This window comes from Sus scrofa, chromosome 7 (genome assembly GCF_054392235.1).
Source record: "Sus scrofa isolate SSC_HxYL_T2T_F1_AM1 chromosome 7, Sscrofa_HxYL_maternal_Yorkshire_Landrace_v2.0, whole genome shotgun sequence".
Lineage (NCBI taxonomy): Eukaryota > Metazoa > Chordata > Mammalia > Artiodactyla > Suidae > Sus > Sus scrofa.
In genome coordinates this window covers 15,802,912-15,947,090 of record NC_139389.1, presented here as the reverse complement: position 1 = coordinate 15,947,090, position 144,179 = coordinate 15,802,912, and the positions used below count along the sequence as shown (strand labels likewise).

General features: G+C 42.7%; 3 protein-coding genes and 1 long non-coding RNA gene across 58 annotated transcripts in view; 1 reads left to right on the top strand and 3 right to left on the bottom strand.

Annotated features, from left to right (window-relative positions):
• CDKAL1 (CDK5 regulatory subunit associated protein 1 like 1) overlaps window positions 1–5,605 on the bottom strand; it is a 951,913-nt gene extending 946,308 nt beyond the window's left edge. For 24 of the 50 annotated variants that reach the window (XR_014809698.1, XR_014809711.1, XR_014809714.1 and 21 more), the window contains exons 1-2: window positions 5,480–5,605; window positions 4,668–4,711 (exon numbers count right to left, since the gene is read on the bottom strand). The gene's annotated coding sequence lies outside the window, so the exon portion shown is untranslated. Of the gene's footprint in view, window positions 1–4,667; window positions 4,726–5,479 lie in introns of all 50 variants that reach the window. The other 26 variants (XR_014809707.1, XM_084967530.1, XM_005665616.3 and 23 more) reach the window with 4 other exon arrangements.
• A 40,826-nt stretch (window positions 5,606–46,431) lies between these two features.
• Window positions 46,432–122,594, bottom strand: E2F3 (E2F transcription factor 3). 6 transcript variants are annotated; one of them, XM_084967524.1, is made up of 8 exons: window positions 120,580–120,683; window positions 59,639–60,868; window positions 59,320–59,431; window positions 57,850–58,069; window positions 55,813–55,971; window positions 52,757–52,871; window positions 51,348–51,483; window positions 46,432–49,972 (listed from the first exon to the last, which is right to left on the bottom strand). In XM_084967524.1, exons 2-8 carry the CDS (start codon window positions 59,699–59,701, stop codon window positions 49,710–49,712), a joined length of 1,068 nt encoding a protein of 355 aa, XP_084823650.1. In that variant the 5' UTR covers window positions 59,702–60,868; window positions 120,580–120,683; the 3' UTR covers window positions 46,432–49,709. The 6 variants fall into 6 exon arrangements, with proteins under 6 accessions (XP_084823650.1, XP_020954055.1, XP_020954056.1 ...); XM_021098396.2 differs by lacking the exons at window positions 59,639–60,868; window positions 120,580–120,683 and adding an exon at window positions 121,872–122,594; XM_021098397.2 differs by lacking the exons at window positions 59,639–60,868; window positions 120,580–120,683 and adding an exon at window positions 121,872–122,594 and having other exon boundaries at window positions 57,850–58,051.
• On the bottom strand, window positions 85,913–89,579 carry LOC146401211 (uncharacterized). Its single transcript, XR_014809696.1, has 2 exons — window positions 87,635–89,579; window positions 85,913–87,558 (listed from the first exon to the last, which is right to left on the bottom strand). It is a non-coding gene; the product is annotated as an uncharacterized LOC146401211 (long non-coding RNA).
• Window positions 122,529–125,157, top strand: LOC146401210 (uncharacterized). Its single transcript, XM_084967527.1, is given in 2 exon segments — window positions 122,529–122,996; window positions 122,998–125,157. Coding segments are annotated over 2 exon segments (543 nt in total). The 3' UTR covers window positions 123,073–125,157.
• The last annotated feature ends 19,022 nt before the right edge of the window (window positions 125,158–144,179 follow it).

Here is a 144,179-nt window from a genome sequence, read left to right as displayed (position 1 = left end):
GGGAGCAAACCTGCCACCTGGAAATGTGTCTCTGGCATGTGAATTATTTAGAGCTGAAAACAAAGCCCAAAAAACTCAGGAAGAAACTTTGCCCTTCCCCTTGACTGTGTAAAAGAATGTAAATAGGGGAACTTGTTCCAGGAAGGGAGCCAGCGCCCCAGATAACCACAGTAGGAACCACGTGCAGAGACAGGGAGGAACCTGGCAAAGTCTGTTTGCTAAAATTCCTCTGATACCAAACATTTGCTTTTCTACTTCATGGCAACTGCTTTCCTCCTCTGAGATCCCAAACCACTACCCCCCAAACCCTCTTTTGTCTTTAGCTGAAGATGGTATTTAAGGTAAATGTTACAGCCATCTTGAGGAGTTGCTCAGGTTTTTTTTGAGTCTCTAAGTCATCCAACTTTCATTTGATTTGCTCCTGTTAATCTATTCCTTAGACCAGCCAGAAGAACTGAGAAGGGTAGAGGAAAATTTCTTCTTCCACAGCAGTATGTTCACTACTGTGTTACTATCTCTTTCTACTAAGATACATACCCGGGGGGGAGGGGGTGTAAAAGGCTTCTGGGTGCTTTATCCCAGGTGGTGCCTAGAATGATCTAGAACATTCCAGCTTCTCAGTAAATATTTTTGTCTGTACACTACCCAGTCTAACAAAATATGGCCCCAAGCTGCTACTCCTGCCACCTCCCACTCTGCTCCGACTGTAATAACCTTTCAGACATTCCCCAGGCATGCCAAACTAGCTTCTGACTCAGGGCCTTCACACTTGCTATTCCTCTGCCTGGAATATCATCCCCAGATATTTGAATGGCCTGCTGCCTACTTTTCTACTCAAATGACACCTCCTCCGAGAGGCTTCTTCCTAACCACCCTATCTAAAGCAGCCACACACAGATCAGGGATCCCACATACTCTCACTGACCTCTAAGCCTGCTTTATGCTGCATTTTTTTTCCTAACAGTTACCTACTTGACATCATATATATATAACTGCATCTGTCTTTCTCTCTACAGTGTAAGCTCCAAGAACAAAGGGGCCATCTCTTTTTCACCACTATAACACCTATAACAATGCCTAGCACACAGCAGGCACAGAATATTTGTTGAATGAATGGATGAATGAATAAAATGCTTGTTTAAGCTGAATTCAGTTAGTCTTTTTATAACAGAGAAGGAAATTCTTACACTGGGTGGGGAGGTAAGACAAATACCTAACCCTTACATGCCCTTCTATCACTATGATTTTACAAAACAACTAAGTTAAGTGTGAAAGACCGGGTCGCGCCTTTCAATGTTACTAAAGAATGACTTGAGGATTATAAATGTAATGACGTATTAAAAGCCCTATTTTTTTTTTTTTTTAATTTCACAACTGTGGATGAATCCACTAAAGGAAAAGAGTATGGAAGGAGAGAGATGAAAAGGCATCCACTGCAGTAGACATAAGTATCAGAGTCTGGGAGGCAGAGAACACCGCTAAGCCTCTTTTACAGAACTGAAGTCCAGGGGAACTAAAGGATCTGTTCACTGATAGAGCTAGAATTAGAACCTAGGGCTCCTCTCAACAGCAACCTCTCCCCACATGGCTCCGCCTCACTGGCAAAGCACACGTAGTAAGAGTCTAATGCGACCCTAAGAAAGAAAAACATTCCATGAAGAAAAAAAAAAGAGGGTGCAAGGAAAAACCGGCAACTCACTTATGAAATGCAAATAGCCATTAAGTATAGGAAAGAATGCTCCAACACGCTAAGAGCATGTGTTTAACCAGAGTTATTTTCCATCTACCCCACTGATAAAAAAGACTGACAAAAACCCTACTGTTAGCTACAAGCATGGAAAAACTGGCATACCCTTTCTGAAGGGCAATCTGGCAATACATATCAAACTTTAATACATAATAAACAACAAGGTCCTTAAATAGCACAGGGAAAGATATCCAATCTCCTAGGATAAACCATACTGGAAAAGATATAAAAAAGAATACACACACACACACACACACACAAAATTGAGTCACTCTGCTATACCTCAGAAATTAGCACAACACTATAAATATATTGTTTTAATTAAAAATACATATTTTATACTTTATATAAAAATATTTTACATTTTAGATATTTTTATGTATAATTATATATATATCCTTTGACCTATCAATCCCATTACTAGAAATTTACCTGAGACAAATGAACCAAATATATTATGCAGACGTTCCTAAACCTGCCTGCCTATCATAAGCACTTGAACAAACTCCCTCATCACTATTAATAAGCTTAAGTTTTTACTTCCAACAAACTGGCAAAGGGAATTGGTAGTCTTAAGAAATTATTAAATAAGTGACTAGTATGGAAATGAAAGTCTGGGAATAAAAGGAAAGCAAGGTAATAGTTAAATGTAACAACAGACTCATACAGTTTTTTCTCAAAAGGAGAGGAAATCAGTTTAATAAGGGGAATAAAAACACTAAGTGAAAAAGGAGATGCTGAAAATGATGGAGAGCAAACAGTATCAGAGTACTGGTTACTTATACAAGAGAGCTTTTGTAACAGCAAATACCCAGGCCCCATCTGCATTAGAATCTCTAGAGTGGAAGGAGTCCCTCTTATGTCTCAGTGGGTTAAGTATCCATGAGAACGTGGGTTCGATCTCTGACTTTACTCGGTGGGTTAAGGATCCAGCATTGCCATGAGCTGCAGTGCAGGTCACAGACATAGCTCAGATCTGGCATTGTTGTGGCTGTGGCATAGACCAAAAGCTCTAGCTCTGATTCATTCATCTCCTAGCATGGGAATTTTCATATGCCGCAGGTGCAGACCTAGAAAGACAAAAAAAAAAAAAAAAAAGAATCTCCAGGAGCTCCCGTCGTGGCGCAGTGGTTAACAAATCCGACTAGGAACCATTAGGTTGCAGGTTCGATCCCTGGCCTTGCTCAGTGGGTTAAGGATCCAGCATTGCCGTGACCTGTGGTGTAGGTTGCAGACGCGGCTCGGATACTGTGTTGCTGTGGCTCTGGCATAGGCCAGCGGCTATGGCTCTGCTTAGACCCTTAGCCTGAGAACCTCCATATGCCGCAAGAACGGCCCAAGAAATGGCAAAAAGACAAAAAAAAAAAAGAATCTCCAGAGTGGAATTTAAGGATGGGAACTTAAACTTCCCAGATGATTTCACTATACACCCCTGACCCAGAACTACTCTAACCACTGTTCTCCCACAGCAAAGATTCTTAGTCTTGAGTGTTCATTATATTCATCTGAGGAGCTATGGAAAATTACCAGCAACTGAGCCCTTGACTAGTTGAATCCAACTCTCAAACAGTGCCTGGGCATCAGTATTTCTTAAAACTTTCCAATGGTTTTCCTATGTGATGCCATAATTCTGAACCAAAGTCCTACACCAGTAGTTTTCACAGTGTGGTTCCCACAACTGCACAATTACTGTCACTGGAGAACTCGCTAGAAATGAAAAGTACTGGGTACCACCCAAACCTGCTGAATCAGATATTCTCAGTAAAGCTCAACAATCTCTAACAAGCTGTCCAGGTGATTTTGACATGCACTAAAGTTTGAAGATCCCTATGCTAGAGTTATTCTTCATAAAAATCATCTAGAATGCTTGTCAAAAGTGCATTACCTGCTCAGATGATTTTCAACAAAAATGCCAAGAAAATTCAGTGGGGAGAAGAATACTGTTTTCAACAAATGGTGCTGGGACAACTGAACAGCCACGTGCAAAGAATAAAACTGGATTCCTGCTTTACATAATACACAAAAGTTCACTCAAATTGATTACAAATGTAAATTGAAGAGTTAATGCTGTAAAACTCTTATAACAAATCATAGGTGTAAATGTTCATGACATTAAGCGATGCTTTCTTAGTTATGACACCAAAAAAGCAAGCAACAAAAGAAAAAACAGACTGGACTTACATTTAAAACTTTCCTGCTTCAAAGGATATTATCAACAAAGAGACAACTTATATAATTGGAGAAAATACTTGCAAATCACAGGTCTGATAAGGGTCTAGTATCAAAATGAATACAGAACATTACAATCCAATAATAGAAAGACAAATGACCCAATGTAAAATAAGAGCAAAATTTCTGAACAGGCCGTTCTCCGAAAAAGACAGACGAATGACCAATACTACATGATAAAACATCAAATCATTAGCTATCAGGGAAACACAAATCAAAACCACAAGGAGATACCACTTAACACACACCAGGTTGGCTAGAATAAGAGAACAACAATGTTGATGAAGATGTGGAACAGATCACCCAGAGGAAAAAGAACAGAATTAGAAGAGGAGAGGGGACAAGACCAAGCCTCAAGAGACTCCACATTTAACTGCCAAATAAAAGAGAACCAGCCTATAGTGAAGATCAAGAAGCAGCCACCAAAGAAGGAGGAAAACAGTGGGTCACAGAAGGAAAAGGAAGCGAGCATGTCTAAGCGGTGAACATGATCAGTGGTGCTCAATGCAGGTGATGAAAGGTTAAGTCAAATGAATGAAAATGTTCCTTGAATTTAGTGATATGGAGATCATGGCACTTCCATATAATAATGGCAGCAAAATCACTAAGAAATTAAAACTGGGCTACCTTTCTGCACATCATAATGTGTAACATGTCACTCAAACATAAGAGGTTTAAAATAAACAAGTACCTTGATTATCTCCAAATAGTCTCAAATCTTCTTAAAAGACAAGTCTGGAAAACAAAAACTGATTAGAAAAAAACAAGCTCTAAACCAGTTCACGAAACCACAGTAAGGACTCTTTAAAACTACCTAAACGGGATTAAACTCCATAAAAGCTGCTTTACAGGTAAGGTTAACGATGTTCGATCCTACTCCCAATTTCTTGCTGATTAGGACAGGTATGATAACATCTGCCGTATTTGCCATGACTGAGACCCAGCGTCTGGCCATAGTTAATAAACACTATCTAGCACAACAACACGTCTGCGTGATTTAAGAAACACTGATAATTACAAAACAGGTGTAGGGCAATGAACTAAGTATCTACATCACCTCCCAACCGAAAGACACGTGTCGTCTCGAGATTCAGAAAGAGGTTTTAACAGTGAACGAAAAGGAAAAGTGAAAAAACAAGACACCTGCTCTTCAGACCAACTTCAGTTTAAGTGCTTATTGAGATGCAACTCTAGGAAACCTAGGTCACTGCAAACTTCCCACAAACTCACTAACACAGAAAATGGGAGCCCGAAAGACGCTAGATCTGACGATGAGGAATATGGTCCCTTAAATGCCCCTTACACAGCCCCCCTATAAGACCAACGACTCCGTCCTCACTTCTGGCAGCGCTACCTGCCTCTCAATTCCCCCAGCCCAGCTGGTAGGTTCCCTTTTAACTGCAAAACCAACCAGCAAACGACCCAAGAAAGACTGAAAGTGGGGAAATGAGGCTCCGCCATAAAAGGAGCTCTGGACAAACTCTGCCCTACCGGCCACCTTACCCAGTAGTCAGGAAATTACAAACTAGATCAAAGTAAAAGAATCCCACACGCTACTCGCCGGAAACTGCAGAGGCTTTAGCTGGAGCTCGCCATGACACATCCCGCCACGTTTATTTACGCATGCTCGGCGACGGTGGCCCGGAGAGATCAAACTGCATCAAGGCTGAGCGTGCGCGTTCAGGTTTAACTCAATCATCTAAAGATTACACTCGACTCCTTTGATTGCAAGAGAGAAAATACCACCTCCAAGACCCCGGATTCTTAGACTCGTTTAATAGCTAACTTCTCCTGAGCTCTTACTACGTATCGGGCACTGTGTTCAGCGCTTTACGTAAACATCATCTCCCCACTTTTTTTATTATTATTCTTATTAAGGATGGAATGGAGGAAACTGTCAGTTTAAGTACTTGCCCAGAGTGGCTCTGCCGGTAGTGACTGTCCTCTGTCCTGAACACAACTTTCCCCACTCCAAAAGAACCTGCTCGATTTATTACATTTACCAGTTTCCTCAGCCTTTGTGAAAAGAGGTCATATTAAAGAAAATGGAAAAGGATAAAGAAAGAACAGTTGGAATTAAACCTGAAAGAGATCAGTGAACACTAAGCAAGTTTGTTTTTGTTTTTTTGATGCTCAGAAGACAGCTTAGGAGGAGCAGTTTAGCAGAGAAAGACAACTTTCACAGAGTATATACAGATTTTGACCTGTATACCTTACATGTATTATCTCACCTTATTATTTTACCCAAGATACTGTATTTGACCTTGTTTACCAAGAAAACATCTCCACTTTACAAAGTGAAAACAGCAGACCATTAACAGAAAGTTGGACTATTGCCTGACTCTGGGTTTCATAGTGATTTGGCAGAATCGCCTTATTTTTTAAATGCCTTTTCTAGTATAATTACCTTGAGCTAAAATGCCACACTTTGCTCATCCAAATCCATTAAAAAAAAAAAAATCTAAACTGTGACCTAAGCTCCAATGCAGCCCTTAGCCAGCTGAATTAAAATTGCATATTGATGTCACCCCATCTCTTTTACCGGAACAAAAGTAGGCCCTGGGTCACCTTCTTGGTTATAATCCCACTGTCTAGCACAGAATTTTGCACATAATAGCCTCTCAATAGTGTATGTTGAATGAATGAATGAGTGTACCCCTTTCCCCCCAAGATCTTCAGTTCTGTCAAAGAAATTTTATTAAGCACATACCACATGACCTCAAGCACTGTGGTGGATATTATGGCTAGCAGGGGGAAAAAGACAACTTTCTACCCCTATTTCAGGCTACTGCAAGGATCTAGTTTCAGTAGAGAATAACGATAACTATGAAAGATGAATGTAGAGTGCCTGTCGTGATACAACGGAAACGAATCTGACTGGGAACCATGAGGTTGCAGGTTCAATCCCTGGCCTTGCTCAGTGGGTTAAGGATCTGGAGTTGCCGTGAGCTGTGGTGTAGGTTGCAGACACGACTCCCATGTTGCTGTGGCTCTGGTGTAGGCCGGCAGCTACAGCTCCGATTGGACTCCTAGCCTGGGAACCTCCGTATGCCGTGGGAGGGGCCCAAGAAATGGCAAAAAGACAAAAAAAAAAAAAAAAAAAGGCAAAAAAGAGTATAAAATAACAGAGAAAGCTGGAGAGGAAAGTTCAGGGACCAGATTAAAGAGAGGTTTGTTTGCTAAAATAAAGACATTAGAGCTAATCCTGAATGCATGGAGTAGCATGAGAGTGTCGGAGCAGATTATTATCTCAAGAGGATGGGTTTGAGGACAACATTTTAGACATGAAAAAATAGTGAAAGCCTGAAGTGAGTTGTTGGCTGCGAGCAATGGGAAAATGAAAAGGGAGGACAGAAGGAATGTTGAGGAGGTAAAATCTGCAAGACAGAGAATGATAAGTGTAAAAGAAGAGGATACAAGGATGTTTCCAAGTTTCAAGATAAAGCAACAGATACCAACACTTCTTTGGTGAAATCTGTCTCTTTAGTCACTTTAAATCTACATCATTTGAAAAGCCAGTGACGTGACTTCTAGGAATTTATCTTATAGAAATGCTCACAGTTACACAAAATGATATACGTGCCAGGTTATTCTTTGAAACATTATTTGCAATAGCAAAAGACAGAAAAACCCTTTCTGGCTTCTCAATAGAGAATTCGTTAAATATCTCTTTTTTTTTTCGCCACACTTGCAGCATGTGGAAGTTCCCAGGCCAGGGACTGAACCTGCGCCACAGCAGCAACCCAAGCCATGAAGTGACAATGCCAATCCTTAACCCGCTGCACCACAAGAGAATAGTACTTACACAGCTCTTTAAAAAGAGCAAGTTTGCTTTTAATGCGCTATCCATTCCTAAGTGGAAAAAGAAAGTTGCAACATAGTGCATAGAGTATATGACTTTAGTTATAACTACAGTTTTTAATATATATTAAAATTATATAATGTTTAAATTGTAAAATTACATAAATAATTGGTAATGGAGTTGTGTCTTTGGGAAAAAGAACTGACCGAGTGGCTAATGAAAGATTTGCTTTTCCCTATATGTCATTTTGTACCTTTTATCTTTCTGCCATGCAGCTGTTTCATTCAAAAAGTAGGAGTTCCCATCGTGGCGCAGTGGAAACGAATCCGACTAAGAACCATGAAGTTGCAGCTTCAATCCCTGGCCTCAATCAGTGGTGTAGGCATTGCCGTGAGCTGTGGTATAGGTCACAGACGTGGCTCAGATCTGGCGTTGCTGTGGGTCTGGCATAGGCCAGCAGCAATAGCTCCAATTAGACCCCTAGCCTGGGAACCTCCATATGCCACAGATGCGGCCCTAAAAAGACAAAAGACAAAAAAAAAAAAAAAAAAAAAAAAAAAAGCAAATGAATGCATTTAATAAAATTAAAATGACATTTGATAATGTATAATTTACTGATTGTTACATTGTAGTACTGAACTCCAAATGTTTAAATTTTAAATCTTTTTCTTAGGTCAAGATACATAACAAAACTTACCATTTTAACAATTCTCAAGTGTACAGTTCAGTAGCATTGAGTACATTCACATTTTTATGCAACCCTCCATCTCTGGAACTTTTTCATCTTCCCAAGTGAAACTCTCTAACTATTAAACAATTACTCCCTAATCCCCTTTTCCTCCAACCCCTGGTGACCACCATTCTACTTTCTTTTTTTATCATTTTTTTTATTTTATGATTTTTATTTTTTCCATTACAGTTGATTTACAGTGTTCTGTCCCATTTACTTTCTGTCTGTATGAATCTGGCTACTAAACATTCCCCATATAAGTGGAATCATACAATATTTGTACTTTTGAAACTGGCGTATTTCACGTAGTCTTCAAGATTCATCCAGGTTGTAGCATGTCAAAATGTCCTTTTTTAAGACTAAATAATATTCCACTGTATGCATAAACCACATTTTGGTTATACATTTTTAATATGTATGCTTTTTTCTCAAATTAAATTGTAAACTTCATAAGAGTAGACACTCCATCTTGTTACTGTTTTTTTCAGCCCACACTATAATAGTGAATGCTTTATAAATGTTTGGTGGTAGATGAAACAATTGATGTATACAAAGACGTGCTAAAGATGCAAGTGACCTATAAAATAATAGTAAAAGCAAACATTTTTTGAGAACCTACAAATGTGTGCCAGTAACTAGCCTAAGCCTTCTATGTGAATTGTCAAATATATTCATCACGATGACTCTATAAGTAGTCCTATCAATTACGAATACTATTATTAGCCTCATCATCCCCTTTTTACAGAGAAGAAAACTGAAGCTTAGGGAGTCTGTCTTCAGGGCTTTTTTTTTTTTCCCACTCTATATAAATGCTTCAGAAGAAAGAAACTGTATGCTTTTACTAAAAGTGCAAAATTTCAAATAAGCAGAAACATTGGAGAGGAAAAAAGGAAAGAATGATAAGGAAAATGTGGAATAAAATCTATAAACCTTCAGAGTGATTAACTCAGTCTTTTAATGTTAGTCTTTACAGTGAGAATTGAAGAGAAAAAAATATGGGCAATAAGGAAGTTAGAGAATCTTTACTATCGCAACCATTAACCAAGAAAGGAAGAAAAAGATATGAAAGTTATAAGAATTTCAGAGCACACATTTTAGATTTAACGTATGATCTGAGCAATTAGCTAATACACTTATAAATTTGTTCTAATAAGTATCTTTTTATGATGAATAAATCATGCATTCTGGAGTTCCTGTCACGGCTCAGTGGAAACGAATCCAACTAGGAACCATGAGGTTGTGGGATCGATCACTGGCCTTGCTCAATGGGTTAAGGATCCAGTGTTGCATGAGCTGTGTTGTAGGTCACAGACGCGGCTCGGGTCTGGCATTGCTGTGGCTGTGGTGTAGGCTGGCAGCTATAGCTCCGATTAGACCCCTAGGGCTAGGGGGTCTGCCCTAAATATGTCCTCCATATGCCTCAGGTGCAGCCCTAAAAAAGCAAAAAAAAAAAAAAAAATTAAATCATGCATTCAATTCACTTCTTGAAAAATGACAGGAAGTATATGTGAAAATTTATGTGTAGAATATTAGACAAGTTCAGTAGAATGAAATTTAAAATGGATCAATCTATTTCTGATATGACAGCTAAGAAAAGTATGTGTTCTTAATTTTTAAAGTTCATCAGGTCAACATGTGTTATGCAAATATACTATTATTTATGTTGGCTTCCATCGTATGTGATTACAACTTTTTTAATGATTTTTATTTTTTCCATTATAGCTGGTTTACAGTGTTTTGTCAATTTTCTACTGTACAGCAAGGAGACCCAGTCACACATACATGTATATATTCTTTTTCTCACATTGTCATGCTCCATCATAAGTGACTAGATATAGTCCCCAGTACTATACAGCAGGATCTCAATGCATATCCATTCCAAAGGCAATAGTTTGCACCTGTTAACCCCAAGCTCCCAGTTCATTCCACTCCCTCCCCCTCCCCGTTGGTATCCACAAGCCTGTTGATTACAATTTCTTCATTACAAAAGGATAAGGGGGCACATGAAAATTAATGCCAGACCCAGGATTTTGATTGGATCTGAGAAATTGTCAGAGTAAATTCCCCAGCTGGACACTATACAACAAAAGCAATTTTTTAGTAAGGATTTTCAGTTGTTTGTTTTCATAAAGGATTAAAAATAAGGAAATGGGATATGATTGTCACATTAATCTAAATATGAAACTAAGGAAAAGATGATGATAGGAGAAACAGAAAAAAGAAGAGATATAAGAATGACGTCAAAAGAAAAATTGTCCAAAATGGATAAATGCTTCAATTGGAGGATAAATGGGAAGGACGCTGATGTTCTGAAATAAATTGAGAAAATATTAAAAACATGGTGGGAAATAAATTAACCTGCTGTTGTCTTTGGACTAACAGTTAATTTCCTCCATGTAATCTAACCACTAGGGGTCAGAGTGCTATAATTCTAATAGGAACTATTCTGTTGTATCAATTTACACAAATTGGTTTGGCTTGATGCTACAATTAATTTTATCTTTCCATGCTCCCACTCTCGCCATACATGGCTTGGAGGCTGTAGCCCTGGCCAAGGCAATGGGATCGCCACACTCCACGCCACAGGGCCAGTGACCCACGCCAGGCAGAGTGAATTCTGGGCTCTCAGTCAAGTGGAAGAATCTGCAGCCGAAGCTTCCAGGGCTACCACGTGCAGAACACCTGCCTGAGACCCGGGCTATTTCAGAGGAAAGCAGAGCTGAGCCAAGAAGGGAGAAATCGGTAAATTCTGAAGACATCTGTAAGCCCCCTACACCCACGTGCCTGGAGCTAGGTTTACTTCTGAGCTGTTGAGTTTTGTGAACAAGTAAACTCCCCCTTTTCATCCCTGAAGCTAATTTGAGTGGATTTCTTTCATTTGTAACTAAAAAGAGTCCTGGCTAATCTTATTCGTACATATTCTCTTAACTTTTAAACAATGTATGTTGGTTGTCTAACTCCCTGATTGAGAAAGAAACACGTGACGTTTGCTCTGTCCCTCAGTCATATATGACTCAATAATAAACTTACTGAGTTATATGATAATATATTTATAGCGTATATATGGACTATATACCATTTATTTATATAGCATGTAAGAACTATTTTAACATTCAGGAAAAAAAAAACAGACCAATATCTCTGCTCTCTTAAGAGTTTATATGACAGCTGGTAGAGATGAACAATACATTATAAATATAATATAAATAAAAATGGTATATCTCTCCAAAGGTGATAAACTGACCAAAAGAGTACAGCAGACTAAGGAGAACAGAGACTGAAAACTTGCAATTTTTAAAGATGGTGGTCAACATAGGCCCATTGAGAAAAAGACCTTTTAGGCAAAAGCTTAAAAAGGATGAGGAGGTTAGCCAAGGAATGTGTAAAAGGGACCAGCTAGTGGGCAAGGCTCTATGGGAAGAGGACAGCTGGCATGTTCAAGAGACATCAGGTTCCATCAACAGATGAATAAAGAAAATGTGAGATATATGTATTATATATATATGTACATACATACACACACAATATGGAATACTACTCAACCATAGAAAAGAATGAAATTTTGCCATTTGCAACAATGTGGATGAACTTGGAGGCTATTATGCTTAGTGAAATAAATCAGAGAAAGGCAAACACTACACATTATCACTTACATGTGGAATCTATAAAACAAATCAATGGATATAATAAAAAAGAAACAGACTGACACAATGAATAAACGAGTGGTTACCAGTGGGGAGAGGCAAGGGATGAAGGGGTAAGATAAGGGTAAGGGATTAAGAGGTACAAACTACTATGAAAAAAATAAAGTAAAAAGATTTTTCATACAACACAAAGAATATAGCCAAAATTTTATAATATATAAGTGAAGTGTAAACTTTAAAAATTATATGTTGTTCCTGTCCTGGTGCAGCAGAGGCTAATCCAACTAGGAATCATGGGGTTGTGGGTTTGATCCCTGGCCTCGCTCAGTGGGTTGAGGATCCGGCGTTGCCGTGAGCTGTGGTGTGAGTTGCAGATTCGGCTTGGATCTGGCGTTGCTGAGGCTCTGGCATAGGTCAGCAGCAACAGCTCTGATTAGACCCCTAGCCTGGGACCCTCCATATGCCATGGGTACGGCCCAAAACAGACAAAAAAAAAAATTGCAAATCAAAATTTTTGTATGTTGTACACTTGAAACTTACATAGTATTGTAAATCAACTATACCTCAATATGAATAATTGAATTGTTTTAATAAAAAGAGACCAGGAAGATCAGAGTGGATGAAATCAAGTGAGGGAGTAATACAAAAAGAGGTCAGAGGAGTTCCCGTCATGGCGCAGTGGTTAACGAATCCGACTAGGAACCATGAGGTTGCGGGTTCGGTCCCTGCCCTTGCTCAGTGGGTTAACGATCCGGCGTTGCCGTGAGCTGTGGTGTAGGTTGCAGACGCGGCTCGGATCCCGCGTTGCTGTGGCTCTGGCGTAGGCCAGTGGCTACAGCTCCGATTCGACCCCTAGCCTGGGAACCTCCATATGCCGAGGGATCGGCCCAAGAAATAGCAAAAAGACAAAAAAAAAAAGAGGTCAGAGAATGTACAAAACCAGATCATGTGCATCCTCATGGGCCACACATGACCTTTAGCTTTTACTCTGAAAGAAATAGGAGCCACTGGAGGGTTATGAGAGGAAGGGGTGGAACAAGGAGATCAGTTAGAAAGATGTTGCAAAAATCCAGGCAGGCACTGACAGTATCCTGAACAGGGCAGGGGAGGTGATGAGAAGTGGTTAGAGTCTGGATGTGTGAGGACAGGCCATAGAATTTCCTGTAGATTGGGATATTGGGGGCCGGGGCAGGGGGCGGGGGAGAAATAGAGGATAATGACTTCAAAGTTTTGGGACTGGACTACAAGAAGAATGAAATTTCTATCAATGGATATAGAACAGACTGCTGAAGGGAGAGATCAGGTTTGGGGAGTATTTCCAATTTTTTACCTTTTGTTATTTTCTATTTTGAAATAATTTTATTTATTTATTATTATTATTATTATTTTGTCTTTTTTTGCTATTTCTTTGGGCCACTCCCGCGGCATATGGAGGTTCCCAGGCTAGGGGTCGAATCGGAGCTGTAGCCACTGGCCTACGCCAGAGCCACAGCAACCCGGGATCCGAGCCGCGTCTGCAACCTACACCACAGCTCACGGCAACGCCGGATCGTTACCCCACTGAGCAAGGGCAGGGACCGAACCCGCCCTATAAAAGAAGGTACATTCACCAGTGATGTACTTTGAACATGGTCTCTACAATGTAAAGTTACTATTTTCCCATTGTTGTTTTTTGGTTTTTGTTTTTTTTTGCTTTTTAGGGCCGCACCCGCAGCATATGGAGGTTCCCAGGCTAGGGGTCCAATTGGAGCTATGGCTGCAGGCCTACGCCACAGCCACAGCAACGCGAGAGCCAAGCTGCGTCTGCGACCTACACCACAGCTCACGGCAACACCGGATCCTTAACCCACTGAGTGAGGCCAGGGATTGAACCTGCAACCTCATGGTTCCTAGTTGAATTCTCCAAGGATTTGTAATTCCTTTTAGTGAGCAGTGGTATTTGGAAACTAAGACATGAGCCCTAGGTGTGCCCATTGCTATTGGGCGTCATTGCTCCAGGAGCTCAGGTTTGTTTTTTTGTTTGTTTTTTTGTCTTTTGTCATTTTAGGGCTGCACCCACAGCATATGGAGGTTCCCGGGCTAGGGATCTAATTGGAGCTGTAGCTGCCGACCTACACCACAGCCACAGCAATGCCAGATCCAAGCCTCATCTGCGACATACACCATAGCTGATGGCAATGTCAGATCCTTAACCCACTGAGCAAGGCCAGGGATCAAACCCACAACCTCATGGTTCCTAGTCAGATTTGTTTCCACTGCACCACAATGGGAACTTCTTTTTTTTTTTTTTTTTTTTTTTTTTTTGCCTGTTTTAAACTTATTAAACTTGGGATATCTAGTAGATATCCAATTGGATTGCTAACTCGGCAGAGAGCATTATGATGAGGTGAGAAATTCAAGCTGAACTTATACATTTGGGAGTTATTGGCATATAAGTGATAGATAAAGCCAAAATATTAGATGAGATTAACAGAATTAATATAAAAAGTGAAGAGAATCAAAGACTGAGGCCTGGGACACTCCAATATCAAGATGAGGGAGAAGAAGAGCCAGCAAAGAAAACTGAAAAGGAACAGCCCGTGAGGTAGGAAGAAGACTAAGAATCCTGTATCCCAGAGGCCAAATGATAAAGTACATCACGGAGGAGGGTGTGACCAAATTATGCTCATAGGTCAAGCAAGATGCAGACCGAGAATAAGTCACTGAATTGAGTGACTTAGAAGGGAAGTTTTGGTGGAGCAGAGTGGACAAAAGTTGAATGAAATGGATTCAAGCGAGAAGAGAAGAGAACTGGAAATAGGACCTATAGGCAACTCTGAAGATTTACTGCAAAGAGGAGCAGAGATTTGGGACTGTGGCAGTGGAGAAAATGGGTTCAAAAGGAAAGGATTTTTTTAAGATAAGAGAAACAAGAGCATGCTTATAGGTTAAATGAGATCAATGCCTTGGAGATGGGAAAATTGATGGTATTGTACACAGAGGGAAAATACCAAAGTGATATTCCTGAGAAAGGACAGTGACTCCTTTCTAAGTGTTATATCATAGTACCTAAGATATAAACATTTAGAGAGTAAATAAAGGTTATTCACCTAGTTTAAAAAACCAAATACAGGAGCGGTTTCTCAGGGCTACCTGAGATGCTCTCTCCCAGGCTTATGCCCTAATTTCACCCCAAATAAAACTTAACTCTCAAAAAAAAAAAAATACATTTGGTTGATATTATTTTTAAAAACATTTAAAGAAATACAGGCAGAGCCTCCTTGCCTGCCCGCTTGCCTCTCTCACAAGCCTTCCTATCCTAATAAATCTAGTTTCTTCCTATATAAAAAAAGAAAGAAATACAACTTTTTTTAAAAACTAAAGCTTTCTAATAAGACTTTTGCAGTGACCACCAAGGGTCAACTAAAACATTATACTGGAAATATATTTCACTAGCAAGTATCAGAATGTGGTCACTGCCAGGAAAATGTGGAAACAGAAAATCCTTTTTTTCTTTCCTCTTTTTTTTTTTTTTTCCTTTTTAACCATAGGGTACTCATGGCTTTTGTTTTAAAAAAAAAAAGTGCATTCACTAAATGCTCTCTATTAGCCACATGCCTCACTGGCTTCTTTCCAAATGCTTTCTTACAAGTGATAAATCTGTAGGGGAAATTCAGAAATTTGCAATTCCACTGAGAGAAAATCTCTTTGAGAGTGAGTGGTGGGAATAATATAGGCCAAGGAGGGCTTTAGTCGTCAGAAACTCTCTGCCAGACAACAGAATAACCCTTGCGGTAGCTGATTTCATGTGAATTTACTGCCTGAAGCTACAGAGAAACCTGGTTTAAACTGCAACAGCTCGAAGGGGTAGAAGAAGAGAGAGTATTCAGTTCTGGTTTATTTGATCTATTTGGTTATTCTAAATTTCTCAAAGACCCCTTTGGGGTTGTTGGTCATTCAATAGGAGAGTAAGAAGGGAGATGAAAAGGAAAAAGCACACCAGGACAAAATGAAGGAAACAAGACTTTCTGTCTTCTTTGTTGTGTTCTAATATCTACCCTCTTTAATTTCTCAATAAATGATTTGTAAGGAAGCATAAAAAATGTTTAGAAAAAAGGCACTCACTGAATAATTACAGCATTTATTTTTGAAGTGTATATTTAATTATGTTATGTATAAACATGGGCAGAATTCATATTCTAAATGAATTTGCTCAAAGAAAAACTGTATTCTCTGAAATTGAATTGTTTTGACATAATTATGATGATATATTATTAGACAAATGACACATAAATTTATTTGTATTTGGTTGATTTGTTGATTATCTTGGCTAATGGAGAGAAACAATGGTGTGGTTAATCCTAAATAAATAAAGTCTTTAAAATTTTTTATTTTTTTACTTTTTTAGGGCCAGACCGGTGGCATATGGAGGTTCCCAGCTAGGGGTCCAATTGGAGCTATAGCTGCCGGCCTACGCCACAGTCCCAGCAATGCCAGATTTGAGCTGTGTCTTCAGCCTTACACTACAGCTCACTGCAACCTTAACCTTAACTCACTGAGCAAGGCCAGGGATCAAACCTGAGTCCTCATGGATGCTAGTCAGATTCGTTTCCACTGAGCCACTACGGGAACTCCAATAAAGTCATTTATATTTGACTTTGAATAAAAAAGTGTTGTATTTGGCAATGAATGTGGATGTTTTTAACATTCTTAGGTTTAAAAAAAATTCAAATAAAGTAATGAAAACATACTGAGTAGAAACTTATTTAGATCATAGCCCTATATATATTCAGTTTGCAATAAATGGATGCACCAGGAAGTTCCTCAGCTTCCTTGTCTATTATTTAGCAACTATGTCAGATAGACACTGTTATTCTTTATCCAGAAAAACTTCCTATAACTCTATGTGGTTCTTGTAGCCATGGACTACTTCAGCCTCTACTAATGGGAAAGTGACTAAGACCAGTTTAATCAAAATCTAGAGTTCCTCTGACCGCAGTACTGCATTTTCTAAGTATATATAACCTGGGCAACCCTGTCAGCATATCCTATCTTCTTCTTTGGCAATAAGTTCGTGGATGAGCACATGATAACAACAGTCCCCATCTGTCATTTTTATACAGCACGACCATGCCCTTCTGGCCCTAACTGATCAATCTACAGTTGACCTCCAACCGAAATTGTTCAATAGAGGTCTTTCCCTATGAATTCAAAATTGAGACTGAGACTCCAGTATCAGACTGGACATAAAACGGAAGCACTGGCTGCAAGGAGCTTCCATGTGCCTGAGGGAGAAGAGAAATCTATTCTAAAAAGAAGCAGCCAGGCAGGAAGAAACAGAGATGAAAATGCAGAGGGAAGTCCTGCATCTGGCTTTTAATTTTTTAATTATTTATTTGTTTATTTGTTTGTTTTGCTTTTTAGGGGGCCACACCTGCAGCACTTGGAGGTTCCCAGGCTAGGGGTCGAATCAGAGCTACAGCCGCCAGCCTACGCCAGAGCCACAGCAAGGCCAGATCCAAGTCACATCTGCGACCTATACCACAGCTGACAGCAACACAGGATCCTTAACCTGCTGAGCGAGGCCCGGGATGGAACCCGCAACCTCATGGTTCCTAGTCAGATTCATTTCCACTGCACCACCATGGGAACTCCTGAATCCGGTTTTTTAAAGGCCAGAGTACACGCCTGACCCTTAGTTCTCTGAGGGTATAAATGTGAATCTTCATGTTAATTTCCTTCTTTGAAGCTAAGCTCCAATTGGTTTCTCATTGTCTATCAAGACTCTTTACTGATCCTGCAGCCCCGAGGGTAGTTAAATGAACGTACTGACCAAGAAGGCAGATGAATGTATGGACCCCGAGTTGGGAATCTGTAGAGGACAGATGGAGTAGAAGGATAAGAAGGGAAGGAAATTGAAGGTACCAGGGAGAACCAAGTTGAAGTAGCTGAAAATGAAGGTCAAATTAGAGTGAGAAGAACAGAAATCCAAAACGGGATAAATCCAACTAGAAAAAGGAAAGGAGCTGAGAGGCTACAGGGCAGCATTAGATGAGTTTGCTGCTCCGTTGGGAGTCAGGAATCAAGGAGAAAGAGGTGGTCTAAGCATGATATATCAAAGTAGCGGAGCCCCAACTGTTACAAGGTCCAGGCTGTGGCCGGGAGAGTGGGCTGTTGAAAGAAAGGAGGCATTGGAGTAGAGATTGAGGAACTCTGACGCTAAGAAATGGAATGCGTAATTTACTTAGAAAAGTGGCAGGAGTTAGGTAGAAAACGTGAACAAACCATCAAAGCCCTGGTGTACATGTGTTTGTCAGAAATACAGGCAACTGGCAGAATCAAAATTGTACTAGAGATTTTAATTCTCCATTGTCAATACGAGAGATTGGATGAAGTGTTGTATGAAAGGTCCAGACATCTACAAATACAGAATTAATTGATATTTGTATTAAATGAGGTGCAGGAATTCTATTTATACTGCATACATAATGTCCTCTAGGCCATCAGTTGTGATACAAACAGAAACTAATAACAAAAATATATAACAAAAAAAAAATTACATAAAAAAATATAATTCTCCTAAATAATAGACTTATCAAGAAGAAGATAACACAATAAAATCTATTTTAAAAAACAAAGTAGGAGTTCCCGTCGTGGCGCAGTGGTTAACGAATCTGACTAGGAACCATGAGGTTGTGGGTTCCATCCATGGCCTTGCTCGGTGGGTTAAGGATCCGGCGTTGCCATGAGCTGTGGTGTAGGTCGCAGACACGGCGCAGGTCCCGCGTTGCTGTGGCTCTGGCGTAGGCCAGTGGCTACAGCTCCGATTCGACCCCTAGCCTGGGAACCTCTATATGTCTCGGGTGCAGCCCTAGAAAAAGGCAAAAAGACAAAAACAAAAAACAACAACAACAAAAAAAAAGTACTTCTCAAAAAACTTGAAATTCAGGAAAACTCTTTTTAAAAGAAAATATATGCTTCTAAATTAAATAATCTCCAGTTTAAGAAAATTCTTAAATCCTGAGTGAAAAAATACTAAAAGCATAAAAAAGTAAATCAGAAATTTAAAATACACTTGACAAATAAAATAAAAAACTGATTTCTCCAGGTGCCCCCTCCAAAAAAAAAAAAAACAAAAACTGATTTTTAAAAATGAGACTATAAAAATAACAGATATAACACAGTAAAGAGAAAAAACACTAAGCAAAAATAAGAATGCAAATATGGCAAGCAAATCAAAGGAATATAAAATTATAAAGGAAAATAATATTATAAAAGAATTTTTATAGAAATCAAGACATGTTTATAAAATTCATTTAAAAAAAAATTAGAAAAACCTGAAAACAACCCAACGTCTCTCAGCTAGTATACAGTTGCACTTTGGTATATATGTACAATGGAATATTATTCAGCAAGAAAAATGAATGAACTCCTTGCCACATACAAAAATATGCTTCATGAAAAAAGATGTAAAATATGCTGCATGGAAAAAGATGTAATCAAATACTATATGATTCTATTTGTATGACTTTCTGGGAAAGATTAAACTCTAGAGACAGAAAACAGATCACTGACCAACAGGAACTGGGGGTAAAGAAAGGGTTAATTCTAAAGCAGTGCGAGGGAACATTTTTAACATCTTAAAAATGTTCTATATCCTAATAATAGTGGTTGTTACACAATTCTCTGAGTTGGTGAAAATTCAGAATTTTACACTAAAAGTGATGAATTTTATTGTATGCATATTATAACTCAATAAACCTGGATTTTTAAAAAAATGTTAATGGACAAAATATTAAAGAATAATGCTGCAAAGAAAAGGCAAAAAGTGCTCTTATGAGAAAAATAGCAGGAGTTCCTGATGTGGTGCATCAGATATGAATCCAACTAGTATCAATGAGGATGTAGGTTTGATCCCTGTCCTCGCTCAGGCAGTCGGCCATCCGACGTTGCTGTGAGCCACGGTATAGTTTGCAGACTTGACTCAGATCCCGTGTTGCTGTTGCTGTGGTGTAGACCAGCAGCTGTAGCTCTGATTCAACCCCTAGCTGGGAACCTCCATATGCCGCAGGTGCAGCCCCAAAAAGCAAAAACAAACAAACAAACAAACAAAAATATATATATATATTCCATAAACTAAAAATTAAAATGTCATTAGTATAAAAACAGTGCAGTTCCCGTTGTGGCGCAGCGGAAATGAATCCAACTAGGAACCATGAGGTTGTGGGTTTGATCCCTGGCCTTCCTCAGTGGGTTAAGGATCTGGTGTCGCCGTGAGCTATGGTGTAGGTCGCAGATGCGGCTCAGATCCCGAGTTGCTGTGGCTGTGACGCAGGCCAGTAGCTGTAGCTCCAATTAGACCCTTAGCCTGGGAACTTCCATATGCCACGGGTGCAGCCCTAAAAAGAAAGAAAATAAATAAATAACTAGACACCAACCTAAATATAGTTATGAGTTCACTACCCTCTCTTCCTTTTCCTTTTTTCTTTCCCTTTCCATTCTGCCCTCCCTCCCTTGCCCTGCCCTTCCTGAACAATTTAGTGAAAAAGCCTTCAGACTATGCGTGTGTAAAGTTGTAGAGCCTCTCTGAAAACGGTTTTGCAGTTTCTTATAAAACTAAATATGCGGGAGTTCCCATCGTGGCACAGTGGTTAACGAGTCTGACTAGGAACCATGAGGTAGTGGGTTCGGTCCCTGCCATTGCTCAGTGGGTTAGTGATCCGGTGTTGCCCTGAACTGTGGTGTAAGGTCGCAGATGCGGCTCAGATCCAGCGTTGCTGTGGCTCTGGCGTAGGTTGGTGGCTACAGCTCCAATTAGATCCCTAGCCTGGGAACCTCCATATGCCACGGGAGCAGCCCAAGAAATGGCAAACACACACACACACACACACACACACACACACACACACACACAAAACAAAGCAAAACCTAAATACGTTCTTATTGTATGACCCATCAATTGCATTCCTGGGTATTTCTCCCAGAGAAATGAAGACCTGTGTTAACAATATGTCCACAACTGTTCACAGCAGCTTTATTTCTAATACCCCGCAGTGGAAATAACCAACATGTCCTTCAACAGGTGAGTAGTTAAACAAACAATGGCACCTCCACACTATGGATTCTACCCAGTTTAGGATGTCGGAGTCAGAGGTGAGAGAATATCCATGTAGGACAGCATCAGTGCCAGCCTGGCACACATTATCAGAGCCCAGGCAGAGAAAGAATAGTGTCTGCCAAGGGCAGGGGGTGAGGTGAGGAGGGTGTCTCTGGCAGAGAAAGAGGCATGGTGGCCACAGGGGGATATTGGTTACACACAGGAGGATCAAGCAAACCGGAGAATTAGAAATAGGAAAAGGGGAGTTCCCGTCGTGGCGCAGTGGTTAACGAATCCGACTAGGAACCATGAGGTTGCGGGTTCGGTCCCTTCCCTTGCTCAGTGGGTTAACGATCCGGCGTTGCCGTGAGCGTTGCCGTGAGCGTTGCCGTGAGCTGTGGTGTAGGTTGCAGACGCGGCTCGGATCCCGCGCGTTGCTGTGGCTCTGGTGTAGGCTGGCAGCTACAGCTCCAATTACACCCCTAGCCTGGGAAACTCCATATGCCGCGGGAGCGGCCCAAGAAATAGCAACAACAACAACAACAACAAAAAAAGACAAAAGACAAAAAAAAAGAAAAAAAGAAATAGGAAAAGGGAAAATAAGAATGAACCCTGTGGGACTGAATTTGAATTAGAAATGTCGGTGTGACTTGTTTTTAATATACAGACAGAGATGTAGAAAAAATATAGATGGAACAGCATGTGTATATATGTGTGTATGTACGTAATACGTGCGTAGGGAGTGGTGTGTGTGAATGTATACACCCACTAACCAACTTTTCTTTTCTTTTTTTCTCTTAAGTAAAGCAGGGTGTTTAAATCTCAGGATGGATCATGCTTCAGGCAAAAATGGATTTAGAACCTCAAATAATATCACCGAGGACCCATTTCCCCTATGTCTTGACTCTGTCATTCATCTTGACCTCGTTTTCATTTTCGGATTCTGTCATTAATTTCCAGGCCAATTCCCAGGTTCAAACCCAGAATAAAAGAACAGAAAAATCAATTTTCACTCAGCAATTTTAAAAAACCAAACAAACAACTCTCATTGCATATCTTTGGCTCTGTCTGGGTCTGGTGCCTGTCCTTATAGAATCACTATGGCAGGGGGGAATGCAGTGCTTTGATTGGCTGAGGTGGAGCCACACCCACCTCTGGAGGCTAGAGTGGATAAGCTCTCTCTAGGGCATGTGGACTGGGGTGAGACAGGCTGGTTCCATAGAAGAAAAGTGAAATGATGAACGGTGCTGGTGAAAAATGGATTTTCCCTATTCGGCTCATTCCTTTCAGTGGCTCAACCTTCCCACACACACTTCTTTCAAAACATCTACTTTAAAACATTCCTATGCTTCTGTAGAAGAATGCTATATGCAACCAAACACAACCACTCCATCCTTAAGATAAGGTAACTCAAAGCCCTGTCTAGTTGCTCCACTGAAATACATGGCTAAATTCTCTGGGTGACTTCATATAATCTAGCAAAGCCCAACTTAAATGATAAAAATAACATAGTACACATGCACGCACATGCACACGCACACCAACACACCCAATATCTAGTATTAATGGTAACGAGAGAACCAAGCTGTCCAGAGAGTCAAATCGACTGGCCTTCCTACCACCAAAAGCCATAGGTCTGCTTTCAAGAAAGTTCAAGCTGTTCAGCTGTGAAGAGTACAATTAGCTACCAGCTTCAGAAGCAGCAGCTTCAAACCCACCCCAGCTTCTCAGCTGAAGCCATACTCTTCCTGAACAAACCTCCAGGCAATGATTCAGCATGACAGGTTTATTCATGTGTGGCCATTTCTGTCCAATGCAGACCACTCTAATTGCGGTTTTTCCTACAGAGCTGTTCATGGCACTGACTCAGACTTTGTATAATCGGTATTGTCAACTGAAGGCTTTCCCTTCCCAACTTACTCCCCATTTATCCTTAACAAACATTAGTCTGATAGACGAGAACCAACACATCACTCTATACCCAGGATAAAAGTTCCTGGGGAAGAGAATCAGAAATAAAAGTGAAGTCGTGATCTGTCAGTCATCTTCTGTCTTTGTTTTTTTACATATAGCATTTTTTATTACTCAATTACATTTATAGTTGTACAATGATCATCCCAACCAAATTTTACAACATTTCCAACCCAAACCCCCAGAGCATCCCCCCACCCCCCAACCTGTCTCATTTGGAAACCATAAGTTTTTCAAAGTCTTTGAGTCAGTATCTGTTCTGCACAGGGGTTCATTGTGTCCTTTTTTTAAATTCCACATGTAAGGGATAGCATTTGATGTTGGTGTCTCACTGTCTGACTGACTTAGCACGATAATTTCTAGGTCCGTCCATGTTGCTGCAAATGCTGTTATTTCTTTCCTTATAATGACTGAGTAATATTCCATTGTGTATATGTACCACATCTTCTTGATCCATACCTCTGTCGATGGACATTTCAGTTGTTTCCATGTCTTGGCTATTGTATATAGTGCTGCAAGGAACATTGGAGTACCTGTATCTTTTCCAGTCATGGTTTTCTCTGGATAGATGCCCAGGAGTGGGATTGCTGGATCAAATGGTAATTCTATGTTTAGTTTTCTGAGGAATCACCATACAATTTTCTACAGTGGTTGCACCAATTTACAATCCTACCAACAGTGTACTAGGGTTCCATTTTCTCCACAGCCTCTCCATCACTTATTGTTTGTAGACTTTTTGATGATGGCCATTCTGGCTGGTGTAAGGTGGTACCTCATGGTGGTTTTGATTTGCATTTCTCTAATAATGAGTGATGTTGAACATCTTTTCATGTGTTTTTCGGCCATCTGTATGTCTTCTTTGTTACCAAGCTTCCATAAACCCTTCTTTGGAAAAGTAGGAAAAAACATGCAGTGGTCTCCAATCTATATCATACATGATACAATGCTGGACAGGAGCAGCAAGGTCCCCAACCCTGGTGTGGAGTGGTTTTCTTATTTGGCCAAAATGTTCCCTTGTCCTTTATGGCCATAATTAAGGTGGACATTGGGGAGGAATTCCCTTCCTGATGTTCCACCTCTTTAGCTGCTAATAGTGTGGCAAGAGATCTAAAGGTGAAATAATCGCTAGTCTTTGTCAGAGTTGGCATTTAGTTGCTTTTGATTCCATGCAAGTCTTTGGGCTAATAACCAAAGCCAAACAACCAGCTGGGTCCAGATCTGGGACCTGGATCTATGGATTTCTGTTTCTTTGCAGCAGCTTCCAGGGCTCTGTTTTTCTATAACCCTTAGCTTAGTGGCCTTCATCTCCACAAGAGTTTGAAATGATGTTCTGGGTTAGGAAGGGGAGGCTATTCTGCTCCAGGCTTACATTCCAGCCACATTTTTGCGCATGGTAATTGACCACTTTCTCAGGCAGAAGTACATTAAGAGAGATGACTGGATGGAATCTGTGGGGTTAGGAGTGTTTTATTTCTTTATTTTTTTCTTTCTGGCCATTCCCACAGCATGCAGAAATTCCATAGGCCAGGGATTGAACCCGAGTCACAGCAATGACAAGACTGAATCCTTAACCATGAGGCCACCAGGGAACTCTAGGAGTGTTTGAAAAACACTGATGCTGGCTTTTAGATTTCAGATGAACCACTTTCAACCTAAGACCTCCTTTTTGGAGCACCAGAATGTAGTACACAAGAAGTAGCAAATACACTCTAAAATTCTGACATTTTTCTACTTCTTCTTCTTTTTTTTTTTTTTTTTTTTTTTTGTCTTTTTAGGGCCAAACCCACAGAATATGGAGGTTCCCAGGCTACGGGTCTAATCGGAGCTACAGCTGCTGGCCTGCGCCCGAGCCACAACAATGAGGGATTCGAGCCACGTCTGCGAACTACACCACAGCTCATGGCAATGCCAGATCCTTAACCCACTGAGTGAGGCCAGGGATTGAACCCACAACCCCATGGTTCCTAGTCAGATTCATTTCCGCTGAGCCACGACAGGGACTCCTCTACTTTTTTCTTTAATGTTTTAGCCTTTGTTAATAAACAGTCTAAGTCCCAAGATAAAACACTTGATAGTCATTTGACCAGCTGTTTCCTACTTCATATCAAAGCTTAAAAGTTACCAACTTTCCAACCTAGGAGAAAGAATTCTTTAATTTTTACTCTTTTTGAAACTACTCCTAACCTAGATGTTTCTACAGTTTAGTGTCCTTTACACCCCAATTCTGGTATGAATTTCATCATCACTTAGAACTTCTTTTTAATTGCAAATTACAAAAGCCATAATCCAAATTGGCTTAGGGAAAGATAAGTTACTGACTTATGTTAGTGAATTCTTGATTAAGATCTTGCTTCAATCAAGGCTGGATTGACAGGAAGGTTAAACAAAAATGTCATCAGGAAATGCCGTTTCAATTTCTGTCTCGAGAAGGTTGGGTTTATTCTCTGTCTCCATGGGGTAACAAGATCACTGCCTATAGAATCATCTTCCAAGATTCAATTCAATTAAAAAAATAATTTTAAAGGTGTGCCTTTCCACAATCCCAACAAAAGTCTCATTTCTTTTTATTAGCTTGATTATCTTGCATAACTGTCCCTGAACAAATTCACTGTGGCCATGAGAATGTCATACTCTAATGAGACAGGCTAAGTCACATGAATTCTATTTTTCAAATAACAGCTTTATTGAGATAAAATCCAGACACCAAGAAGTTCATTGCACTTGAACTCTTTGGAAGTAGGACATGGAACGAATGCCACCTAAAACACCTGGACTGAAAGTTGGGAGGGCAAGTTTTTACAGAATAAAATGGGTATTAATGAAAAGAAGGGTGGATGACTGCTGTTCATCAAAAACTGAATTTAGGGGAGTTCCTGTCGTGGCGCAGTCATTAACGAATCCGACTAGGAACCATGAGGTTGTGGGTTCGTTCCCTGGCCTTGCTCAGTGGGTTAAGGATCTGGTGTTGCCATTTAGGCAGGTGGCTACAGCTCCGATTAGACCCCTAGCCTGGGAACCTCCATATGCCATGGGAGAGGCTCAAGAAAAGGCAAAAAGACAAAAAAAAAAACAAAAAAAAACAACCCACTGAATTTAGGTAGTGTGAACAAATTTTCTAAGGATCCCATCCAATATATTGACACTCTGTCCAGTTAACAATTACGTTTTGAGTTACCCCCAAAATGCAACACCCTATGAGACTTGGCCTAAAACAACTTAATGATTGCTTTTCCCCAAATGTTGAAAAACTCTTAGTCCCAGTTTATAATCACAGTTCTATCTGGCTCTGTGTTTTGCACATAATTGGCTCGAAAGAAAAGTTTCTTGAATTTCCTTATTTAAAATCACTTAAGGAGTTCCCATCATGGCGCAGTGAGTTAAGAATCCGTCTGCAGCAGCTTTTGTTGCTGTGGAGGTGTGGGTTGAAACCCCAACCAGTGCAGAGGGTTGAAGGATTCGGATTGCTGCAGCTGTGGCACAAATTACAGCTGTAGTTCGGATCCAATTCCTAGCCCAGGAACTTCCATATGCTGAGGGTGCACCCACGAAATGAAAAAAAAAACCAAAAAACAAAAAACCTTTATTAATTCAATTCATAGTGTTAATTCTGAAATTCTCCAACACCATTCTGGGAAGGCTATATGGTGGACCGAGAAACTACTCTATCTGAGCTTCCATCCAGGGCTTGAGGACAGCATGGATTCACACACAGGGACACATCATGTAAGGCAAAGATTAAGAGCCCAGACATAACACCCGACAGCCCTAGCTTCAAATCCTGGTTATTCCACTTCCTAACTCAGTGACTTTAAGAAAGTCACTTCAATTCCCTGAACTTCAATTTCCTAATTGGAAAACTGAGATAATATTCCAAATGACAGCCATTGTAAATGAGATGGTGCTTATCTAAGGAGATAGTGGTAATAGTCTCTTGAATTCCTCTTAAGATCTAGCACATGAGTTTGGAAGAAGTGCTTTGATGTACTTCTTGGGATTAAGATCCCAAGAGGCGAGCTCTGCCAACAAAATATACTGCCTTCTAGGAAGGGTAAATCCTGTTAACCTAAGGCCCTCATTTTTCTGAATATTGAATAGGGTTCGTATACGCAAGTTTGATGGGCAGGAGCTGAGAGAGGGTAAATCTGTGAGGAAGAAAAACAGAATCAATGTGCTTGGTGCTGATGGGGTATTAGGGTGTGCTGGAGTTGGCTCCTGCTGACTTATAAGACCTGATTATTGGCATTTCTTCCTAACTCCGTGTTCAGTGACATTATGTTCATAGTATGAAATCAACCATGGTGAGAATGTTTACACCAAAGCAATTGGCAGCTCTACAAACAAGTCCTTCCCACTCCCCCAAGAGCTGGTTGGTAAACACACACATTGGATAAAATATATCAGAGTAGCGAAGAAAGTTGCTTTGGAACAGGAATAGCTAAGGGAGATTTATTTTCAGATTGTTTTTATTCTTTCCTTGACATCTTTAGTAAAGTCCCTTTTATTCCTCTTGTTTTTATGAATTCTTGAAGGAGAGGAGAAGGGACAACTGCTATCTAAGTACTGACAAATGGCAACAATAATTTTCTTTATTATCCTTCTTATTAACAAAAAAATGGTGCCTTTTCTTCCCCATGTGGGTGCTAATGGAGCCGTCTTCCTCATGCAGAGCAGATTTCTTTTTACCTGCTTCATGGCAGGAAGTGGTTCAGGGCCCCCAATTATGAGAAGCCATTTTCTATTTGAATCCCATGTGAGCAAGGAAGTTCTCTCTGAGGTAGCGACGTGAAAGCTGAAGCCTAGAATAAGTAGAAGCCAGAGGAATGGGAGATCATGAGTAAACAAGAGGAAAAAAATTCTAGGCAGAGGGAACTGCAAGTGCAAAGGCTGAGAGGTGAAGAAAAGGGCCAGTGAAACTGGAATGTATGAATGGGGAGAGAGCGGCCTGAGAGGAAGGAGGCGGAGATCAGCTATGCTAGCCTTTCTCTACCATTAACCACCAAGAGAGGTTAACTGGCCTCCAGCAACCTGTCAGGGATTACAGTGTCAAATTTCCTGATGCTCAACATTGACTAAAGCTTGGTTGACAGATTCAATATTAATAAAAGATTGCCTTACGGGTACGGAGTGTATGCATGTCACTAAAAATCCATCAGTGGGTTAAGTCGGATGAACCGAGATCTAGTTTGCACTGTCGAGAGGTGCTACTACTCAATGCCACAAAGCCAGGTTGAAGGACATGTAGCAGCCAGTGTCCAAAATTACCCTGGTGGGGCTCAACTTTATATATTCCCTTACAGTACAATCTAGAGGACCTGTATAACCACTAGGATATTGAGGAAATGACCATACGTGATTTCTAAGGCTAGGACATAAAAGACAACGGAGCTTCCATCTTTTTCTTTCTTGGATCATTCATCCTGTGGAAGTCAGTGGCCATGTGATGAGGACACTCAAGCAGGCCTATGAAGAGAACCACATGCTTCACAGACCATGAGGGAAACAACTTGAAGCAAATCCTCCAGTCCCAGTCCAGCCTTCGGATGACAACTGGCTTGATGACTGGCTGACACTGTGAATGCAGCCTCATGAGACCCCTCAAACTAGAACCACCAAGCAAAGCTGCTCCCCAATTCCTGACCCATAGAAACTGTATGAGATAATAAATGTTTACTGTTGTTTTGGTATTTGGTTATGTGGCAACAGATTAAAGCAGACATTAAAAGAAATGACCCTTGGAGTTCCATCATGGCGCAGTGGAAACTAATCCAACTAGGAACCATGAAGTTGTGTGTTCAATCCCTGGCCTCGCTCAGTGGGTTAAGGATCTGGCATTGCCTTAAGCTGTGGTGTAGGTCACAGATGTGGCTCAGCTCTGGTATTGCTGTGGCTATGGTGTAGGCCAGTGACTGTAGATCCAATTGGACCCCCAGCCTGGGAACCTCCATATGCTGCAAGTGCGGCCCTAAAAAGACAAAAAAAAAAAAAAAAAAAACAAAGAAAAAAAAACCCGAAATGACCCTAATAAACTTTTTGCTACAATGACAGTAACACTGTGTGTTAAGGGTATTGTCTGTGAGTTTTGCAAAGTTACTTAACCCTAGGACACCTTGATTTCCTCATCTGTCAAAGAGGACTAATTAATTTTTTTAATGACTATTATTTTTTCCAGTATAGTTGGTTTACAGTTTCTGTCAATTTCTATTGTACAGCAAAGTGACCCAGTCATACATATATATATACATTATTCTCACATCATCCTCCATCATGTTCTATCACAAGTGACTAGATATAGTTCTCTGTGCTCTATAGCAGGATCTCATTGCTTATCCACTCCAAATGCAATCGTTTGCATCTCTTAACCCCAGACTCCCAGTCCATCCCACTCCCTCCCCTTCCCCCTTGACAACTACAAGTCTGTTCTCCAAGTCCATGAGTTTCTTTTCTGTGGAAAGGTTCATTTGTGCCGTATACTAAATTCCAGCTGTAAGTGATATCACATGGTATCTGTCTTTCTCTTTCTGGCTTACTTCCCTTGGTATGAGAGTCTCTAGTTCCATTCAGGACTAATTAATAGTATGCATTTTTCATAATGTCTGCAGCATGAACTGAAATAATAGAGATAGATATTTTAAAGAATGAATTGGAATCATAGAGACATAGTAGAAACTAATTAGATGTCATTCGTCTTTACTATTACTTGCTGTTATTGTTATGACTATTATGTTTTAAATTTTAATTTTACCCAAATTTGTTTCACTTATTTTTCAAAATCAGTTAGTAACATGGTTAAAATACTGGAAACCTGGATACTATCCTCGACTGATTTCATTCTCACACTTTACATCCAATCAGTCATTATGGCTTTTTTTCTCTTTTTTTAGGGCTACACCCGCAGCGCATTAAGTTCCCAGGCTAGGGACTGAATCAGAACTGCAGTTGCCAGCCTACACCACAGCCACATCAACATGGGATCTGAGATGTGTCTGCAACCTACACCACAGCTCATGGCAACACAGGATCCTTAATCCACCGAGCAAGGCCAGGGATTGAACCCGTATTCTCATGGATACTAGTTGGATTTGTTTCCACTGTACCACAACGGGAACTCCCCAGTTATGTTTTAATGATTATATACACTAAGTCCTTTTCGATGATTTTCTTTATTCCTACTTCCACTGCCTTCATTCAGGGCACAAATATCAACTTCCATCCGGACTATTAAATAGTTTCCTAAATTGTTTCCTGCCGCTAATCTTATTCTGCTCAAAAGTGTTTTTCACACTGTGGCCTGTGACCTGTCTACAACACAAACATGATAAAGCCATTCCCTGGTGAAACCTTTCACTGGCCCTCTGACAGCTAACTAGAGTCCAGTCTCTTTAGCCTAACCAACAGGGCCCATCAGGATGTGGCTGTCACCTGTCTCTCCTCTTTTGAGCACAGTGTAACCAAGCATTAATCTCTTATTTGTTGCCTTTGGTGCCTCTTTCTCAAAGTGGCAAATTTCCCCAGGTGTTTGGTGGTTCTTGCTTTGTTTTCTTTCTTTCTTTCTTGCTAATAATCACTGTATGGACCTAGATTAAACATCTTATTTCCACAGCCAAATGAGACTCTCTGATGACCGGGGTTCAAGTTTGGATCACAGAAAACTGTTTCTCATAATGGCAGGTGAGAGTTGGCTCAGGTGGCAACAGGACCATTCATACTCTGACAGTGGGCATAAAAGACTTGGCACAAAAATAATTAAAGAAAACACAGGTGCCTTTTCCACTCAGGATAGGCTCTCAGTCCTGGCACAGCAGGAGCTGCACCCCTAAAACCCCTAAACGTCTGTCTTGCTACCACTGTTCCAACCCCAGAGAAACATCTTTCCTCATGCCTGTGGCCTTGAAACAAAAAAAGGCAATCCTGTCCAAATGCTCTGAATGCTTCTGAATTGCGCCCTATGATTTCAGAAATGGATATTGTTTCTGCAAGGAGGATTTGAGAGGCAGAAACACTGAAGAAAGAGCAAATACACATTAATTATTGTGATAAATCTTTCCTCTCAAGATGAATGCAGTAGATTCTTGCATAATGAAGTATTATTCTCTAAGAGGGTTGAGCATCCATTTTCTTGTTCGCCTTGGTGAATCTGGAGGTTCTCTAAAATTAGCTCAATATTTGACACAATTGTATATTACAAGTGAATAAAATTTCCCAATATTAAATAATTCATATTACTCTCAAATTTCTCTCTCTCTCTCTATATATATATGCTTAGACATAACAAGTATATAGAATGATGCTGATCTTTCCACTGCCACTCAGATGGATATGAAAACTAATTATGTGCCTAGCTTTTAGCATGTTTTATTTAAAAATTATGAATATCTAAATAACTTCAAAAAATTAAAATAAAATTTCAGTTTTAAAAACAATTTGATTTGAAAATTCAATTTTCATTAATTTCAATTTGTAGTTTGTCATTTAATTATAATAATTGAAGCTATTTTGGAAAAAATGCTTGAAACATTATGTGAAAAATAATTTTCACATTTACATTCATTTACACATTTTGATAAAATAATTGAAATTTTATACATTTTAAAGATAAGTACATTTTATTTTATTTATTTTTTGTCTTTTTGCCATTTCTTGGGCCGCTCCCGAGGCATATGGAGGTTCCCAGGCTAGGGGTCCAATCGGAGTTGTAGCCACCGGCCTACGCCACAGCCACAGCAACACGGGATCTGAGCCGCATCTGTGACCTACACCACAGCTCTTGGCAATGCCAGATCCTTAACCCACTGAGCAAGGCCAGGGATTGAACAAACATCCTCATGGATGCTAGTTGGGTTCACTAACCACTGAGCCATGAAGGGACCTCCACATTTCTTTTTAACCCCTCAGATATTTACTGTCAATAGAACAAAAATTATGTGAAAAAATTCTTGATTATAATAATGTAGATAGCTTGCTGAAATGGTCAAGAAAAATAAATATTATAGAAAAATAAATAATAATTTATGAAGTATAGATTTTGTTTATACATTTAAGCATGATTGGTCCATCAACTGAATAATGAGAGAGAGGGAATACTAATTAAAGTCAGACGCTTTTTAAATTTTTTTGGTCTTTTGTACTTTTAGGGCTACACCTACAGCCTATGGAAATCCCAGGCTAGGGGTCCAATCAGAGTTACAGCTGCCAGCCTACGCCACAGCCACAGCAACACCAGATCCCCAACCCACTGAGCGAGGCCAGGGATCGAACCCTCAACCTCACGGTTCCTAGTTGGATTCGTTTCCACTTCGCCACAGTGGGAATTCCCCAGACACTTTTGATATTTTGCAAAACCATAGCTCTGAATACTTTAAAAATTTTTAAGGAGTATTTGTCAAAGTAGAAAGATAATTATATATATATAACATATATGCAAGTATGTATGTATTTGCTTATATACAAAGAGAGAGCAAATGAGAGTGACTAGTGGTTTTGAAGACAACTTCCTGTTACCTGGGCCTTCTACCTATCTTTTGAAACACAATTCTCTCTTTACAGAGCAGGCTCACGACTTTAATTTGGAATCTTTTGCCCTCGAGAGTCTTAGCCAAAGTCTAGAATTACCTCTGGCGCCTTCTTGCTTTGCTCTCTGACTCAAATATCCATGATAATTCTAACTCTAACCCTACTGCTTCCTTGCCATACTTAGGGGAAAAAATTCTAAGGCCTTTACTCCGGGAGCAAACTCTTTGCTAGCATGTGGGGAGGGGAAGGAAAGCCAAGATCCTGCCCCAGGGAGTCGGATCTTTTGACAATTGTCACCACCACGTGCCCAGGCTCTTTTCTTTTTTTTTTTCTTTCTTTTTTTCTATTTGTTGACAATGAACTTGGGGTTTCCTCAAGAAAATCCATTCTTAGCCTTGAAATATCACTGAAGTGACTTTCTCCTGTTTGTGTTGTGGCTACAGTCTCTCCATCTTGTTGCTTTGCTAGTGTGATGCTATAAATGTTCTATTTGCCAGGAATTCCTCAACTCTTTTATCTGCTGCCTACAGCTCTTCTAGATTTCTAGAGTCATTATGAATTACTGTTTTTAAACTGTCTTTCCTGAAGTTCCCTTGCGGTGTAGCAGGTTAAGGACCCACAGTTGTCATTGCAGTAGCTCAGGTCTCTGCCTATAGCACGGGTTGGAATGGCCCAGGAGTATCCACATGCCACAGGTGTGGCAAAAAAAAAATAAATAAATAAAAATAAAAAAAAATTCCTGGAGTTCCTGTGGTGGCTCAGTAGTAACAAAGCCAACCAGTATCCCTAAGAATGCAGGTTTAATCCTTGACGCCGATCACTGGGTTAAGGATCTGGTGTTGCTGTAGCTGTGGTGTAGGCCAGCAGGTGCAGCTCTGATTTACCCCCTGGCCTGGGAACTTCCATATGCCTCAGGTGCAGCCCTAAAAATAACTCCTGATAGGCATATGCACAGTAAGTTTAACATATTATCTGAGAGTTCCCATTGTTGCTCAGTAGTAACGAACCGGACATAGCCATGAGGATGTGGGTTTGATCCCTGGCCTTGCTCTGTGGGTTAAGGATCTGGTGTAGGCATAAGCTGTGGTGTAGGTCACAGATGAGGCTCGGATCCCACGTTGCTGTGGCTGTAGCGTAGGCCGGCAGCTGCAGCTCAGATTCAACCCCTAGCCTGGGAACTTCCATATGCCACAAGACCCTAAAAAGCCAAAAAAAAAAAAAAAATTATCTGAGCCTCTATACATTTACATACAGTTTAAATCTCATTGCCTGTACTGGTGAACTCTGGTGATATCAAAATACTTGAGTCCCCTACTCATACATTGCTGTGTCACACTTCTATGCCTTTAGTCACATTTTTTTTTTTTTCTCTTTCTCCCTGAAATACTCTTCCTGCCTTTCTTCCCCTGGTGAACTTTCACTTATCCTTCAAAACGCAACCCATGTGTTCTTTCTCGAGAAAAGAACTAACCAAGTAGATAAATAAATAAATAAGATTTCTGAGACACCCCAGTTTGGGGTAAGTTCCCCCTTCTCTAACATCTGGCTACAGTCTATCTCTGAGGCTGCCAGATAAAATATTTGGGAAACACTTATACCAGAATGTGTTCATTGTTTATCTGAAATTCAAATTTCACCAGGCATCCTGCTTTTGTTTTTGTTTTCTAAATACGGTAACACAACATATCTCCCCACTTACTAGACTATATAGACTTTATCTGCTTACGTGTGTATCTCTCCCTTGGGTACTGGAAGTTGCCTGCAGGAAGGGACTGTCTTTTTTTTTTTTTTTTTTTTTTGGTGGGGAGTTGTGGGGCAGTAGGATGAGAAACATATATATATATATTTAAAGCTCTGTATCCCCAGTGGCTGACAAATTGTCTGATGCACTAAATAATTATATTAGTTAAGATCTTTTGGTTGCAAGTAATACAAACAACCTTGAGCCCAATTAAGCAATGAAGAATTTATCATCAGGAGAATTGCAGGGCCAGAGTGCTGCTGGCTTCAGGAAGCATGTGGAACTCATTGCTCTCTTTGTCTCTTGCCTCCGTTTCTCTTAACCCCTGGTATTCCACCTTTGTCAATTGCGTTGACTGCCTCTGCTACTCCACGTGGAAGACGGCTACACAACACTTCCTGGATGGTTACATCACCTCCATTCGAGAAACAGTCACTAATTTCCCACAACCCCAATTCCAGTTCCTGGAGAAGACACTGTTCAGTCAGCTGAGGCGAGGAAATGAGGGTCCCGGAATATTAATCAGAGGTCTCACCCCGTGACTATGATTTGATAGTGGAGGAGGAGCAGGCATAATTTCTGCTATGTTAGAGTTCCCTATAAAAACAGAATATATAGGATGCGTATATGGATGTATGTCTGAAAATATACATGTATACTTTATCTGTTTGCGTGTGTCACACTTTTTTCTTTTTTCTTCTTTTGGCCATACCCATGGCATGTGGAAGTTCCCCGGGCCACGGATGGAACTCACACCACAGTGTAAACAGAGCTATGGCAGGAAGAAGGATGGATCCTTAACCCACTGAGCCCCAAGGTAACTCCAAGCTAGTCTTTTTTTAAAAACGTCATCATATGATCTGATTCCCACATCTCTTCCATTCCCGCATTCCTGTTCAGAGTTTCAAAAGAAACTCAGCACATGTCATCAATCTCTTACTATTCAAAGCATAATGAAAGCCAAGTGCTCAAACCTGCAATGGTTTGTCAAAACACTTACAGGCAGGCTATTTTTTTTTTTACCCAGCTTAAAGTGCTCTCCTTCAATCACCTTAAACCGGATGCTGTTTTCCTCAGATCTACAAACACGGTGACTTCTTGAAAAAGCCCTTGGTTGAGCAGGGGCAGAGTTTAAAAAGTGAGGTAAGGTAAAAGAGAGTTGCTGAGAGCAGAAAGAGGACCGAGGGAAGGGTCTTTGTAATTCTATCTGAATCTGCTCAATAAACATGCCTGGTGTGAGAATCTGCATTCTATTGAATCTGTTCAATAAACATGGCTGGTCTTTCTCCTGAAACATCTGGATAGTTTCCTTATTTACACTGATATATAATTAAGTTTGGGAGGTTGCACTGAAAGCACTGTATTTTTGACAACTGAAGCAATAGGAGCTCTGTGATGTACTTAAGGCTAAGAGATGAGGCTTTCTATATTGTTCATTTGGTATCCCTCAAGCAGTGCTGAGTGTGGCAGCTTTAATGGTACACACCAAACACAAAGAAGCCAGAGAGTGGTCTCCACTTCCTTTTCTAGTGTCAGAACCCTTCTTGCCCCGATAAGAAAGATAACCATCCTTGGAGTTCCCGTCGTGCCTCAGGGGTAACGAATCCAACTAGTATCCACAAAGAATTGAGTTCGATCCCTGGGCTCACTCGGTCGGTCAAGAATCTGGCACTGCTGTGGCTGGAGTGTAGGCTAACAGCTGCAGCCTTGATTTGACCCCTAGCCCAGGAACTTCCATATACCGTGGAGAGGGCCCTAAAAAGACAAAAGAAAAAAACCATAATTACCCTAAAACAAAAGTTTTCATAAATGACACAGACTTTCTTGAAAAGATTAGTACTATCTATTTCAGTCAGGTCAAGCGATTGCCAAAAGACATATAAGAAGATGAAACTGGTGACTTCACCAGGAAGAGAATACCTTTGTAATTTTAAGACGTTCGGTAGTTGGGGCGGTGGTGGAGCCTCTTGACTCTGGGTGTCCAGCCGGTGCTGGCTTTTTCCCACCCGTGTTTCTAGGCCGTGGGGAGCTGCGGAGGGAGGGCAGCTGGCTCAGAAGTCACCTGGATTTGGTTCTAAAAGGAGTGACCGGAAGTGATCTTGGGACGACCAGAAGCAGGGGCCTGGAGGAGCAGACATGGGGATCCCGGAAGGGGAAGGAGTTTGCGGCCGAAGGGGGCGGGGAAAGGTGAAAAAAAAAAAAAAAAAAAAGCCTGAGAGCACCTGGTGGGCGGCAGGTGGCTGCAGCTGGGCTCTCTGGAAGTAGTAACTCCCTCGAGCTCAAAGGGAGAGCCCCAGGAGTGGGTGCCGGGAGTCCAGGGTGCCTCCGGGCTGTCAGGAAGACTTAAGCCAAAGGGGGCTCGCGGGGCTCCAGGGAGCTGGGGGAGAGGAATTTCGGAAGTCAGGGCAGCCAAGAGCAAGGAGCCAAGGGTACAGGCGGTGTGGTCGGCCTTGGGGTGGCTGGTGGGTACTGCGTGGGCTATCTTGGTTTCGGGTTGTCTACAGTCCTGCTTCTGTTGGGGTAGAATCTTGCTACTTGCCTTTGCACAAGAAACAGTGTCTCTGGGGATGGAAGGGACCAGCATGCCCTGGATTCAGAAGATGCCTTTGGCGGATGAAGTGATTGAAGGTGGCTGGTGCAGGACTTTGATGCTAGTCTGAATGGCTAGGAACTGGATGGTGGCGCCTATAGAATTAGATGAGGTTTTCCGAGACCTGGCACCTTCAGAAGAACAAAGGCAGCACAGACGATAAGGGTTTTTTGTTTTGTTTCAGAGGTGTGTAGAGTTAAAGGAGCTGTCTCAAGTTAGGGAAAATAAGTTTGTTTCTTTTGTTGTTTTGTGTAGTGAGGATTGTAGAAGAAATGGAAAAAAGAATGTAGGCAGTGACAAGAAGAATGGCCCTTGATTAGCAACCAGATGCATGTTGAGAGACTGCTGTGCAGTCTGGGTGGCTTGGAGACTGTTGGTGTGCGGGTTATGTGTGGATTTGTTGCACTGGACTTGTGTGAAGAGGCCACATTGAACACGTGAGACATGTCTAGGGCATTAGGCTTTAATGATGAATGTTGGTTGACTGCTTCTTGGGAGGAAATGTGAGGCCTTAGTGAAAAAAAATCCACACACCTGCATCTTAACCTGCTTTAAGGCTTTACTCGATTATAGGGTTTCTGATTTTTGAAACATAAGCTATGAAATGAATAAGTGTCAAAAATAACTTTTAAATGCTTCTAGACCTTTATTATGATCAAGCCAAATGTTGATAATAAATACAAATCATTTTTGAAAGCAAAAAGAAGAGCTAAACAATTAAAGGATGAAAAGTACACATAAATTATATAGCATTTTTCTCCCAAAGTACAATCAATAGGAAACCAAAAAAAGGAGCAGAGACCCAAAGAAGTTTGTAAACTTCTTTGAGTTGACATGGCTACTTCCAGAAAATAGTTAATAAAATATTGTTGGATTGTCTCTGTTCTTCCATTAAGGCATGCTGTGGATAGCCAGAATTAGAATAGAAAGGTCTAAGGGGCCAAACACTAACTCTGGGGGGTAGTGAGGGATTTGGGCATAGGGGTGGGAGGCTGGTGCTAGGCAGGTGCATCCAAGTCAAGTTCACACTGTTAGTGATTGCCTCACAAACAGTAGGCCTGAGGGAGGAAAGAAGAGAAAGCAAAGATGACTATGATATAAGCTGTGGAATTTGGAGGTGAGACAGAGGCAAGAAAGAATACATGGCAGCAGGAATGGCTCAGAAAGGTTTTCTTACTCCAGTGTTTTTTTTTTGTTTGTTTGTTTGTTTGCTTAGTATTTGCATGAAATCACCACCAAAGGAGCAGGGCATGCAGCGCAGTATCTATAGAGGTTCCTGCTTCTCACTCTTCCTGCTCTCACTGGCCTTTACCTGCTGGCACCAATCCCCAAGCCAGTTGTGCCTGGGGCCTTTGAAAAGGTAACTGAACAGGGGGCCTGGAGGAAAAGCAGTTCCTGCCTCACTGACTCCTCATATCAGCACTTCAAAGAAAGGCTAAGCAAGGCAAGCTACAGTCCTCCTGAGGTAAAATTCTTAATTTTTTCTGTCTCCTTGCTTCTCTTCTGAATTTTCTGTTTCTGATTTAATTTCTGGCTTTCTAAAAAAAAAAAAAAAAAAAAAAAAAAGTTGTAAAGCTTTGCTTTTTTTGGGGGGTCTTTTTAGGGCCGCACCTGTGGCATATGGAAGTTCCCAGGCTAGGGGTCTAATCGGAGCCGTAGCTGCCAGCCTACACCACAGCCACAGCAACGGCTTTGCCTTTTCTTAATTCTACCCAATTCTGTCTTTTATCTCTCCATCAGGAGGTTTTATCACAGCGCACAGCACAGAAAGGAGGTTAACTCAGTCTATGGTGTGTTAGCAGTACTTCAGGAAATGCACCCTCACACTGGGAACTCTAAAGGCCACTTGGTTGGAGTTGGGTATTTCCTTTCACCCACATCAGTTAGACTCTGGCAAAATAATTCTCCTTGAGGGCACGCCTTTGTTAAGGAGAATAGAATAGTCTGAGCATATTCAAAAATGCTCCCTTCCACCTACCAGAAGCATGAAGGAAATTTTCTCAGTTCTTCTCCCTGAGGTTCATCTGATGGCCCACAGTGCCTAAAACATTTATTACTTGACTCTTGACAGAAAAAAAAAATCTACCCCCTGCTTTCCATCTCTGTTTCCCTGTTTCCCTCCTGGAGGGAAAAGGAGTGAGGGTAAGGATTCCTAAGACTGGGTCCTGCAGAGATTCCATCTCACAAGCTAATCTGCACCCAGATTCCAACAACTAGTCAATTATCCTTTATGTTTTCACACCAGTTGCTGGTTCCAGTGGATGCTTCTGCTCTGGGTAAGCTCTGGTTCTCTGGATTTGCCTGTTTCTCCAGTTTTCAGGGTGGTGGTTTATCCTGGACATTTCTCTCATAGACTCATGGATCTAAGGAGAGGGTTTTTTTTTTTTTTTTTTTTTTTTGGTTTTTTGGTCCTTTTAGGGCTGTATCCGTGGCATATGGAGGCTCCCAAGCTAGAGGTCCAATCGGAGCTGTAGCCGCCAGCCTACACCACAGCTATAGCAATGCGGGATCCAAGCCACGTCTGTGACCTACACCACAGTTCACAGCAATGCTGGATCAGGCCATGGATCGAACCTGTGTCCTCATGAATGCTAGTCAGATTCGTTTCCGCTGAGCCAAGGTGGGAACTCCCCTGAGGAGAGTTGTTGATTTTCACATTGTTCAGCATTTTTCTTGTTCTAAGGATGGAATGACAACTTCCACACTCTATGTGTGGGATCAGAAACCACCCACCACCTCTTTTTTGTACAACTTGTGAGCTAAAAACAACTTTTACATGCTTAAAATGGTTGGAAAAAGTCAAAAGAAGACTATTATTTCCTGACAAGTGAAAATTACATGAAAATCAAATTTTAGAATCCATAATTTTTATTGGAACACAGCCATGCTCATTTATTTACTTACTGTTTATGGCTGCTTTCATGCTACAGAGGCAGAGTTAAGTAGTTTTGACAGAGACCTTATGGGCCACAATGCCTAAAATGTTCATTATCTGAATCTTTACAGGAAAAAAGAGTATTCAGTCCCTGCTCTCTAGCTCTTAAAGTTTATTTATATTTTTCATCTCCTTCTCTCTTGGTGCTACATTTTGAATAATTTCGTCAGATTTACCCCACCAGTTTATTATGATCTCTTTAGCTCTCTCTACCTGCTGGTTTAGCCTTTTTTTTTTTTTTTTCCTTTTCTTCAAAACTTACATTTTTATTTTATTTTTATTCTTTTCTAATCTGCGTGGCAGATTTTGACCATCTCTTCCTGATCACTCATTTTGTTATCACCTTTTATTTTATCTTTTTGCTTTTTAGGGCCACACCCCTGGCATATGGAAGTGCTCAGGCTAGGAGTCCAATTGGAGCTACGGCTGCTGGCCTATACCACAGCTGCAGCAATGCCAGATCTGAGCAATGCCAGATCTGCTGGCCTACACCACAGCTGCAGCAATGCCAGCTCACAGCAGTGTGGGGTCCTTAACCCACTGAGTGAGGCCAGAGATCGAACTTGCATCCTCACGGATGCTAGTCAGATTCGTCTCCACCGAGCCACAGTGGGAACTCTTTATTGTCATCTTTTATTTATTCAAGCATTTCATACATACTTAATTTATATACTGTATCTGATTATTTCATTATTTGAATTCTTTGAGGTCTAAATCTGATGTCTGTGGCTTCTGCTATTAATGCTGGTTTGTTTCCTTATGTATTGATGATCTTTGACTGTGATCTTGTATTTGGTAGGTACCAGGCTATGGACCTACATTAAGGACGTCTTGTCCAGAGAGCATGTGTTTGCTCTGGGAAAATTCAGGGGGATGCCTCTAACCTGGAGGACAAGCCTCCTTCCAATTTTCTGGTTTAATCTCAGAGTCTAAGGTTCAATACTTTATTCTTCATTGGCCTATGACTTCTTTTTCTCAATTCCAGTAACAGTGTTGGAAGTGAAATTGGTGGCCAACCTTAGATTTATTTACCTGTCTTTCCCATTTATATGCTCTTCATCCTTTCTTTTCAGTTCAGTTTTCTTTTTTATTCTTTTGGCCCTTGGGAATTCCCTGTAATCCCAGCAATACAATAAAATTCTTTGTTTTCTGTGCAGTCTAGATGTTAGATGGCTAGGAAACTGTTTCCTAGCCATCTAATCCACCATGTTTCCAGGGCAGGAGTCCTATCCAGTTCTTTCTTCTTCCCTTACAACTAATTTTGGTGCCTCCACCCCCCAGATGCTGGCTTATCTCCTTCCCAGGACCAGATCAGGGAATTACTTCTGCACTTTGTATGGTCTCCTTTCCTCTGTTATACCTGCTGCTTTAGCAACCACTTTATTCCCTTGATAGATGCCCAAACTTTGAATCTGTGGGGATGACATCTTCTCTTTGATGAAAGGAACAGCCATTCTTAGGCTTCTTGCCAAGGATAGGATTTAGCTGTGGCTCTTTTTAAGCATCTTGGGTCTCATTCTGTCTCCTTCCATTTCTTTCTTTTTTTTTTTTTTATCTCCCCAACACAATTTTTTTTTCCACTGTACACCATGGGGACCCAGTTACACATCCATGTATACATACTTTTTTCTCCCATTATCATGCTCTGTCATAAGTGACTAGACATAGTTCTTAGTGCTACACAGCAGGATCTCATTGTTAATCCATTCCAAAAGTGATAGTTTGCATCCCCATCCACCCCACTCCCTCCTTCTCCCCCTTGGCAACCACAAGTCTGTTCTCCAAGTCCATGATTTTCTTTTCTGTGGAAAGGTTCTTTTGTGCTGTGTATTAGATACCAGATGTAAGTGACATCATATGGTATTTGTCTCTCTTTCTGACTTCCTTCACTCAGTATGAGTCTCTAGTTCCATCCATCTTGCTGCAGCTGGCATTATTTCATTCTTTTTTATGGCTGAGTAGTATTCCATTGTGTATATGTACCACATCTTCCTAATCCAATTGTCTGTTGATAGACATTTGGGTTGTTTCCATGTCTTGCCTATTGTGAATAGAGCTGCAGTGAACATGTGGGTGCATGTGTCTTTTTTAAGTAAAGTTTTGTCCAGATATATGCCCAAGAAGTGGGGTTGCTGGGTCATATGGTAGATCTATGTATAGTTTTCTAAGGTACCTCCATACTGTTCTCCACAGTGGTTGTACCAGTGTCTCCTTCCATTTCTAAGCACATATAATTTCTATTCCCATCCCCGTCCCATTTAAACATGTTCTCTTTGTTGATATGGGTTAATTTTTATTTTTTTTATTTACTGATATCGTGATTTGGGTTTCTCCTGTGGAATTGCAGTGTTCCTTCTTGCTCCTTGGGTCTCCAGAGTTTGGCTTAAAGCTACCTGCTTTTCGTCTTCTGTTTACATCACTGCCTACAAAATGTTCTGTCATTTTGAGATTGATTAGTTACTTCTGCAGCTGTTGCCATCATTTACAAATGGCTTTAGATGGAGAAACAAGGCAGAGGAAAATACTTTGTAAACTGTAAAGCCCCGTGCAATGCTAAGGACTATTTGAGGATAAAAGACGCAGTGTAATTTAAGCTTTGGCTGAGGCAACTGCCCCTGATTTTGATTACACAGAAAAACTGTCTTAAAGCCTTCTGAAGTAGTCTGTACAGGAAGAGAAGTCTGAGTCTTTCAAGGGGGAAGTGGAACATCCTACTTAGAAGCTGTTGCCAATTTGATTCTTCCTCTGTTTAAACAGAGCAAATCTGTTTTTATCAAAGACTTAGGACAAAAGAACCACTGAGAAGTCCTCCAACCTAGTCTTCCAGTGGTTTCCGTCTCTCCCAGTTTGTTACTGTGCGCAGAGGCACCGAGGATAACGGTCATGTCCACCATGAAATTTGGTGGAGAGTAGCAGAAATTACAGCGCCAGTGGATGACGTGGACTCAGATCTTCCAGAAGCTTATGATCTAACCAGGTCAGCCAAGCTGTGATTCCAAGGCTAAAACTGGGAAGAGGCAGAGTTCTGATATGCAGGTCTGACTAGGTAAACTAGGAAACCTTATAGATACCACAGAACTAGGATTCTACAAATTGTTTTGATTAAAAAAAGAAAAAAGCTGGATCGCTGAATTGTCACATGGTTAAACCAACTCCTTGTTGGGTATAAGGTTGCCTTCCAATTCCACTTCTGTGATTCTGTGATCGTTACCAGTTACATGGCTTTGAGTTGAAAAACTAGGTCTTGATTAATGTTTTTGGTGTATCTTAATTCCCTGGTTAAATTAAATTAAAACACAGTTTTAATTCCTGTGTTCTTGTATTCCTGACTGGTGTGCAGTCAACCACTGAAGTTGATGGAGGAGGAAGAAACACACACATCCTCCCTTTGCACTGGGACTTACTGTTCTCTTATATGGTATATACTCAAGTCCTAAAACAGCCCAGCTGAAGCCCTGCCACAATTCCCAGTGTTGTTTCTGAGGTACATCCATGATAACATGGGACTCCAGTCCTGTTTCCCACAGCACTTCCCAGACATCTCAGCACAGGGAACTCCAAACCTTTTTTTTTTTTTTTTCTCTAATTGAAGTATTGATGACAGAACTTTTTGTCAAAGCCTAATAGTAATTTCTAGTATTACAAACATTCCAGAATATTTTAATAAGTTGTTCTGCTTGTCTTTGAGTCTTCAAATCCAGGCAGGTTTAAGGGCACAATGGAAAGCTTGCTTTTTGCATTTTATTTGTCACTGCAACTTCCTGCTATGCACGGTACTTCTTTAAACTCCTGATTGGCTCCTGGCTGATTAATTCTAAGTTGCCAGTGGCAGGAATTCTCATTCACAGCCTAAGGCAGGACCTACCGTTTAATCTTGTCATTTTCCTCCATGCTTTCTGGGTTGTGATCTAGGTTGGATCGAAGCTCTCTGGCTCCCTACATCCTAGAAGATGAATCCATTGGTTGGTTTATTCACATTCGAGTTGTGCCTACCAGGTGGTCTTCTGCAAGACCTCCTGTATCCAGATGCACTCCCTAAACCACCCTAGAGCAAAAGCTCTCCTGCTTTGTAAAGCTCTCCAGTAGCAAGCCTACATCTTCCATTCATTTCCACTTCTGCCTCTAACCATCTTCCAAGTATGGCTTCAGAAAGAAAGATCTGGCCCTCAGAATTCCCTTCTCCTAGCTAAAATTTGTTTCTCTCCCTACTAGACTGTAAGCTTCCTCTTGCTTGTAGGATCTGTCTTGTTCTCTTTGGACTCCAACAGTGTCTGACATAATCACTTGATGCTTATTCCAAGAGTGACTGAATGAGTAAGTGAACGACTCTTTCTCTTAATGGACATTAAGTGAGTGAATACAATTACCTTTAAATAATGGTTTTGCTTTCTATCTTAATATTACAGACTGATTTCCAGATCCTCCTGAATAGAGTGAGCCTAATTTAAAACAATGCTCAGGTACGGTTCTGAATTATCAACTACACATCCTGGTTATAATTTACCTTTTGAAAGGATGCAGCTCTACACAATTGATTCAGATTTATCCTGTCTACATTTTCACCTGTATATACACAATTCTTATTTTATTTGCTGACTCCCTCCACCACCACCCACCTCTTCAAATAGTCTATCTGAAAGAAGGAGTACATCTTTATATGACTATGTTTAACTTTTACCCCTGGCTGAGGTATATAGAATACCTGCTGAACAAATGTGCAGATCTGTGGATAGGACAACAGCTATGCTGGATAACAGAAATCAAGTTGCCCCACCTCTGGGAAAACAGGACTCTGAGCAGAACTAAAAATAAAATGCAAAATGTGAGAGGGAAAAAAAAAAGTCCAGTGCAAGATACAAAAGATGAGAAAGTCTTTGAGCTTTTATTAATTTTAACATTCTCAAACCTTGTACTCATCTGCTAACTATGAATAATTTGTTTAAATATCTATTAGATGTTTATTATGTGCCAGGCACTATTCTAGGAACTGGGGGACAATAGTGAACAATACAAAATATCCCTCCTCGCTGAGCTTACATTCTCCAAGAGGAGAGAGAACATATATGGTAGTAGCTAGTGGTGTATGCTTTGAAAACACATAGGGTGCTCATTTAAAGCACTTCAACTAGCATCTGGCATTCCAACAGCTAAAAGGTGGAAACAACTCAAATGTCTACCAACTGATGAATAGATAATCAAAATGTGGTACATCCATACAATGAAATATTTTTCGGGCATGAAAAGGAATGAAATACTGATACATGCTACTACATGGATGAACCTTGACGACATTAGCTAAGTGGAAAAAGGCAGACAGAAATGATCTCATGTTCTTGATTCCATTTATAGGAAATAGCCAAAAGAGGTAAGTTGGTAGGGACAGAAAGTAGATTAGAGGTTGCCAGGGGCTGGGACTAGAGGAGGATGGGGAGTGAGTGCTTAATGGGTGTGAGGTTTCCTTTTGGGATGATGAAAATGACCTGGAACCCAAGACTGGTGATCATTGACACAACATGTATGTATTAAATGTCACTAACGGTAAATTTTACACTATGTGTATTTTACCACATTAAAAAAGTTGTACCTGGCATAATATAAACATTCAATAAAACTTTCATATTATTCTTATAGCAAAACAAAAATACCTCTCTAATAGGAAATTAGCTAGGTGAATAAATTATTAAATAAAATTCTAATTACTGGAATGCTATGCAGCCTTTAAACAGAGTGAACATGATCTGTAAGCATAAACATGGAAAAAGACGTCCAGGATTATATTATTAAATGGAAAAAAAGCTAAAGATCAACACAAAGTACGATTTATATTAAAATACACAGTACAATTACACACATGTGTTTATGTATGCCTAGAAAATTACTGGACCAGAGGGATACATGTAGGAGAAATGAAAATAATGGTTGCCTCTGGGGTGAACAGACTGGTGATGGGCAGGGGATATTTCTTCTTTGTGCAACTCTTGGGAGCTGACTGCATATGTGTATCTCTGTGTGCACATGTACAATGTACAACATTTTTTTGAGTTAAGACTGTGACACGGCAGTCACAAAATCCTAATTTGCTCATAGGTGGCATTATAAAAAATAGACTCTAGAACAAGGGAGATGATTACCAATCTTGAGAAATAGTCTTCTGGCTATTAAACTTGACATGGTACCATTTTCTCTGTAAAAATCCTTCCATACCTGGGAGAGGTTTCTGCAGGTGGTCATGGACTTGGCAAGTTCTTCTGCTTCCCAAAGTGGCAAGGACACTACAGGTGCTAAAATTTTTTGTTTGTTTAACATTCCCCAAATCCCAAATAAGGGGCAAGGCATGTGATAATTTTGAGTTTTTTGTTCAAAATTTCCCCTTAGCTTGTTAAAGCATGCCTTTAGAAATAAAATTAATGTATGAACATATGAAAATAGTAAGAAAATCCATCCACAAGTCTGAACTCTTAAAAAAAAATTATTTTATTGATCCTTTACCATACAAAATTTATTCAAATTACACCCATTTGAAGTGGTAAGATCACAGCTAGAGAACAGGTTACCCTGTAACAAATCTATTTACAAAATCCATCATAAAAGCTTTTTTTTTTTTTACATTATATTACATATTTTCTTTTTTAAACTAGCATACAACACAAAGCTAAACTGATTAGTAGTTTGCCTACTCCCACTTTTGGGAGAAATACTTCCTTTTGACAAAATCACGTACCCCATAGGAAAAGAAATTCCCACGATCTGACAATTGCCACCTGACTCACTCTGCAAGGCATCTTCCTTCAAACCCTCCTCTCGTAACACGAGTTGTCATGCACACGCTGAGTTCTGACTTTCTTTTTCCTGAAAGCTAAAGCTTTAAATACTGCAATTGTATTTACAGATCTACACGTATAACAAAAATGAACACAAGAACCACCACAACAACAACAAAAACCAAAAACAAAATAACACTCTTAAAAAATTACAAACCAGCTAGAAAATATTCTGGCAGTGTTTACAAATTAATTGCTATTTTTGTACAAAATTGCTAGATAATGAAACTATGAGTAGACTGCATATCAACTTAAATAAAACGATCACTACGCACAAATCTGTACATATAAACACACACCTAACACTGTTTGACAGCTCATGTGTTGCTCTTTATACAGTTTACTTTCTAAGGCTCACGCAGTCATAATTCGCACACTTGTAACTTTTAGCCATTTCATGTGTGAGCTTTAATAGCAGCAACTCAATGGTACCAGGAAACCTGCATACTCAGTACTTAAAGTAACATGAATACTGTAGTACTAACCCACTTTGTGTGCCAGATACTATGTCAAAAAGAAAATGACTAATGCAAATAGAATACAGTATGGACGTCTAATTAATGTACACCAGTTCAGCCCATTCACTGGGAAAACCTTATGCATGAAGGAACTTTTAAGACATCAGGATTCCTTTCATTTTTAAAACAATAAATACGGCATCACGTTACGAAAAGGCTTAACGAGAAATTCAACCAAACACACAACCACCTAGCCAGGTGAGCTCAGTCTTTAGACTTTGGAAAAAAATCAGCTTTGTGCAGCTGGCAAAGAGAATTACACAAAGCTGGAAGCAGAGGCAGCTAACCAGATGAGATAAATATGGGAAATGGGGAAAAGCTTGGCATAAATGGTTTCCCATACAGGAAAAAACCCCACAGTGCATTTCCAGTAGGCACTTGTCGCAAAGCTCCCCCTCCCTCCCCCACCCAATGCTTCATCTCGGACCAAGTCCAGTGTGTGTGAGGGGAGGAGGGTGGGGATGGAGGCCGAAGAAAAAGGAGGATAATCTGCACCTTTGTTTTTCTTCTCAAACATACACCCATGCATACCTACACAAAGAGTTTAAAGTGCTGGTGTCATTTGTTTTGACCCCACCACCACTTTGCATATTGTGGAAATCTACCAAGAGTAAACTGGCTGGGGCTTTTGTGGTTTTTTTGTTTTTGTTTTTGTTTTTTTTCCCAAGGGATTTGTTTTCCGTTCAATTAAACCTTTGAATCGAGTGCCTCCTATGTGCCCGCCACTGTGTCAGGCACATAGCATTTCAATTTAACTGTTCTTTGTGTTGAGGTTGGTTTTTTCGATGATGACTCCCTCATTCCCACAGTCTTTAGCAGCCAAGGAATGGCTGCAAGGAACTCTACCACATTCCCCGCGGGAGAAGGCCATCTCCCCTGGGCCAACGGGAAAGCCATTCTTGGACACAACTGGTGGGACTTGCAGCTGACACGAAGCCTCCAACTTGGGACACCATTCCTGAAGAGTTAAGCAGGAGATGCCCTGGCATTCTGTCCTGCTTCTTCTACGTCCCCCGACTTCCCTTGGTCCGACTTACTCCTTCAGAGTGGAAGGGGAACGGGTTCTGGCCAGGACGCCTGCAGCCCCCGACACAGTGGGAACTCCCTGTTCTCACCGGCTGAAGTAAATGCCACTGATAGAACGTGACTCATACAATGGAGGGGGGATGTCTTTCTCCCCAGAGGCGTCGCCATCTGACCCCATCCTGAGAAGTGGTCGCCCTGAGTGCAGTAGAAGAGAGCCCTTTCCCCGGTCTCGGGGGCCCGGGAAGCCCAAGGATGGAGGGATCCATACCTGCTGCTCCTTGGGACTGCTTTGTCATCTGACCTGGTTCTCCTAACAAATGGGCCACCCCTGTCAGCGAGCTCCCCTCGCTCCAAGCGCCCCCTCCTGGGAAAGGAAGCAAGATGGGGCAAAGCTTCTTGCAGAGGCTGTTAAACCTTAGATCACACACGTTTAGATGCTCTGATCAGTAGAGGTTCTCTACCTCTGCTTAAATCATTTGAATTAGCAAAAACCGCTTCAAAGTAAACAATTAAATTGAAATGGTGATGGGTGCCACAGGAATGCTTAAATGGCAGCTTAAAAAAAAAAAAAAAACTAAAACAATCCACAAAGAACTCCTAAGTAGGCATTGGCTACAAATCAACTTCAAACTTACAAATACGTTGAGGGCACGGGATTGGGAGTGGTTTATGGAGACAGGAAAATCCACAACAGCTTAGAGGGGCAGAACTCGACTATTCTTCTGTATCTGCAACAAATATTTGAAAACAGTTTCTTCATCCGAAAGGCTGTGGAGGATCTCTTGACCTCCTAGTGGGACACGCGGTCCATAGCTTAAACTGAATTATGACAGTAATTTAAATATTCCTAAGAAGAGCTGAAGAAATCCATTTCATACTTTTGCATGACTTCAAGTTTACAGTTCCTGCAGTTCCATTCCATATTAGCAGACCCCAAAGACATGCATTCTGCAGAGAAGGCACGGCTTGAAATGCTATTAAGGAAGATTGCTGTTTTCGAGTGGGCCAGGTGGCCAGACTCCATTGTACAGCCCATCCGTCAGGCACAGCAAGCCAGTCCGGGAAGGAGGGAGGAAAAGGAAGGGTGAGAGACACCTGATTGCACATTTTCTCACTTGCTGACTCATCCAGGAGATTTTTGGAGCCTGGGGCAAGGCAGGGCTTTCCCAAGGGAGCCTGCAACTGTGCGTTTAGACTTTTTTTTGTTGTTTAAATTCATTAAAATGTCAGCTTTGTTCTAAAGTTTGTAGTTTACTTCATGATACTATCTTGGAGGAAGAAGGTAGGAAGGGACAACACTGCATGACAGATGTTCTGGTTCCATAATAAAAAAATATTGGTTTATACGGGGAGTCCACACAAAGCATAATCAACTACACATAAAGTCTTCCACCAGTGGGAGCTTTTCCAAATCATAAGCATCAAAGAGATCGCTGATGCCTTCTTCCTCCCCAAGGCTTAGGAGATAGTCTTCTTGGAGCAGGGGAGGCAGTAAGTTCACAAATGGTCCTTCTAGGTTGGAAGGAATTTGGTCCTCAGTCTGCTGTAAAAGGTTGGCTGGGGAGGCCAAAGGAGAAAGGTTTGCCATAGAAATCGAGCAATCACTATGTCCTGAGTTGGTTGAAGCCAAGTCTGAAAGGAAAAATTGGTGGGAACAGATAAGTTAAGCAAAAATCGAATTGACTTTTGGGAAGAATATACTTGCTGTTATAAAAGCAGGCATTCGTTGCTAAGGACAATTAGATGATATTATGATATAGAGCACCTATTATACTAACAGGGACTGCAAGCAGGAAGTCAGGCTTTTTTGGTTCTAGTCCACTCTCACATCTTTTTTTTTTTTTTTTTTAAGGGCCGCACTCATGGCATATAGAAGTTCCCAGGCTAGGGGTCCAATCGGAGTTGCAGCTGCTGGCCTACGCCACAGCCACAGCAATGTGGGATCCGAGCTGTGCCTGTGACCTACACCACAGCTCATGGCAACGCTGGATCCTTATCCTCTGAGCGAGGCCAGGGATTGAACCTGCTTCCTCATGGATACCAGTCAGGGTCACTACCGCTAGGCAACAACAGGAAGTCCTAATCTCTCATCTTTTAAAATACCTACCGTTAGCTTCAAAGATGAGAGTTCAAAAACGTGTGTCTGCTATCAATTAGTCTTTCTTTAGAGAAAACAAAGCATGTAGATTGAAAAGTTGGCTCTTGGATAGAGATCACTGATTTTAACCTAGTCTTTTTTGAACAAATGGCTTATTAAAGACACTTCTGAAACTACAAATAATAAGACACATCCACTTTGAATTTCTGGGGTGGAAAAAAAGTGGTCTTTTGTTTTACCATTTGAGATGCCTTTTGGGCGGGGGGAGCTAAATATTAAGTCAGACCCAATTACTTAAACCACTCCCATTCTTGCTGCTTTATTGGAAGGTGGTAGTAGAAGAAAATTAAATATGCACCTCCAATCTAAAACTGGAGGAAAAAAAAAAAAAAAAAGATTGCAAAGAGCTTCCTTTGCTGTAGGGACAGTGGAGGGAGGAGTCAGATTTATTTCCTTGGGGTTTCTCTCCTTTATTCTTTCCCCTTCCCACTGGGGGAAATATTAGGATAAAACTTCTTTGGCCGAGGGCTTTTCTCAGTCCCCTCTCTAATGATCTCTGTGGTGTCATTCAGAGGTGTGTGGCCAAGTGGAGCTGATGATTCACCCAGGCGGCTCACAGCTTCACCCCTCACTTCAGCTCTAAACTGAAAACACCGAAAGTTAACAGTGTCTGCTGAGAGCAGGAGCCTGAAGGGACTCTTAACATTAAGTGGGTGGAGAAGCCATTTGCCCAAGATCATTCTTTTATTCAGCAAACTGTTCAGAATGCCTTTAAAAAAAAAGGTACCTCAATAACACGAACAACAGAAAATTTTGTTTCTTGCCTAGACTTGTGGCTCTGATACAGGATCCTTCCAGTCACCTTCATTTTTAACATAGTTTCCAAATGACAAAAGTGGAATTTTTTACCTTTGGAAGTGGGTTTAGGGATATTCCCATTGTGGTCTTGGTTGTTTGTTTTCATTGGACTGTGTGTTTCAGTCTCTTCTGGACACAAATAAACCTCAATGGGTCCTTGGGTACTTGCCAAATGTATTTGTAGGCTCTACGAATAGAAGAAGTGAGAGCAGTTCAAACTGAAAATTATCTTGGAAATGAAAACGATGATCATTTGCATCAAAACATGGAAAGTAAGGGTAATTTTCATTGTTCATTTTGCTTCTCCGCTGGCAGTCCACCTCAATCAAAGACGGTCATTCTCTAGAGCAGGGGTCAGCAAACTACAGCCCGAGGGCCAAATCCTATCCACTAACGGGCTTTGTAAATAAAAGTTTTATTGGCAGAGTCACACCCATTCCCATTGTTTATGTACTGCCTCAGGCTGGTCCCCCCCTCCCCCCATGCTCTAATAGCAGAGCTGTGCAGATAAGCACTCCCATCAAACTGTGGTTCACACAGCCAAACATTTTTACTGTCTAGCTCTTTAAAGAAGTCTGTTGACCCCCTACCCAAGAGGAGGTGAATTAAAAAAAAAAAATTCCTTTTATGCCAACTATTAAAAGGTCTTTTACGTGTTCCAAATACAGTACTTCCACATTATTATTCTTTAACAGTAGGGCTTTTTTATGTTGAACTTTAATAACCACGGGATGAATAGTATTCTTAAGTGCTAGGAACTGAGTTTAGTAAGAGAATGCAGCACAGTAATACTTAAAATGCTTCTTCATCTAGGTCATAGAGCTATTATTATCAGTTAAGGTGAGAACCCTACCCTAGATGGGAGCTTGCACATTTCATTCTCTTTTTATTTTCTATGCATTCTTTTACACATGGCTTTACCTTACAGTCTCGGCCCATATTATCAGCGTATACCTGAAAGCCATCACAGAAATATGCTCCCTATTTTCTTACAATATCCTAGTCTAGCAATCAACCCAAAGTCTCATTTGATTTCTTAAAAGTAAATGTGTTACACATAATAAATTCTTAGAATACGCTAAGATAATTTAGGGAGAAACTTTGAGACATTTATATCTCTATTCGTGGTGGGGACCATATCCAGTGTTATCAAAATTCCTCACCAGTTCAAAATGATCAGAATTACCAGATAACAAATTACGAAAAAGAGAAAAGTACAAGAGGGACAGGGCCCCATATACCGCTTTGAGTTGAATGTCCTGCTATGTGAAAATTAGACTTTTTGGACACTCCATACATTCAGACTGTTGAAATGTTTTTAAAGTTAGGGTTCAGTAAAACAGATGAGAAAGGATTATCAAGCTTTTAGGAGGATACAGATTTTTAACCAGGAGTCAATCCTTTAAATTCAGGCATTCCCCAAAGATCTCTACAGATGAATAAAGATATCATCTCCTTACCTCTATTGGGTCAGGCACTTCAAGTCTTGTTTCTGGAGGGGCTTTCACAACTATAACAGTTTGGTCTTTAAGGCCACTAATTTTTCGAATATCTTGATATGTAACATAAGCTAACGTAAGGAGTGTTAAGGAAATCTTCCAACTAATTGCCTCAGATGTAACCATTCTCAAGACAACAAAATAGATGCATGCAAACCTTTTTAAGTATTTTTTTTTTTTCTTATGATGTATCTGTCTCTCCTAGACCTTTAAATATATGGGATCTCCCATGAATCTTTGTTTCTGGTTGATATTTTAAACAACAAAAGAAGTGTGTAGTTTTTTTTTTTTTTTTTCTTGTTCATTTCTAAAAAGGCCATGGCTATTAAAGAGAGTAAAAAACACGCAAACAAAATATTCCAAATATACTCTCAAAAGAAAATTAAAACTCAATTTGGTCAGGGAGTCACAGACCAGGTTCCTCTAGGGCACAGGTATTCCATGAACTCCAAGGAAGTGTTCCGTCGCTCAAATTGAATGATGGCAGATCCCAGTTTATAGAAATAGCACTATTAACCATAATTTTGTTGAAACTCCAGTAACTTCTATCTGCTATTTCACTAAAAGCAAGCGTTAGCAGCCACCCAAGTGAATGGATGAGTAGCTATATATATAAATGAACTCAGAATACTGCTCAGGCAGACAGCTTGTTTTCTTAAGTGCACCTGTGCTGGTTGTGATTATATACTGCCTACTGATAAGAGTGTCATTATTTCTCTGTTAGAAAAATTATCTTTCGTATGATATTATTAACTATAATATTTCAGTGTTCACGAGGAGGAAAGCTGCTTCCGGATGCTCTGCAACCTGAATGATTTAGGACAAGAGAGTCAAATAATGTTTCAGTACTCTTGCTGGTTACTTCTGAGCACTGAGCAATTCTTTTAACTGCCCTCACAGCCAAATCTAAGAGGATAACCTGAAAGAATATGGTACTTACTTACTATATGATAAAAATATTCATGCCCACTTGCCTAGAGAGCCACACTTTTACTTGGCGCCACAAAAGAACAGGTCGCGTAGCTTTCTCATATGAGGGACGTAGAGTAACAAAATTACTATACAATGTCTTTAGCCAGTTGTTTTTTGTATTAACATACCAAAAAATGCCTAGGATAAAACAGCAAATCACAACTCAGTGAAGGCATTTCTGCGGGTAATATAATGTAGTGAATCAGGTCTGTCGTCTAACAAGTTTAATATAGAAATAAGATTTAGCCTAGAGGAAATGATGTCCCTTAGATTCGTAGCTTCTTACCGGACATTGAAGAAAGCTATGAACTAAACTGTCCAGAAAAAAAGCACACTGACCCAAAATCTGCTTGTACATTTATGGGCACCTATCACAGGCTATCATCTTTAAGTCTCAATAACTCAGACAAGGGCTAATTCAGTGTTGAGCTTCACAGGACAGATCCTGCAGGAGATTCTGGGTTTTAGGTCATCATCTGTCTCATCAAGGAAGCCAATTGGTGTCTTTATAAAAGACTTGACAGTTGTGAATTTTCACTGAGAACAGTGAGGAAACTGATAACTAGGTACCTACCCTACAGCCCACTGTCAAAAAGCTATTTGACAACAACTTATTAAGATAAAAGCTCATCTGCAATTACCCAACATGCTGCAGGAAGGAAAGTTTCAACACATTTGTGAACAAGCTGTACCAAATTCGGAACTGAATGGCGAACTGAAATAAATTGTGCAAACACTCTCTAGTCTTACAGACTTAAAAGGGCTTCCATTGGGGCTCCCTCCTAAATTTGCTTCTTGGGTTAGCAGCCCCTGCAAGAAAGCTTTCATTTTCCACAACAAAGGCCCCAGAGAAAGCTGATGGAGTGAGAAGGCATAAGTCACACGTTCCAGAAAGCTGCCCATCATGTGTTCCTACCACATCTACTCCTTGAAGGGGCTCCCGACTAAACAATGAATGAAACAGGCCAACCAGAGCTATTTTTGTTTCTTCCCCTGTGAACCCACGCTGGCCACCAGTGGGGGTTCGGATCATCACACCTCTTCTCCAGCTCACTAATCATCAGCTGGCGAGGTTAATCCTTTGGTTGACAGGAAATGAAGGACTGGAGTTTCCAAAAATTGCCCGAATTGGAAAAGAAATGTCCCTCTACCTCCAAAGGAGAGCCTACTAGATAGACACAAGACCCTGGAAGCAAACGGGCAGGTTGCATTTTATTTCTTAACAAAGAGAGTGTGGAATAACTAGAAGTTTGGAACTAAAATTAGAGATGGGGTGACTTAACACATTGGTTTTGTTTTCTACTAATAACTGAGAAAATCGCAAAATCTTGTCAACACAATGAAGTAACCTCTTTCCTCTGTGGTCAGAAGTGAAGGTGATGAAGAGTTAAGTTTTCCTCGGGTGGCCAACAGATTGTCAGCCAGTTAAGAACAACAGCTGGCTTTTTATAGTTTTATTTCCAAGGACTAATGTTTGTACATGAGTGGACAAACTGAGATTTCTTCGGCTTTGGATACGTCTGCCATCAGTTTTTGGTGTTGCGAATCAGCACAATGCTCTTTCAAAATTACAGAACGATTCTTCTATACTCCTTCAACTATAGCTCCGTCACCCAGATTCAACAAATTCCAATCGCTCCCCATGTCTGATGCAAAGAAAATAGAATGTGAGAACCCCAACAGTGACAGCTACCACCCACCCAAAATCTGGGAAGCCGAAGATGAATCTGCTAAATGTTATCATTAATATGAATAGTGACACTTTATGTATCTCATTAATGCTGTTGCCTTACGCTATGAGTGTATTTGCATGTCCCAACCACACATGAATAAAAGGCTTTAGGAAACAGTTCCCACCCGGCTACCAAAAGAGATCTGATAGGATCCAGTCCAATGACTATCATTCCATAAACACGGAACACATAAACACACACTTGCATGAAACCAGAGTAAAATTCTACCTTGTGCATACATGTCAGATCGTCAACACTGGAAATAGTCTAGGAGGCAACTAACCCCCAATGAACAGGTGGCACAAAGGATATCTTTGATTCTCTGAATCCTCGGTTAACAGTTTGAGGTCCAGGGTGCAGCTTTGGATCAGTTCATCTAATTTCTTCTCTTCCTGACTGAGCTCGGTCACTTCTTTTGACAGGCCTTGACACTGGGCCAGCGTGCCCCCGTCCTCAGACAGACTGCAGCCCCTGGAAACCCAAACACAGACTCTGCAAGGCTGCTCGACAGGCCAGAGGGGAGGGGGTGAAAGGGAGGCCCAGGAGTAATGGTCCTGGTGGTAAATGTCCCCTTTTGATGTGGGTCACACTGCTTGTTAGCCAAGTGTTAAAATTAGAACATTTATACATATATTTTTTTCATATATAGCCCTTCACTTTTCACACCATAGAAATTAAAACAAAACAAAACAAAACAAAAAAACACTGCTATTTTTGGGTTTCTTTCCTCCATAGGAGGTCTGTTTCTTCAGAAGACTCAAATTCAAAGGGTGAAAAGAGGCAGCTCCTCCCTGCCTCCCAGTGAGGAAAAAGAAATGGGGGAAAAGAAAGGAGAGAAAGAGAGAGCCAGACAAAAAAAACCTGAAGAAAAAGATGGAATGGTTCAAAATTCAACAGAACATCATTCCCAAAGCACAAAGACCTAGGAAATTTCCTTTTCACAATTATCTTATTTTAAAAATTTTAACTTTATTGGAGTATATTGATTTACAATGGTGTGTTCATTTCTGCTGCACGGCAAAGTGATTCAGCCATACACGTACACATATCCGTTCCCATATAGGTTATTAAAGAACAGTGAGTAGATTTCCCTGTGCTCTACAGCAGGTCCCTGGTGTTCATCCATTCCATATACGCAAGTGTGCCTTTGCCATTTTCAAACCCCCATTCCACCCCTCCCCCTCTCCCCCCTAAGACCTAGGTAATTTCAGAGGGTCTTTTTTTTTTTTTTTTTTTTTTAAGGGCCGCACCCATGGCAAATGGAAGTTCCCAAGCTAGGGGTTCGAACTGGAGCTGCACCTGCCGGCCTACGCTACAGCCACAGCAACGTGGGATCCGAGCTGCATCTGTGACCTATGCTGAAGCTCACGGCAATGCAGGATCCTTAACCCACTGAGCATGGCCAGGGATTGAACCCACCTCCTCATGGATACTAGTTGGGTTTGTTTCCACTGAGCCACAGTGCAAACTCCTCTGAGGGTCTTATACCAACAACTAAAAAGGAAAAATGGGTGAAGGAAACACATCTGTGTCCTATGCAGGAACAAAGACCAATGCCCAACAGGTTTGTCTAAACCCCAGGCTAAAATGGGTCACGAATCCTCACAAAATTCCAAAAAAGTGCAAAAAACTACCTCTTCGTTTTTATCATGTTTGAAGTGGTATTTTTTCAAAACCACAACAGATTTGTTTCTTCCAAGAATGCTCTAATAGTTCCTTCTAAAATACTGGGTGTTCAGGTCCTCTGTCCATAACCCACAAGTGACATTATCAAACACTTAATCACACATGTGGGTGTGGGCAGGTGACAAATATTTTCTTGGCTTTGCCAAAGGAACCTCGGCATTTGTCTTGCCTTAATTTATACCAGAACATGAATTAATCAGCTAGAACCATGGATAAAGATACTCGACAACTATGCATATACCCAGATGTGTTAATACACAGCCACAGTTAGTTTCTAACTTCCTATTAGAGACAAGCCAAAGACCTGTGTAAGCATCAGCTCGATCACACATGTGAACACACACGTGGATATCAGGGTAACAGAGGACCAATGTTTTACTTTACATCTGCAGGGCCCCACTTAATCCCAGGATCCCCTTGCCTGAGGCGAATCGAATATGAACCCTTTTATCTCTGACAGCGTCTAAACAGAAGGGCTCTTTGTAAAGAGACTTTGAACTTCTGGCTAAGGAGTGGAGGAGGAAAGAGAAGAGAGAGAAGAGTAGGAGAGAAAAGGAATGAAGTGTGGGTGTGGGTATGAAAGCTGGGGCTGGGAGAAACGCCGGCGCGGTTTGCAAGAACCCCACCGGGGCCAGGGAACAGGGGGCCATGACTCATACTCACATCCACTGCACGTTGTTTTTAGACTTCTTCTTAATGAGGTGGATGCCTTCCAGTACATTGGTGATGTCGTAAATCCTTCTCTTTTGCACCTTCAGCACCTCTGCTGCTTTGTTCAAATCCAAGACCCCATCAGGTGATTGGCTCAGTAGTTGAATGAACTTCTTGGTGAGCAGACCAAGGGATGTATCATACCGTGTTTTTTCTGAGGGAGATTTTGGAGCTTAAAGAAAAACAAAAACCGAGCGGGTGGGGGGGATAGGGGGAGAGGTAAAGAAATGAAGGGTTTCTTTGCAGTCAAGCAAGCCCTCTTTCCCCCAGCAGCCCAAGTATTAGTGTCCGAAGCAAAGCTGTTGTTGCTGATGTTTTTGGTGAGGTATAGAAAACGATGAAGTTGCTTTATTAGAAAAGGAAGGGACAGTACAAATCCCTGTTTGATTAAAGCGTTTTCCTCTGGTTTTCTCAGGCGTTTCTACTTTGGCTTACCCTACTCCCTGGGTCTAGTGAAGTGTCTCACACATAGGAGGTGCTCAAAATTATCTGTTGAATGAATGAAAAAGTGCTGTAGCCTCATAGGATCAGCACAGGTACAGACTAACGGGATGGGGTCAGCCTAGGAATCTCTCCTGCATTTCATGACCAGGTCCAGACGGACCCATCCTAACTGGCCTTTCAGGCTTCAGTGTTTCCAGGTATATGTAATTTGTTCCCAGCAACTTTTCAAATAATGTAGATGAGGACTAGCTGGCAAAGTCTTTTGATCCAATCTCCCCGTTTCTGTGGAACAAAATGTCCTCATTTAATATTGTATTTACTCTTTTATAAGTGCACAGGTCAAGGGTTTCACGGAGCACTGCCCACAATTTGTGGATTGCCCCACGCATAAGCTGCAGGATAGGAGAGGGCAATGTCTAGGTTAATTTAGCCCTTGCATTAGATGCCGAAGACATAAAGGACTATTTAGCTATTTCCAACCTACTTTGCTCTCTCTCCCCAAAGGAACAACGATCACGTTCGAAGGAAACAGAAACGAGCTGCAATTTATCGCTCTCAATCAGTTCTTATGCTGCCACATGCTGAACGAGAGATTTAGGCAGGCACACACATCACCAACTCAGGTGCAGTTCCTTACACCCAGCTAGCCTCGGTCTCTCAAGTGAGGTCCATTCAGGAAAGTCAGAGTTAAATTTGATTTTAGCACAGTATCAAAGAGCTCGTATTCTGAGTTGAAAAATGAAACTGCACACACTGAAAGAGGCCTCCGCTGCAGTCAGTGTTCGGGTACCGGAGTGACTCTGCAAACGGCTCGCTGGGTGTCTGCCCGCGGTGGATGGACGTTTTGGATAGGCACAGACAGAAATGAAAAAGAACCAAACATGCCCAAATGACCCACGCCTTGGCATCCCATCAGCCACAAGCTCTCAAAGTTGGGAAGCTCCCACCCCAGAGGGGAGGAGACGGCAGAATCCTTACTTTTGGGGCTATCTGGACTTCGCAGCGCAGCTCTCCCTTTGCCCTTGGGGGTTTTTAAACCATCTGCGAGGTACTGCTGACCGCTCTCTCCTAGCTCCAGCCTGCGCTTCGCCTGCAATAAGAGAGTACAGTCGTTGGTCACTGGTCATCAGGACGACCCCAAATGAGACCGTGGGATCTGATCCGGCCCCCGAGCCTGCTCTCCCCACCCAGCTCCGCCTCACGAAGGGTCTGGTTCCCTGAAAGGGACGAGGGGAGACCCCTCCGGCTTTGGAGGCGGGGCTGCCACGCAAACCCTCTGGCCACCTATGACGCTCACCGCCTGTGCCCAGATGGACAATCCACGATCCTTCAGGTTGGGCTCTGGAGCCACTTTGTTCATTTATTCATTAATTCCACATGCGGGCCAGGCCTGGCGCTGGATACTAAGATTACCGCAGGCATCATGGGACTTAGAGTCACTTCTCCCCAGCACACCCCTGCTGCCACTGCCATCTCTGATGGGGGTTGAACCCCTTTCCTTGCGCTCCCTAAACACTCTGTGTTTATTGGTCTCATAACACTTGCTGGATATAAGAGTTATTTTGCTTATCTGTTTCTCATTTCCTTTACAGCAGGGACTCTTTCCCATTTATCTCTATATACCTAGGGCTTGGCACAGAGCCTGGGCTTCCTTAGGTATTCAATCACAGTCTCTCTCTATATATATATTCAATGAAAGAAAGAGTGATAGAATCATAACACAACTAGTCATAGACTACACATGGTCATTCATCAGGATAACAAATACTGCCAGCACTCGGTCTTGGGCTTCCACTAGGATTACTGTCCCCATTTTGCCATCAAACTTGGCAAAGTTCTCGCTCAAGCTTCTCCATCTGATTTTCACTTTAAAAATACCTAATTTCATGTCTTCTATGTCCTGGGCCCTGAGCTTAGGGAACAGAGGTAAACAAGACAAACAAGAGGCCCTTCGTTCCTAGTGTGTAGAGTCCAAGAGAGAAGCCAGGTAATTTACTAAGTAACGGGTAAGTACTGACTGTCTGGCATGCAGGGTGTCCAGCCAGACAGGAGTGGTACCAGCCAGACACCTGCATGGCGATGTGCATGGAGGCTCACGTTAGGGCAGATTCTTCTAGTGGGGAGATTCACAATTTCAAAATAACTCCCGGGACATAGACACCAAAGTGTCAGCTGATGACAGGCATCCAGCTTCTCTATGCAGAGTTATCCACTATCCCACAGGTGGCTCATCTGCACTGACACGTGCTGTCTATGTAAAAGGCACAGTGGATTTCAAAAACTCAACACGCAAGAGGGTAAAAGAGCTCATTAATCATTTTTATGTTGATTACATGTTAAAATGATGCTGTTTCAGCTTTATGAAATATTACTAAATATGATAGTATTAAAATGGTCATGTCACTTGTTTCTTTCAAATATGTGTGTGTGTATGTGTATATATATTTATATAAACCTATATGGCTTGTGTTTGTGGCACACATTTCTTATTGGGCAGTGCAGGGTTAAACGCCATCGGTCCTAAGGCCTGGGAATGACAATTAGCAAATTCATTTTCTGAACTTCATTTTCCACTCCCAAATATTCCCCCCAATCCTTGTGTGGGCCTGTTGTTTTGGTTGGCCCAGTGAACATTCCCTCTTCGTCAGGCAAAAGCTCCCTGATTGTCCTCTGGGGAATATCCCTTCCCACTCAGACTAAGTGTACTGGTGCACACAGGTGACCCAGGCCCGGCAGGTCTTTGTGCTCCACCACCCCCCTCCCCCACAGTGACTGGCCCAGGAGGCCGAGGACCAAAGCTGGGTGAACAAAGGCCAACCCCAGGAACTCCTCTGGGACTACTGGTAGGAAGGGATGTGCTTTCCTAGTTAAGATTGAAAAGCTGGTAGCTGGAAGCCACCTGAGAATGAGGCCTTCTGGGTGGGGGGGGGGGGTGCAGCAGAGTCAGGCAGGTGGTCTCCCCCAGACTTTTCATTTACATTTGCCAAGGAAGTTTCCTTTTGGGTCAGAGCACTTTGAGTTGGGCTCCTGAAAGTGTGGTGTGCAAGTGACAGCCTGTGGAAACAGCGGAGTCAAGATGGGCTCCAATGCACTGGGGAGCTGGCATCCTCACTAAAGAGCGGTAGGGTGTGGGGGTCACATCTTGTGGCCTTCAGAAAATTATTACTGATGGAGAAAAGCTTCATTTGAGGTAAGTGGAGAAGAAGAAAACAGCTTTACTTTGGAGGCTTTTTTCCCCTCTGAAGAAGATAGAGAGCCGTTTTCTCTGCCCCCTGCTAAAAGTTCACAGAAGGAAGGCAAAGTGGGAAAAGAGCCAAGGACTTTGAACTCCTGGACCCTTAAGGCTGCACTCTCCTTGAACCCTCATGATAAAGAGCCACTGGTCAGCAGCCTGGGGGCATATTCACTTTGCCCCCTCGTCCCCGGCTATTGTTTCCAATTGCTCTGGGGCAAAGGCATGTAGAAGCAGTCAACTGTAGGCTGGGGAAATTCTGAGATCTGTTGCTAAGACACTGAGATCTGATTGCAAGGACCAGGACTACTCCGGGTGTGCGACGTTGGTAACATGGCACCAAACCACAGAGGTGACCAAATCTAAAGGGGAGATAGAAAATCTACTAAATTAGAAAAGCACCCGAGAAAGCAAAGACCTAGGAGATCTCAGTCTCTGAAGGAATCAATCACGAAGCCCATGAATTGACACCAAAAAGAAATCAGCTATGAAAGCAAGGCTGGCCTGGAAAATCCTCCCTGGGCAAGAAATTAGGGCTGTCACCTTGGCTCCACAAGCAAGCCACATCTCTAGCAAGCCTTGAGGGGCTGCTAATGCCTGTTGAGGGCAGGACCTGCTAGGGGAAGTGACCACCACGAGTGATTTCCCCCTTTCCAAATGGACATTGCTGTTGGGTTATCTTGTTATCTTTCCCCCCGCTGCTTGGTGCATGGGGACTAAAGTGGACTTGAGAGGACCCCATCTTACTTGGAGGTTCTAGATCTGGTCCATGAGGGAGCAGCATTATGGAGCATGGATTCCCTTAGATCAGGACACGCCATCCTTCCGAGGTATTATCAAAGGTGGCTTTTAAAACTACAAAGGAAGTATGTGCCAACTTTAGGACCTCGGCCAGCTATGATGACACGACTCTGTAATGAAACAGTCACACTGCCAAGCTTTTCCGAAAGGGCAATGAAGGAGCTCTCTTGCGGCACAGTGGGTTAAGGAACTGGCATTGTCACTGCAGGGGCTTGGGTTGCTGCTACAGTGTGGGTTCAACTTCAATCCCTGGCCTGGGAAATTTATATGCTGTGGGTGTAGCCAAAAAAAAAAAAAAAAAAAAAAGAGGAAAATGTACATATGAAAATAATAGGAATAACTGTCAGGGAGTGAAGCAGTGGGCTGAGGGAAACATCCACAATTTCCCTCTACCTGGCATTTGTTGCCCCTGTTTTTTCATTTGGGGAAGGAACTTCTCCACAGCTCTTCCTTCAGGTGGTTTCTTTGTCTCCAAGCTTGAGAACAAATAGCCTGACGTTATTGGTCTTAGGCTGACCCTTCCCATCAAGGCTACAGAGGTGAGAACTTAATCTGGGCCTGCGAATCAGTGTCATCCAGTCAGCTGGCTAATAGGACTGGGTTACAGATGGGGCCATGACCAAAGCAGGATGGATCAGTCAATGTAGGGATTTTGTTGGAAACTACTGGCAAAGTACTGAGTTCCTTTCACTGAGAGTTATTAGGCTGGTAGGATGTAAGCCTAGAGCTACCTGGGAACTGAGCCAACAAAGAAGATGGCAGAGTTAAGAACTAGAAAGAGACTGAGTCCCAGTGCCTTCAAGGGAGGTGCTAGATGTAACCAACCACTCCCAAAGACATATCTACCCATTCCCACAGACAGATTTGTGTGAGCTCATGAAGTCCCTTTTTTGGTAGAAGACAACAGTTTTATTACTACCACTTGCAACCAAGAGTCCTGATACAGCCCTTTAGTATTTTAACCATAATGCACTCAACATTTGAGTGTTTATAATATGCCATACACTATGTTAATTGCTTTCCACTTGACCGTGTTATCTCATTTTTACAACCACCCCATAAGGTAGTTGTTATTATTATTTCCCATCTTACAAGAGAAAAGGGAGGTTTAGAGCTCCTAAGTTATGTTTCCAAGATCCCCAGAGCTAGTAAATATGCCTACTCCGAAGTCTGTGCTTATAACCACTTCATAAAATGATTGTGAAAGATTGCCATATAAAAATATTTGAAAAATTATATTAAATGGATACCCTCTTACTTTATGATAAACTTAAGGAATTTTATTTTATTCATAATTAAAAAAAATTCCTTTGCATAATAAATGCACATGATGATTCACACAGTGCAAATGGGTACACATGCGAATCGCCCTGCCCTCTCCCACTCTTGATCCCCAGGGCCCTTCCTCAAATGCAAGTACTACCAAGTTACCTAGATATCCTTTTAGACAGTCCAAATTCATACATAGCTAGTCCAAGTCCAAGTCCAAATATAGCTATATACCACCACACCTTACACAATTTCTTTTTTACACAAATGGCAGCAAACCTCATACTTAGTCTATTAGTGAAACATCTCAGGGTTTGATCCCTATCAGTTCATTCAGAATGAGCTTCTTTTTTTAGAGCTGCATATATTGTCCTCATTAATATACTTAGCCAGACACCTACTAATGCACATTCAACACTCCTCCACTATAACCCTTTTCCCAATATTCGTGACGCCACTGTGAGCAGTCATGACTCTACCCCATCTTGCACTGAAGCCGAGAAGACTTACTTAAAACCTCAGTTAATAAGGCACAGATACCAGGACGGAACTCAGGTCTCTTCAAATAATTTGTCAGGGACCATGACTTCCCTGGACTGACTGCGATGGCCCTCTTTTGCTGCCATAGCAATGTCTGGGCCACTGGGGCATGATTTCATCATCATAACACATACATGCTCCAGCTTTCCTCACTGGACCATGAGCTCTGGTCTTAAGTAGCTTAGTTTCCCCAGAGCCTTGCATATGGCATACGCTCAGTCACACTGACTTACTCACTTTGAATGAACCAAGAATAAATTCCCGACATCTCTTGGCAGGTAAATCACAAAGCCCTAGCATTACCAACCTGTAAAGGGGATATTTAAATATATATGTATATATTTACACATGCTAGAGATTAATCTACATGTTTGGAAAGATTTTCGAGAAATATAAAGGTTGCAGAAGGATACATATAATATGATCTCATAGGAGGAAAGAACTATAAAACTACAGACTTCAATATAAAATTTTCCATATATCCACAGAGGGAAAAAAATCTAGAAAGAGCCACCTCAAATGTTAACAGAGATTTATCTTTGAGAAGCAAAATTAAATATGAGGTAATGATTGCATGTTTATAGTTCTGCAATATTTGGTTGGATTTTAGAAAGTGATGTATCTATATACACATTAAATTTATATCTTTCAAACTAACACTTGTACTTTTCGGAGTATATTCTGAGAACAGCTACGTTGTTTCTAGAGTTTTGTCTATTAAAAACGGCACAGCCAGTTTCTTGAATATTTATATTTTTCCACATATGTCCAACATAAATGCCCAATCTCAGAAGAAAAATTCACTAAGTTATTGTACATTTATATAATGGAATGTTATGCAATTAATGATAACATCTATATGTCTTAAGAATTTTATTTATTTATTTGTTCATTTATATTTACTTATTTTTCTTCTTTTTTAGGGGGGCACCTGTGGCATATAGAGGTTCCCAGGCCAGGGGTCGAATCAGAGCTGCAGCTGCTGGCCTACTCCACAGCCACAGCCACACCAGATCCTAGCCACATCTGCAACGTATGATGTATCTAGCAGCAATGCTGGATCCTTACACACTGAGTGATGCCAGGGACTGAACCCACATCCTTGTGGATACTAGTTGGGTTATTAACCCATTGAGCCACAATGGGAACTCCTATATGTGTAAGAATTTTAAAAAATCAGGTATGATAGTATAACTATATTTCTGTGGGGAAATTATATGCACAGAAAGAAAAGATCTAAGGATATATACTAATTTAATAATACTAATCTTTGAGTGGTAGGATTATGGCGATTTTGTTTTCTTCACTTTTTTTTTTCTTTTTATGGCTATACCTGTGGCATATGAAAGTTCCCAGGCTAGGGGTCAAATTGGAGCTGCAGCCGAGGCCTATACCACAGCCACAGCCATACTGGATCCAAGCTACATCTGCAACCTACACCACAGACTGTGGCAATACCACTGAGCAAGGCCAGGGATCAAACTTGCATCCTCAGCAAGACTAGGTCAGGTCCTTAGCCTACTGAGCCACAGTGGGAACTCCTCTTCTTAATTCCTCTTAACTTTTAAAAGTAATTTAGTAATAATCACTTTAAAGTGAGTGTGGGTTTCCTGGATAATAAAAACAAAAATCATTTTCCATTTGGAGTTAAACAAGTCTAGTGGTTTATATCCATTCAGTGTGTATGCATATGGATTCAAAACAAAAATGGGGGAATTCCTACTGTAGCGCAGCGGAAGCGAATCCAACTAGGAACCATGAGGTTGCTGGTTTGATCCCTGACCTCTCGCTCAGTGGGTTAAGGATCCGGTGTTGCCGTGGCTCTGGTGTAGGCCAGCAGCAACAGCTCCAATTAGACCCCTAGCCTGGGAACCTCCATATGCTGTGGCTGCAGCCCTAAAAAAACAAAAGACAAAAAATAAAAAATAAAAAAACCCCAAAATTGGGTATGCTACCAGAAAAGGCATGCCTGCTATAGGCAGCAAATTGTGAACAGTAAAATAAACTCCCTTTAACCCAGTTAATAGAGCTGGGTGAGGGAAAGAACTAGACATATGATACATTTTATCTCAAAACCAAGGGTGAGACAGGGCATTCTGAACAGAGGAAGAAGGGAAATAGAGGAAAATGGAGATTAAATAAATAGAATGACGACCAGATTAAATACAACAGCGAAATAATCCAGCTTGAGACCAGATCACAGTTGAATCTCACTTGGATTTCAGCCATTAGGTCCATGGGTTAGGGTGAGAAGCTTTTAAGAAAAGAATACCCAGTTGCCAGTTGTGACTGTATATTAATTCTATCTGGTTAACCATTTAAAAATCCATTCAAATTATTTACTAAGTCCCTGCAGCATACCAGACCTGGCACAGCCAGATGAATACCAAGGTGACATGGTGGTTCCTGCCATAAAAGAGGATACAGATAACAAATTAACTAACAGGAAATGCATGATGAACCCTGCAATGAGCCCGTGACTGGGTACAGGAGGGCAGGAAGAAGGCCTGGATAGAGAAGTTGGTGGAGATCTGGAGAAAGTGGTTAGTGGTGATGGTGTTTGAGCAAAGCCCTGGAAAACACGTGGGCTTCCCTTCCCTTGGGGAAGAGAGTGGGAGTTGGGGGGCCTTAAGCAGCTGTCCAATCACAGCGGGAAGCAGGGACTTGGAAGGGCCCCGTTTGGAGGTGCTGGTGGGTGGGGGTGGGGGTGGGGCTTTGGTGCAGAGGAAGAAGGGGCCGGATCATGGTCCCTTATAGGTGTCACCCTTCCACTGTCAAACTTAGCTAAGATGAAGAGCTCCGAGGTCTTCTCTGGAGTTTTCCCCAGCAACATCTAAGTTCAGAATCTACCAACAAGAGTACCGTCTTTAAGAGCTGTTCGATGAGGGGCCTAAACAGAAACCAGTATCTCAGAGAACTGATGAACAGAGCAGCACGCAGGAAGCTCTGATGGAAGCACTTGGCAGGAAGAGGAGCTAGTGTGCATTTGATCCTGGTGGAGACGTCCCCTCACACCCCACATCCCAGCACTAGCAGCTGGCAGGCAAATGTTTTCTTTTCTTTCTCAGGTGTGTCCCTCTCTACACCTGCCCCGCTGTTCCAGCCCAATTCCCCCATCATTACTCACTGGATTGCTAGACTGGATCCCCAACTTGGCCATTTTTCTTCTTTTGACTTTTAAACTACCGATCTAGGGCATTTTAATTTTACTCTGACTTGTATTTGTGGACTAGTTTGGGAATCTAACCAGATACACATGAATATTTCTAAAGCAAAAGGAATCTCAAACTTACAGTACAGCTTTTGGAACAGAAGCCATTGACTTAGGAACTGTGGCTGCCTTGTTTTCTATATGATGGAGGATAATGTGAGAAAAAGAATGTGAGAAAAAGAATGGGTGATTGGGTCTCTTTGCTGTACAGTAGAAAATTGACAGAACACTGTAAACCAGCTATCATGGGAAAAATAAAAATCCTTAAAAAAATAAATTGATGCACATGATTTTTAAAAGTCCACTGGATCAGGGAACCTCTCCAGGGGAACCGATTTTACTGTTCCTCTTGGTGGGCACTTATTTCTAAGTAAATTAAGCTTACACAGATATTCCTTGGTTTAGCTATTCTGGTTATTATGTAGACTTCTTCACTGATGCCACATCTACACTTTCTTCCACTCTTTCTCCCGGTAGTGATATCGTTATTTTTGTTTAAATCAAATACCAGTGCTGTGCATTTTGTTTTGTTTTTACAGCTGCCCCCGTGGCACATGGAAGTTCCCGGGCCAGGGACTGGATCTAAGTTGCCACAGCTGCATCAATACCGGATCCTTTAACCCACTGGACCCAGTGGGATTGAAGCCGCACCTCCACAGCTACCCGAGCCGCTGCAGTCAGATTCTTAACCCACTGCACCACAGCAGGAACTCCAGTGCTGTGCATTTGGACTCTACAAATATTCCAGCAGCATCAAATAGCATACCGAGATTCCATTTCCTTTTTTGGTAAAGTTTCCTTTGGTGTTCTCAACTGTCTTTCCTACTTGGTGGGACCATTTGCATTTACCACACACAGCCTCGGCTTTTTCCAACTCTCTGTCGTAGCAGATGTTCTATCAAAGTCCCCTCTTTTTCTACCTGAAGTTCTTGGACCTCCCTCTGTCTAGATTCAAGACTGTTCTCTGGGCCTGTTGCATGACTGTCATTCTGCAGTTTTCCCTCGCTTCCTACAGTGTTGACGTTTGAGGTGGACATTTGTCATTTTATTTGACTGCCAGCCTCCGCACCTTCCCTCTTAAGCTTAGGAAATTCTACACTTTGTCAGTCTTGGTGAGAGGACCGGGTTCAGGGCAGGACACCCCCAAATTGCCTCCAGAGCACACTGATTATTTTGAATTTTAAAGCTCCTTGAGAAACAGCGGGTGAAAAAAAAAATACTAAAAAGCAAAACAAAGTGCTCTGACTGCCCTCCTCCCCCTTTGCCCATGAAAGTGGGAAATAAATTTCCCTTGTGAAGGTACAGAAGGTATATCACCAGAATTAGGGAATTCAATGCTCAGGAAGCTGTGTAAGTAAAACGTGTTAGTTCTGCATGAGTCTGCTACCCTAAGCACAAGGCCTTTTGTTTTGTTAAATCTTTCTCAAATAACTTTCTTCGTCTAAAAGTGGTAAATAAACAGCCTGCCTTGGTCACTTTGGAGGTCCCATTTCTATGATACCTGCCTGCATAGTGCATATGAATTAAATTGTTTTTTCCCTCCTGTTTAACTGCCTTGAGTCAATCTAATCCTTTGACTAACCAAAAGGACTTAGGAAGAGTGGGGGAAACATTTCCCTTCTGAATCAACCATAGGAGCTGAAGACACCCAGTCCTCTCTCCCAGCTTCCCCAGAATCCAGACTAGGGCCACCTAGGCTGCAACAGGCAGACGCACCTGCCCTGGATTTGGAATCTGGAGATGCTTCTGCAAAACCACAGACCTGGTGATGGCTGTGGTTCTGGCTATGGATCTTTCCTTGTTCCTGCTTGTTCCTCAAGCTGGTCCTCTAATCTTCCTGAAAATTTAGTGAGTTATCCAATATCTTTTCAATAAACTCCTTTTCTGCTTTAAGTTGGCCAGAGTTGGGTTCTACTGGTTGCAACAGAATCAGTTTCCTGATCCCACTGCTAAGCTATTGTTTTCCTGGAACACATCTGAACAGTAGCATGGCAAGAGAAAATTTGAAATGTGAAATGTGTATCTGAAATGTGTATTTCAGCCTCACACTTGCTAGTTGGTATAAGTAAAGAATTTAAGGCTGAACATCAGTTGAACTCTGAAGGCACTGCTCCTGGGGTTTTTATATCCAGTGATGATGAGAAGAAACCTGGAGCCACAGACTCTCATTCCTTTGAAGCTATTTGATGTTTAACCTCTCAGAAAGATTCTACGCCTGTCTTCCATTTATTGTAAAATTTCATAACACGTATTCAGGGGTGCATCTTTTTCTCATTCACTGTGTGAGAATCTCATGGGCCCCAAGGAACTACTTGGCCTTCAGCTGTGAGAAACTGCATGTTATAAACCATTCCCTCTCGATGTCTTGGTCTAATCTTTCCGGAATTCCTGTTCCTCTTGGATTGATCCTCTAAAGCTTTTATTTTCTATTTTCCATGTCTTATGCTACTAATTATTTCTTTTAAAGTCTTGTTTCCTATTTCATCTATTTTCTCCATAGTCTTACTTTCCTACCTTAAAAAAAAAGTCTTGGTGCATGATGGAGGATAATGTGAGAAAAAGAAGGTACATATGTATGTAGGACTGGGTCACTTTGCTATACAGTAGAAAACTGACAAAACACTATAAACCAACTATAATGGAAAAAATGAAAATCATTAAAAAAAATCTTGGGCTCATTCTGTAATGTTGTAGTCTTTTCTCAAATGCCTGGTCAAGCTTTGTGTCTTTAAGACAGATATTTACAAATAAAGTGATAAAATGACAACTGGGAGTGCAGGATTCAAGTTGAAGCGGTACTCTTAATCCATTTATTTTTAGATTTCTCAAAAATTATTTGTCTGGGAAGAGACTCCTGGATCTTGGACATGTACTCTGCATGAAACGTGCTGAAAATTCCCCTTTTATTCTGAGTTTTGGCACATCCGCTCTGTGGCTCTCCAGAGCAGACGGAGCCCCTCTTGGGCCAAGGCTTTGTCTGTTTTACTTTACTGATGCCACGCCTCATCCTGCTCTCTGTGCTGCAGAAACCTGTTGAATTCTCTTGTCCACTGAAGGCACCCCCTCACTTGCGATGATTAAAAAAAATGCTTACTATTATTTTCATAAGGTTTCAAGAGAAAGAAGATACATGTGACAATCTGCCATAAGTGTCCCTCTATGTATTTAATTCTCATTCATCAGTGAGTGGTGTGGATGGGTAACTAAGTGTAAGGCACTGTGCTTGGCACTTACTATTAGTAAATGAACTCACATCATAGAGGCAATGGTTTCATTTGCAAATAGGAGCTAAAGCCCTTCTATCTTTCCTACCTAAGTCTCTACCCCCAATAACTGAATTTTTTTTTCTTTTTTCTTTTTGGGCCGCACCATGGCATATGGAGTTCCCTGGCCAGGGATCAAACTTATGACCCGGCACACCAGAGAAACCACTAATCCTGTTGCACCACAGCGGGTATTCCTGAATGTTGATCTTTAAAAGCAAAAACCTCTGAAAACCTTTTACAGATTAATTCCTTATCTATCTATCTATCTATCTATCATCTATCTCTTTACCTACCTACCCACCTACCTATCTACCTGGTCTTTTACAGATTAATTAAATATGTATCTATACCAAAATTAAAAGTAAACGGGTAAGAAGCTTAAGAGAAAGCCCTGACTAATAAGTTATATACACCCAATGTTATTCAGATGAAATAAGAAAAAAAATGACTAACCCTTTTAATAATAAGAAATGCTATGATGACCCTTTATATCTGTGAGTCATAGAGGTCTCTAAATCAGAGTGGGCAAAAGGTTTTTAATCCCCCATACAATGCTTCAGCTTTATTATTCCCCTCGAAGTCTGAATTTTATATGCTTTTACAGAAAAATAAATGGCAAGGAGAACTGTGCAATTAAATCGCTAACTTAAAAGACAGTTTTACATTTATTCATATTACCAAATTCATAACATGTTCTTCTTTCATTTAAATGATTGCTAGCTTTAAATATGTGGTTATTGCCCATAAAATGGAATTTAAGAATTCTTCTCTTCAGACATCTGAATTTCCAATTTAGAAGTTGGCAAAAGTATTTAAAATATATTCCGTGATGGGCAGGCAGAAGCTTAGGCTCTCATTCTGCTGCTGAGATGTCTCCCTGCAATAGTGTGCTTGAATCGCCCCTGGAGTACTATTTAGTTTATCTGTGCTTCCCTTTCCATCTGTAGCTTCGGGTCTCAAGATTTTTACCTCACTTCGACGGCAATATGATAAACCAGGAAGTTGACAAACACTGTCTGCAAAAGATCACGTAGTAAATACTTTAGACCTTGTGGGACACAGCTCTGTTGCAGCTACACAACTCTGCTGTTGTAGCAAGACAGCAGCTAGAACACATAAATGAATGAGTTCAGCTGTATTCCAATAAAACTTTATTTATAAAACAGGCAGTGGACCAGATTTGGCCTGCGGGCCACCGTTTGTGGACTCATGGGATAAATCATGATCCTCCTACGATTTTAATAATATTCTATCAAAGGATATCTATGTTGCTTGTTCCAAACACTAAAATTTTATGAAGCGAGACAGCCAATCATCTTTTTGGGTAATGAAATGACATCTCTGTCATGCTTTGGGTTATATGTGAGGACTAGAAATAAGTACTAAAAGTGAAGCAAATCTGAGCTATCCATTTGAATAGCTGGATCTCATCCCATCCATGGAAAACAATGATAATTAAACACAAGAAGATACTCCTCTCTATGTCCTCAACCACTCATGGCTAAAAAGATAGTTTATGGGTGCAATAAAGAGCTATAAACAAATTCTTACTATGGCTTTGACAGATCAATTTTAGAGAGTAGTAATTCAACTGCTTCATTACTAGGACAAAAAAAAAAAAAAAATCTGTCAGCAAACTTTCTCCCAACTGAGTTACACTTAAGACATGAGGGTAATTGTTAATCTAAACTCACTGGAAACTGGTGAGCTCAGAGATGCTTCCTTCAGAACACAGTTGCTAAAATGGCTTGCAGCACAGCACTGGTAACTTAAATCTCAGGAAAAGAGCATGTGTTTAATTATCACTTATGCACCAAAGGACAGAGCACTTGGCTCTGGAGGACATGGTTTCATAAACTATCTCCTGGTACAGAAGCATGACAGATGTACTTCAAGAAGTAAGAACAGTTTGGAAGATTTTGACCTTAAGAACAAATTGAAGAACTCCCTCTTAAAGTAGTAAACTATTACTTTCAAGAAATACCAAGAACTGAAAGCTGACATCTGCTAATCTCTTATCGTGTCAGGAATGTCCACTACTTTGGACGTGAAGGCTAAAAGGTGCTGCTTTCCTGCTCTCTCAACTTGCATTTTGTGGCAAACTCAATTCCTGTATTTGAGGGCTGGGAGTTTCCAGGCTGCAGGACAGTGAGGAGGAACCCAGGTGGAGGCTGAGTTGAGAAGATGCTGCAGTGAGTCTGGGGAAATGAGAATAGCTAGAACTTGGACATAGGACCAAAAAGGAAAGAACTGTTCAGAGAGACAATCTTGGAAATCTGCAGGGGGCCCCTTGGATTCAGTAGACCCCTGATCAGTGCCTGCCTGTGAAGAAACTACCTAAGGCTAGGAAAAACAAACAAGTGAAAGAAATAGAAAGCAGTGCCCAGAGTTCCCACAGGGCCTGAAACTGCAGGCACACTGATCCTACAATTGTTCTCAGACTGAAAAAACAAAATGAGACAATCCTCATAATTCACCAGACATAGGCCAGCATACTCAGAAGGGTGCTGTCTCACTGGTGAGGCAAAATTAGCCTTGAATAAACACTGCTTTGGTCCCACCCAACAAAGATCAAACTGAAAGATCAAACTGTTTTTAAGAAACTTAACTGCATCTCAGAACAAAACTCAAGAATATCTGTAGAAATACAAATATGTCTAGTACCCGACAATGAGGTTTCCAAGGAATACCACCCATATTCAGAAGAAAAAAAAAAATCAATCAATCAACAGAAACTGGCCTAGAACCAACACAAATGTTAGAATTAGTACTCAAAGACATAGATAAAAAAGTTAATGTAGTTGTACTCCATATGTTCAAAGAGTTGAGATCTGAATGACATAAACCTACAGATTAAAGAAGCTCAATAAATCTCAAACACAAGAAACAAAACTATACCAAGGTGCTGCACAGTCAAATGGCTCAAAATCAGTGACAGAGAAAAAACCCTAAAAGCAGCCAGAGTGATCCCAAAAGACATGCTACAAATAGAGAAATAAAAACAATGAGAGATTTCTCATTTGTAACAATGGAGCCGGAAAGCATTGAAAGAATAAAAAAAAAAAAAGATACCCTGTCACGCCAGAATTCCAATACCCAGCAAATATATCTTCCAAAATCCAAAGGCAAAACAGAGATACAAAAGCCAAAAGAATTCTTAGCTAGCACACTTGCTCTAAAAGAAGTCCTTTGAGAAGGAACTTATGCCAGGTGGAAACAGGGATCTAGACAAAGAAGTTAAGAGTATCAGAAATGGTAACTACATGAGTAAATATAGGAGATTTTCCCTCCACTATACTTAGATTCCTTTAAAAGACAATTGACCGTAAACTGTTTCATGGATATGGATAAGTAAATTACATGACAATACTAGCATAAAGGCCAGGGAAGGAAGAAATGAAAGTATATCATCGTAAGCACATTGTATACTACTAAGCAGAAGAGAAGAATGAATGGGGTAAGTGCAAAGAGACAAGAATAACCAAGATTATTGGGAAGGGAAACAAAACAGTTTTCAATGGTATTGTTAATGTCATTACAGGGGGCTATTCCTTCTACCTCTTGTATCTGAAAAATTTTATAGTAAATTTTTAAAAAGTAACCAATGACTTGGAGTCAGCTAGTGAGAGAGAAGACTAGGTATGGGACCAAAAATCTGGAGGGTAATCTTTCAGTATTAGCAATATTTTAAACATGCATATCCTCTTGGCCCTGCAACTGTACTTCAGGGAACAAATTTATCCTAGAGAATTACTGAAGACATGTGCACAGGCATGTGCAAAGATTTTTTTGCAGCATTATATTTAACAGGAGGAAGTTTAAAAAAAATCTAAATGTCCATTGTCCATTAATTGGAGAATGGTGACATAAACCACTCTATATCATACACCCACATTACAGGACATCATGTAGCTTCAGTATTTTATGGTGAGGTCTAGCTTTGGCTTTAGCGAGAAAAAAAGCAAGCCAGGACAGTAGGTGCGCTATGGTCTCCTCTGTAAAAACAAAAGCAATCATTGCTGAAGGCCTCAGAGGAAGTCCATCAATGAGGTGGAAGGCAGTATACTCGACACACCTCTGATAGGAGGTGTATGAGAACATAAACCTTTGTGGAACATTTAGAAAATTGGTGAAAATAAAATATCAACAAAGGAAACACATTAAAAACAAAAATGCAAAATGCCTAGGGACCAGGAAGATTATGACAAACTTGAGGAAACAAGTTAAAGATGCGAAAAGTGTGTGCCAGGCAGCCAGGAGCAGTTTTGAGATGGCTGGGCTTCTGGGAGATGGGGAGAGAGGAAGCCTCCATGAAAATGACAAAGAACAAAGCATAAAAGGCTGATGAGAAGAAGGAAGGATAGAAGCGGGGATGGGAGCTTTCAGGTTTTAGGATTATTGACCACTTCTATAATATCACGTCTCCGCTAGTTAGATAACTCCCAAATTTCTAGAAAGGAAACTAAAATTTATCCAACACCTACGGCATACCTTCATACAGATTATTTTAATGAAGGAAAAATGGGTGCCCTAAGTGTTTAATTTGTTAAGATGAAAATTTCTTTGTATTAAAAAAAATCAATATACACATAGTGCTGTCAATTTCTCAGATACACTGACTCTTCAGAAGCACAACACTGAACATAACATATTGGTAACATAAGAAGTTCAGAATACTATCAATGTCATCCCTGGAGATACATCCTCCTGCATCTGCAGGAGATTGGTTCCAGGACACCCCCCACCCCTCCCCTGGCCCCCACAACTAGGACACCAGAATCAAAGGATGCTCAAGTCCCTTACACAAAATAGCATCATATTTGTATATAATCGAAGCACATCCTTATACTTTAAATCATCTCTAGATTACTTATCATAACCAATATGTTATGTAAGTAGTTGTAAATAGAATGTAAATGCTGTGTAAATAGCTGGCGTGCATGGCAAATTCAAGTATTGCTTCTTGGAACTTTCTGGAATTTTTACCCTGAATATTTTCAATCTGAGATTGGTTCAATCTATGAGTGTGGAACTCTCAGATGGGAAGAGCTGACTGTAGTCTCTTCATCTAATGGTATAAGCAAACCTTGGGTTTTATAGGTTAGCCTGGGATTAATGAGTCTCTTTAGATAATCCCTGTAAATTCATTGCTCCCACTGGCGCTCTTCCTGCCTAGATCACTAAAGAGCAAACAACTATGGAAAATTTAACATAGATCCCAATTTGCATGATCCCTAAGAAAGTAAATATGGGATGAAACAACACTTGAGAAGGGAGAACCACTCTAAAATACCCAGATGGGGGGCAGATAATGGAAAGGACTCCATTATTCTAATTGTTTTTTCTTTTACCCCCAGTAACTTCCACAGAAGCTTCCTGTTTCAGGGGAACAAATTATTTAAAATGCACTACCCCCACACAAAAAGGGCCAGTTTATCCCCACCTGTAATGACAGAGTTTTACCAATAGGCTTACCAATTTTTTTTTTTTTTTTCCTGTCTTTTTTTTAGGGCCGTACCCGTGGCATATGTAAGTTCCCAGGCTAGGGGTCCAATCGGAGTTGCAGCTGCTGGCCTACACCACAGCCACAGCAACACTAGATCTGAGCCGTGTCTGTGACCTACACCACAGCTAATGCAATGCTGGATCCTTGACCCACTGAGCAAGGCCAGGGATTAAACCTGCATCCTCATGGATCCTAGTCAGACTCATTTCCACTGAGCCACCATGGGAACTCCCTAGGCTTACCTAATTTTTGAGAAACTGCCCAGAGTTTAAAAGATTGGAGGAGGCGGGAGGAAAGGAGGCGGCTGGGTGAGTGGGCAGCCCTGCTGACCTGCGAGCGGATTTAGCTGCAGAGATTCCGGCATAGTAGCTACTGTCTGACCTATGATGTAAAGACCTCCCCATCTGGGGAACACAAAGTATGGATCCTCTCTTTCAGAGCAACAGGGCAAAACAACACAGCCATCAAAATAGAAAACATTACACCTCTTCGAAGGGAGTAAAATTCCTCCACTCACTTCCTGCAGTTCTGACTCCCTAGGTTCTGACCCACAAAATGGACTTTAACTCCACATTATACTAATGGGGGGGAACATTTTGATAGAGATCATGAAGCCTCTCACCTACCCAATGCAGTTCAGAACAAGGTCTTGGCTTTTTTTCTCCTCCATAATGAGCCACGACCTTTGAGGCACAGAAGAAAAATCAAACCAAAAGGTCTACGGCGGTGACTGCTCATGAATACATATGACAGTGTGTTCATTTTCCAAACACGCATCAAAAGATCCTGAAAACATACTAGGAATAAATGCTATACCAAATGTGGGCTGGAATGGTGGTGCTACAATAGCTCTAAAAATGGACAAGCTTGATAATACTGAATTCAAAGAACAAGTTGACAAAGAACTTTTTTTATCTAAATGAGTTCTGAAAAAAAAAGAAAAAAGCGCTAGTGCGTTGTATCGGAGATGATGATAAATGCTAACCTTTACTAATGATGAAAATCAATAGCAAACTATAAAGTTTATCAAGGACCTGGCTCTATTCAGAAGCTTGGTAATTACAGGAAAAGCAGTGATTTATCTGAACAGACTTTAAGCTCAGGTGGAACAAACCAAGCTCTCTTTAGGGGACAATACAGCTTGGCTTCTGTTTTACAAATGCATTTTTTTCCTATCTCCTTTGTCTTTTCACTACCTCTAGCCTTGCAATTCTAGGCAAAGGATGTTCCCTCAATAGATGTTATGTTAATTGGGAGACTACAGAGAGATCTCAGAAAGTTCTCCAGTTGAACCTGACAGCTTGAACAAAGTCTCCCCTAGTCTATGTACTGTCGGGTTCACCGTCTCTTGGGTTCCGCATTCTCGGATTTTGGTACTAGCGGGGACGGGGCGGGGGTGGGATAGGGGTAGTTGGGTTGGGGTGTCCTGGACCCAGTACCAAGGGAATATCAAGGGATGACTGACTTATTTTCAGTTGTAGGCAAGGGCAGTTGGTGGTGGTGAATGAAGTACACTCTCTTCTCTGAAGCCTTATCTACATCACCTTCTTGCTCTGCTTCTCAGCCTGGAAATCTCACCCTGGCAAAGGGAGTCACAAAACCATGACATGCGGAAGTTCGAAGGTCAAGGATGGATCCTGGTCCACAGCAGAGGCCAGGCCAGATCCTTAACCCGCTGAGCCTCAGGCGGAACTCCTGCAGTGCTGTTCTTGATGAAAGACCCCAGGTAAACATCAAAGAACTCCCATGAGGTCTCACCTGAGACTTCACCCAGAGATTCCTATTACCTGTGTTAACTCTTCTTAGAACTGATCATTACATATGCAACAATAAGTACCTTGTTATTAAAAATAATAACAAATGCTTATTTGTGTGATAAAAACTTCCCAACCTCAGATTGGGATAAAATCAAATCAGTTATAAAGTTTACCAGCATCTGAGGATGTTAAGAGTTTGGGGGCTGAGTGGGTGGGGGGGCTAAGTCCACAGCATACAGAAATTCCTGGGTATCGAACCCAAGCCAGAGCAGTGTCAATGCTGAGTCCATAACCACTAGGCTACCAGGACACTCCAGGTGTTAAGAGCTGTATAGGATAATATGAACCAATCCAAAAAACCCTGATGGTTTTATTAAACATATTATTAATGACGCTCATAAATCACTTTGGTACTTTTTTCAAGGCATGGGCTCATTTTTCACAAAACCTCTATTTGTGCTCATGCATTGCATTTGCTCACTAAAAGACACATGTGGGTAGGCAGTGACTTCATAAAAAAGCTGGGAGGAAAAGGGACAGGACTATTTGAATCACATTCCGATTTAGGAGAATGCTCTTTATGATGCTGATATACTCAGAGTGATTTATCAAGGTGAATAAAATAAGCTGCAAGAAAAACACATTACAGTGAGTGTTATTTCTACCACATTAGCATATAATTCTTTTTGTCAGTTCACAAAATATAAGTTTAAATAATTTTTTTAAAACTGTGAGACTGTGAAGGCAAGAAACGTTAGCCAAGTGACAGAGCTTTCTAGGCCTCTACTTCCTTGCCTGCACATAGTGGAGAGAGGACTAGAAAAATCCCTGGAGTACTTTCCAGAGCCTCAATGCCTGTGAGCATCTCCGAAACCTCATCTTTCACCTCTTTTGTTCACTTGCATTTACATTTCTGAGCAAGATCCCTTTGCATAAGTGTGTTACTGACCGGAAGCCGGCAAGAGCTAAGTTCAGCAGAAATTTTTACTAGATAAGTCATGAACATAAAATAAAGAAAATGTACTTCAAAAACCATCATAGAATTCTAAGCAGAGGGAGTTCCCTTCATGGCCCAGTGATAAATGAACCCGACTAGAATCCATGAGGATGTGGGTTCTATCCCTGGCTTCACTCAGTGGATTAAGGAGCCAGAGTTGCCGTGAGCTGTGGTGCAGGTCACAGACATGGCTCAGATCTGGGGTTGCTGTGGATGTGGTGTAGGCCGACAGCTGTAGCTCTGATTTGACTCCTAGCCTGGGAACTTCCATATGCTGCAGGTGTGGCCCTAAAAAACAAACAAACAAACAGAAAAAGAATCCTAAGCAGAAATTTAAGAATACCCAAAGTCTCTTGATTTGTGACTTAGTTCATAGATGAACACACAGGCTCACTCTATCCCCAGCTCCTTCAACCATTAAACTTGAGTGGCCAAAGGGTGAATGTGTGTGAGACACCTCAGCTTCTGGATCCTTTTGCAGGCTATTTTCCCTGGGTTCCTAAGGGTTTGGTTGTAAAAGGGATGAGAGAATTTCCTTCTGTCCCCACCCTATTATCACACTGTTTGTGATCAAACGGCACCCTTGTCAAAGCATTTGGGACACCCTTGCCCCAGGCCTGGTGAGAAAGAACATTCACTTTATTATGAAGAGTGCTCTGTCTTTAGGGACAGCAGGATGTTCAGAAGGTTTTGTACTCAATTTTTATCTTCTCTTTCAGCCAACTATGACTCTCTACAGCAAAAATTGTGCAGTAAGGTCAGTTAATAAGATCATGGACTTCTAGGAGCAACCGTCGACCCTTGCTGTGGACAAAGCACTTATCTGATGGGCAAAAGGCAGGGAAAGATCTAAAAAAGACTGTAGCTTTCCCAGGAGCTCTCAAGATAGCTGAAGCTTCTGGAAGTCAGAGTTTCCCAAGAGGGTTTGAATCAATCTGCTAAATGCATCAAAGCAGAGCCAATGGGAAAGTCCAATAATGACCCGTCTGGCACTTTGTCACTTTCTCTCTGCAGCTGAAAAAATCAGCCAGACTATTTCAATGAAATACAGGGGATTCGGAGAGAAGCACATGCTACAACCTGGAATCTTCTAAAAACGAGAAAATCATCCCCAAAGCAGGTGACTGAAGTTTCAAGCAAGTTGCTATTTCAAGTTTCTTGTTCTGACTGTATTTGGTATTTTCAGGACCATTTTCTTGCATGTGGCATTTGGTCACTGTCACAGTCCTTGTTGGAATAACTAAAATCATTGTCAAACAAACACACAAGTCCTGGTTTTCAAACTTGGATATACACTGAGACAATTTAAAAGTTCTGATGCCTAGTTCTCACTGCCAAGATTCTCATGAGTATATGAGTGTGTTCTAGGTGGCAAGATTTTTAGAATTTTATCTCCCACCCCCCATCTCCTTTGGTGACCATTATGTTTATTTTCTATGTCTGTGAGTATATTTGTTTTGTAAATAAGTTTAAACCTACAAAGTTAAAAAAATTACTGCATCATTTTTAAAGATTCCACATATAAGTGATGTCATACGATATTTTTCTTTCACTGTCTGGCTTACTTCACTAAATATGATAATCTCTAGGTCCATCCATGTTGCTGCATCTACGCAAGTGAGTCTAAGTCTAGCAAAATTTCAGAACCACTGCGCTAAGGTAAACCCTGGTTGGCAGTTAGGCTCCGAAGGTACTGCTGTTTTATGGTAAGTCTGCTTTAACCTGCCAAATACAAGCACAGTTTTGGTGTGGCAGACCTCATCAGAGGGAAATATGTATTCCGTTCTGATACTGAAAATTCTTATTTTAAAGCAGAGGGACAAGAGATGAGAAGGAACAATAATGCTTCTATAGGCGTAAGACAAGTCTTCAGTACTACGAAACATATTACAGAAGCCAGTTTCACTGTTTTTTTATTATACGTCAAAGGGGAGCACTAACCCAATGAGCAGAATGGGGGATGTATGATGTACTAGTCCCAAGTACTAGTGACACATCTTTTGTGACTTCTGGAAAAATCCAGAGATGCTTTCTACTCTAAGAACACCACTGTCAAAGAACAGATGTTGCTGTTTCCCAACAGTCTTTACATTCTTCCATGTCAAGAAGATAAGGACCAAACCAATCCACCTAAAAGGCAGTGCTATAACATTGCAATTTTCCATTAAGAGATTTAAATATAACTTCTAAGGCCATGGGTCTCAAACTTGAGCATGCCGAGAATCACCCAGAGGGCTCGTTAAATGCAGACTGTTGGGTCCCACCACACAGGTCTATGATTTTTGCAGATGGAGGATGGGAATTTGCACTTCTGACAAGTTCTCAGCTGATGCTGCTATTGCTGGTGTGGGGACCACACGTTGAAGAGGCCTGTTCTAAGGGCTCACAGGTGGCATGAGTAACAAGGAAGGGTCCCGGAGTAACAAGAACTGTTTCTATCTTGCTGCAGGCTTTGTGATAAAGAGAAAACCCACTTTTGAGTGAAACAAGACATTGTCTTAAGGTAAATCTTGAGATTTATGCCAAGAGGCAAAATTTTATCATTCCTCTACAGGGGAACAGACAGGTTCAGTTAGCTTCATTCATTTATGAGTAAATATTCCCCTTGAAGGAGAAAATGGAAGAGCTATCTTAAATTAAAAAAGAGACCTTAACATTCCCGGCCCACCAAAAACACTGACCCATGGTTTCTTGTTTCACAAAGAAGAGAGGCTATTTTTCACTGACAAAATGTTTATTTCATAATATGGCATTTAAGTGGGCATAAAAGTGGGCTTTTTAAATAAGTGGTTAGGGCCATGGAGTAATATGTGGAAAAAAAAATTAAAGTTGAATCTGTATTTTATAGAAGAGCAAGATAAACCTCAAATGGAGCAAATATTGAAACACACACACACACAAAACCAAAACTTTACATAAATTCTGCAAAAAAAATATAGGTCAATTTCATATGTGTGTGTGAAAGGGAGTCAGTGGAGGATGCTTTCTGGGACTCAAAATCTGGAAGCCATAAAAGAAAAAATGGAAAAAAATATGCTTTATAAAAATTAACTTGTTTATGTGGCAAGCAAAAACCTCAAAGACTAAAGAAAATGATAAACTGAGAAAAATATTTGGAGATCCTATCAAGGTCCCAGAGCTAATTACTCTCCCTGGTATATAAAGCGCTCTACAAAACAATAAGAAAAAGACCAACCACCCAGTGGAAGAGTAAGTCAAGTACAGGAACACACAGTTTGCAAAAAAAGAAAATACAAATGGCTTTTAAACATGTAAGATGTCTGCTCTAACACTCTTAAAAAAAAAAAAAAAGGTATGCAAATTTAAAGCATATTGAGATGTATTTTGCATATCAGATTGGCAAAAATTCAAAAGTGTGATAACCCGCTCTGTTGGTGACGCTCTCATAAGTTTTTGGTAAGGGTGCAAAATGAAACGCTCCGTAGGAAGGGCGATCAACACCTTCCAAGTCCGTGGGAACACACCCTCTGGCCAAAACTTCAATCCTCCCTGTGGCAAACTGCTCTGCAGTTACAGTTGTCCATGCATGAAGCAGATACCCGGGCAACTTTGTTCCTCACAGCAGAAGACCCAAAGACTCTCTGCGACTATTCATAGGAGAGTGGTTTAATAACTCTGACACACCCATACAGTGGAATATCATCCAGCTCTCAAAGTCATGAGGTCGTTCTGTATGTGCTGACATGGAAGCGCATTAAAGCATTCAATGTGAAAGCAAGGTGCAGGAATACACAACAGCTGTCATCTTCTCTAGGAAAAGAAGGAAGACGAGAATATTTCAGTTTTTGAATTGACACAAACTGTGGAAGAATTCACAAGAAACTAATAGAGATAGGAGGGGAGTAGGGCAGACAGTGACAAGCCTGAGAGCAAGATTTTCAAGTGCACCTTCTTATAAACATTCCTTTCTAATAGTTATTGGAATCAGATTGGATGGAGTACTACTGGAAGCATGAGGAAACTTTGGTGTACGTGAATGTTTTTTTCTCTACATGTTTTCTGCACCGTTCAAAGCTCTGCGCCCTCCCTGCACCCACACACACACAAAAGTACTTGGAAAATACAAGTGATAGGGCTAGGCCGAAATTATTGACCTCTGGGAGGCCAGACATGATGGCAAAGTCCACTTTATAGGCAAGGGCTTTTCAGAACAGCATTTACTACAACAGGTCTCTGAAGATGAAAGAAGCTAGGCTTTTAGTTTTCCTGGATCATTCAACTTCTATAAATACTCGCTTCCAATTAAGCCAATGAATTTACATTTCTTTGCAGCCCTTGCTTTTAAGCAAAGCTCAGATGTTTGCCATAGAATGTTTTTCATTCTGTGGCACTCTCCCCACTTTTAATAAATAAACAATCAACAGAAGCACCTAATTATAGACTTCAGGAATACAAAATTCCCCAGATCACAAGAAATACGCACTACCCTTCCCCCCCGCCGCCCAAACCTGTCTTTTATCTGACAAAATGAGGAAACACCATTAGAAACTGTACAAAGTACATGACATAAAGTATACAAATAAGTCAGAGTAACTAAGGCTTTTTAGTACCTCCATGTCTCCCTGAAGAGATGCCAGTTTTTACAGAGTCCCTAAAATATCACATTTTAAAATCATCCTCTATGTTCAGACTGCTACTAAATAAAATTTATAAAAAATTAAAATAAACTTTATATACATGTTATATAATTAAAAAAAAAATAAACACATTTAACTTACTCTGGGCACATGTCAAGACACCAGAGTTACAGTTCTATGACTTTCTGTCATGTATCAATGAAAGAAAAAGCAAGTCAGCTGACATTTCCGGTACCGACGGGCGATGCCAAGAACTTACAGAAGGATGAAGACCTGCAAGCTCGGGAACCTGCCATGGCCTTAGAGCTCCCTGGAGAGCCGATTCTCATTTCTCTGGAGATGTTACTAGGCTGTGCATGGAGAGCACACCTGACAACCAAACCAAAAGAAAAGCCCACGGCACAAACTAGCTTTTCAGCATCCCTCACGCAGTTTCTAAAATTACTGTCTGTAATCTATCCAGAGAAAGAGAATGAGGTTGGACAAGTGAAAAAGCCTTCATACCAACCTTCAGGAGTGAAATTTGAGTAAAATCCTATCCACCAGGAAGTGCAGTAGAAAGACCTAAGGACAGAGTATTAAGAATTGCCAGTTTTCTAGTCCTTGATGTGGCCTTAAATGGCTGTGTGACCCTGGGCAAGTCACTGACCCTCTCTGGGCCACCATTTGCTCATCTCCAGAATGTGGTGGTGGCACTTGAGGTCTCAGAGCGGTCTTTTCCCAACATTCAAGAACAGAAACCGGAAATCCAGGTTGCTTAATCCTGATAGTTTACACCCAGTTTACTGGCAAGAATAAATTATGGCGACGACAGTGGGTTCTTCTGTTGGTGACTGCTTCCAATGAATGGACGCGTTGTAACCCAACTCGTGGGCAAAATGACTTCAGAGCCTAATCCTTTAGATTTCTGACTCCTGATTATATAGCGGTCTCTGCACGAGATGACATAATGTAAAAATAAATTCTCTATTTCATCCTCTGCCCTGCCCTTGGAGGCTAGATCAGTGCAAATTACTGGCATTCGGGGGAAAAAAAGAATCCCAGAAGATGGCCGTGGGTCTCCAACTGGTGCAGCAGGAAGCTGCCCAGTTAAGAGGCCTGAGCAGAGAAGGCAGTGGCTGAGGTGGCTAGATGGAAAGCAAAAGGGCAAGACTTATTATCAGCTCTTCCAGTGTGTGGTTCACACACACACACACACACACACACCCCTAAGAATGCAGTATTGCTTAGCTCATTTGTCCCTTGGGCAAAAAACCTCACAAGAAAGCCATGCCCTCCCCCACATCTGTCAAGAGCTACAGAACACCAGGCCCCGGCTGGTCCTATTCCCCTTCAGAAAGACATTCAATAAGATCACCTAGAGGCTCCTCTCTTCTCTGTGCTCTGAGGACCCACCTATTTTCCCTGACAAGAAGCCACGAGCTAATGTGACACGTTAATCTAACTTGTCACACTGCCCGCTATTACCCAAGGAAGACATTTTTAAAAACCCAAAGCATCTTCCGGGTCCAAGGTGGCTGCATTTTTTTTCTCAAGACGCAGTAAAACAGTGACATTTTAGGAAGCTGCCTTTTTGGTATTTATTTATTTTTCCTTTTAACTTTCTAGGTTCCAAGTATATGAGTTGTCTGTCCTGTCTAAAACAATACAAAGGGTGGATTATGAATTGCACTTTTCATTTCCTAATCCAGAAACAGATATTTTACATCAGGGGTCAGCAATGCTGTCAACCTTAAGGCGGCCCCAGGTGTTACCCAACCCGTGTGGGTGTCAAGCAGGCATGCCTAACGTTTTCCAGGTAAGTCCCTAACCTTTTGGTGAAATAATTGTAGTTCACACGCACTGAGCCTCTGCTGGAAGTTGGATTGCTGTGCTAAAACATACCATTTAATTTTCCCTGAATTTCTTTTCTTTTTTTTTTCTTTTTTGTCTTTTTGGGCTGCACCTGCAGCATATAGAGTTTCCTGGGCTAGGGGTAGAACTGGAGCTATAGCTGCCGGCCTATGCTACAGCCACAGCAATGTCAGATCCAAGCCGCATCTGTGACCTACACCACAGCCCACAGCAACGCCGGATCCTTAACCCACTGAGCAAGGCCAGGGATGGAACCTGTGTCCTCATGGATCCTAGTCAGATTTGTTTCCATTGAGCCATGACAGGAACCCTCATCTTCCCTGAATTTCTATGCCACAGATGAGGAAATCAAGTCATGCTGGCAAGTGGCAAAGTGGCCACTTGAACCCATCTTTCTAGTACCCAGTTTCCCTCCAAGAGTGGATAAGAAAACAAAGTCCTGAGCTCCAGGAAGCCACTGACCATAAGATGTACCATTGTTTTCATAAACAAATGGAGAGATTAGTGGTAAGAGGCAGGTGACATCTGCAAAGAAAGGTGTTTGTTTTTTTTTTAAGAAACTGGAGAAAACATACTCATTCTTAGACAAAAGGAACAACTTGACATGACCTGCTCCCCATTCCCTACCCTGAGGAGGAACCTGAAGCTCAGAAGCCCGTGATTTCTCCAAGAGCCACGGAGTGGCAGGGCCAATGCAGTTCAGTTCCAAAGACACGCACCTATTATGTGGCAGAAACGATACTGGCCTGCGTCCTAGAGGGGATGTCCGCCCTCGAGAAGCTTAGCATCGCAAGGAAAGCCCCCTGGTCCTGATGCTCCATCCCAGTCCTAAACCCACCCACTCACGACTCAGGGTGACTTTCCATGGCCTTTGGCTTAACTCGGCAACATTTCCTAAGACTGAACAGAGAGTCTTGGATTGAATGGTTCAGAAAGAAAATGTGTTTTCTCTGTTCTTTTTGTGTTGTTTTTTTTGACATAACATTTCATTTTCAAGGATCCTGCTTCTGTGTGAGGATGTAAACAAGTCGGACTGAACCGCCAGGACAACACTCACGCCACTTGCCTGCATTTCCTCCTAGATCCTGCTACCGTAGGAACTCACAGGCAACGAAACAGAGAGAAACAGGCTCACAACCTGACTTAAGGTAGAGGTGGAAACTAATATTTTTTGTGGGCCCACTAGGGATCACCCTAGATATCAGATGTTCTTGTTTTGTGAGGTCATGAACTGAGAAATGGACAAACCTTTTCATCTGTCCAAGGTGTCCACTCCATAGCTCTACCACAAAATGGACTTGACATTGCAAGGGTTCAATGAAGCTTATTTCACGAAGACTGACCTTTTATGAACCACTAGTAGTTAATATTAAAAATCCCTTTGCTTAAAAGCCCCGGATCAAGTCATAAATATGTGCTGGGGACCCTGCAGTGTACAAGACACACCATGGGGACACTAACATGTAATTTTTATCTCTAAAAAGCTTATGAACTAAACAGTGACCAAATAGCTGACAGGAGGCTAAAGTCAAATAAATAAAATATCTTTTAACTTGATGGACGACATGCAATATTAATACGTACAATTAAAGACTGTCAAATGATTTCCATAGGCAATAAAAGCCATGGGAAGTCACACAGGCTAAGACAGCATCTGATGTATTACAGTGTTCGAAAAATGTTAGTAACAACGCCACACTGGGGAGTCCAGATTAAGAAAGTGTATACTTTGTAAATGGTGAGCGGATGGGGCGGTGATGAGTTGGGATGTGGGATAAATATGTCCATATCCAACACCATGAATAGAAAAAGACTAAGGACTCAAAAAGGACACAGCTATGGAGACAGCCACAGAAATGAAAGCAGACATCTCTTTCCCCGCCCAGGCCTCCCTGAAGGCAGCAGGTACCCGGCCTACCTGCCCCCCCCCCCCCCGCCCCACTGCGGCCCAAAGGGAATTTGGGGGCAGGTTCAGTTTTCCTGGTTGACAGACATGCTCACTTCCTCATCTGCCAAAAGATATGGTACTTGGGAGCCACCTTTTTCACACAAATGTTTCAAAGGTTAAATTTAAAAAATAGATCTGAGATTTCTATGAAAACGATTATTTGAGAAATGTTCACTAAAGCCTAAATGTTCACTAAAGCCTTTGTCTACATGATTAAGGAAAAGAATCAGGTCCAGATCTAAACACACACACACACACACACACACACACACACACCCCCTAAGGAAAAGAATCAGGTCCAGATCTAAACACACACACACACACACACACACACACACACACCCCTAAAGGTGTTAAAGCCTTTCAGATAATTCTACAGTTCGCTTAATTTATTGTTACTACCTAATGATAAAAAGCTGTGAATGTTAACGGAGACTCAATTCTAAACTTTGAAGAAATAAAAAGGACAGAAGTTAGCAAGATAATGGGTAAAATGATATCTGACCAATGAGGGGCCTTTCCTTCGGGTAGGCAGCATAACATAAATTTTTCATTTAGACGAACTGGCAGCTATTAAGAACATGGTACCAGGAGCCTGAAAAGACTTAAGGCAGACTGAGGAGCAAGGGTGAGATCCTTCACCACACTGGCTCCTTTACGGAGAAGAATATAAAGAAGCCGAGCACTCACAGCCACGCCTCAGGAAGCCTTCCTGCACCTCAACCAGGTAATAACAAAACAAAAACACTCCTTTCCCCAACCAAAGCCAACTCACCCAGCAGCAAAAACAGTTACTCGAGGAAAACCCACTGAGGAATGAAGCCTGGTGAACAAATTTGAGTTAGGTGACATTCAGAGGGTTCAAACCAAGGATTCCCCCTTGCGCAAGGCTGGTGGGAATGTACACTGGTGTGTAGCCAATGTGGAAAACACTTTGGCAAAAACTTCAAAAGTTAAACATGAGCAATCGAACTTCTGGGTATACGCACACGAGAATTGAAAGCAGGAACTCAGACAGATACTTCTTTTTTTGCCCCCATTTTCGGTTGCATCCAAGGCATATGGGAGTTTCTGGGCCAGGGGCTGCAGCTGCGACCTATGCCTCTGCGGCTACAATGTTGGATCCTTAACCCACTGTGCCAGGTGGGGGATCAAACCCACACTGCCTCAGAGACAACACCAGGTCCTTAACTCTGTGCCACAGAAGGAACGCCTAAGGCAGATACTTCAACAATATTCAGAGCAGTATTATTCACAGTAGCCCAAAGGTGGAAACAACTCAAGTCCGTCAACAGGTGAAGAGGTAAACAAACTAGGGATTATGTGTATACCCTAGTATATATGTATATATATGTGTGTGTGTGTATATGTATATATGCATATACACACACACACAATTAAATATTACTCAGCCAGTGTGAGATCTTGATATATGTTATGATATGGATGAACCTCAAAGATATTATGCAAAGTGAAATAAGACAGTCACTAAAGGACAAGTATTCTACGATTTCACTTACATGAGACGCTTCGAGTTAAACTGTGAGACAGTAAGTACAGCAGTGATCACGTGGGCCTGGGGGTAGAGGGGTGTGGGGAGCTGCTGTTTAGTGGGTTCGGGGTTTCTGGCAGGGATGGTGAAAAAACTGCAGAAATGGATAGTGGTGATGCTTGCACAATATTATCAACGTACTAACGTCACCGAAATGAGACACCTAAAAACGGTAAATGTTACGCTCTGTATATTTCACCGCCATAAAACAAAACCAACAAGGATTCCCAAAGGATACCCTCCCTCGTCCCTGCAGGTCTCTCTCCATCAGGGTACACGGGGTCCCAGGGTCTCCCCACCCCTTCCTCTGACCACTCTCCCTCTCCTTGACCGTCTGTGTATGATGAGACGTCCACGGAACTGATTCCTGGCAGAAGTAGTCAAGTAAACCTGGGAACCCGAGTTAAAGCAGGAGGCTTAAGGTCGTCAGCTCTGAAGGCCCACCGTGCGTGCCAGCCTGGGCCCTCCCTCCCCTTCCAGAGGAAAATAACTCATTCTGAATGAGTTTTCCCGGAGACGGTAACTACCAACACTTAAGCCTGTGGAAAGAAAACTTCCGTTTCTCCAGGGGGTTCCGGAGAGCAGACCAGATCCTAAGTAAGGAAGATGGGCTTTTTGTACTGCGGTCATTGACTTCCCATCAAGGGACACAGAAAAGGGGCCGAGCCTCCCAAGTGCAGGTGGGGGAATCACTTGCTCTCCCTGACACAGAGGCCGAGCTTTCTCCTCCTGTCTGGAGCGATGGCTGCATTTCTCCAATGACAGCTGCCTTGACGGGAAGGAGGCTGGGGCTAAGGTGAAAATGCAGAGCAACTGTTTCCATTGAGTATTTCTGAAAAAAAAGTTCCATGTAAGATACTGGCGACACTATGAACCCAAGTTATCATTTTCCTGGGTAACGGAGTTAAATAACTGTTGCCGTTTCCTTGGCGCTAATGTCTCTGCCAGAAAACAGGCACTGGCAAAGAATATAAGAAAACTCCCTCGAACAAAAGGTGAATCGAGGAGTTTCTGTCTTGGCACAGTGGAAACGAATCCAACTAGGAGCCATGAGGTTGCGGGTTCGATCCCTGGCCTCGCTCAGTGGGTTGGGGATCTGGCGTTGCCGTGAGCTGTGGTGTAGCCACGGCTTGAATCCCGAGTTGCTGTGGCTGTGGTGTAGGCCAGAGGCTGTAGTTCCGATCTGACCCCTGGCCTGGGAACCTCCATGCATCGCAGGTGTGGCCCTAAAAAAAAAAAAGCAAAAAAAAAACCAAAAACCCCAAACCAACCCCCCCAAAAACTAAAGGCGAATTGAAATATGTGAAGCCCACAGTTCAAAAATATGACGACATCCCAGATGTACAGTGCTAAGAGTTTTTGAGAAAGTAGGATAAAGGGTCCAGACAGCACATAACTTTTGCTGTTGTTGTTTTTCTTTTTTGGCCACGCTACAGCACTTGGAGTTCCAGGGCCAGGGATCCAACTCGAGCTGTAGCTGCAACCTACGCTGCAGCTGTGACAATGTTGGATCCTTAACATACGGCACCGGGCTGGGGACTGAACCTGGGTCCCGTCCCAGCAGTGGCTGGCGTCACTGCAGAGACAATGCCGACCCTGATCTGCCACAGCCGGAACTCCAGCATATAACGTTTTCACAAGGAGATTTCACTGCAAGAGGTGAAGAAGTACTGGATAAGGCACCCTGGCTAGGCTGATGGGTCACTGCTTTGTCCACTAGAGTTTATGAACATGACACAAACATACAGAAAGGAAAGTATGAATATTGGTCATAAATTTAAGTATTTTCTTTTCTTTCTTTTTCTTTTTGGATCTCTTTAGGGCCACACCCCTGGCATATGGAAGTTCCCAAGCTCGGGGTCAAATCAGAGCTACAGCTGCTGGCCTAGGCCACAGCCACAGCCACGCGCCAGATCCGAGCCGTGTCTGCGAGCTACACCACAGCTCACGCCAAGGCCAGATCCTTAACCCACTGAGCGAGGCCAGGGATGGGAACCACATCCTCATGGATACTAGTCGGGTGGTAACTGCCACCTGATGGGGACGCCCATAAATTTAAGTATTTTCTTCACATGTGCTTCATTAAGTAAGAGGAGGTTTGTAAGGTTGGTGAAATATGATTTTTCTTTAAGGAAAAAAACAGGAGGAAACAAAAGATGACTGCAGAGGGCATGTCACTGTACTTATAATCAGTTAATATTTGGAAAGAACTGCAGTATTAAAATCAGATTCAACAGAGAAACAGGCAAATAAGTCAAGAATATACGCAAACAAAAAGAAACATCTGAGTAAGCCCCTTCCTCCCATGGAAAGGGCAGCTTGCTTTTGTCCACCCATGTGGAAGGGTGGTCTCTACATTCTGGAACTCAGTTCAAAATTTGAGCCATTTTACATTCTGTTTCACATTGACAAAGTAGTGTGCTTTGCCGTTACTTATTTATAATTTAATTCCCCTGATGGTTCTAAAAACAAGGGAAGAAATATTTTCAAACAAAAATCATTATTTATACAGCTGGAGTTTTCATTTAGTTAGGAAAATTAGTAGAAAAATGTTTGGTCAGAATTTGAGATAAGTTATGAAAATTTCACAAAATCTCAGACCATCAACTTCCAAGTCTCGTTGACTGTATTTAAGTCTTTCCCAAAGTCAACAAGTGAAGCCCCCAAATCAACTAAATTAATGGGTTCCCATCTGGGTAAATCCTCTGGCAAGGGGTGGGGGATCTTTGAATCAGGAGCAAAAATAGCTCAATTAAAATACCATTCTAATATGTAGTTCATTTTTGTTTGAAAATGGAAACCAGCAACTTGCTTGCATGAGTAAACAGAAGACAGTCAGACTGGGGTCTAGAGAGCAGAGAGCAAAGGAGACAGCTGGCAATTATTTGGCTAACTTGCCCAGATAATTCATGCCTAAAAATTCACTCTGGTGCCCAAATTGCCCTGATCGGCTATGGTCACAGAATGAAAGTGTCATTACCAAAGCGCTGACCAATCTGGGTTGCCAAGGCCATGCCTAGGTTGGTTGTTTGAATTCTCCATTTTCCCTGTGACGAGCATGCTAGGATTTTCACAGTATAAGTCTGAACGTTTGCTGAAGGGTCCTGTGGCTTTATACGATGCAGTTTTCATATATTAATCAATATTTTCAAACAAGCCAAAGGACTGACAAACTGCGCTGGAGGTATTGCTTTGAATGTATACACCTTGAGGCAAAGGCCAGATCAAGAGAGATGCTATCGCTTTTAGCATCTAGAAATTCTAACAGGAAAAGATACTCAGGGTAAAAATAGAGGAAGAATTTGTCTGATTATGCAAATGAGAGTAAGCAAATTTGAAAATACGCCCTCAGCCTATCACCAAAAAACATGCGATTAATACCCTTTATGCTCACACCATACTTTACATGTTACAAAGCCCTTCACAATTCATCCTTTCAATGTGGGGGACGGATTGAATGAGTATTATTAGTCCCATTTTATAGATTAAGAAAACAGGACTCTCAGATGTGCTGAAGCAAAGCTGAGGTTGAAACTGAAACTTGAACCCAAGCCCTCTGGATCCAAGTTTAGTGCCCTTTCTAACACCATGCTGAGGGCTAAAGTTAACCTAAAGCAAACAGAAGAGATCAGATTACCCAGTCAAATCTGTGGTATTCATCATCACAAATAGTCTTGGAGTCAACACATGTCGTTAAATAAATCTTATAACCAAGTGCGGCTGGAGAATACGGATTGCACGGGAAAGTGGTGCTGATGAAGGCAGCTGGCCCTCTCTCTGACCCTGGGCAGGGGAATTCTCTGAGACCTGATTTCCTCAGCAGTAAAGCGAAAGGATGGAGTAGAGTCTCTAAAATCCCTTCAACGGCAAGGTTATGAAACAATGCCTTCAGTTTGTCCTGCTCACACCTACCCAGCATTCTGGGTCGACAGTCTTTCCTTCTGGATACTAGACGCCTCTCCAATTGCTGACCCCTGGCCCCAGCTGAACAAAAAGAGGTCCTAAAATGCATTTGGCCCACTTCTGCCCAATCTAAGTAAAGCCGTGTATGAACCCTGCAGAACAAACATTCCGAGAATTATTTAATGTTTTCTGAAGATTACAGTGCCACTTAGTTCCATTTTCAAATTGGATTTGCATCAGCCAACTTTTACAATCTTCCGATAGATCAAGGATATTAGAAGCCAGGATAAGAAGAACGGTCTTGCCGTAGAGACAAAAACCGTTCCTTTTCAATTGATGCCATTTCCAAAGCTGATAAATTCTATTCAAAATTACCAGTCACCACCAGTCGTTGGCAATGACGTGCTGCCTTACTTTCAATATAAGCCAGGTCCAACCGATAGACTTTGTTTTCTGGTAGTCCATCCCACCTGGGAATATTGATTTTTGATGTTTTAAAAGGTATGAAAGATTTTCTTGCTCCCTAAATGGACTTAATTGTTACACTTTCATACAAGTTCATATCAGAACTTTACTGGAATTCAAGGGCTTGAATTGCAGTCACTGTGTTCCCTTTGCCTTGAGGCTCTCCTACTCCTGCCTGGTAGTTTTGTTTAAGGGAAGAGGGAAAAATGGGCCACTAATGAGGGAAAGCTTCTACTGTACAGACAGAGGAAGAAAACCTAGAGTCTCCATTCTACCCTAAATATTCTAAGAGAAAAGTCAAACATTCCTTTTTCACAAAGACATGCTTTAGTGTATGATCTTAGGTTTGGTAAAGTTCTCTTCCGCCCCAGGGAGGCTGAGAGGAACAAGAAAGCAAGGAAAGAAAGAGCTGTAGTAACAACTGCTATTATTATTATTATTGTTCTGTAATAATGAAAGGAACCTGTTCTAAACATCCGGTGTCCCATCAATGACGGTGATTGGCAGTTCAATGAATTTTAGTCATGTTCATTGTTCCCTCTTTTTTTTTTTTTTTTTAAGTTAACAAATTGACTTGGTAAACTTGTACAGCTTTTATTATGCTAAAGTGGTCTGGTCTTGCTATCAAATCAAAAGGCCGTGCAATACTCGTCACCACATATTCAGGACTGACTATTAATTTTTTATATGACTTTAGGCAAGTTATAACCAAACTAGGTCTCAAGTTCTACCTCTGTGAAATGGATCTTCAAAGAGCTGATGCTGGGATGAACACATAAAAAACCATCATGCAATATTCTGAAATAATCCGGCTGGATTTCACTCACCCATGGCCACACCCCCTGGCACAACAGTGCCCCAACAGAGCACTGTGGCAGGTGCCAACTGTTCTGGCTCCTGGCACCATATTCAGGAGCCCTCCTTCACAACCTATGCCTGGAACGTGTTACTCTCTAGATTCCCCACCTGCTTTCCGTCTGCTGTGCTTTGATCACGTGCACGTGCCTTTGCTCATGCTGGAGAGCAGAAGCCACCGGCTCTACTCAGTATTGCCCGCGCTCAGTGCCCAGAGATCACTCATTCCAAGGATGCCCACAAGCATTATAAAGTCTGCAGCAGTGAATGGGGTGTCTGGGCAGAAGAGGGATATTCAGCCACCTGGCCCCCTTCTGATCCTAAGTGAAACAAAGAAGTGATGCTCCAAGGTATGATAGGTAAACTTAAAAAAGGTGTTTTTGGTTCAGGGAACTCTATCTGATCACTTGTGATGGAACATGATGGAGGATAATGTGAGAAAAAGAATGTATATCTATGTATAACTGGGTCACTTTGCTGGACAGCAGAAATTGACAGAACATTGTAAATCAACTATAATAAAAATTTTAAAAAAAATAAAGGTGTTTTGGAAGAAACCTGTGTTTCTCTATGCACTTTCTAGAGAAAGAACCAGCAGGATACTTTAGGTAATACTGAAAAATCCGCTGACGCATCAAGATGCTTTTAGTGGGTCTAAGATCTATCTAAGTGGCTGCTCCCATGAGAAGCGAAACTGAGATGTATGGCTTATAAATTTTTTTTCTGACACTCTGATATCACAGTTTCAACTATATCTAATTACACCGCAAATCAGTGTCTTCGGGTTCTTAGATCTTGGTGACCAACCTACCCCCTTAATTATATGCATCACAAACTGTTAAGTGACCAGTTTGAGGCTTTTGGGCTCCCCCACGCCAAGTTCACCAGAATTCAAGCCTCTTGACCCCTCCCTAAAGAAGGTGCTCCCTTCTTTAAACCACAACAGGGATTTAATCACGGTTATTTTCCTTTAATAAATTCTTGCCACAAGTGAATTTAGGCTGATTTTAATTAAGGTCTTAAACCCAAAGATCATTTAGAAAGCTCTGTCCCTCCCACAAGGCAGGACAAGCATGTTTTGACCAGCTGTCCTAAGATTTTTCTGCTCCATCATCAAAGCTTGCAATATCCTCCTCAAGTCCTGACAAGGTGAGCATATCTTCCAACCAAACTGTGAAAAAAAGAATCTTTCACAAAAGGTCCATCTCAAAATTTACAAAAGGAGAGTTCCCTCTGTGGTACCAGGGATCGGTGCTGTCTTGGGAGTGCTGGGTCACATTTGGGTTAAGGATCTGGTGTTGCCGCAGCTGCAGCTTGGATCTGATCTTGGCCTGGGAACTCCATATGCTGTGGGGTGGCCAAAAATGAAAAAAAAAAAAAAAAAAAAAAATTTGCAAAAGGGAGTTCCTCTTGTGGCTCAGCACAAAACAAATCCAACTAGTATCCAACTAGTACCTCGTTCAGTGGGTTAAGGATCTGGTGTTCCCGTGAGCTGTGGTGTAGGTTGAAGACGCGGCTCGGATCCTGCATTGCTGTGGCTGTGGTATAGGCCGGCAGCTGTAGCTTGGATTCGACCCCTAGCCTGGGAACTTCCAATATGCTGCACACGTGTGGCCCTAAAAAACAAACAAACAAACAAACAAAAAAGATCCTTGAAGGGGGAGAGGAGGGAGACTCAAAAGGTATCAGCAAACCCAGAGCAGGGGGTGGGGTCATTTTTGATAGGAATTATCATCAAAATGGAAGATAACGTGATAGGACCTCTTTTTTACATAATCCCCCTAAGGTGATTAACCTGTTTTATGCAACAGGCTCCTTTGGCCTTCTGGGGAAGCCTATGAACCCCTTCTCAGACGAATGTTTTTACATACCTAAAACAAAATACACAGGGTCACACAGGAAATATTTACATTGAAATACAGCTATTCAAAATATTACGAAGAAATGTATGCTATGTGTTTTATTAATGCATTCAATAAAGGTCCAGCAGCAGGTCCAAAAACCGCTGTAACTTTCAAGTGATGAGCATATACAGTGGTGTAATGTGATATGAAAATACCTGTGATTTCTGCAGGTGCCAAAGTCGCAGGTACTGCCCACACGACTGTGGTTTACTGCCTACATTCACCATGGAAGGAAAGGCTCAATTTCAGTTAGAGGACAGTGAAAATAAAGAAGGAATATGTAGAATGCTATTCCAGGATCCAGGCTGAGAACCACCCACTGGCCTCTGATCTCCTTGAGGTCTTTTTTTTTTTTTTTTTTTTTTGGCCACGCCCATGGCATGCATATGTTCCTGGGCCAGGGATCGGACCTGAGCCACAGCAGTGACAAAGCCGAGTTCTTAACCACTAGGCCACCAGGCCACTCCTCCTGAAGGTCTTATTCTGTGATTCCTGAGATCTAAGAAGCATAAAGCTTGGCACAAGAGAGGCACTCAGTGAATGTCTGAACTGCACTAAGTCTGACTTAAAAAAAAAAAAAAAAGTAGGAAGGAGCTGAAGAAGGCTTAAGTAACCTTTCAAACCCCCAGAGCTCAGCTAGGCCACAGACTGCCCGCCTACTTCAAGTTCTTTGTTAAGCAAATATTCATGGAGCACCTAGCAAGTGTCAGGCATCATTCTAGGCTGGGTGAAGGTCCTAACTTGAGATGGCCATCAGTGTGAAGAAAATGAAACATAGAGAATAAGGGTAACTTGTGGGGGGCATCTTAGACTGGAGGGTGGAGAGTGATAGAGGCTTCTGAAGTGTCAGCCAAGTCAGTGATGACCAGGAGCCGAGGTCTCATGGGAAGATGTGGGCTGAGGCCATTCCGGGCAGAGGGAACAGCAAGTGCAAAGGCCCCGAGGCAGGCAGAACTTGTTTTCCTCTAAAGCACTGCTCTCCTCCCTGGCCTCGACTTCCCACCTGCACAACACTGCCCCATACACCTTCCTTTGGGCTATGGGCCCCTTGCTCAAACATAGAAAAAGTCCCCTATTCCTCAGGACACCTGACCGCCCCCCAGCCTCTTCAACATTCCCTCCCCCTGCCTCATACAGACCCTCTGGTCTCTTCCAAGGCCCCAGAAGAGGCTCTGCTCACTTCTGCAACCTTCCCTTCTTCCTCCCTCTATTGCATATTCACACGCAGAAGGCACATTGATTTCTCAACCAGAAAGTTTCAGGGCAGAAGTTCCATAAAGCCCCTATTTCAACCGTTCCTGTCATCATCTGATCACTCCTGCAGTGATGCGAACTCAACTCCAGCCCCACTGAAGCAGCACAACTCCCCTAACCTCTAAGTTTATGGTCTGTACCATATAGCTTGTCTCAAACAAACAGCTGGTCTCCACTGGTGTATGTCCAATGGTCCCTTATCCTCCTTTAGACTTTAAGCTCCTTCAGGCTTAGGGGCAGCCATGCCTGGCCTGTCCTCTTCAGAATGCAGGGGGCAGAAGTGGGCATGCACAGGCTGCTCGATACATTTAAAGCGAGGTAGCCAACTACTGGAGTTTGCCCTCCAAATCCACACACCTACCTCTCCAAGGCCCCAGAATAGGCAAGAAGGAAACGTTTTGTGAAAACAGCCACAAATAATTGCAATGGTTAGCCCATATTCGAGATCAAGATTCTCTTCTTCACAGGAGTTAGGGCCAAGTTGTGTCCACCTCAAAATTCCCATGTTGAAGCCCTAGCCCCCAGAACGTGACTGCGTTCAGGGACACGGTCTTTAAAGAGGTGACGAAGTTAAAATGAGGCCATTTACTGTGAGCTCTAATCCAATGACTGGTGTCCTTATAAGAGGAAATGGGACACACAGAGAAGACACCAAGGGTCCACGAGAAGCAGCAGCGAGAGGGTGGCCGTCTGCAAGCCAAGGAGAGAGGCCTCAGAAGAAACCACCCCTGCGGACTTTAAATGAACCCAGCCTTGATCTTGGACTTCCCAGCCTCCAGAATGGTGAGAAATAAAGTCCTGCTGTTAAAGTCACCCGGTCAGGGGTATTTTGTCATGGCAGCCCTGGCAAGCTAAAACGACAGCGTCTAAAGTCAGAAATTCCCAAAAATGAAAATCGAGACAAGACCTTGGGTGCAGGTAGTTTATTTGGAAGTGATGCAAGGGAGTGGGAGTAGGCAGGAGTGAGCATGAGGGAGGTGTATGATTTAAGAGTGTGTGAACCAGTCCACAGCCACGGGTAACAGGGGCATAACTCTGTCGAGGTCTCCCAGGAAGCATCTAGAATGCCCCCTAAAACTGTTCAGGGTGGCAGGGACATCCCACTGGCTTCCTTCCTTTCCCAAGGGACGGAGGGTTGCCTCTAGGGATGTTAGTTCCTTTGACTTGCAGTCTGCGGTGCACGTGGCTGTGGCACTAGAGCTGCTCCTTGTGAGAAAGCAAAAAGCAACGCTGCCTTCACCAGAGGTGGGTGGACCATGGGGATATGATGTGGGACCAGAGGGAAAGTGCACTTAGTTAACAACAGCTGAGACAGCTGGTTCTTCCTCCAGGGGCAAAAACATCCTTACGGCGGCTGAAGGCAGCAGGATTCTGCAATGGACCCATTTCAAAGTTAGAGAAATAAAGTCCTGCTGTTAAAGTCACCCGGTCTGGGGTATTTTGTCATGGCAGCCTTGGCAAGCTAAAATGACAGCGTCTAAAGTCAGAAATTCCCAAAAATGAAAATCGAGACAAGACCTTGGGTGCAGGTAGTAAAGATGCTGGCATCCACGAGAGTTGCTTCTCCCCTCCAAAAGGTAAATATGGGTGTCCAGTAGATAATGCAGAGATCCTTAAAGAAGACTCACTTGGGCAAGTGTGCTTTCAACAGACTCTTGGAAAGGAGGCTGTCCTTTAAACAAGAATTTTGGTTGGGTTTTTTGCTACTTTCCAAAGCCAGTCTAAGTCTTTTACAATCAACTTGTTCCATTTGTTTTAACTGGCCCTTCAGCTCTAAAAGGAACGCTACCACTTATGAGAGTTTAGATATTGTATAACCACCTCATTTAAGGCCTAGGTAATCCCTGGACACCAAACCATAGAAAAGACTCTCTCCTGCATCTCTGAAATTGAATTTTAGGTCAGGTACACGGATGGCACTTCTGAACATCAGATAAGGGATTTCTTTCAGCTTATTCAACCCACCCCTTAAAGGCCAATGAGTGTGACTGCAGAACAAATTTTCTAAATAGTCTTCAGAAAGTTATTTCCATCTTTTTGGCAAATAATTATCTGAGATTTATTATTTAACAGTTTTGTAAAGTACAACATCCAAGATGAAGCTAAGCCGGGAGATGCCAGACATGAGTGGCATTTCCTGGTATTTTCTAATACTCTGAATCTATCCTTAGGGCTGCCAGATTTAGCAAATAAAAATGCAGAACACTCCGTTGAATTAAAATTTCAGACAAACAGCAAAAAATTTTTTATTATAAGTACATCCGAAAATTTCACGGGACATACTTATATTAAAAGTACTTGTTTATCTGAAATTCAAATTGAATGTGGCATCTTATATTTTATATGGCCATCCTACTTAATATTCTAGAATGGCAAATTAGCAAAAATTATAATTTAAAAGTAAAATTTCTATTTAAAATTTAAACTTCCTGTTTTAACTTCAATAAACCACATGTTCAAATCATGAGTAGTTAGAACAAGCTGCTATTCTGACAGGATTCACTTTAGAACTGAAGGTCCATTCTAACAATTAGGGTACTTCAATTTTGCAAGAAATAAAATACAAATATTAAAATTCATCTGAAATCAGTGCGTAGGAACAAAAAATACATAAATTATTTGTATAAAAAAGAGCAATTAAAATGTAGCAAGAATACACTCTATTTGTAGCAGCTTATCACCGTTTACCTGGTGCTTATTAGAACTAAAAACCTAATGTAGGTTATGTGAGCCTGGAAGGAAAAAAAAACAACAACACAAAAAACAATAAGTTGTCGAGAAAACCTCTGACTGGATTTGAAGGCTTTACATACTTCAAGGAAGATGTGAACAATTTCCTCTCCAGCCTCCTCCTCCCCTCATAGTTTAAGACATGGTCCTAGATTTTCTAGGACTTGGAAGATTTCTCATATAGAAAACCAATATACCTTAGAGAATGAGTATGTCTTGTTTGAAAGACTTGTGTGACTTTGCAATAAGGGAAGAAAATCTGACTGCAGTAGGAATGGGATTACCTGAGAGCACAGCCTCTAAACCTCAGGGCCACTCACTTTTGGGGCTTGATCATTTTTGCTGTGAGGAGGGCTGTCTCCTGTGCATTGCAGGAGGCGTAACAACATCCCTGGCCTCTCCCCACGAGATGCCAGGAGCAGCCCCTCATGCCCAGTGATGACTACAAAAGATGTCCTCAAACATTGCCGAATATCTCTCTGCAGGAGGGTAGAAATGTCTCTAATTGAGAACCACTGGCCTAGGAAAACCTTCAGTGTCTTGGCTCTTCCCTGGCAATGTACAGTGCTGAGTTCCCAGCAATTTTTTTAAAATATCATTGCAGGGCGGCTTAGAATAACGAGAGAGAAAGCGCACCAAATCCACACTGATCGGAATTGTTCTAAATATATTTACAGCATCATTAAATGAAATAGGTCTATCTATCTAAAGATGCTTCTAATTCTCTTTATACACAAGAAGTTGTGTGCTGATATGATATTTAGTCCGGAGACCTGTTTTCAGTCTCGTCTTTCCCGCTTGCTCACCGTACCTAGTAAGAGCTAGCTCTGGTCACTCTCTCTGTTCCAGATGTGCATTCGGTCTCTCCATCAACCCTGAGAGGTAGGCCATTAATCGTCCCATGCTATGGATGAGTAAACTGAGGTCTAGAAAAGTGAAATAACTTGGCCCAAGCTCCCACAGCTTGTGAGATTTTAAACCCAAGTAACTGCAAAGTCTAACCCGTTAACCACCTCTCTCATCTTGTGGAAAAACAAGTCACTGAATGTCTCTACGTTCATTCCGTTTCCTCGGCTGTAACCCAGAAATACCATTTCTCAGTATTTCTCAGAATCGTGGCATGAACTTAAAGGCAGTTCAGTAAGCTGTTAGAGGGCAGGGACCAAAGTCCTGGCAACTGGCAGGCATTTCTGAATGACTGTAACATTCCCCAGGCCTGCTGCACTTGAGCTGAGCCCACCTCAAAGGCCAGAACCACACCCTGATTCTGAGATTGACTTAGACCAGAAAATGAACTGGGGCCCACTCACTTTGCAAGAGCACGATCAAGAATGCAAATGTAAATAGTAAACACCATAATTAACCCTCAGGACTTTAAAAGAGGAGAAGTGGGAGACAACCAGGCCGGCTGGGAAGAGGTGTGTCAAGGGGTGAGAGGGACGCCTTGCCCCCATGGCATTCTATCCTGGTGCAAGGCCCCAGTCACCTCCAATGGAACTCTCATTGCATGCTTGCAGCTGAGTGACTGACTACCCTGAGCCCCTAAATCTCCCCAAGGTCCCCCAGAAGCTGAGGGACACAGTGTTGAGACCCTGTGGCTTAGTGGACAAAGTCACAGGGGATCAGAGTGGAAGGGGGCCATAAAGATCACTCACATTTGACAGATAGGAAATGATCCAGCCCATTTAGGCTGGGAGCCCCACCAGGCCCCAGGTCCCCCCAACAAGTCTGACCACACTGCAAACCCCTTGGCAGCCCAGGCCCTGTCAACCCCACTTTGCTATGTAGCCTCCCAGTCTGTAAGAAATCACCCCACAATCTGGCCTGCCCACAGCACAAACAGCCATATTTGTCATGCACCTATTCTGTAGTAGTTTCAGGACCAAATTGTTGTTTTCAGAACTTCTAATAGAGCAAAGGCCAAATACAAAGGGTTTGGATAACTCATTCCCTAAAGCACAAATGAAACGTTTCAGCTTTGGGTTATAAACTCTCATTAGGGTAAAAAGCAGCTGTAGGAGCAAACAGGGAAGGTTCTTGATTCCTATTATGTGATGAGAAATGCCATTAGGTTGAAGTTCGTTCAGGATGCTTCGTGGGGGGGGGGCAGCAGCAATGGGGTGAACATCCGTCCTTCTGCTTTATTATAGATGCAAGAAGCAGCATACACGGTGCCTTATACACAACTTTTAATTCTAAATCACCTTCCCCCTTTTCCCTCCCAATATCACAGTGGAGAAGGTGATTGAGAACCATAGACAGGTGGTTCGGAGTGCCGGTAGATCACGGACTATTCGAAGCGAAAAATGTCTCAACCATTGTTTCATGAAGCCGCATTTAGATTCTAGGTCTAATTTCAACAGATATCAGTACAGGGGAGCTACAGTTACAGTGGACAGATCATTTGTCAAGAATGGAAAAAGCCAGGATGCCTGGGCAGTTGTATTGGGGGGATGGGAAGGAGGAAGGGAACTCTACTTTAAAGGAAAAGGTGGAGAAAAACGGCTAAGTGGGCAGAGTTCAAGCTTCAGCCCTCAAGTGAGAGAAAGCCCAGGTCAGCAGGGGCAAAGCCAACATCAGGGTCACCAGCCTGGGTGCAGTCTCCAGCAGCACAGGCTGGGCTGGTACACCTGTGGTCATAATCTAATCCCAGGGCGACACTGGGTGGTGATCAGAGCGACACTGGGTGGTGATCAGAGCGAAACCAGCAACGGGGAGGCGGGGGTTGCAATGGACGTACCAGCCATGACTGCAGACCTAAGAAGCAAGGTCGGGCAGCGTGTGCTAAATATGTAATAACGTAACTTTACATGTACCTTTCAATCTAGGGGGGAAACTGTGCGAGCTTTCATGAAATTAAGAGTATAGTCATGCCATAAAAAGAAGAATTCTTTGATGAGGTGTCTTCCGTTTCATAGTACAAGATCGGGTAATGTGGGCTGATTAAACACAAATGAACAACAAAGGACAACTATTTATTTTTATAAAAGTCTCTGCGATTCAATAGCTGTGCCTCTATCCTTCCACCCATGATTGTCGAAGAAAAGGTAAATTAAAGGATTTAGGAAAGGAAAACAAAACTTGACCTACCAAGTGCCAATTTAATTGTTGCACATGAGAGATTCACTAAGCATCTAATCATTTATATTCTGGGGTAGTGGTTCTGCCCAGCTCTTCTGTTAGATATTTTAAAGTATAATTTCAAATGGACTCATTGTCACAGGCCTCTGGGTCCATTTTACCCACAAAATCAATATACTACTACTAATAAATAGGATTACTTTCCCTAGGCGCCCGATGGGAGCTCAGCTGGACTTCTGCTTGGGAGGCGGTTTCAAAGTTCTCCCAAGAAAATTACTTTCCTGATGGTCACCCGTGAGAACCCCCAGAGGGCACCTGAGCGAGATCAGATCAAGAAGCGACCACCGGTGGGAAGGACGGCTTGGACTGGGAGGCACGTGGATTTAAACACAGAGAAAAGTGCCCTCGTTTAAACACCCCTCGCAGGATCAATACAGACCTTTGTTTCTCCCCTACGGAGCCAACACGGTTGCCTTTTCTTTGAAAAGGTAGAAGCTCCGAGGTCTGTGTCCAGGGCCTCTCCCGCCAGAAAGCCCCTCCCTTTAATGTCCAGGGCTGTGTCCTCCTCACCTTTGTACAAACCACACCCCGACCCACCGCTCTGAGCTGAAGGAGGGTTAAACAGGTGGCTGGCCAAGAAGAAGCACCTGCTAAACGATTTCCCTCCCATCTCATTTATATTTCACTCTGTGGTCCCACCTGGACTCATCCCAAATCGGGACAAATTCCCTTGGCAAAGCCCCATTTTTCAACTCTGGCTGCACCAATATGCGCGTCCTCAGGAGAGAGCTTATCAGGTCTTCTTCGCCCCCCAAACGCCATCAACTGCCCTCTAGAACACGGGGACACCTAGTAACCCACCCCAGACAAAGGCCTGTAAATATCCCATGAGAAGACACCAGGTGTCTGGGGGGGGCGGGGAGCAGCTGACCAAAAAGTGTGAAATCCCTTAGACTGGAAACCTGCTTGTACCCCACCTAGAAGTTTAGCTTAATCACTGAGCCTCACTTTCCTCCTCTACAGATGAGGGAGCGTTGCCATATCAGATGAAATAACCTGTAGAATGCTCCTGGCTATTTTCTGTGTACAAAACTATCAATAAGGTAGGCAATTATTACCTTTTTTATTACCCCAAACTGACAGTGGATGGGGGAGGCAGAACCCCAAACTGCACAACTCCAAGAAAGTGTGAAAAAAAAAAAAGAATTATGTAGGAATTCCCATGGTGGTGCAGCAGAAACGAACCTGACTAGTATCCATGAGGATGCGGGTTTGATCCCTGTTCTCAATCAGTGGGTCGGGGATCCGGCATTACCATGAGCTATGGTGTAGGTCACAGACACAGCTCGGATCTGGTGCTGCTGTGGCTGTGGTGTAGGCCAGCAGCTGTACCTCTGATTCGATCCCTAGTCTGGGAACTTCCATATGCTGCAGGTACAGCCCTAAAAAGCAAAAAGAGGAAAGAAAGAATGTGTAATACTGAAAACTATTACATGAAAGGGGCAGGATTTTCCCTATTTATAGCAAAACATATAAAGCTACTGTATTTAAAGAAATGTGCTATTTCCTTAGAAAGAGATAAAGCAGATAAGTGGAGCGGAGTAGAAGGTCCAGGTCGAAATCAATACAGATACATGTGCAAGTGTGCACACACACACATGCACACACACAAGACAAAAGTGGCTTTTCATAGTCCTGGGTAAAGGCTGACCCATTCAATAAATGACACTAGTATAACTGGTTATCCATTTGGGAAAAATACAAAGCCACATCTTTAACACATACACATACCTCCTTCCAAAGAGGTTAAACATCAAAATAATAAAATTACCAGGTCAGAAGAAGAAAATAGAAAATATTACGACAATTTGGGGATTAGGAAAGATTTTCCCTAAACAAGGCACCAAACTCATAAACTAAGACTACAGTTTTATGTTAAAAAATGAGCAAAAGTTCTGTACACAGAAATACATCTCACAGAAATATGACAAACTGGTAAAATATATTTACCACATACACAAAAACAGCAGAGAAAGTCCAATATCTGAAAATTCCCAATGAATCATGAACAGTTTCAGTAACTCAGTGGGAAAATTATAAAGAGCCTTATAAACAAAAATGATAAAGGATTCAAAGAGGCAATTCACAGGAATACCAATTGAGCAGAGATGCAAGAGAGGCTATTTCACCTCTTTTCCAGTAAAATGAGGACGATAATCCTACCGGATTCTCAAGGATGTTGAATGTCAGTAAATTTCATGTAAAGTGCTTAAAACAATCCTGGCACATTAAAAATATTCGACAACTATTAACCAGCAGCAACAATAATAACAGCAGTGGTGGCAATAACAGCAGTGTCATTAAGGAAACACAAAATAAAAATTAGGAGATAGTATCTAACATCACTAGCAAAGCCATCACGAGTAAAATCTCAAAATGACTGATGTAATCCAGTATTAGAAAGAGTATGAGAAGACAGAGAGGAAGAAGAATTGGTTTAGCCTTTTGGGGGGTATGTGTGTGTGATAATTTGGCCTTATCTGTCCAGCACTTTAGAATATGTGCTCTGCGACAGACATCCAACATACGCATAGAAACCTAGCCTACACAATGACCTCAAACGGAGTACAATCTATAACAAATTTGCATCATCATGTTGTAGCCTCAAACTAGTATCATACTGTAGATTCACTATACTTCAATTAAAAGAAAAAGGAAATTCCCTATTTCATCTAAGTTATCGAAAAAATTTTAAAAATCTACATGGGGACCTATATTCAATATCCTGTGATAAACCATCATGGAAAAGAATATGAAAAAGAATATATATGTGTAACCGAATCACTTTGCTGTAGAGCAGAATTTAACACAACATGGTAAATCAACTCTGCTTCGATAAAATAAAGAAATCTACCCTTCAGAAATACACACATGCACCAAAAAATATGTACAAGCACTGTTTATAAAATTAAAAACAACAATCAGGAGTTCCTGTTGTGGTGCAGCGGAAACGAATCCAACTAGGAACGATGAGGTTGCGGGTTTGATCCCTGGCCTCGCTCAGTGGGTTAAGGATCCGGCATTACCATCTGTGGTGTAGGTTGCAGATGCAGCTCGGTTCCTGAGTTAGGCCGGTAGCTGCAGCTCCAATTCGACCCCTGGCCTGAGAACTTCCATATGCTGCACATGTGGCCCTAAATACAACAACAAGAAAAAAGTGGCAGTACAGCTATTACAAGGAATAATGACATCAATATGGCTACATGTCTAATCACTTGACTGTGTATGTGTATATACACACAGAAGGATAGAAAAGGGACAAACCAGGAAGGGAGCAGGACTAAGAGGAAGTGGAGAAGGTAGTTCAGATTTTACTCCATTGACTTACAACATCTTTGATGTCTTTAAGCAACAAACAAGTATTTTTCTTAAAAAAAAAAAAAAAGCAACAACAAAAAACAGGTTAACAAAGTCAGTGTGTCACAACAGTCATCAGTGGACACTGAGTAAATGACAATGTCCATTATGTTCCTTAAACAGCCAGCAGGACTCCTGCCCGTGCAGGTGAGCTCCAGAGAGGCACCATCACAGCTGGAGGACACTAACAGGATGAATCAACTCCTTTATTCTGACTCAGCTAATAAATACCTTCTGATTGGGAACACAAGGCAATACCGATTTCTGCAACTGTCCCCTTGGCAGTTACATTTCTCAGGGTAAATGAAGAAGTTCGCATTCTAGTTCACCAGCCTGCCGGGCTCCGATTTCCACAAGGTAGTCCTCCAGAGAGATAAATCTGAGTCCTTAATCATGCAAAGTTGGAGTCTTTATCTAGTCCTACTGAGATCCCTTCTCTAAAATGCAAACAGAGCTGAAGACCTACCTTACCTAAAAGGAGCCACCAACCAGCTGCCCATTTTAACCTTATTACAGAAAAGGGAAAACAAGACTCAAAAGAGCCCAAGGCTTGGCAATTTGTTACAGTCAAATGTGACAATACATGTTTAGATCCATCTAAAAAATATGTTTAAAACTCAACTGTGTGGAAGGCACGGTCCTATTCTAATTTCTTTTACCTGGCAAAGCAGAGGGGAGGCACACCCTGGTCCCCAGACCTGGTTTTGGAAATGATGGCAGGAGCTGAGTCATGCCAGACCTTCAGAAGTGGCAGCATCTAAGGGCCACACCTTTACCATAGAGAGTATCGAACGTTGAAAGTCAAGGACTCAGAAAAGCTGATCCTCGATCTCAAGCAAGGCAGGAAGCAAGAAATGAGTACTACTCACCTTACTTTCCTAACCTTTATCAACCACAAATGGCAAACTTAAAACCGTCACTGTAACCAGAAGTTGTTTTGGCTGAAGGTGGTGAAATGTCCGCTAAAGGCCAGGGAGACATTTTTTAGAAGAGAATCAACCAAGACAAACCTAGGACATAGTAAAGCCACATAATCTTCCACGTGCATTTTCAAGATACATTTCTTTCTCAAAATGAACTATCAGTCCATCCCAGACATTCCTTTTACCATAATCAACACAATAGAAATCAATTAGCATTTGTAAAGTGAAGAGAACGCAAATCGATAGGTTCCATATAAGCAGAGCCAGGTTTGGGTGAGTGCAGAATTGCAAAGAATTTCTGCCCATCTGATTAGAGATTTTGTTTTTGCATCCATCTCTGTGAAAACAAATCAGGTTAACATTGTTTTTGTTTCTAAGTTAAATGTATTTAATTACACATATATTTAGTGAAAGTTTTAAGCCATCAGAACTTCTGATTCCATGATTTTGGTTACAACTTGTATGACGTACACTTTCAAATTGTGGGTAGTCAAAAGCTTTTCACATAAAATTGTGTTATCTACTTTATGCTTTTATTGGTTTTTCTAATGAGTTGGGGATGGGGTGAGAATTTATCAAGTGGCTGGACACTCTGTGCCCAGCTCAGGCTGGACACTGGCCCAGGGTCTCCCATTTCATTTACTCCTCATGATATCTTTAAATACCCAAATCACCAGCCATGGAAGGAGAGTGACCATTTCATTCCCAGGGAAGCCTTGTTCACCTGGCTGTCAGTTTGGTAACAGATAGGAGGATTTTTACCAGTGTTAGCTGAGAGAGAAGGAGTTAGAAGGAACATCACTGTCAAACAAACACATCAAAAGTCTCTGGAGAAGAGGAAGGCAGTTTCCCTGTTCACTGGATGCGGCAAAGCCCAAAGAAGGCGAAGACGTGTCTGCTACGGGGTCCTGTGCGGGAGCTCGAGGATCCTCCCGTGTCCTCCCACTTCATGGAGGGATGCCAGGCCCAGGAAGAGATCAAAGGGCAGTGCCAGTTTTGAACTGTCTTGACATACCAAGATGACTTTTTCTTTTTTTTTTGGTCTTTTGCTTTTTAGGGCTGTATCCGTGGCATACGGAGGTTCCCAGGCCCCAGGCTAGGGGTCAAATCAGAGCTACAGAGGCTGCCTACAGCCACAGCCACAGTAACTCAGGATCCAAACCGTGCATCTGACCAACACCACACTTCACGGCAACGCCAGATCCTTAACCCACTGACTGAGGCCAGGGATCAAACCTGTGTCCTCATGGATGCTAGTCAGACTTTTTTCCGCTGAGCCATGATGGGAACTTCCCAAGATGACCTTTCGTAAGCTCTGCTGTTGTTGGAAACGTACTAGATGGGCAACACTCTCTTCGACGGCAACGCGTAACATAACGCAGCAGCCCAGTCATGGCCTTGGCTTCCCCGAATCCTTCCCTGTTGAGAGGTTATCTTTTCCCAAACTTGGTGCATGGGAACAATGTGGGGGGGCCTGCTGAACTCCACAATACGAGGCACACCCAGAGTTTCTGACTCAGCAGGTTTCGGCTCTGACCCCAACATTTGCCTTTCTAATAAGCTCCCAAGGGCTGCTGCTGGTCCAGGACCTCACACTTAATAAACACTGCTGGGGGGGGAGGGGAAGACCAGGATCTATCAAAGACAGGAACAGGGTATTTATTAACGTGGCAAAACTATCAATCATGATCCAAGCCACAGCAAAGCAGGGGTATCTGTCTGTGTTGCACTGAGAGCATGCATACCCTTGGAGTTAAGTCAATGAATCGGCATGTCCCGTGGTGGAGACGGTGGCCAGCACGGGGATGGAAGAGCAAGAGAGAAGCAGTCCTGCCAACATGCCCAGCGACAAAAGGCATGGCTTTTAACAGCTGAATTGCCCCGAAATGAAAGCTCAACTTGAAAACAATAGCAATAACAACAGCAATAATAATACAGATGATGACAACAGACTTGTTGGAGTGTTTTGTAAGCAGCCGGTGCTAGAGCCAGCACTTTACATACAGTTCACAACTTAGGAGGTGGGAACCTGGAGTCTCCTTATTTAACAGGTGGAGAGACAGGCTGGAAGGGAAGTGATGTGCCCACGTCATCTAACTACCTACATAGAAGCCGGTCCATCCCAAGCAGAAAGTCTCTCTTAATGACCCAGTTGAGGAAATGATAAATGCAGAACTTCTTTGGCCTTCTCGGAACTACAGACTTTGATCTTGTCTTTTCCAAGTTACAGAGAGGCTTCGAGTGGCCATGCATATTGCCTGATTATAAAACAGGAGCGCTGCAGCTGGCTACACAGCGCACCGTTTCTCTGTATCACCTCTCAAGAGTGGGACTGTGAATCGCAGTGCTGGGGTTCCCCACTAAAGGGTTAGATCAGTGCTTCAGCAACAGGGCAGGGGTGGAGGGGGGCAGAGATATGGGCCACTTTTGCCCTAAGGGGACATCTGACAAGGTCCAGAGACAGTTGTGATTGTCACAACTCGGGGGCGCTACCGGCATCTTGTAAGCCAGGGAAGCTGTTGCACATCCTGTGATACACACAACAGCCTCCCCCAGATGCATCCGACCGAGAGGTCAATGGTGCTGAAATCCTGCTCTAGTTTCACACTTCCAAAAGCCTTCTCCGTCCTGCAGCCCAGGTTGGATGCCTAAGAAACGCCTTGGCTATTGTCTTATGGACGTCATTCTTTCATCTCCTCTGTTTGAAGAACACATTTCATCTCTCCTATCTCCTGATGAACTTCTTTGTTGAAGGCGAGCGCATCTTTGTCAGTGAAACACTCAGAGTCCTGGCAACCCCATTCAGCTCAGAGTTCAAGTGTTTGTCCCATAGCTTGTTTACCTTCAAATGGGTAAAAATGCTGAGAATTCAAACAACACTTAGGAGCTCCCAGCAAGGAGTGGGGGCCTATGGGGTACACACTAAATTAGGGATGCACAGTGCATTTCCTATAAACTTATCCCATTTAATTCTTCCAACCATTGAAAGAGACAAAACACTACTTTAAGTAACTACAGCTGATAGATATCATTTGTGAAAGGTCACACGCTGGTAAGTGGCGGAGCACGTTTCCAGAGACAGACTGTCAAGCCATAGACTCCTTCTGTACCCCACCACCGTGCCAAGGGTCCCCAGAGCGGAAAACTTCCCCCTATAGACTAGTTCCAGGACTAGAGTGTCTGAGATGCTAGCAAGGAAAACAGTAACAGGAAAGGTTGACAACTTTACCATATTATTAGTGTGGGCATCATAAGTGTTGCCACCCAACATGGCAACAAAATTGGTCATTTCAGGGATTATTGCCAATGGGCTTAAACACCAGCTACAAATTTAAAAATCAAGATAAAGATACTTAGAATTCACATGGCTCTTTCAGTTTTAAATTTTAATATGCCAGGGCTTAAAAAAATAAATCTAAGGGTTTTTTTTTTTTTCTTTTTAATCTGCAAAATCAGAGAGCATAGGAAATAACAGTCAAAAGAGCCATCTTGGTTCAAGACGTAATTATGTGACCTTTCTTTATGTACAGCCCTCTCTAGCTGGCTCTTTGCTTCGCGAGCCTGCAAACTGTGGGCTTTCTCACAGCAGCGAGGAGCCAGGCCCAGACCTGGGAAAGCACATAATAAACAATATCCGATGGCTCGTCTCTGGGAGCCCTGACAGTATTGATCCCCCCCAAATCAACCTGATGAATCTGTCTCGTTTTCATATTACAGAGGGAGAAGTGGAAATGATGAAAGGTTTTTGTGGCACCACATTAATTTTTGCTTTTTTTGAAGCTAGGAAGGCCCACTGTTGGCTGGCTGGTGTTCATCAAGGCTTCCACTCTCATCTCTGGGCCAAAGTCACATTCCTAGTGCTGGGTCCTGGCCTCTTAGAAAGCTGGATGGCCCATGGAGTCCCAAACAGCCAACCCATTCCAAACTCACCACTGCCTCCACATGGTGCAAAGCCTGTGGAGGAAAAGCTCAGCCTTGTCCGTCCTTTCAGCCCCGGGAGCTAACCATCGTGAATGTCAAGGTCTTGTGTTTTCTTTTCTCCCTTAGCTTGGCCCTCACTTCCCTCTTGCCTTTCACACCATCACTGTTGCTGTCCTGCTTCCAGACTTCTCAACTCAGTGGCCCCCTTTCCCTAAATGGTATGCCCTGGTTCTTTTCCCAGGGGAATTTCTGGCTTTTTGTCCACCTGGTAACCTGTTCCAGGCAGGCCCAGACCCAACAGAATGAAAAGCCCTCCTGTTCTAGGGTAAATCCCGCAAGGGCAGGATGTCCAGAGTATCGCCCTGGCTGCCAGGAGTACTAGTGCCAGGCATGCAGCCATAGCACTTACTTGGATCCCCTAAGATTCTCAGCCCTTTGGGAGCCCTTCTTGTTTTCACCGCCTTTATGTCTTGGGTAACCCATCTTTGAATGGTCTTCCTTGGCAATGACCTAGAAGTCCAGAAGTTGGCTACCCATGCACCTGGCCCAGGTTTCTGGGGTCTGCAGGACTGTTCCCGCCAACATCTGAGGGAGGAGTGGAGATGAAAAAGTGTGTATTGATTCTGCAGGCAGCTCCTGCGCGGCCTGGTTATTCCAGCTTCAAAAACACTCGCTCAACTACCTACAGCAGGCTTTCCCAAATGTTCCAGAAGATCTGGGTGCTTCTCTGATTGAGATGGAGCCTGGAAATCTGCATCAGGAACAAGTGCTACAGACAATTCTTTTTGACGGGTATTTGGGGTCCCTACTATGGAATTAACACGATGTTAGAGACCACAAAGGATAAAGACCAGGGATAAGCTGAGACTTTGGAGCCAGGCTCCTTGGGTTCACTTTCAGTTGCCTTACTCATCAGTGGAGTCCTGAGCCAGCCCCTTAACCCCTCACTGTCTGCTTCTTCCTGTGCAGAATACACACGATAATAAGACCCACTTCATAAGCTGTTATGTGGATAATGTGCTAAAGTGCGTAAAGCACTTAGTTCAGTGCCCTCCATACATGCGGGCACTTGATAAACATTAGCTATTATTATCCAAAGAACCAGACACTGCTGAGTGGCAGCCCTTAAGCCAAATCTGGCCTAGAGACTTATTTTGTTTGGCTTGCACATTTTCCTTTTTAATCGAGCCAACATTCAAAAACTGGTAGATTTCTGGCATTTTTAAGAAGGTTGAAGATGTGGCAACAAACAGGCCCTGTGCTCCCCTGTGGCACCCATCACCCAGGGCAGGGCCCTGTCTGGGGTCCCCTTCTGATAGGGCATTTCTTTTCTGTTTAAGCCCAACCCCCAGACCACCTATCGCCACCCCCAGTTACTTCCCTGTCCAGCCCTTGTAGGAAGGCAATCTCTATTCTAGACATACCCCGTGTTAGGTCCTGTTAGTCTCCCATATTGATGCCAGTCCAACTAGTCTCCCTACGCTACCCTGCTCCCCACCTCCCTACCCCTGCCTCATGAAGCCTCCCCCAGTCTTCCCAGTCCACTTAGCCCAGTGGTTCCACTAAAGTGCACCTTAAAACAATCTGGGACACTTTGGTTCAAATATACACCTGAGTGGGCTCTAAGGTTGGTGACCACGGGAGCCATGGCCTCCCCACTCTCGTGGTCCAGCTGGTACTTCCCATCGACACTGTACAACTGAGGACTAGATGAGCCTTGCTTTCATCTGGACTCCTGTTTGGTCTTGCATTGCGACTCAACTTGTGTTTAGAGCCTGTCTCCCCAAACAGACTATAAACTCAAGAGTGGGTGGAGCACACCTCATAAGTTCTTCTGCATCCCCAACAGGAAGACTGGGGGTGCCAAGCACACTGTGGGTGTCCAATGAAAATGCTGCTTCTCAAATATTTGAGAGTCCACAACGGAGAAGGCATTGCACAGATGACATGATGAGAAAACCACGGGCTGGTTTCTTGAAGCTCGTGGGTTTGCAGGAAGAGTACGTCAAGGACACCAATGATGGGGAGGTAAGGGGGACTAAGATGTGCCACAGGAAGGAAGCAGTAACTTGAGGGGAGGGAGGGGCCCGGGTTGGGCCCCGGGGGAATCGGGGAAGGCTGTCTGCAGGAGGTGTCCTTGGCCCAGGAGGAAGGACAGCATCAAGAGGAGCAAGCAAATAAAGGCACCAGAGGGAAAGCCTCAGCCTCCTTACACTCGGCACAGTGCCAGGAATCCAGCTGGGAGGAATGGGAAGCAGAACGGGAAAGGCAAGATTTCACCCTACCTCAAAGGGTGGGGAAAAGGTTGTAATTAATTTGGTAAGTCACGGAAGCAGCCAATGAAGGCGGCAATTCTGGCATCCTTCTGAAAGCCAAAGAGAGGGAGAGGTAAGGGCTAAGTCAGAGGAACAGGTGTAACACATCAAAACAAACAAACAAACAAACCAGGGGTGAAGGAGAGATGCCAAGTGGAGGAGAGGGAGGCCCAGAGGCAGCTTCCCTGACTCTGGAAAGCAAGACAACCACTGCCCCCCACCAAAATGACTGGGGTTGCCAATCCTGCCAGAGCCCAGATCTCTGCCATCCAGTCTTAAGCTCTAGTTGACTATAAAGTTAAATCATGTGGCAGCAACTACTGCAAATTTATTAACACACATAATCACAGAAATAAAGACTTTAGTCGTGACACGATCACTACCGAAAAGGGCTATTGTAAGGAGAAGCTTATTCTAAGAAGAAGCTTATTTTCCTGTTCTTTCTCCCAAGGCCATGGACAGCTTATGAAGAACTACAAAGATCTGTGGTTCACTCCCCCTCCCCAGCATTTTTAAGAGGTGTGACTGGGTTTGGATGAAGACGAGGGCTAGTTCACAAAGGAAACCAAAGGACATGCCCAAGACTCAGCCATGGAAGGCAAGGGCGATTCCACCACACACACTCCTGAATCCTTCCCAATGGCCAGGCACTGGTCTAGGCACCTTACAAATATGAACTCACTTAATCTTCCTGACCCCAGACACTCTGGTTCCAGGCTCTACTGCTTGATCCTCACCCTCAGGTGTCCTTCACTTTGCCTTTTAGGTGGAGGGTGCAGGTGATATACCGACAAGCCTTCACCTCTCCTATGGGTGGCGGGCCCAGAAAGGCTCGGAGGGGATGGGGCCACAGGGCTACTGCTGTGGTTATTTATTTCTGGAGCCTCAAAGCATCAGACATGGGAAAAGGGCAAGGGAGGGGTGAAATCCATAGACTAGGAATTTAGCTCCTGTGATACAACCTTGTCCCCTCCCCCAACTCTGTCCAGAGCCACAACATGCAGGATCATGAAAACCAGAGCACGGAGAAGCCCTTCTCAGCAGACGAGCATGTGCTGGAGGAGCCAATGGGATCTCCTGGGTAGCCAGGCATGAGCTGGCGGGAAGGACCAAAGGGCTTTCAGCTCCTCTGCTCCCTGAGAGATGGGCTCTGGCCACAACACCCTCCAGGGGAAATCGGCTCCCAGCTGACTACAGCGCCCCCCACTGTCTGCTCCCTGGCTGTACGACCGCACCCACACAAGATATCTTTCTGGTCTGTGGATGATAGACAAGCTGTATATCCCCGGCCCTAACCAGTCTGTGAACTACAGCCCCATTGGATTATGTTTCACTTTTTGGCTTCAGGGCTTGAAGTGATTCTATTTTTAAGCTTTCTCAATTCCACAAGTAAAAGAAGACATTTTAAGGAAATTAGTTCTGGCTTTTCGGGGATGATGGCTTCCGGAGCTGAAAGAGTTAAACTGATCAGCTACTTTGTCAAACCAGAAACCTTCCTGGAGAGCTCCTGGTCTGATGTTACTGGGCCAGGGCCCCAGGACCTCTGAAAACCATGACAGTCACCCAGGATGCGGACGGCCCAGGACAGACCTCCAATGCCAGAGCTACACTGTGACCCTCCCCTGAAGCAGCTGCCGGAATCCCTCTAGGTTCTATTCTCTGTGAAGTGTATGTTTCACTTTTTGAGCGCTGGAAATGTCCAATCCACAGAAATTTGCGAATAATAAATAGAGCTTTACAAATGCTATCATCTTTTTGTACGAGTCAGTCATGCCTTCTATTTTTGGAAAAACTCCTTGGGAGTTCTCTTGTGGCTCAGCGGGTTGAGGATCTGGTGTTGTCACTGCAGTGGCTTGGGGCGCTGCTGTGGCACACATTTCACCCCTGGCGGGGGGACCTTCCACATGCTGCAGGTGTGGCAAAAAAAGAAGGAACAACAAAAAAATCCCTTCCAGTTAACATCTAAAGGAGCTTCGCTTATTTTGTATCTTTGAGAATGAATTGTTGATACTCCCAAACCAACTGTTCAAAGGACACTTCTATTTTAAAAATGTAACCATTTCTGAAGACAATCTAAAATGTATTCCACACATCCCAATTTTCCCCTGTAGGGCACATGAGACATAGTTAACTTTCCCTTGGCAAATGAGGCTGCTTCTAAGAATTCAGGTTCGTCTTCAGTTTCATTTCTGGCTTTGCCACTAGTTAGCTTGTGACCTTGGGTAAGTAATTTAACTGCACTGGGTCCTAATTTCCTCACCTGCAAAATAAAGGGGACTGGGTCAGATGGTGACTCTGTTGCTTTACAGCTCTCACATGTTACGATTCAAAGACCCTCGGGAATATCAATTATTGCCTCAAGCATTGGTCTTGGGGACTGCTTTGTTATAAGAATGTTGCCTGGACACCAGAAATGGCCCCAGACAGTTGGGCTACAGTAATAGAAAGCAAACTAAAGTCAATTACCTTTTTTTTTTAGGGCCCCGAACCCATGGCACATGGAAGTTCCCAGGTTAGGGGTTGAATCGGAGCTATGGCTGTGGCCCTATGCTGCAGCCAAAGCAATGCGGAATCCAAGCGGCATCTGCCACCTACACCACAGATCACGGAAACGCTGGATCCTCAACCCACTGAGCAAGGCCAGGGATCGAACCCGCATCCTCAGGGATACTAGTCGGCTTCATTACCGTTGAGCCACAACGGGAACTCCTAAAGTCAATTACTTTTATCCTTCTGACCTCCCATCTTTATCTTTCTCCCTACTCCATCTGCTGTCAATTGTCTCTGCTATCAACCTCCGCTGCCATAAACCCCTGCCTCGGTTTACAAAGCTAAGCAGTGGTCTGCTTCACCCAGGTTCTCCAGCAAAGTCAGGTGATACAATCTGGCAACAAGGGGGCTTTATCTCTTTCCGTTCAAAGTTATATTGCAGATGCTTGTGGTCCCCACAGCAACAAGGTTCACCCCCAGTTAAGGCTGAGGGCAGACTGAGAATGCATCCTTGTAACTTATACATTCTTTGAGTTCTGAAAATGCTTTGTGGGGGAGAGTCTGAAGCAAAAGTGCCAACAGAAAATAAACAAATTTCCTTCTTACTAAAGCCAAAGCTGTATGCATTACCCTTTCTGGTAACCCCACCCCTGCCCTCCAGGGTTCCTCATCCCCAGCTCAGCAGTGGCTGTCCCCCCCACTCTGTTGTATAACTTTTCCTTGTGTAAAGGTACATTTTCCAAGTCACTCTTGGAAGCGAAAGAGAGGATCGGGGTAGGAGGAAGGAGATACCATTAGTGGTTTCCTATACTTACTGCTTTCCCAGTTCGCTTCCCTTCTGAGTCCCATGGAAAATGATTAGTAGAAAAAAAAAAAATGCTTCTTAGCAATTGTAAATACAGTCCCCAAAACATTATTTTTAAGCTGCTCACAAGCATGACAAATATGCATTAAACCACATGCTTAGTACCTCAAAGAATTCAGGGAAGTTCCTCTCTCTAAAAACCAAAAGGAAACAGAGCATATGATAAGAATTACAATCTACCTTCTTTGCCTTTGCATTATTTGGGGTGATCTCATGGGAATCTGTCTGGGAGGGACTTGATGAGTACAGGCAATGGTTGATTTTTTTCACTTGTCCTAGTTTAAAATGTTAGTAGAAAATAATAGGAGGTTAAAAAGGAATTGGAGGTGGTCAGCCTGGGGAAGGGGACAGAAACTGGACACACAAATGGAACACAGCAAAGTCATGTTGAATTAGAAAACCAGCCAGAATATCAACTATGAATATCTGAAGCCTTGCCAGAGGGGTCCCAGTCCTTCTGAAAGAGGCTAAAGGTGTGGATGCTGTATCTTTGGGGATGGCGATAAAAGATGAGTTAATAAGAAAACTGCTGCATTATACCTAAGAGAAATGAGAAGAAAAGCCACTCTCCCCCACAACCTTTCAATCTCCAGGTGCTGCTATGTATTCATGTCTAAGCTTAGAGTATTATTTTCTGTTTTCAAGTTAGCTTTACACAGCACAGCATTAATCTCAGAATCGACTCTCCCTAGTATTACACAAGGTGACGATTTATAGAAAAACAAAACAAAACTCCTTTCCTGTTCACAAGCCTGGGTTCGGTAGCTCACAGGGCCACATTTGAGGGAGCTCTGTTTCAGAGGATGATTAGAGTGGCGCCCTGGGCACTGATTATAGTGGAGCTATTTGTACAGCCCGAGTCTGGGCACTGCATTATATGAAAACTTCCATTTTGGGGTATGGAGTGACTAAAAATTCTCTCCTTGCTTAAACTTGGCACCAATCATCTATCTCAGCAGAAGCAAGATTATTGAGTACAGAACCACAGGAACCCAGCATTTTCTTCTTTTATAACTGCACAGGGGAAAAAAGAGACCCAGCTATAGCACCTATGGTTTCTCCATTCTCCCACGGAAACTTCAAGCATTGCGGGTTTTTTTCCCAAAGTCTAATCAGCGGGTTGCTATGACTGGATTAAATTAAATCAGATGTGACAGGCCATTGTCTCTTGCATTAATAGATCTAAACTTTCTAGAAGCGGAATAAATCATTTTGGCTTCTTTTTAGCAGAGGCAGAAAATGATGAAGCCCTGCCTGTTCCAGGAAAAAAAAAAAAAGGGCTTCTGACTCTGGTTACTCTAGACCTCTGCCATGTCCAACAGCTCACCATCTCAAACTGAATTCGTCTAGTTCATGTCGCTGACATGGGGATGATGAAGAGTTCAGTTCTGTAGAAGCCACTTAGCATGGGCTGCACTCAAAAGATGACAGGTCCATGGAGTAAAGGGAGAAGTGAGGCAAAAAAGTGAGGCTGAGTTGATCTAAATTTGTCACAACTCCAGGCACAAGCTCAGGCAGGTCATCAGTACCCTCTCTATAGAGGCCTACCTTATTGACATGTCCCTATTTTATCCATTCTTACCTTAGCCATGATTAATGGATTTTAAAACTCAAACTAATTAGGTGGAGATACTTACATATCATTATAGAATCCCTCCCCTTTTTTAGATCATTTTACTCATATAAGTCAACAAAGGGCCAATGTGCATGGAGTCTTACATTATTTCTCTAAGTTTCAAAAAATTTTTTTCTGAATATTCACTGTATTGGTTGTCTACTCATTGCCTGGCACTGTGCTAAGTGTATTTATTACATGCATGATCATATTTCATCCTTGAAAAGAATCTTCAAGTTAGTATTATTATTGTCCATATTTTACAGAAGAGGAAATTATTTTGAGAGATTAAGTTATTTGCCTAAGATCATAGGACCTGAAAATGACAGAGGCAATCACAGCTGGTATAGTAGTACTATTACAGCTATTTTTCCCATTAAAAAAAATGGTGAAGAATTTGCTCCGGGTTAAGTTCTTGAGATAGAACGTGGAATCAGAACCAGGTAGGCCTGCAGCTGACCACCTGAACAGGAGTTCTCAATCCCTTCTTGGATGCAAAGTCATTACACAGTCTCTTTGCTCAGCTAATCACTTAGCTACCCCCATGCCTATCCCACCTGCTTAGGGAAAAGAATAGCAATAAAAGTTCCAGACTTAAATAGAATCTAATATAATTCTGCTAAGAAAAAAAAAAAAACCCACCAAACTTTATATACATTGTTCATAACTTCGGAATAATAATCTCATGGCAAGGAGGATAAAGTTTTGAAACAGCTTGGAAGGTAGTGAAGGTAATTTTTTAAATACTTCAATACAATGAACGACCTAGAAGTTTGGATAGACGGTTCTGGAGACCTGGTCAAAGTGGGCTAAAATTTAAAAGAAAGAAGAAGAAAAAAAAAAAAAAAAAAGCACACTGGTGGTCTCACAATTTCCCATTATCAAAACTACCCTTCCACAAATCTGAATCCAATCCAAGAAGTCTGTCAATAGCTGGCTGTTTCAGATGAGGTTCATGAAATAGTGACAGAAGCGGGTAGGGGGCAAATATACTTAAAATATATGCAAGCATGTTTCCCTCAAGTCAGTAACAGTACGTAATGCTAATAGAAGCGTGGCACATTCTTATGACTGCGAATCCCGCACACTGGATACTGTGTGCGAGCAGGTACTGTACTTTCCCCCCTGCTGGCAGACCCTAGTCACTAAAACACGATGAGCTTCCCCGACTGAGCCAGAATCACACATCCCCGGCAAGTACCTCTGGGGCTGAAAAGCAGTTACGATCCAACTCGAGGAGAAATCGGGAAGAGTCAGGAAATCACATCTTTCATTATTCCCAAAGCCATGCCCTTCCCCAAAGTGCTGCCTATGTGCCGACTCTCTTAAGGATCTCTGCAAAATCTTGATTCTCCAAAAATTAAGCCCATTTGGAGCCGAGACAAGGTGAGGTCAACGACTGGTATTATCAGCCAACCACGTCTCTAACTGGGTCTGGTTCGTTTCGAGCCTCGTGGGGGCCAAGCCTCACCACGAGGGTGAAGGCAGGAGGCATGGAGGAAGGGAATGAAGGAGAGAAAAGGAGAAAGGGGGAAGACCTCCGGACCACACTTCTTTCTAGTACCAACAAAAAGAGAAGCCGCATCTTGACCTAAATCATCTCTCAAAAGCGCTTTATAAATTACAGGGACAAAGGGAGGGGGTGGCGGGTGGCCTGGGAATCCTACAGACACCCTACCCTCTGACCCGCCCCCCTCCCCCTCCAGCACAAGGGAAGGAAGACAGAAAACAGAGCTCAACTCGGCCATTGGCGAGAAGCCCCCCTCCGGTTTTCGCTCGCCCATCCCTCGGCCCCCTAGGAAAAAATACGCGTAAACACCATACCCACCCCCTGGGGCGGACACTCCTGCCCCGCGGTTCCCAGAACCCGAGGCCGGGGCATTTACTTAGTTAGATTTTTCTTGCTTACTCATTTCCCTCGAGCACCCAACCCCCCGTTCCCACTCCAAAACCCCGCTCAACCGCCTACCCTCACGGCTTCAGCCCCCAACAGATCCCCGTGCCCCCGCGGCGGCGGCGGCCCCCGAGCAGTCCCGGTCACTAACCTGCTGCTGTAAGGGCATTTCCGAAACCAGCCTGGCTCCGGGGGGAGGTGGGGGGGCCGGCTGGAGAGGGGGCCCAGAGGGCCGAACAGACCGGCGGCGCCGGGCGAGGGCGGGCGCCCGTGGGGAGGGGGGGGTTGGGGAGAGGAGAGGGAGGGTGGCCGCGCCGGGGGCGGGTGCGAGGGCGCCGGGACCGTCCCAGGCCAGGGAGCCGGCGAGCAGGAGGAAGTGGGTGCCCCCTCTCCCCCTCCAGCGCCCCCTCCCGCCGCCGCCTCCTCCCCAGTCACAGGCGCGTCCTCCGCGCACGTGTGCGAAACGTCACCGGCGGGTCCCGGGGAGAGGGACAGACCCAGGCGGCGGGACGGGAACACGGCTGCCCCCGCCCTCCGTCGCCGGGGGGCGGAGAGGGGGACAGGGCGGGGAAGGAAGGGGCAAGGGGAGAGGCGGGTCAAGGGCAGGCCCGGGGCCCGGTGAGGAAGGCCCGGGCGCTCGGGCCACGCGGGCGCCGCCGCTGCCACCGCCGGGATGCGCCCAGGCCGGGGCGCCAGCCTGCTAGCCCCTCGCCCCCAGACAGCCCCCGCCCCAGCCCGCACCCGGCTTCCAGCTCCACCTCCCCCCTGCACGCCCCCCTCCGCTTCCCCCAGCCCCTTTGTTGCCGGGAGTTACCGATCCCCAAATGTGTCAAGCGCAGCCTGCCAGAGCCCCTGCGCTCCGAGCACGCCTGAGGGACCCCCGGCTGCCAACAGGCCCCCGAGACCGGCGGGGGGGCCACTGCCCCCAGGGCCCCCCGGTTCCCCCCCCGGAGTCCCCCCACTCCCCAGTTCACTACTCCCTCCCCCACCCCCTTCTCCATCCGGGGCGTGACCCCTTCCTACGCCCGAGAAAGAGGAAGCTTCGAGTTGGAGGGGAGGGGAGAGTGGGGGTAGGGAAAAGTGCAGGAAAAGAAGGGGGGGCCGCGAAAAGTTTTAGAGTGTTTGCTGTGGTTCGCGCCAAGGCGATCCCCGTTGCCCCGCGCGCCTGGCGGAGCCCCCCGACCCTCTGGGCGCTGGGGGGAAGCACACAAGTCTAACAATAAACCCTCGTTGGAGGGGCAGCCGCCGAGGCCCACGACGCTGGGCCCCGCGGTCTCCCAGGGCTGCCCGCAGCGCGCCCACCACCCCGCGTGGTGCAAGCCCACCTCCCGCCCGGGCTGGGGACGGTGGGAACGGGAGGGCATTACCGGAGGGCCGCCGCCGCCGCCGCTGCCGCCGCGTCCCAGCGCTGGTGGCTGCTGCAGCAGCCCGGCTCTGCTGGAGGGTCCGTGCGGCGTGGTGTAGAGGAGGCTGCCGGCGGTCTGCTCCACGCCGGGGGCACTGGGGAGGAGGGGGCCGGCGGCGACGGCGCCGCTTTGGAGGGAGGAGGAACAGGAGGTGGTGGAAGTGTTCGTGGTGAGGATCTGGATGTATGCGCTCGGGGCGGCGGCAGCAGCGGCGGCGGCGGCGGGGAAGCCGGGGCTGGCTAGCAGTGCCCTTTTGTCCATGGAGGCTGCAGCGGCGGTGGCGACGACAGCCGCCCCCTCCCCACCCCCGGCGGTCACCAGGTACTGCTCCAGGGCGGGCTGGATCCCCTTTCTCATCTCTCGCTCCTGCTTTTTATTGCTATGGTATATTAACGTATTGTTTTCAATTTCTTTATTATTTGCAGTCGGAGTTTCCAAGTCTCTCCTCCTTCTCTCCTCCCCGCCCGGCGCTTCCGAGCCCCTTCTCTCTCTTTTCTTTTTATTTTTCCGCAAGCACGGGCCTCGGGGGCCAAAAATAATCGGGGCTCTGGAGAGAGGAGGGTCCCGGCCGCACGGATATCGGGCCCCGAGGGGGGATGGAGGCGTCGGGGGCGGCCGATGCAATGGATTGCGAGGCGGCGGCGGCAGCCCGGGTGCTGCGGCCGGCAGCTGAAAAATGGCTCCAGGAAGCTGCTGCTGACAATGAATGAAGGGATACGGTTTACGCGCCAAGGTCCTCCCGCGAAACTCAGATTTCCCGCCGGCTTTTCAAACCAAATTTGCATATCCCCGCCCCTCAACCCGCCGAGGACCGTTCTCACAGCCCATTGGGCCGCTGTCTTCTTCTTTTAGTCCCAATCGGGGAGCAGGGCCGGGACCTGCCGGTTTCCATTGGCTGCCTTGCATCACGGTTGCCGGGGCGACAGGGGCCCTATTTGCATAGCCCTCCTTGATTGGCTGCGAGGGAGGCAGGGGTTTTTAGGAGGTGGGTAAAGCCTTGCCTTCTCTCCCACGGAAGACCACGCCTGGTCCAGGCTCCGCCCCCGGTCCCGCCCGCCTGCGGGGCTGGCGCTGCTGACCTGGGCAGGGACTCTGCGCCCCGCAGACTCAGTGTGGATCTAGTCTAGAGTGCAAGTTTCGCTTTTGGAAATTGTCAAGGTGACCAAGGGGACACTTTCGGGAACTCTCTTTCGTTTAGCCAGTCAGTGTAATAGATGAACAGCAGCGGGAGATTCTCCCAAGTATGTGCCAAAGGCAAGTTGGACCTTGCGAACGACGCCTGGCATGTGGAAACTGAGCCCTTTAAATCGTGGGTATCTCCCTTCCTGAAATCCAACCAATGCCGCGGCGAGAGCTGATCCAGAGGTTGAGGCTGATAGACAGAAGCATGTGGGCAGACAGAATCGTGGGGGCAGAAGGTTCGACTGACGTGATTGCGGGCACCATTTAGTTAACATTCCAAATCATTCCTGGTAGCTTCATTATTAGCCTGGATGGGGTTTAAGTAAAAAATTAACTCTGAATGTTTTGCCGAGTGAAATCTTACCACGAGTATTGGTTTGAGTCCAGCAGACACCCACCCCCACCCCCAAGTCACTGGCCCAGAAGCAATCAGGGCAGTTAATCTGGGCTAACCTAGACTGATCTGCGGGTTTCTAATCCGCCAAACTGTAATCCGAAGAAGTACGTGCTTCCCAAGATGACGTCTTGCTGCCAATAAATGCTGCACGCTGGGCACCAGTACTTTACAATTTTGGTTTCCTAGCAAGTTATCTGACTGAAAGGAAACATGATGGCCCATCTAGTCCAAAATATTTTTAATTTTTTTTTTTTTTTTTTTTTTTACTAAACTAGAAATTCCCACCAGAAAAGTATTATTGTCAAATTAATGTCTATATTGGTGCAAGTATTTATGGATCTTAAAATTGAAGACTGCCAGCTGCTGATCTGGGCTCACTGGATAATGAGGATTGCAGTACCTCAAGCCTTTTTGCAAGACATCATTATTATTATTATTGTCATGATTAATAGTAATAATTTCCCAAAACTCAGTTTCAGTCTTACGAAAGTCCTGATGAGACTTCAGTCAGTTCAGGCTAGGACTCCTTACTTCAGTCCTGTTACCCTGTTTGAAACAGGATGAGCTCAAAATACTGTTAAACCTCACACCAGGCTCAGGAATATTTTGGTCTTGCATTCAAGGTGGTTGAAGATCCAAGGCCCAATACCCAAACATTTTTGGACGCTCTGTCATCAAAACCGACACTATCTTTAGGGCAGGTTAGGTGGTTTTCAAAGGGCATCAATTCCTGATTGGGCTTGAGGCATAATGTATTAGCAACTTCCTTGATGTTGTTCCATCAGTGTTGCTTTCCACTGTGGGTCACTATAGAGGAAATTAGTACTGTAACTACTTGGATATTACCAGCTGTAGAACATCACTAGCAGCATGCATTTGGTGGCTGTAGTGAGGGTTTGGGAGGAAGGGGGGTATAATGCACGTAGTCATCATAGACCCTGCATTTTAAGATTAGAGACAAACCTAGGCCTTAGGACTATGTGCAAAATCTCTGCTTGAGCTCCTCAGGAGTGCTTACAGTAAGATAGATGAGACACAGCCCCAAGGGTGCAGGTGTTCACAATCTAGATCCCCACTTGTGATTCTGGTTTAAAAAGTGTGAAATAGGTACCATTCTACCTTAGTCAGGTTACATTTTTTTTTAACATCGGGTATTTGGTAGAGAAACAAATGTTTTTTTTTAACATTTGATGCCTACTGCACCCCAGGATGGGGTGGGAGGGTTCAAAGAGAGAAGAGGAGATGCTGGAAGTTAAGATGCTAAATTCCGGGGTAGGTTATTGATTTGTGGAGAAGTACCATATTTTAGTAGAAGGAAAATGGGCTTTGGAGCCAGAGTGAGCTGGGTTTACATTCTAGCTGCCACTTAGTGGCTATATAATGCTAACCTTTAAAATCCCATATTCTCAAGTTCCTGTCATGGAGCAGCGGAAACATATACAACTAGGAACCAAGAGGTTTCGGGCCGATCCCTGGCCTCGCTCAGTGGGTTAAGACTCCGGCATTGCCCTGAGCTGTCATGTAGGTCGAAGATGCGGCTCAGATCTGGCGTGGCTGTGGCTGTGGCGTAGGTCAGCAGCTACAGCTCCAATTAGACCCCTAGCCTGGAACCTCCATATGCAGCAGGTGCGGCCCTCAAGAGACAAAATAAATAAATTAAAATAAAAAATAAAATCCTGTATTCTTGTATGTTAAAATAGGAACATAGGATTATATTGTGTAGGTTATACATAACCTACAATGTAATACTGATATTGCAAGATTATGGTGAAAAGAGGCAATAATAAATGGCACTTTACCTGGGATATAGCAAGTGCTCAATAAGCGGTAGCTATTTATGATTCTACTCTTTTGTGTGATTTTGCTGGGTTGCTCCTTGTAATTGAATCTGACTCCCAGCCTTGCCTCTCCCTAATGCCCCTGGATGTCCACTTGCCATGACAGCTTAGCTTTGTCCCAAGGTAGGAGCACGGCCTCATCCTGGTTAGCGAGGATTATAGAATCCTGACTCTGAAGTTCAGGGTAATAAAGTCAGCTCTGCTGCTCATCCTGCCTCAAACTGCTCATCTGCAGTGACCAGCTTCTGGCTGATTCCAAAATCTGAGCCCTCAAGATCTTCTCTTGAAGGTCAGGCTGCTCTAGCACCAAGAGCTAGACTGTTCTTGCCAATCATCACCACCCTTTCCCTTGCTCAGACAGTGACCCAAAGCAGCTACTTGTCCCAGAAGGTGCTTCCCCCCACCCCCCCAAAAAAACCCCACATCTTTATCCTAATCTCTAGAACCTGTGGTTGTGACCTTATTTGGAAAAGGGGTCTTTGCAGAGGTACTTAAAAGTCTTGAAATAAGGAGTTCCCATCGTGGCGCAGTGGTTAACGAATCCGACTAGGAACCATGAGGTTGCGGGTTCGGTCCCTGCCCTTGCTCAGTGGGTTAAGGATCCGGCGTTGCCGTGAGCTGTGGTGTAGGTTGCAGACGCGGCTCGGATCCCATGTTGCTGTGGCTCTGGTGTAGGCCGGTGGCTATAGCTCCGATTGGACCCCTAGCCTGGGAAACTCCATATGCCGCGGGAGTGGCCCAAGAAATAGCAAAAAAAAAAAAAAAAAAAAAAAAAAAAGTCTTGAAATAAGATCTGGGTGGCCCCTAAATCCGCTGATAAGTGCTCTTATTAAAAACGCCCAGAAGAAAGACAGAGGGTAGGAGGTAGCCCTGTGAAGACGGAGGCAGAGGTTGGAATGAACAGCACGGGTCAAGGAATGTGGGCAGCCACTGAAAGCTGGAGGAGGCAAGGAGCAGAATCTCCCTTAGAGCCTCTGGAGGGAGCAAATCCCCACCAACACCTTGATTTTGGACTTCTGGCCTCTAGACCTGTGACAAGATACATTTCTGTTGTTTTCAGCTACTCCGTTTGTGGTAATTTATCATGGCAGCCCTGGGAAACTAATACAATCTGTTAGCCTGCCTACCTGCGCCTCAGACCTCTCAGCTGCTACTCACCTGGTTTTGGATTGCTGCCAAGATACCATTCCTTATTAGACACCAATGACACTAATCGCGAGCCTGGGCTATAGGCCCCGATGAAGATTTTTCAAGGATGACTTGCTCACCATCCAGTGCAGACTCCCCCAAGGAACTTATAAAAGTGCCAAGGTTCTTGAAGTTCCCATTCTGGCTCAGTGGGTTAAGAACCTACACAGTGTCTATGAGAATACAGGTTTGATCCCTGGCCTCGCTCAGTTGGTTAAGGATCCCGAGTTGCTGCAAGCTGTGGTGTAGGTTGCAGATGTGGCTTGGATCCAGCATTGCTGTGGCCAAGGCATAGGACTGCAGCTGCATTCAATGTGACCTCTAGCCAGGGAACTTCCATTTGCCACAGGTGGCGGCATTCAAAGTAAATAAATTAACAAATAAAAGTGCAGGTTCCTGAGCTGTACCCCAACCGCATGATTCAGAATCCCTTGAGGCAGGGCCCAAGAATCTCATTTACCAAGTCCCTCCGGGGAATCTCTTTACTCTGCAGATTGAGGGCCAGAGTCAGCTGTGTGACCTTGGACTTATGCCCATCATTTCCCATTGCTACAGCTGGCATTGCCGCCATGTCTAACACCTTCCAATCTCCTTCCTGAACCTTCTCGCCCTGCCACTTACCATAACAAACTCTGAATTTCTATTCACACACACACATAATAACATTTATTTGTACATTGTACATATTATCTATACAAAGTTTGACATACAAATTTTCTCTAAAAGTCTTCATTTTCAATTTCAAAATACAGTTTTGCCAACAATCATAAGGTCTCTATAAATAACTCCCAAGCGACTACACTAGTAAACAATATTTTGGGGAATTCAATATTAAATCCTCGGTTGGAAAAAGTGTAGGTTCCTGAGATTAAGGAAACTGCTCACAAGCCCAAAAATTCTTTGGAACATCTATCGTTTAAATTGTACCTCTAATTCGGTTCAGCCGAATCAAATTGCTGCTGCACTGGGTTGAAGAGTATATGGTTTTAAAATTTAGGGTCTGGAGAAGACTAGTCTAAGGGTCTAAGGCTTTTCTATTGCAATTCAATTAGTTGTCCACGTAGAAATAACATTCTCTGTTTTAATGTCTTTAAGCCAATACCACATCAAACACTAATAGCAAAATTTCTAGGTATTCATCCTAGAGATTGACCATTATAGCTATTCCAGGTAGTGGCTTAGATCTCAGTATAGAGTTCCTTGTTTTCAATTCTTCGACCAGACTGGGGAGATATGGTTCAGATAGAGCTTTGGGGTTTTTATATAAATCTGGAGTGAACTTCTGGCACAGAGCAGTGCCCTCCATCTAATTTGCTGAATCTGAATTTCTGCTTGGAGTCCAGGAATCTACATTATTAGCAGGATAATGTGATATTGTAATCTCAGTGGTCCGCAGAATACACTTTAGGAAGTACTGTCACTCAGGCATCCATGACGGAAACATCTCTGCCCTATAATGGCTTTTTAAGCACTGATGACATAAAAAACTCCTTTGTATATAGAATCTTTTAAGTAACTAATGTTACCATTGTTAGTGTAACTATTTATTTAGACCATACTGTGATTGCCAATTGCCTTTTCTATTAAAGCTCTCCCTGCTCAGTTACCAATAATGTGATTCGGACAAAATATACTGGGTGGAAAAGGAAGATATTATCTCAAAGGTGTGTGTTTCCTTGCCTCTTTGAAACAGACTTTTATTAAAACAAAAAATACAGATGAGTTCCCTGGTGGCCTAGCACTTAAGGATCTGACATCGTCTCTGCTGTGGCTCAGGTTCAATCCCTAGCCCAGGAGCCCAGGAACTTCCATATGCTGCAGGGTGGCAAAAAAACAAACAAACAAAAAACTAAAAACACTTTAAAAAATACAGAGACAGACTAAACAAAGGAATCATGGCTTAATGAATTATCATAAGGTGAACACTTGTAAACACTACCCAGGTGAAGAGACAGAATTTGAACTGTACCCCTTGAAGTCCCTTTCATATGCCTAAGTCATGATCAGAACCTCTTCCTCCCACTAAAGTATATTATACTTTATAAGTATAGTATATTTCTGGTCTTTGCTTCCTTGTGTTTTTAAAAAGCTTTGTCACCCAGATATGCATCTCCAGGAACTATAGTTTAATCTCATCCATTAAACAATGTTCGTATGTCTTTTAAGTCTCTTTTAATTCATGATTCCTCATCCATCTCTTTATTTTACAATTCTCCTTGAAGAACCTTGTAGGTTTAATTGTTGGTCCTTCTCAAAAGAGAAGAGATGTCTGCTGGAACTTGTGAATTTGACTTTATTTAGAAAAGTGGTCTTTTCAGAAAAATTAAAGTAAGGATTTTAAGATGAGATTATTTTGGACTAGGGTGGGCCCTGAATTCAATAGCAGTTATTCTGTAAGAGAAGAGGAGATGAAAACCACAAGGAGATTTTGTGAAAAGGGAGGCAGAGAATGAAGTGATGGGTCTGCAATCCAGAGAACACACAGGATTGCCTGCAGCCCTTGAAGAATCAGAGGCGGGCGTGGAGCAGATTCTCCCTCAGGAGCTTCCAGAAGGAACCAACCCCACTGATGCCCTGATTTGGTTCTTCTGGTCTCCAAAACTGAGAGAAGAAATGTATGTTGTTTTGAGCCACCACATTGGTAGTCATTTGTTAGAACAGCGCCAGGAAAACTTATTCACGGAACCTGGGCCATTTAACCTGCCAACCTACATTTGGCAGAGTTTGCCACGTTTCCCTGTGCTCTGCCTTTCCCGTAGGTTTGCAGCCGAACCCACAGTCTGGCTCAGACTCAGGTTCCGTTCCTCCAGCAAATCTGAGGCATGTGATGGCTACTTGCTCCTTCTTCTATGATCTTAGCCGTCATCCACGCTTCTTACGTTCTTTTTTCTTATAAGAACGCTATTTGTCTTCAATACTTTTCTGCAGCTTATTTGTACGTCAAATTAGTATTCTTGGACTTCTAAAGTGAAAGGGGTTCAGATAAGCTTGTCTGCCTTCTCAGAGCACCATCCTCTATTGTTTTCATGCATATGAAGGGTTACATTCTGAGATTTTCTTGTGCCCCCTCCACCCCCCCTCAGTCTAGTCTTGACTTTCTCTATCCTTCATCTCTCTTGTCCATGTCCTAATCAGTTTTTCACACTCTTTAAAAAGTTGAAGTATAGTTAATTTACTATATACAGTACATTTACAATGCTGTGTCAGTTTCAGGTGTATTCAAGTGTACGGCAGAGTGATCCAGTTTTACATATACATAAATACTATATATATAAACATATATATTCAGATTCTTTTCCATTGTAGGTTACAAGATATTGAGTATAGTTTCCTGTGCTATGGATTCGGACTTTGTCCTTTATTTATTTTATATACAGTAGTGTGTATTTATTAATCCCAAACTCCTAATTTATCCCTTACCTCTCCTTTTCCCCTTTGGTAATCATAAGTTTTTCTATGTCTGTGAGTTTATTTCTGTTTTATAAATAAGTTCGTTTGTATCATTTTTTCAGATTCCACATGTAAATGGTCTCATATGATATTTGTATTTCTGACTTCACTGAATGTGATAATTTCTGGGTCTATCCATGTTGCTGCAAGTGGCATTATTTCATTTTTTCTGGGTGAGTAATATTCCAGTGTACACATATACACCACATCTTCTTTATCCATTCCTCTATTGATGGGCATTTAGATTGCATCCATGTTGTTCTGATCAATTTTGATTCCACTCTCAGCAGTTCCTCCTTGGTCTTCCTCCCTGTCTTAAAAGGGAGCCCTTAAAATCAGAGCCCTGAGGGCCAGTTTTAAAGGGAGTTGGGTGAGATGGCTGTGGTCCCTTCAGACCCTCCTACTGTAGCCCCTTGCTCTCGCCTGCTCCTTGGGGGAGCAAAACTCCTCCCAGGTTCAGCTGCCATTATCCCATCAGCCCACTCACATCCCAGTGAAGGTCTACTGGCTCCCTGGGGTTCTCCTGTTCGTAGGTCCAATAGGCACCAAGCACCACCCACTTCTGTTTCCCTTTCCTCACATAGAGGCTGATACCACACAGCTCTTATGGCTGTTGGTGGTTGGTTCACATTCATTTGTATTTTGGGATTTGTGGGGTAAATCTGCCCCTGAGTCTTGTAAATATAGCCTGTGGGTTTTGGTTTTCCTGTCTCCATGTCCTTTCTGTTTTCATGTGGGAGTAAGAAGAGATTGAGGAACAATGCTCCTTCTTCACCATGTTCAGATCCACCTTTTCTTTCTTCTTAAATGTTTATTTTGCACGTACCATGTTGAGATGTCATTGAAATGATGCCACACAGGCAAAAGTTTCCACAAGCTTTAAGGGAAGGGAAACTTAGGAGTTGTTTTCTTTCCACCTTCTCAGAGAGAACTTGAAAGAGCAAAGACGAGAAGCAGAGTCAAGATCCTTAATTCACTTAGGCAATGGTTAGAGTGAGATCCGGGATGGGAGGAAGCAGAGGAACACAAGCTACCTGTTCAGACTTTGTGGTCTGCATGTACCTCTTTCTGTGGGTTTTCAATAGGGATCATGCTTGGCAGCGTATCACAAATGGGCCTGTGGGTAGCAAATTACTTTTTCTTTCCCACCTTGGTTTCCTTGACAGCACTCCCTCTGGTTTCCCATTCTACCCTTCTGAATTTCTGGATCTCCTTGGTGGCTTCAGTTTCTTCTTTATTTCCTTAAAAATTTCTTTCTCCTCTTCATAGTCTCTTCATTCTCTCTGGATAATCTCTTACATTATTATTATTATCGTAAAATATACATAACATAATATTCATCATTTTAACCGCTTGTGAGTGGAAGATTCATGGTGTTAAATACATGTTGTATAACCATTGCCGTTATCAACACCCCAAACTTTGTCATCCCCAATGAAAACTCTGTACCCATTAAATGGTAATTCCCCATCCTCCTCTTCCTCCATCCTTTGATAATCATTATTCTACTTTTTGTCTTTCTGAATTTGACTGTTCTAGCTAGCTCATGTAAGTGGAATTATACAGTATTCATCTTATTGTGTCTGGATTATTTCACTTAGCATAATATCTTCGAGAGTCATGCACATTATAGCATGTCGGAATTTCCCTCTTTTTAAAGGCTGAATAATATTCCATTGTGTGTATACCCTTATTTTGTTTATCTGTTCTGCCTTTGGTAGACTCTTACATTGCCTCCACCTCTTGGCTACTGTGAATAATACTGCTATGAACATTAGTATACAAATATCTGTTCAAGTTCCTGCTTTCAATTCTTTTGGATATACAGGTAGACCTCAGAGATGCTGCGGTTTTAGTTCCAGACCACCATAATAAAGTGACTATCATAATAAAGCAAGCACAAAATTTTTTTGGCTTCCCAGTGCATCTAAAAGTTATGTTTAACTAACGGTAATCTATTAAATGTGCAATACCATATCTAAAACAACAGTGCACAAGACTTAATTTGAAATATTTCATTGATAAAAAAATGCTAGCCATCCTCTGAGCCTTTAGTGTGTCATAATATTTTTGCTAGTGGAAGGTTTGAAATATTGCAAGAATTATGTGACACAGAGCCACAAAATGTACAAATGCTGTTGGAAAAATTGCATCAATAGACTTGTATGATGCAGGGTTGTCACAAACCTTCATTTTGAGAAAAAAAAAAATACAGTGTCTGTGAAACACAGGAAAGCAAAGCACAGTAAAATGAGGTATGTCTATATACCCAGAAGTGGAATTCCTGGGTCATATGGAATTTCTATATTTAACTTTTTGAAGTAATCTCTGGACAATCTTGACTTTAGCTACAACTTCAGCTACAATCTATGTGGTGTTGTCCAGTAGGACTTTCTACAATGATGGTAATGCTTTATAATTCTACACTGTATGATACAGTAGCTATTAACCACACATGGCTAATGATCACAAGAAATGTAGCTAGTGTGACCAGTGAACTGAATTTTAAAGTTCTATTTAATTTTAATTCATTTAAATTCAAATTTAAATAGCTACATGTGGGCTAGTGAATCAGACAGTGTTTATCATAGGCTGTGAGTTCATCTAATTCTATATTCCCAGTCTGGCTATTTTTCCTGTTTTACATACAGACTTCCACTGAGTTTCTGCTAACATTTCTTTAATTCACATGGTTCTAATTTCTTATATGCATTATTGCTGCAGACTCCAACCTTATCTCCTAATGGGAGGGTGGCACCAAACTCCTGTCAACTCTACTGCCAAAATGATCTTGTTTACTTTATCCCAAGCACTGTAATTGATCTAGACTATCTACATGTGCAATGAGCTCTAACTGAACTTTCTAAAATGTAAATCTAGGAGTTCCCCTTGTGGCTCAGCGGTTTAAGAATCTGACTAGTATCCATGAAGATGTGGGTTCGATCCCTGGCCTTGCTCAGTGATTAAGGATCCGGTGTTGCTGTGAGCTGCGGTATAGGTCACAGATGCAGCTCAGATCTGGCATTGCTGTGGCTGTGGTGTAGGCCAGCAGCTGAAGCTCTGATTTGACCCTTAGCCTGGGAACTTCCATATGCCTCAGGTGTGGATCTAAAAAGAAAAACAAAACAATAATTTGGTCTTAGAAGGATTCCACTGGCTGCAGGATGGGGAATCTACTGGAGTTTCCAGGACTGTGGCAATAATCTAGGTCAGGGATGGGCAAACTGGGTTCTGGATCAAATCCGGTCCACCGTTTTTGTACAGAATGCAATCTAAGAATGATTTTTGTGCTAGGTACATTTTTGAATGATTAAAAAAATCAAAAGAAGAATATATCCCATGACATGTGAAAAACTAAATGAAACTGAAAGTTTGGTTTCCATTAATAAAGTTTTATCAGAGCATAGCTAAATGCATTTGTCTATATATTGTCTACAGCTACAAGGGCAGAGTTGAGTAGTTGCAACAGAGACAGTTTAACCCACAAAGCTGAAAATATTTACCATGTGGCCCCTTCCAGAAAAAGTTTTCCAACCTCTGATCTATCTAGGTGAGAAATCACAGTGAATTAGACTGGATGACCCAGGCAGACTTCAACGTCTCCTTCTTACCTTTTCCAAAGACTGAATTAAAATAATACTCTTAATTTCTTTTTCCCTTTCCCCCTTTCTTTCTCCTTTTTTCCCTGCCTGCCTGCCTTCCCTCCCTCCCTCTGTTCTTTCTTTCCTTTCCTTTCCTTTCCTTTCCTTTCCTTTCCTTTCCTTTCCTTTCCTTTCCTTTCCTTTCCTTTCCCTTCCCTTCCCTTCCCCTTCCCCTTCCCCTTCCCCTTCCCCTTCCTTCCTTCTTTCCTTCCTTCCTGTCTGCCTGTCTGTCTTTTTAGGGCTGCTCTTGTGGCATATGAAAATTCCCAGGTGAGGGGGTAAATCCCAGCTGTAGGCACCAGCCTACATCACAGCCACAGCAATTTGGGATCCGAGCCACATCTGCAAACTACGCCACAGCTCACAGCAACACTGAATCCTTAATCTACTGAGCGAGGCCAGGGATCGAACCCATGTCCTACTAGTTGGGTTTATTACCACTGAGCCATGATGGGAACTCCAATCCCCATTGCTTTTTTATTTTTCTCTCTTCCACTGAACTGTGAACATCTTGCGAGTATGTTTTTTTTCTTCAGTCAATTTTGTCTTTTTGGCGTTTATCACATAGTACATGTTTATTAAATGTTTGTTGGATAAACAGATGTAAGTGGATTTATATGGGAGTGAAACTCATATATGGTTATCATAAAGCACCAGATGCTTTTGCTTGTTGCCCCCTATGCCTCACTGTCAGGAATCATGGGATTTTGTTGAAGCTGAAAACTTTTACCCTCTGCCCCCACTTCAAGAGTGGACTGTGGCCTGGGTCTGGCCAGTAAGTCTTTCCTAAACCTTAGGTTTTAACACGTGGAAGTGCAGAGGGCCACTCTCACTTTAGTTGGTTTTGCCTGGAGTTGACCTGAAGTTCATTCTACCCAAAGCTGGTAAGATGTCTATGAGGAAAAATGAGATTTATCCCTCTAGGTACTCACTTGTCCTGTTCTTGTATGACAACAACGAATAAAATAAAATAAAGTAAAATAAAATAAAAAAGTAAAATAAAGAAAAATAAAATAAATAGAGGTAGAACTTAATGTCATGAGAAGCATGTGGATTAAACCAAGGCAGTGAAACTCAACACAGGATTTTCTTTTCCAAATCTATTGGAAAAGAGAAACTCTTCCTTTCTGCTATATGCTGAGCTGGGAAGATATAAATTATCTAGAGATCACCATCTAGAGAGAGAGGCTGCCTGAGAATGAAGTCAATGCACAGGGAAATAGAAACAGAAAAAAGAAGAGAATCCAAGTGTTAATAATTAGCCTGTGGGTGGAATCTGGACTCCTGTGGTTCTCAGTTATGTTTTTTATCTTTTTAATTTTAATTTTAATTTTAATTTTTAAGGGCCTCACCCATGGCATATGGAACTTCCCAGGCTAGGGGTTGAATTGGAGCTGCAGCTGCCAGCCTACACCACAGCAACACCAGATCTGAGCCATGTCTAATTGGAGCTGTAGCCACTGGCCTAAGACAGCCACAGCAATGTGGGATCCGAGCCATGTCTGTGACCTACACCACAGCTCACTGCAACGTGGATCCTTAACCCACTGAGCAAGACCAGTGATTGAACCTGCATCCTCATGGATAAGAGTCAGGTTCTTAACCCCCTGTGCCACAACGTGCTTTAATTATGTGCTTTTATTATTGCAGTTATGTGCTTTAATAAGGACCCTCTTTTTGCTTAAGCTTAGTTTTCTGTTATTTCAAATAGAACAATTCATGTCTAAAGGCATATGGAGCTGGAGCTTACCAGCTGTTGTTTTAATTTAGGCTCCAGAGCCTGAGATTAATATTGGGGTGCAGGTGGCTTATTTGGGAGATGATGTCTGAAAGCAGGGCTGAAGCAGCTGCTCAGGGAGGGTGAAGGAGCAGAAGCCAATAAAAGGGGTTTGTTAATGAGCTGGGGACCTTCCGGGTAGGATGTCTCAGCATTACGCCTTCAAAGGAAGGGAGGCTGAGGCATCCACCCAGCATCTCTGATCCCTCATTGGTTGACAGCCTGGAGCATTCATTTAATAGTTTCAGACTGCTTGCTTCCTGACCTTTGGAGAAAACTTCAAGGAGAAGAGTAGGGAGGTGCTGGGGTTCGACCTGAGGTGCATGGAACTTTGCACCACCGCGACTCTTGACATCACAGGCGAGTGGGCAGTGAATATATCACAGGGCCCTCAGGGAACAGGCTACACATGTCAGCTCTTCTTGTTCATGGTCAGCAAACTCTGTAAATCCTGTGCACTCTTAGGAATGCCCTTGAATGGAGAAGAAGCCCTAAAAGAAACAACAGAGGAAAGGCAGAACATCTGGGAAAGGTGAAAGGCAAGAGGAAGAAAGAGAAAGAGGTGGAGTATGGAAAGGCAGGACTACTTTGGACAGTGGTCTCCAATGCCATTTACTTGCACAAGTGAAATCTAAGTAGAATGGTAGCTACCTTGGAAAGAAGATTAATATTTTTAAGACATTGAGTATGATTTATTAAGTATAATAATATCTTATTTTTGGCTATGCTGGTGGCATGTGGATGTTCCCAGGCCAGGGATCGAACCCAAGCCACAGCAGTGACAATGCCAGATCTTTAACTGTTAAGCCACCAGGGAGCTCCTTAAATGTAATATCTTAATTTGTGGGTGCTTTACAGATTATAAAGCCTTATGCTTTTTAATTAAGGTAATTTAACTCTTAAGATATGAATACTTTCTTGTTTTGAATAAGTTAAAAATAGTTACAATAATCCATTAGGCTAGGTGCTTTTGCCTTATGTAATACATTAGGTGCTTCTTTTTCTTTTTGGATGGGGTGCTGCACTCCCATGGCATGTGAGCCATAGCAGGGACAATGCAGGACCCTTAACCGGCTGAGCCACCAGGAAATACCTCAGACATAGATGATTCTGACCTTCTGAAAAACCTAAGTATTTTTACTCTCTTGGACACAAAGTGTTACAGATCTCAAATGCCTAGCCCCAGGTCATACACACCAGCTAGATGGCAGAGCTGAATTTCTTTTCTTTTTCCTTTTTCTTTCTTTCTCTCTCTCTCTCTTTTTTTTTTTTTTTTTCAGTCTTTTTAGGGCTGCACCTGTCACACACGGAGGTTCGCAGGCTAGGGGTTGAATCGGAGCTATACCTGCCATTGTACACCACAGCCACAGCCACAGCAACAGGGGATTGGAGCCGAGTCTGCGACCTACACCACAGCTCATGGCAACACCAGATCCTTAACCCACTGAGCGAGGCCAGGGATTGAGCCCGAATCCTCATGGATAATAGCCAGATTCGTTAACCACTGAACCACGACGGGAACTCCCAGCAGAGCTGAATTTCTAACTCAGGTATTCATATTCTTGGTTCAATGATCCTTCCACAACTCATATTTCCCTAAAGGGGAGCCCAGTGGCCTATATATAACATAGCTCTGAAAATAGAACACTGGTTTAGACTGAGTACCCAGCTTCTCTGGAGAATAAGACGTGCTCAAATAAAATCACAAATTCCAGATGTTATGGATTGAGTTGTGTCCTCCAAAAGATATGCTGAAGTCCTTACCCTCCAGTACCTCAGAATGTGATCCTATTTGGAAATAGGGTCATTGGCGATGCAATTCATTAAATTAAACGAGGTCATACTGGCCTAGGGTGGGTCCTTAGTCCTATATGACTAGTGTCCACATAAGAAGATGGCCACGGGTAGACAGTGACACAAGAAAAATGTCACGTGATGATGAAGGCAGAGATTGAAGTGTGTAGCTCTAAGCTGAGGAATGCCCCCAAATTGCTAGCAAACTACCAGGAGCTAGAAGGGGCCAGGAAGTGTTCAGAAGAAAGGTGGTTCTGCCAACACTGTGTTTTCAGACTTCTAGCCCCCCACCCCCCAGAAATGCAAGGTAACAAATTTCAGTTATTTGAAGACACCACATTACAGCTCTAGGATCCTAATACAGCAGGTAAATTTCTTTCTAATAAAATCTATAAAGGTAAATGTCTTTGATAACATCTTTTTTGTGTCCCCCCCCCCAAAAAAAGATCCCATTCTTTTCCTCAGGGTACTCTTTTCTATGTTAAGTTGTTCAAAACAAAACAAAAGCCAGAAACAGTAAGATTTTTAATCTTCCAGTTACTCAATGATGGTTTAAGAGTTCAAAGAGAAATATTGTGCCCTTGATTTAAGAGCAAGTAGTTGATATTTAATCCCTAAGGTTATTTTCCCCAACATTTTACTATAAAAATGGATTTTTTTAAAACTCCGAGGTTTTTTTTTTTTTTCCAGAAATGTACCAAGAAATACTTACACATTTATGGTTGTATGAAAACATTTTCAACTTAAACTATGGCAGAAAATGTATAAAACATGAGTGCTACTTGAAGTATATATTAGTTTTTTCCTCTCCTTGCAGAAGAGGGCTTACAAGACGGTCACTGAATTTTTTTTTGTTGAACTAGTTTGTGTTGGGGGATGACCTATGGGTAATAGTATGGAGTAAAAAACCCTTCAGTTCTAATATATCACCTGTCTTTCTTACCCTAGCTTAAAATTCCTTCTCTTAGAGTCATTTCTTTGGGCCAAGAGAACAAAGGTCAGGACGTTGTCCTGAGAAGTTGTAATAATTCACATGACACCTGAGATGAGTGTTTAGCGTCTCCATGGCTTTTTTTCCCATTAGCTGATTAGCATGGAATAATTTACTTGATCTGTTAAAATTTACCAGCAATGTCATAGAGTCTGAATCAGAGAGCCTCAATCTAGTAGTGGAGAAAGCATAATAGCAAGAGCTTGGTGTGTGGTTGGGGAGGCCAGTAGAGTCTTTACATGGACAACAGTCCTGCTGGGGAGGATAGAGCAGGACTCTATCCTGGCTGGCTTTAGGAGGGACATTCTGGAGCAGAGAGGAAGAGAGGTCCACCCATCAAGGAGAAGTTGGATCCACCCTGCTGATGAATGAAGGAGGGGGCTGGATAGAATGCTGCTTCCTCATACCTTAGTGAGGAGGTGGGACAAAGAGTGAGGCTCTGGGTAATGACATTCTGGGAGCAGAAAGATGGGAGTGGCGATAATGAAGTGACAGTGATGAGAAAGCCCACTGGAGGGGGAGCAGGAGGAACAAAGGAGAAGAGAATGCTCAGAGGGCTACCTTCCCATTTTCCCTTTGATTGGTTTCATCCTGAGTTGAATTTATTTTCATCCTGTGCAAAGCTGGTGAGATATTCACCAGGATCAGTGACAGGTTTATCCCTCTAGGTACCCACTAGTCCTGTTTTTGCATCCCCCTCTCTCTCTCTCACACACACATACACCCTCTACCTAATGTGAAATTCTTCAATACGAGGCAGTCGTTATTTCAGCTTTGGAGTGTAAGAGGAGATCATTTGCCTGCTACCTTTAAAATCCTTCCTCTCCTCACATTACTGAAGGGCAAGGGTGGGCCTCTGTTACTTTTACTGAGTTGTCCATCACAGGAAGCTTGATCTGCTTCTTGAGAATGAGGATGCTGTTTTCTATGGTCAGGAATGTCTGCTGAATATTGGTTGATTGATTATGTCTACACTGCCCATCAAATCATATCTACCCAAGATATGCACATGTAAACATCATGCTCCAAGACATATTTCCCACATGTCATCCTGAATATAAAACAGAGGAAAATGAAGCAAGAAACAAGCACACGTTATAGATGTACTTATTTTACTGCGTTGTCTTGTTTCGAATCAGTGGCAGAAATATGCAGACTAATATATTTCAGATGAACAAGCGTTAAAATCTGTGCTTTTGAAGAAGTAGAAGTGACTTTCGGGAGGGAAGAAAGGATGGCAGAAAGGGGGTAGGGTGTGGAGGAATGTGTGGTGGTATGGGAAGAACGTCTGTTTCAGCTAAAGAACAAAACCTGAAAAATCAAAAGCTGAGCGCCTGGATGTCCAGTTAGGTTGGTGATAACTTTCTGAGAGCTAAGACCCCGTTCACTGCTGAGACCCTGGTATCAGAAGAAGCATACAAAAAATGTTTGTTGAGTGAATGAATGATGGATGAATGAATGAAAGTCTGGAAATAATTTCCAGTCTATGAGGAAATCCATTAGACTTACGTTTTCTCAAAATCAAAGGTTTATTTTATTTTGCTTTAGATGCTGAATTATCTCTTCAACCAAAACCTTGCTGAACACAAATAAGGGCAGAGCCACACTGATGCAAGTTTGAATGAGAAGTGCAGTGACGTCATCCATTTGCCTTTTCACCAGTCACATCCCTCTTCATTCCAGATGCTCCAGTTCACTGGATCTGGGGGGTTGTGATCTTAGGAAGCTGATGCAGATCCAGACTTGGACACCGCAGCTCCTGGGCTCCCCTGAACACTAGACTGTAAGCCTCATGAGAGTATGGAGTGTACAGTTGTATCTCTCACAACCAGCCGGGGCCGGGTTCATCCTGGACTCCAGCACTATTTTCTCTATTTCTATTATTGAAGTCACATTTGTGGTCTTCAAAATATCCCTTGGAGCTGATTTGGGGTTAAAATAGATGCTCGGTGAATGTCTGTTAATTTAGTCTAGCTTTTTCAGAAAATTTGGAGATAGGGCAGGAAGATCCCCTCCCCCCCTTTATCTGAGACAGAACTTTCCTCCCTTTGAAATGTCTGATATTTTTCTTCACAACATCCTGGTAGTGGGGAAAAAACAGATATTTTTATTCTTATTTTATAAATGGGGAAACTGAGGACTAGAAATTGTTATTCATGGAGTTCCCTGGTGGCCTAGCGGTTAAGGATCTGGCATTGTTACTCAAGTGTGCCTCAAGTCACTTCTGGTGGCTTGGGTTTGGTCCCTGGCCTGTGAACTTCTGCATGTGTTATTATATAAATATCTTCTACTTAGCAAAAACTGGTAACGTATGATTACAATACAATCTCTCGTGATTTTGTTGGGCAACCAATAGGATCTTCTATTTTGTTTCCCAGATAAACTTTACAGTCAGTTAATGTTATTCTATACACTTTGGGTCCCTCAGCCCCTTTCAAAGTACTCCTTAGCATCTTTCTCCTCAGCAATACCTATACTCGGCATTTCCCATTTATTTTCATTAAGCCTGTTCTCTCAAAGATTCTAATAAGCTTCCTTTGTAACTGAATTCTTCTCCTTCCTCCCCAGTACCTATTAAAGAACAGAATGCCTCTGAAAAGCACAACATTTGATGTATTATCTTACTCTCTGATTCTGAGACTTTTCAAGATAACCTTGAAAGGGCATCAGCTCCGTGGCATTCTCTAATGAATATCACAGAAACGTGCATGTTTTGACCCAAACCACGAGAGGAGTTCCTTTGGAAGTGATCCCAGAATTGGGACCGCAGATCATAAGAATGAGTTTATTTATGGACAATGATGATGTGAAATCCTCTGTTGAAATACAGAAAATTCTAATCAATGCCTTACTCTTGAGCATCTCTCCTCAATCTGAGCATAATTTCTTTCAGTTTTGATCAGGATGTGTGATGCATAGCTAATGGGCTTCCCACTGCCATCTGGCAGGCTCTGTGGGCTTGCGGCTCATGCTACGGCAGAAGCGAGCCCAGAAGCCACATTTAAAATAAAAGTGAGCTATAGGACACTTGAACCTGGGAGAATGAATTCTTGCTTTGCTCACTCAATTCTTTTTGGTGGGACTACCAGCTTTCACAGTTGGCAAATCTCTGTAGCCTTTCAGATAGAGCCCTTTCCCTCTCCTGACACTGGTAAACCTGAGGTTCCAAACTGTTTTTTTTTACAAAAGAAAAAAAAGTTTGCTTATTTGGAGAGTTTTAGAGTTGTTTGTTTGTTTGTTTGTTTTTAGTTTGAATCATTTTTTCATCACTAATTGTTAGAATATGATTTAATTATATTAGGAGGATGGATTCTGGGGAGTTTCTAATTCTTGAGAAGGTGCTCATGTATATTAACCAATATCCAAACTGGTGTTTATGTTGGATAATTGTAGAGAAACACCTTAATTGGCTTGCTTGAAACTGTTGTTACTGCCATTTAGTTCTTCACCTCAGGATGGGTCACTGGAGTGCTTCCAAGTAATACTGGAGCAAATGAGGACACTGGCACTCTCGATTACTTTCAGGGTAATTTATGCTCTTTATAATTCTTGCATGAAACAATTTTTTCCTTTAGAAAGACTTACTGCTGTGTGTTTTTCACATTATCCTATTCCCAGGTCGGAACTTCTCTCTGCATCTTATTCACATATGTAAGTCCATAATATATTAGTTATTCTTGTGATTGGAAGTCATAGCAAGCCAACTTGAATTTGCTTAGACTCCAAGGGAGAGTTGAATAACTGCTCAATCTCATTGATTCTAGAACTTGCATTACAATTTAAAAAAAAGTCTCTGAAATAAAATGTCTAACAATTGATAGCATGCTAATCTTCATTGCAAATGTATTTAATACATAGTATTGAAATAGATAACATAGTAGTGCATCCTGTAATTGGTGGTGTCTTTTTTTATTTTTTAATTTTAACTTTTTGCTTTTTAAGGTGACAACTGTGGCATATGGAGATTCTCAGGCTAGAGGCTGAATCAGAGCTACAGCTGCCAGCCTATGCCATAGCCACAGGAACATCAGATCTGAGCCGTGTCTGCGACCCTACACCATAGCTCATGGCAACTCGGATCCTTAACCCACTGAGTGAGGCCAGGGAGAGAACCCTCATCCTCATGGATACTAGTTGGGTTCATTACCAGTGAGCCATAATAGGAAGAGGAACTCTGATGGCATCTTAAACTTGATCAGATATGGTAAGTCATGGAGGCTGTGATGCAGGCGTGTTTTGGGGGACTACTTGAACCAGAATTTCAACCATTCCTGGAACCCCCTGTCCGTGGCCATGGCTTCCTTCATTTGGATTGGCTTTACTTCATTTTCTGCACACTTCTTTCTTTTCACTGTGTTTCTTTCACTGCAGGCTAGCAAGAGACAGGGCTACTAACAGCTCTTTAGAGTCATAGCCTATGAGTTCCACCATAATGGTTAGATAATGGTGAGTCCAGCTGAAAGGTATCGACTGGGAAGGGGTCAGGTGAAATTGTTTAGCAAGCAGTTAAAAAAAAAATGAGCCTAAACTTCACGGAGAGGTCTGGACTGGAGGAGTAGATTTGGGAGTCCTGAGCATGTAGACCAAAGGTGGCTGCAGCAATGGAGCTCAGCTTGGATCCACTCACTCTTGCACAGTAAAGGCAATCTACTGACATGGGGTGGTGGGGAAAGAGAGTGCAGCTAAGTGAGAGCCCTGGGACTAGTGCTCAAAAGGCCCGAACTCCCTGGTGGGTTTGAGCAAAGCACTTTTAAAGGCCAGGTGATGGGGAGGGGGGGGGGTCCAGGCTTGGTGATCTGATTGGTTGATGGTGAGGTAACAGGGCAGTGTCACAGGGGCTCCCTACCAATGGTACGTCTGCAGACCACGTGCTCATGGTCATCAAATAGTTAATTCCTTCCATCTGGTGGGGGTTTTAGCATCTGTCAAACAACTCAGGAAATGTGCATGGGATACTATTATCTGCATAGTCAGGTACTAAAGCAGAGGATATGGGGGAGGGTCTGTTCCAGGAAGGCTGCACAGGGTCCTGCTCCACAAAAGTAGAGGGAATTATTCAGTGACTGCGTAGAGGGTGAGAAAAGGACAGCAGACTTGAGGAAACATGTGCTTGGACAGTAGTTGGGGAAGGGTATGAGGGAGCTATGTAGGATCTACAAAGGATTTTTTATGGAGCAAGTGTTTCAAGAAACCTACCATTTGGACATTTTTAACTCTCCCCTCTCTCTTCTTGAAACTCCCTCCTTTTTTTTTTTTTGGCTTCTGTGAAATTGTTTCTCTCTGGTCCTTCTCTTCTCACTCTTCCTAATGCTTCCACTGCTGTAGGTCCATCTTCTGTCTCCCGAACAGGTACCACGGCGGGTACTTAAAGACCCTTGGTGATTCTAAGTAGTAGTAGTTCTTACGGACTTGTTCTAAATGGAATCTAAACACTGCCTCAGGGATGGCCCCAGCTCCTCCCTAGAGATGAGATCATGTCCTGCACCAAGCCTCCATCACTTGAGGAGGAAGTTACGCAGGTGCCAATATAGTTTTCATATATTGGAGCCACTCTCCTCCAGATGACGTCACTTGTTCTCTCTTGTCCTCTCAGCAATTAACACTTCACATGTGCCAACAGGTGGGTGTACCATAGAGAAAGCAATTATAATAATTATAATGAACTTCTTATAATCAATCCTGCAATAATCAACTTTTTCTACCCCTCCTAATCTCACAAGTTTTCCAGACCCTCATACAGCAAGGAGCAAATAAGATTAAGGAGCAAGTAAGATAGAGAGGGTTAAATAGGGAGGCGGATACGACATTTGGGCTAAATAATTTCACTGTCCTTCACGCTGTAGGCATTTCATGTATCCCTTGCAATTCTGGGCTGGGAATCCTGGCTTTGTTTCCTCTCTTCTATTCTTCTTAAAAAAAATCATATTAAGAGTATAATTGATTTACAATGTTGTATTAGTTTCAGGTGTATAGCAAAGTGAATTCATTATACATGTATCCATTCTTTTTTC

Excerpts from the sequence above, each read along its gene's own strand:
- E2F3 (XM_021098396.2), bottom strand. The coding sequence starts at position 122,267 with ATGAGAAAGGGGATCCAGCCCGCCCTGGAGCAGTACCTGGTGACCGCC. Across the intron at positions 55,972-57,849 it reads AAAAACAACGTGCAGTGGAT|GGGCTGCAGTCTGTCTGAGG; the intron begins GTGAGTATGAGT and ends TTGGGTTTCCAG. Across the intron at positions 52,872-55,812 it reads GAGGATTCAGAGAATCAAAG|GTTAGCTTATGTTACATATC; the intron begins ATATCCTTTGTG and ends AACACTCCTTAC.